The sequence below is a fragment of the Coffea eugenioides genome, chromosome 2, assembly GCF_003713205.1.
Source record: "Coffea eugenioides isolate CCC68of chromosome 2, Ceug_1.0, whole genome shotgun sequence".
Taxonomy (NCBI): Eukaryota; Viridiplantae; Streptophyta; class Magnoliopsida; order Gentianales; family Rubiaceae; genus Coffea; species Coffea eugenioides.
Genome location: NC_040036.1, coordinates 13,528,044 through 13,660,002, shown reverse-complemented (window position 1 = coordinate 13,660,002; position 131,959 = coordinate 13,528,044). Strand labels below are relative to the sequence as shown.

Here is a 131,959-nt window from a genome sequence, read left to right as displayed (position 1 = left end):
TGGATCCGAACTCGGACCTATACCCGTTTATTCTAACAAAAAAGGGTAGGATACGGAATATAGGATTTCGACCCGTATTCGAACAATATATTAATAATTTTAAAATATAAATATTTCTAAATACATTCCTTTACCAAATTAACAATTTAGTAATGACTTTGTAGATTGATTTGTGGTTAGTTTTAGATTGACTATTGCGAGTTATTTGTGATTTATTAGCTTTGTAATTTGATTTGTTTAAATTTGGAGATTGAATTTGTGATTAATTTTAGAATGTTTAAGTTTGGACATTTTCTTTCCGAATAGACTTGAATCTGACTCGGGACGCGTCGGATCCAATTTCGGAACTCTAAAATCAAGACCCGTAAGTTATACGAGTTGGGTCCGAGTCTACTAAATAAAAAGGGTCTAGGTCCGCAATTTTCAATTCTAATCCGAATCCAACCCGTTGACACCCCTAATTCTGTGGCAGCTGGAATATTTTTCTTTTTCTTCTCCTAGTTCTGTTCGACTAAGTAAATCATTTATTTTTCTTCCTTTCCAAGTCTTGCAGGGAAGAATTGACCTGCTGTTGTTATCGTCATCAGTGAACTTTAATAGGAAAATTTGTCCCTTCTTGTTACCCAAGTAAATTCCTCTCTTTATATATTTTTCTTCGTTTGGTATTATACGTTCAAAACATAAGAACACCCTGTGATTGACGAGTAAAACTGTGACTAACCTTCCATGGCTTCAACTTTGTAACCTGTTACATTTGAAAAGGGCAACATATAAAGACGTGTGAAAATTTTGCTCTTTCTGTTATCGAAAACAATAATGTCTACAGCATCCTCCAATCGCCTCCAGTTTCTTAAGTTCTACTACCATGTTTTGAAGTCCATTTATGGGGAAAATATCCTGGACTCGTTTGCATGATAACTTTGTAAAAATCTACCATTAAAGGGCATAGTTTGTTCCTTTGCCGCTCCGTAAATTTGCCAAAATATGTGATAGAACCAAATTGTTGCAACATGCACTTGTGCTGCAAAATGAACTTCGAAAGTACGTTCAGAACAGAAGCGATAGGCTCCCCCTAATTAGTAGTTACAACCATATATGTTTCTTGTTTTTGCAATGATGTAGGCAATTTGCAATATTTCAGTTGTGCGGCAAAAAGTATCGCTTTTGGGTGTTTGCTTCTCAAGTTCTATAATGGTTATGTCAGCTAAAATGACATGTTCATTAATGAGGTTTTACTTCTTCTGATTCGCTTCAAATTGAGCACCAAGGTGATTGCTATTTTGCATCACCTCCAAAATCCTGTGTATCTCCCTCAATCTCCCAAATTATCCTCAATTTTTTTTTTTCCATTTCAGGTTGTCATGAAAATGAAAATTACAAGTTTGATAATTTCTTGCCCCACCGATGACCATATATTTTGTTAGCACTTATTTGTCCTGGAATTCTGAATTTCCATAAATGTATATACAGTGTATATACATATAAATTTGGATACACCGTGTAATCTTCTATATTCTAACAAAAAGCGATAAATCAGCAATGCAGTATCGCTTGTAGCGTACTCAAGAAACACCTCACTACTTACATTTTTAGACAGAAAAAAACAGCTCACATATGGTCTTTGTGAGAAACGAGATTTGACTAAATTAAGAACATGTAATTCAAAGATTTGTACAACATATAAGGACTCCCAACCAACCATTTAAAACATATATTAATTCTTCCTAAGAACCAAAACTACAAAATTCAAGGATTCTTTACCTATAGTATAAGGCTAATGACATCAAAGAATAACTAGACAACTCTTCGAGAAAAAGATAGAACAACATAACTTTATTTGCCTTCCCTCATTTGTAAAGCTCGATAACTTATGCTTCACAACTATAAAACAAGCAACAACCACCAGCAAAAGTGTCATTGTCGCTGTATTAACTTAGTAGCATGAGAACGTATATTTTCCCTACTTCAACATCCTTATTTGCCTTTGCTTACACTGGAAGGCAGATGGATAAAGGATGAGCCATCACCATGGACGACAAGATTTGGAATTAGCTGAGATGAACTATGACTATCTCCACTTTGGCTTCCCAAGTTATACGAAATATTATTGTAGGGATGTGGATAATAATCAATGAAGTTATTACTCGTGCTCTTGATCAAATGGCTGTGGCTTACAGAAGATGTTGATCTTTTGTCGAGTTCTGAGATGCTTGACGAGCCACCGCATTGTCTTGGCTGTGTTTGGTAGAAAACCTTCGAAACCACCAACTCGCCATCTTTTTCCTCCTCATTAGTGCCTAAATGGTACTGATGCATTACCCAGTTAGTCTTCTCAGGCTTCCTTTGCCTGCCATAATTTGTGTAGAGGACTAGTATTTTCTTGTACCCTTTCAAGGCTCCACTTATGAAAACTGGCCTAGTCTTGCCTGTTTTATGCCATCTTGTTTCACCACCACCATCAGCTTCAGTGTCTGTGTGAACCTTTCTTCTTTTTCTTGTTCCAGTGGTATATGCCTTTGAAGGCCTATGAAAGAAGTGACGGATTTGACCATCCTTGTTTACTCCTGCATGATCACGCAATTAACAAGAATATTAAGTCATTCACTTGACATATTTGTCACTTGTTCACTCATTCCACAGTTGACAAGGCCTGCTTTATCTGAGGATGAAGTAGTGTATGAGTTGAATCAAAGTACAACTATTAGCCACTAAGATAGTCTAACAATTAATAACTATACTGACCAAATAACAGTTAGATTAGAGTTAACTTTTGGGCTCTAGCTATTAAGCTTAAATTACAATGTAATGAGTTTCTTGAGGAAGCCTGCATACCTGTGCAATAAATCAACAGTGTACATGCTAATATAGGACAACATCAATGATCATGGAATCGAAAGTTCCCCTATAAGCAAAACAGTTTGTGATTTACATTTCATTGCAATTATGGTGTGAACATGCTTTCTTGCTTCATTTGAGACCAAAGACCAAAAGACCATTTTGTTTCATGGGGGAATAAATAAATAATTAGGAGATGATTCAAGGATATCGACAAGTCAACTCATTCATCTTAATACTGTTTTACGGTAGGTAAATTAATCCTCTTCAGCAAAATCTCTTATCACCATACCTAGACCTAGACCCCACACACACACACATATATATAATCACATCATTTGTGAGTCAAAAATTTGTGAAGATGATCTAAGGAACGTGAAATGGTTGCATGCTAGCCTACCATCGTATATCAATCTCCTTGTGCAATTACTATGCGATAATGCCAAAAATATGGGGATATCATACCACATTTTCTTAGAAAAACGTTTCAATTCATTCAAGTTTTTGGATGGTCAAGTTTTACAACCATACAACGCGGCATCTTGTTACATAATTCTGCCAAAAACACTTGCTTGACTAACATATAAGGCTACAAAATTTGTTCCAAGTTCAAACACTAAAGCATGAGTAAAACACAATCCAAAATTTATTTAGATTTTAGGAAGTGGTATGTGTTGGAAACATTAAAATTGTAAGAGCTTCTATCACTCTTTTTACTTCGGTTTCATTACAAAAAAAAAAACAAAACAAATTTCATAAGAAAAAAAATCTACTTCCACTGTTCTTTTAGGCAAGAAATAATCAACGTAAGGCAAACTATTGGAGCCGCACTAACGTTGGGTTTCCAATACCAAGAATCTTTTAGTGGAGCAAACAAAAATCACAAACTACCAATATAAAAACTCCATGACATTGTAACTAATTAGGCGCGCTAAAGCAACTGGAAGGAATACTTCCTACTTTCAGAAAACAATTGGCACAGCACAGAAAACCATAGGCACAAGTCGCATCATACGATATTTTAGAAAAACCCCCCAGCAAAATTGCCCCACGAAATCCAAAGGATTCAAGAAACCTCAGAATAGCTTGCAACAATAAATAAAAAAAAAAAAAGGCAATAAAAGTCACTTTACATTTCAGCTTGTGACAATGATCCACGCAATCACCGCCGACTAATTCTAACAAGATTAAGATGACACACGAAAATCTCATGAAATTTTATCAGCTTAAGGAAGCTAAAGCACATATATTCTGGTACGCTGTTTGTCCGAATCTGAGCAAAGACAATTTTTGTAAAATAGGACAAATGAACAATTATTCGCCACTCACCTGGTAGCTTCTCGGGATGCGTGTAGCAAATCCCATTTTCCCCTTCAATTGTGGGAATAAATTCGTCAATTAACGGATGGATTTTCCGGCTGTCCAATAGTACCCTTGCCTCCAAATGTTCAAGAATTTCTTGGTCGGATGGATCAAATTTCACCCCAGCTGGCAATCCTGGCAAATCTTGTAGTAATCCAGTCTAATCCAAATTTTCCCACAAATAAAAACAAAAAGAGAACTTCTATGACTAAATAAAATTTTGGGTAAATGAAGAACTATACAAAGATAAGAACTAAAATGGTACCTGATCTTGAACTTCTAGGGGGTGGCCGCATGAAGGGCAAGCTATAGTCTTAACTTCATTTAGCTTTGAGTTGAGAACAGTAGTGCTTTTTTCATGAGATATCTGAGCTGGGACAATTTGGAGGGGTAGATTTTCTTGATTGGATTCATTACTGCACCATGTCATCTCTTTTCTTTTGCCCTTATGCCCATCCCAAATTGGGTTTCCTTCTCCCGAATCTTCCTCCACCTCTCCAACCTACGCAAAAATTCGAAAACCCATAATCAAGAATCAGAAAAAAGGAAAATAGGGGGGGAAAAAACTCTAATAAAAGAAGAAAGAAAGCAAAGTTGTCACTTTTTTTTTTTAATATCACGTTTTATATAATCTGGAGTTAACCAAATTTTTTCTCTTCTTCTTGAAGTTGGGAAGGAATTGAGAATTCTCCACTTTTTGTCTACTCTTTTCGAGCAGTTACTTGAGTCCCCAGAGTTAGAGCCTAGAGGGAGTTAGGGAGAGAGAAAGAAGAGGGGGTCGGAGTATTGTTGCTTATATTCTGTAAAAGGACAAAGAAACTGATAGAAAATAAAATATGTGATTGCTTGGCGGACAAGTTTGGTTTTGTTAATGTGTATATACACCTGTACCAGAATATATGCAGTTCCGCGTTCCTTTTTACTCTATCACTTATTTGTGTTTTAACTGTGTTCAAGAAAGTTATTTAAAAAAAAAATGACAGAAATTTTTCATTGTTAAAGTGGGGAAAGAAAAGAAAGAAAGAAGGGAAAGGAGTGTTAAGTGGAGTGGATATGGGGCAAGACTGATTCTTTGAGGACAGTTCACCTCTTTATTAATTTCTAGGAATAGATCAAAGCTTGAGGGGGTTTTAGCTGCAGTGTCAAGCTAGAGTGTGCTTAAAGCTATGTGTGTGTATATGTATATATGTCTGGAATGGGTTATTGGTCAGTGTAGTATATATACTCACCAACAAATGTGATGGTAACAAACTCGGGATTACATTCCTCATCTCTATGTATTTTTCTACCATTTCCCATTACTTTGCGTAGACTTCTCATCCCAATTAGGCGAGGACTCCATCCTTTCTTTTGTTTCTTTTTGTTACTATTCTTTAGTATGCTTATGATAAATTTCGGTATCAAGCATTTTTCATACTACTATGTTATAAAGTTTTAACGTTATGTGGTATCACGATGGTGACTTGAATATTTAGGCGGCCACAAGGTCTAAAGAAGAAATGGAACAATTGACCAAGTCCACCCGAGAATGTTTTAAACTTTTTATTTATACATACTGAACTGAACTGCTTGCATCATCAACACATTTTTCAATCTCCTTTTTATCTCACATACATCACATCAAAAAAGTGTTACAGTACATTTTTAAAAAAATTATCTCAAATAATCTCCTATCCAAACACACAATATTAACCACTTTTACAGCTTACTTTAATTAATTTTTAGAGAGCATAGATTAGCTCCTATGGTGCAACAAATTTTGTGTGTTATGTCTCTTACTTATGTGAATCAATATATACCCCTTGACCGCATATTTTGATCTTTGATTAAACTCAATCTTTTCTTACATAGGACAGGAGTGATGATTCTGATAAAACTTGTAGCAATCTGCTGTCCTAGTTGGTCTTCAGTCTTGACTGCACCAAATCAATACGCAGGGACAACTGTATAGGATTCTACGACTAAGGTCTTGTTTGGATTGCATTTTTTTTGGATTTTTTATAGAAAAAATACTGTAACGATTGATATATGTGAGGTAAAAAGGTGATTGAAAAATATGTTCACGGAAAATATAGCAAATTTTTTTTGGAAAAGGTGATTTTTTATGACTTCAAATATTCTGTTCTTTTTTGTCGTCAACATTCCATTTGTGCATATTCATGCAATGTACGTACGATGGCAAATTACTGAGGATGCCTTGTGACAAGAATTTTTTGAATTTTTAGTAAATAAGTCGATGGTGGTCCAAACCCTAAAATCAATTAGATAAATGGCTACTAATATTTTTAAAAAGTGGATGTAATTGGGTTAATAAATAGGACCAGCTTAGCTGAATGAGACATATGAAGTCAAAACACTTTTCAGTTCTTTGACAAACAAAAAATGTAATGTGAATTCCAAAATGCCAAATACCTCAATTTACCATTTTCACCAAGTGTCCTCATTTGAATTGTAGCTATTCATAGAAAAAATTTTAGGTTGTGTTTGGATTGCATTTTCCATGATTTTTCATGGAAAAATTACTGTAGCGATTTGATGTATGTGAGGGAAAAAGGTAATAGGGAAATGTGATCACGGAAAACGACGTAATTTTCCGACGAAAAATCGCAATCCGAACAAGGCCTTACATTTTTCACAAACATATTTCTCAATCATATTTTTATCTCACATACATCAGATCGTTACGGTATATTTTTATAGCAAAACTAAAAAAAAAAAAAGAGCAATTTAAACAGGAACATTGTAAATTGTGTATACTGCCTAGCTCATATACGTAGCTATAGCTCATTTAGCAAAAGTTGCTATACTACATGAGTAAACACTTGGCCAAATAGGTGACGATTGCACAGAAGTCATGCCAATGAATTAATCTTAATGATAGCCGACATATATATGGTGGATATGATTGGGCAGTCAATTCACAAATGTTTGGAGAGCTTCTCATAGAAGCCACGCAACAGAAAGCTTAACGAGGAAGTTTTATTAGGGTTTACTTTAACGTGTGGATGAGGGTTTTATCTAGGGATAATATCGTCTGGTCCATATATAATTTGGAAAAGCAAAGCGTGACGACTTATATATTATTCTTTCCTCTCAGAGCTTTCACATGCATAAAACCGTTTTAGACTTGCCTTCAGGTCTTCCTTATATTAAATGCTTTTCTCTGATTCAAAATAGAAAGCTTGTTGACGTTGTAGACTTGCTAAACCTTCTGGTCTTGCTCTGCCTCTACTTTCTACGGCAGTTTCTTGAGCTTTTCTAGTGCAGGCTTTTCTGAAGTGACCTACTGCTGCTGCATGGCTAGAAGATGGAATTACCAGTTTTTGTTTGACAAATTGACATTTATTGTTTGAAGCCAAAAGAAAAAAAAAAAAGTGTAGCTGTTTGGAATTTGGATTGCATTTCTTGAGAGTTTTCTTTTTTTTTTAATAAAATTTTTGTATGAAAATAAAAACTGGAACACTTTTTTGTCATATGGTGTATGTGAAGCAAAAAATGTGTTAAGAAAACAAACCCTACGAAAAAAGGGCAATCCAAACAAGGAGATTAAAAAAATAATATAATTATTATTATAAGAAGAAAGCGCCCTATGAGTAGTACTTATAGAAGAAAGCGCGTAGTCTGTTTGGATTGTAAGTTATTTGGGATTATTTGGGATATTTTTACTGTAGCACTTTTTGTGATGTGATGTATGTGAGATAAAAAGATATTGGGAAGATAAAAAGGTGTATTGGAAATTGTAAAGATGATGTAAGCAAATAAAATTGGGGAAATATGAAGCAATCCAAACAAACATGCTCAAGTTAACAAAATATTTCAGTGCAACATTCACATAATCGTTTCCTATATAAAGAATATATATCATACCTAGCCTAGTTACTTATCAAATGCATTTGCCGTGTAAATTAGAATTATTTAGCTCAAGTTCAAGTAATTCAATAGTCCCTAGCTTATATATTCAATTAATTGATAACATCACCGGGACAAAAAAACAGTCAAGTATTTACATCAAAAGGAGAGGGAATAAGCTAAAGAAACTGGAACAAAAAGGAGGTGATCAAGGGGAGGAAGTGGTGACATGATAAAATGGAGGAGATAATAACAAAGGGAAGCCCTGCATGAGGGGGTCAATTTTGTCCAAAAAGTATTAATATTTGAAATCTATATGAAGCTCTAGTGCTAATATGAAATAACAAACGAGGTAAAATCAAATCTTTTTTTTTAAGTTTAAGTGAGACAGTAGTGTCTCTTCCTGTACCATCCCATCCATCTCTCTCTCTGAAAAATAAGAAATATATGATACTATTAGGGGATAAGTGTAACTTATCCAGATTGTTATTGATATGAGAGTTTCGTTTTTGATTCTATGATGTGATTAACATATATTAAAATATAGATGGTGGCCTTGTAGACATTCTTCTTGGATCAGATCCTTCCTCCTTGTGATGAACATCAAGGTATAGTCTTTTGTCGATAATCACCTTTATTTTTTGAAGAAGAAGTCAAATCCTTAACTTACGCTATACGATTCCTTATTTGTGCAGGGCTCAAATATGAAGGCCCTTATTTGTGCGGTGCTCAAATATGAAGGTCTGTATCTCAACAAAAACAAAACGACGAAGATCCGGTTTTCTTAATTGACACAAATATATGACTCAAACAATAGATTATTTGACCAAATATATTTGCTGACATCACCATTACAATTTCCAATACAACTTTTTATCTTCCCAATTACTTTTTTATCTCACATACATCACATCACAAAAAGTACTACAGTAATTATTCCAAATAATATTTCAAATAATACCCTATCCAGACTCGTACAAATCTTTGGCATAATTTCTGCACTATACAGTCAACAGGGTTGCTTCAGTGCTCCCTTTTAAGAATAATATTTTCCGTAGTTGTGAACTATGGGTCCATCCGCATACTAAGGCTTTGTTTGGATTGTATTTTTCTGAATTTTTTATAGAAAAATTATTGTAGCGATTTGATATATATGAAGTAAAAAGGTGATTGAAAAATATGTCCAAACAAGGCCTAAATTCCGAGCCTGTTAGACAAATGAGTTTTTGTTCAAATTTGGCTTCTACCAGTTTTTTAACAATTTTTGCTACAGTAATCTCAAAAAAAAATTTAAAATTTTTAATTAACACATTTCAAAATACACAAAAAAATTTCCCTTCCTCCTTTCTTCTCCTACCTTAACCCACCACCACCTACGCTGCTAGCCAAGACCGGCCAGCGCTAGCATTTTTTTTTTTTCTTTCTCTTCTCCTCCTCCCCTCCCTCCTCTCTCCCCCTCTCCCCCACCACCTCTCTCCCCCTTTCCCTCCCCCTCCCTCTCTGCTCGATCTGGTCATGTGACTAGATCGCGAGACTAGATCCTAGCCAGGGGGAGGGGGAGGGTGGCGGGGGAAAGGGAGAAGAGAGGGAGAGAAAAAGCCAAAAAAAAAATTCGAGGTTTGCTGATGGGTTCTTTTGGCATCGAAGGGAGAGGTGGTGAGGGAGGGGAAGGGAGAAGAAGAAGTGAGTAAAGAAAAGAAAGAAAGAAAATGAAGAACAAAGAGAAAGAGAAAAAAGAAAGATAGAAAAAGAAAAAGAGAAAAATTTCCATCTTAAAAATTTTTCCTACAAGTTATAGTAAAATTTTAGACAAATATCCAAAAAACTCATTTACCAAACGGGGCTGTAATGACCCGGTGGAGGGTTGAAGAAAGAGGAAAGAGAAAGAAGAAGAAATTGGGAGAGGAGAGAGAGAATTTTATTGAGAGGGTGAGAATTAGTTACATCAACAATCTTGTAATGGTTTCTAATTGGGATATTACAGGGGCCTCCTGTTTCCCTTAGCAAGATCAGGTTTAGGTTGAGTTGCGAATTGTTTTGTTGGAAACTCCATAGCACATTAGAACTTGTTTGGACTGTAATTTTTTTTAGAGTTTTTGTAGTAAAATACATTCTAGCACTTTATTAAGATGTGATGAGGTAAAAAAAAAATAGTTAGAAAATATGTTAACGAATATTTTCATAGAAATCTAAAAAAGTTATGTGTCAAAATACAATTCAAACAAGGCCAAATAGCACGTTTAAGTTATAATCAACTCAAACTTGAATGCAATTATCAACTTAATAATAAGAAATTATGCCATGACCAACTACATTGGTTTTCGACCTACGAGAAACATTCAAGACTATGATCTAGCGACGAATACGATTGTAATCTGAGTTATATCCAGATAGGCGTAACAATGCACTGCTCTGAAGTAGAGCTGTAGAGGTACGTAGGACTTTAGTTCTCTTTAATCCTTCTTCCACCTTAACTAGTTAGATTTCCTTTAAAAGCAAATCAAGCAAAGGTTAATTCTATTGCCTCTCCAATAAAACTATATATAAATGCTAATCCAAATGTAAGCTGTATGTTGCTAGAATTGTTCGTCAAGATATCGCTCTTTGTCAATAAAAAGAAAGCCACAATTCTAGATAGCAGCTAAAACTCTACAATAGACAACACCCCTAAATAATTTGACCATTGTTTTGGATTGATCATTATTTGCTTGCATGAAAAACATTTTTTTAATTATTTTTTTTATCTTTTTAACTATATTTTTATCTTACATACATCTCATTATAAAAAAAAAACGTACTATAGTAATTATTCTAAAATAATTTCCACATGATCTTCTAACCAAACACACTTGCTAGCAGTGAAAGAGGCTTCAGCAATTTGTTTCCTTCCTGTGTAGTGCATGCCACGCGTAATTTGTACTACAATACAATGTGAGATGTGGGCTTGCAACACGTTCGAGTTTCTAAGTAGGGTTGTTTGGGTTGGATGTGGGACGAAAGCACGATATTTGAGGCTCAAACTCGGGTGATGGATCTATATGTTAGGAAAGATTGACAGATGTATGTAGGAGTGAGGCCCAACCATCTTCTTGAGGCTGTTGAACATTCTCCTTCCTCTCAAGTCTTAAACATCTCCTTGAGTCCATCGGTGCATTTTTCTCCTATTATTTTGTCCAAGTCCTCAAATTGCAAGATGCACCTTCATGTTTTCTCAATGTATATTTGGAAAAAAAAAAAAAATAAGAACTGGAGTACTCTCTTAATTCTCTCTTCCTCTTATTTAGAAAAACTTTCTAACCAAAACTTCCTCCAAGTTTCCCTCTCTCCCATAGGCGAGACATCAGATTTTTCTGATATTTCCTTATGAGAGGAACCATCTGGTTTGTTTTCATTTGTGTTCTTCTAAGATTTCTTATCGAGAATTTCTTCTCTCCTTGAGTTGCCTAGTAATTTCCTAAACTTTTCTACTGAGAGTTTTAGGTCGTTTCTTTTATTTATTTTTTATTAGATTTGAGTTTTCCAGATTTTTTTATTATCAGATTTGGAATTTTTGGAGTCTATTTGGCAAATCTAGATTTTTATTAAAAAAAAATTAAGCAGTAGATCTGACGATTGAAAACAAGTGCCGATGTTCATGAGGCTACAATTATTTTATCTCCATTTTAAAAATATTTTTTTGAAACTTTACGATGTAAATTTTACACTTTTTGATTTTACTCAGTTGAGGGCTACAATTGCCTAATTGGACACGTAGATTACACATAAAATATCAAATCAAAAAAGTTGAGCCCAAAAAAAGAAAAAAATAAACCGTTTCTCACATTGAGAACAACTTAGGGAAGCTTTTGGCCCAGCAAAGTACTTTATGAATCGCAAAGTATATCCAAACATCAAACGACCGTTAATTTGGAATCACGGGCAATGCAGCGGCGTGTTGCCAACTTGGAGACAGATTACTCAACAAAACATTTTTCTATTTCTACAGTAACTCATTGATAATCAAGACAGGGATCTGCCTTAGACCGAATGATCAAAAAGTTTACAAGTACAAGATCAAAAGTATCTGTAGTACGGTATGGAATGTCTTAACACCTATTCTCATATTTAGCTAGCTTCCTTATCATCTTCATCATCATTCTAGGTGCATCCAATTTGATACATAAATTAATTGGTAAAAGCATGAATTTGCGTCCTCACTACAAATTTGTACACAACAAAAGAGCATTCATTCAATGGGAGACGCAAGTGTCCCTCTCGCACCCAAGATATCTTCCGTTGCCTGCGCATAAAAAGGTCAATCCATGTCACCATCCTTTCCTACAAGACAAGACAAACCACCGCCCCAACCTCCTCTTGGAATTCACTCATTCCCGTCCAAGAGGATTCCACCGTTTCACACTAACAAAAGATAGATCAACATCAGAGGCCGCTAGAATTTCCAGTTTCTTGAATTGGCCTCGTAAATTCTAGCTCATCAATTTGTACAGAAGAATTAATATTGCTGCATTGCAATCAGATGCTCATCTCCACTTCTAAGTTGTTCAAAATGGGCACAATCTGACTGAGAGCAGGCCTACTTGGTCTGGAATTCCCAACACAGGCTGAAGCAACTTTTGCCAATCTAATAAGGGGTTTAATATCAGAAGGTATTACAAGTCGAGGGTCTAACAGTTCATCAAACTTCATTTCTTTAATCAGTGGCAAAGCCCACTTAGCAATCAATCCCTCTTCATTTCTCCTACCGCTCAACAACTCTAACAGAACCACCCCGAACCCATACACATCACTTTCCTTGGAAGCACCACCTCCTTTTTCCACCCAATACTCATGATCAACATATCCCTCTAGACCCTGCCGCTCCCTAGGTGCCAAAAATTGCAGCCCATAATCGCATAATCTTGCGCAAAACTTCACATCAATCAGAATATTTGATGGCTTGATACAACCATGAACAATTGGCGGTGCCATGCCTTGATGCAGGTACTCGATCCCTCTAGCCGCCCCGGCTGCTATCCTCAACCTCCTGCTCCAATCCAAAAGTGCAGCCCCGTCAGGATTATGATGCAAATAGAACTCCAAACTAAGCATGCCCTCGAATTCCATGACGATGATTCGTTCACCTGGTGCCTCAGAATATCCTATGATGGGAACAACGTGAGGATGATCAGCTAAGGATAAACACTTGATTGCCGATGAAAATCCAAAGCCTGCATTAGTCAAAACAAGCCGCGGATGGATCCTCTTGACAGCTACTAATTCTCCTCGTGGCATCACGGCTGCATAAACCGTCCCTAATCTGCCTTTTCCGATAATTCTTCTGTTGTTGAAGCCATCAGTGGCAGAATCGATATCCATCAACGAACATGAACATGCACAGAGCTTGCAACTGGCAGCGGGCTGCAGAGTTTCCTCTGCTTTGATTGGCTTCTTCTTGCAAAAGAAGAGGAGAAAAGTAGCAAGAACGCTAATAAAAATGGCAAGAAAAACCAAAACAACATCGTAAACAAGAGTAATCTCATTATGAGTCATGCTGATGCTCTGGTTCTTGATATTATCAGGTGGTTTTAAGGAATTTTCTGCAACTTTTTGGGGCAGTTAACACTGCAGACAAGTTTCGGGAGGCCAGAGGGATGAAGTTCGTTTATATAGGAGATTGAAAGTGAATGAGAGAAAAGTTGTATAAAAAGGACGGAATCTTAGTTGACTAGAAGTGTTGGCTTTGGAAAATCAGTGGCTCAGGGGTGGGGAATTGGTAAGAAAGTAGGAAATCTAGTAGCACTTGTAGCTCTTATGTTGGTTCTGAGGTTGGCTGCTCTGCTCCGCATGATTTTGTAACTTTAATGTTTTGGCGTTGATACCGATATTCATTTGTCATTATATAACACCAAAAATCACTAGAAACAAATGATTGCAGTAGAACGAACCATAAATTGCGCCTAACAGCAATTTGGTTACGTTGAGTGTTAGACACAACTTGGTTATAATATTTCATAAATTTGTTTCAATAATAAATTATCTACGACGAATTTATGGGATATCGGTCGAATTTAGGTATTTAGGCAAATTTAGATCGAGTATAAATTGGATAAAAACAAATAATCTTGTAAACTTTTTCCACTCGGCCTTGTTTGGATTGCATTTTCTTGGATTTTTTTGTAGAAAAATTACTGTAGCGATTTGATGTAGACAAGAAAAAAAGGTAATAGGAAAATGTGATCACGAAAGACGACGCAATTTTTCGGCGGAAAATGGCTGTCCAAACAAAGTCCAGGGCTATCCTTGCATGAAATTGTAAAAAGGAGATCAAGGGCACATGAACATGGTAATAATCCATGTGTTTGGATTGTAAATTATTACACCTTATTTACACACAATAACTTACTTGCATCATTGATACATTTTTCAATCACGTTTTTATCTTACATATTATATCAAAAAAATGCTTCAATATTTTTTTACAGTATTTTTTTTTACAAAATTATCTCAAATAATTTACTATCCAAACAAACTCAGCTCAACTTCAATATATAGACCAAACACACTCACTTGAAAAGCACATTTTTCAGAAGTTGTGTGCTGGAGTCTCCTGATATGTAAAATTGTGAACTGTCCTTTGAAAACTGGTGAATTGTATTTCCAATTTCTGACTCAACGTGCTGGTCAGCCACTCGTCCAAATTTTCTGGATATGTCCAAATTAATTATCTTCTGAACTAACACCATTAACAAAATTGACTGAGCATTATGTCCAAAAAATTTTTTTTTTTTTGTGTGTGTGTGGCTCAATCTGTTATGATTGGAGTTGCTCTTCCCAATATGGTTAGAAAATAATGTAGAAGGGGAAAAAAGTATGGCCCCAAAAAAAAGTTATGTAGAAGGTGAAAAAAAATTAAAAGCCCTTTTAAGTCTTTCCAATGTCTCATCTTCTGCCCTTTTTTGGTTTTGTAAATATCTGAAAAAGTCTTTTTTAAACTTTTTCCTTTTCTGTTTATCATCTTTCCAGACATTGTGGACCATTCGGAAAAAAATTCAACCTGAGAAGTGTTGAGAGAAAATTATGAGCTTTTATATATCATAATTAAAATTTAACGTTCTCAAAATGAATTTATAGGCATAATTTTTCTTTCGAAAAAAAAAAAGGCATGATTTTAGACTTACGTCCGAGCCCAAGATTTAGTCCAACAAACAAATTCAGCAAAAGCATGGTCCAGTCAGTCTGCAGTCCACAAGGAAGTTATATAGCCCGAAATATTAATCACAAGGTTGGAATCCTCGGACCCCATTGGACCTTTACTGCTCCACTGCACAACTGGCTTGCTAATCTAGCATATCAGGCCTTTGGGCTTTAAGTACGACTGAGGTCCGTTTAAAAAAAAAAAAAAAAAAAAAAAAGGTATGAATGAGGTGAACCAAGAAAAACAAATTTAGTAAGTAATTTAATCTCTACCCCTACCGTCTATTGTTATTCATTTATTTAGTTTACGTTCAAATTTAAAGTAGTATTATGATAAATACGCTTCTAAAATTTGAGAGCTAAATCTGCATCCCTCCATCATATTAGAATTATTATATCAAGAATTATATTCAAACAAAAATATTTTGCTCACTAAAATTAAGTCTGTTTATACTAGTGTTATTTTCTGAAATTTTTATTAAAAAAATATACCGTAATAATTCAATGTAGGTAAAGTAAAAAGATGATTGAAAAATGTATTCAAGAAAAACTTAAAAAAAAAAAAATTTGTTTGAAGAAAATTACAATCCAAACAATTAAAACTTAAATGTGCTAGCACAGAGACCCTCTGACTCGAGTAGTAATTAAGTACCAATAATATATTTTCTAGTACGCAGACGGGGTTAGGGCTAGTTATAAATGGGAATTGAAGTAGTGAAACGAGAAGAAAATGAGGAGTCCCTTTCGGAAGTTGGGAATTTGGCCAATCAAGAAGGCCTCAATTGACTTGTATTCAACTAAAGACTTTTAGGGGACTTGGGTGCTAGCTGGAGCTCTGTATTCATTTCTTCCGATGTTGCTGAGTAACCATCATGTAAATGGATACCACCGACATCTGTTTCTTGGATGCCTGAAGAGTCAACTGAAAAAAAAAAAAATTACGCCCAGACATGCATTTATATTGAAGCCTAATGTAGATGACAAAGTAATGAAGTTGCAGAATTCCTATTACTTCAGGGCAACCAACTGAACTGACCCAGTTGGGTGTAATATAAAGCACAATTGAATGTACAATTAAATGTAGGCATTTTGTGGGCTTCTGGTAGTCAGTCCTTGTACAGCCAGTAGTCTTAAGTACTCTTCTTCAGGCTGTGGAGGTGGGACGAGTTTCAGAGATTTTTGGGCCGCCATCAAGAGGCGAGTTTGACCTTTGAATACTGGAGGCGTGTCCCCTATTTGCCAATAACAAGAGGAAGCATGAGATATTTTCCTTTTTCAAAGAAATTGATGAACTTTTGTTACTTCAAAAGAATGCTCCAATGAAAATTTTTCATCAAACCATCGTGTTATGATAAGTTCGTGAAATATTCTCCTTTCATATTTGGATTAATCCGAATATAATATGTGGCAAAATTGCAGGATTAAATGTTCTAGCTTTTAATCCGAATATAAAGTTACAATTGATGAGGCATCTTTTCTCGAGAGAGTGCAGTTTTGGGATATTCTATTCCAAGAGTGCCTGACAATCTTTAATTTTCTCATTTCCGTGACTTTCCCCAAGAAACAAAACATGAGGAGCATAATGAATCCAATTGACATGAGGAGCATACTTTTTCCTAAAAAAGACCATTGAAGAACCATACACCTCTTTGGACATTTTTGTATCATGGATGATGGTTCTTGCTAACAATTCTGTTGTGATTCCAGATTTGCTAGAAACTCAAGACCCTACAATCAAACGCTGCCATCATGGAGCCAACCACGCACGTATGGATTCATTAATTGATTGATAGACCTAAGGTCCAAAATCCTTCCGCAAATTTTAAACGGACCAAAGGGGCCGGCCAGTAAAATGACAATAAATTTGCAGAAGAATCGTTAAGGGCTAAGAGACCACAATTCTTGGTTACTTCTTTTAGATTTTTGTGGCAGAATAGGCGTCTCTAGCAAGTCAGTCACCATTAAAGGCTTCTTTTTAGTAACATTCGGCGACCAACTAAAAATTCTTCATTAATGCAAAGAATTTTCACTATAAGGAAGGGGAAGTCGCTATCAAAAAATCGCAGTGATTTAGGTAAGCAAACTTAAACAAGATAAAATTGAATGTTGATCACTTTTCAAACTTGGAAGCAAAAACTTTGGCGGGGTTTTAATTTACATTGAGCAAAAAACAACAATTCCCATCAGTCCTCCCCGTTTCACCTCCAGCCCTCATCTCCATTCCTTGGGAGTCAGGACCCTCGTCCCTCTTGGAAACAAACACCATGAGCAACCCTGTAAAAACTCGCATCATATATTTAGCTGATGAAGAGGAGGAAGGTTCTTCTTCTGATTTCAGTTTCTGAGTCTCTTGTAACAAATGTATAAACCACCTCAAGCTACACTTCCCTGATCCGAGGCATCTTCATAGTAATAAGGCGTCAATTTGCCATCTTTTGTCCTACCATTTTTGAGTTGGTTTCCACCTCCTACTTCTTGCAACATTTTTACCACTCGTCTCATCGAAGGACGATTTATAGGAAGGGGACTGGTGCAGAGGAGACCTACATTGAGGACTTTACATATCTCTTCCTTGAACCAAGAATCCAGTTTTGTGTCAATTACATGATCAATGCCCTTTTGGTCCAAAGTGGTGCACACCCACTTAACCAAATCCTTCTCACCATACTCGGGATCAACTGGGAGCCTCCCTGTGATCAACTCTAGTATAACCACACCAAAGCTGTATATATCACTCTTCTCATTCACCCTCAGGGTATATGCATATTCTGCAGCGAAAAATGAAATTAACAGCTCATCAGTAATCCAAAGGAAGGAAAGAAGACATTAGTAAACCACTCACAGTTTCTAATATACAACTCCTGAAAATGAGTTAGGGGCCAACAGTCCGCATCCCTTTATTTCTCATTGGTACTACTAACTATCTTACATCAAAGCCCATGGAGTTCTTGAATTTGGAAATCCACTACAGAAATGTCTGATAGAACGTATTCAACAGTTAGACCTGGACAAGAAACCCTTTCACCGGACTCAAGGCATCTTTAAGAAGAGAAAATAATGCAAGCCAAAGATTACGATAAAACAAGCCCAAGTGATTACTAGCATGATTTTCATCTACTAATAATAGACTCTAAATGGTTCATATTGGCATCATGGATAACCAATATTTGACATACTGAATGACAGTCTATTATATGAGTTCCTCATCTAAGCATTTCACTCAGATTCTGAAAACAACAAGGTAGATACAAATGGCTCCATCGTTCTAGTTTTGAGTTCTACATGTCTAGCTATTGAAATTGGACTTCTCTAAAGATCAAGATGAATTTGATACCAAACGTCTAATGAATTTGTGGTTAATGTCCCATGGGGCTTAGCAATCAAAGCTCAACCAGATCAAAATAAGTCAAAAACAGAGAGAGAATGGGAGGACGAACCTGGTGCGATATAGCCGCAAGATCCGGCAATGACAGACATCGACTTGGTGCCCTTCCCATTTGTATCGACAACCTTGGCCACACCAAAATCTGCAACACGAGCTCCGAAGTCTCCATCCAACAATATATTGTTGGACTTCACATCCCTATGGACAATAGGAGGAACACAATCGTGATGCAAATAAGCAAGCCCCTCAGCAGCATCCATGGCAATCTTATACCTAATTGGCCAATCCAACAAGCCACTTTTATTACTGTGAAGCAAATCTCCCAAACTACCATTAGGCATGTACTCATAAACCAAGAGTTTACAGTCCCTCGTAGTACAACAGCACCACAACTTAACAATGTTCTTATGCCTAATCTTTCCTAAAGTCTCCACCTCTGCTGCAAATCCATCATCTTGAACATTACATTTCTCGACATCACTACTCTCATCAGCAATTTTGGTGCTAGCCCAGAGCTTTTTCACAGCAACAGCCTCACCACTGCTGAGCCCAACCTTGTACACTTTACCAGAAGATCCACTTCCAATAACATTATCCTCATCGAGAGCATCCAATATCTCATACTCACTGAACCCAAGTTTGTGAAATGACATCAAGGTCCATTTGGACTTATCAATAGCCAGTTTCACCTTCCTGAAATTCCTGTACTTCCAATAGAACCAAAGCACACCCATAATTAATACCACCCCAGCGAGGACAAAAATGGACTTCAATAACCAAGCATAACCATTATTCCTATCACTTCTTCCATCACATAGACCATCTATGTCTCCACACAAACCAGGATTGCCCAAGAAACTATTTCTATACATGACTTTAGCATAAAGTGGAGGAATATCCCCAGAAAGTCGATTATTCGAGAGATTAAGCTGATTGAGCTTCAAATTCTGCAACTCATTCGGAATCTTTCCTGTTAACCTGTTTCCTGATAAGTCAAGATAGTTCAACACAGACAAGCTCCCAATTGGTGGAGGAATATTCCCAGATAAATCGTTATTAGCTAAATTCAACTCATTCAATTTTTTCCAAGAATGAATCCCTTTTGGCAGCTCACCAGACAGTGCATTATCATGAAGATCAAGCCTTCCTAATTGCCCAAGATTCACTATACTCCCGGGCAAAGACCCCGAGAATACGTTGTCATTGCCAGAAAACTCCAACAAAGTCTCCAGAAATCCAATTTCCTCAGGTATGTCTCCAGAAAATTTGTTACTTGATAAAATTAAGGACGATAAATTGGACGCGCTGGCAATAGTTTTCGCAATCCCGCCTGAAAATGAGTTGCTTTTGAGGTCAAGTAGAGACACATGGGGAAGGCCCCAGAGCCCATCCGGCACGGCACCGGAAAAATTATTGTTAGCCAATCTGACACGGTTCAAGCTCTGGCATTGGCCTAAACTAGCCGGAATTTCACCAGAAAATGAGTTGTCTATCATCAAAAGCTCCAGAAGAACCCCCTTTTCACACAAATTGGCGGGAATTTCACCGGAAAAATTGTTACTTGAAACATCAAGCCATAATAAAGCCGAGTTTTTACCTAAATCTTTAGGCAAAGCTCCACTGAGGTTGTTCTGAAATATCCTCAATTCGTACAAATTTGTCGAATTTGCTATGCTTTCTGGCAATTCACCTTCGAAGGAGTTCTCATACAGATTGAGGGACTCGAGAGGCAACTCACACAACTCTGTTGGAATCATCCCAGTCAACCCGTTCATTGAAGCGTCTACTCGCCTTAAGGCGGTCATCTTTGACCAGCCATTGGGGGGCAACTCTCCCGTTAACGAGTTGTTGTAGAGCTCGATTTGAACCACGCTGGTCAACTCGGTGAGTGAACTCGGAATCGGCCCGTCTAGCGCGTTCAGCGCCAGGTCCAAATCGGTGAGTCGACTCAGTCGACCGAGCGAGTCAGGGATTTCGCCAATCAAGTTACACTGAGTGAGCCAAAGGGTCTCTAGATTCGTCAAGTTGCCGAGCTCCGGCGGGATACGGCCGGGGAAAAATGGATTGTAAGACAAGTTGAGCTGCTTCAGAGTTGAAATGTTCCCCAAGAACGCTGGAACTGCCCCTTCAATCAAGTTCTCAACTAACCCCAGCACCTCCAGCTGCCGGAAAGTTCCGAAGCTCCCCGGAATCTCGCCGGAGAAGTTATTCCCAGTCAAATCAAGGTACTTGAGGTTAGGAAGCTCGGCAACGGAGCTCGGGTTTTCCCAGTTAAAAGATTCTGAGCCAAGTCGAGGTGAACAATTGTTCGGCACAAGGGAAGGTCGGCTTCGGGCAGGGTAGAGTTGACGGAATTATTGTAGAAAGAAATGGAGGTGAGGTTTCGCAATCGACAGAGTAAAGAGGGCCGGGAAAGGGCCAGCAAGATTGGCGTTGGAGAAGTCGAGTGAAGTAACAGAGTGAGTCAGGGAGTCGCAGGTAACACCGCGCCACTTGCATGGAGTGATGTCGCGGTCATTCCAATCAGAGAAGAAATTATCCGGGTCGTCAAAAACGAGCTTGAGTTGTTGGAGGATGAGGCCCTCTTGATTAAGGGAAAAAGTGCAAGGAGCCAAAAGAATCAGGAGCAGAGCTAGGCGGAGAAGCATTTTGCTTCTCTGTACTTTGCACTCTTATAGTTTTGGTAAAGAACAGCGGAAGAAAGAGGGAAGGGGAAGGTGGTGGGCGGCGGCAAATGGTGGTGATTTGACTGCTGCTTTATTCAGTTTATTGGGAGGGAGGGAGGGAGGGAGGGAAGAAAGGAAGAGGAGTGAAGGCAGGAGGAGGAGAAACCAGAAAGTAGATTCAGTTTTGTTGAGTCGAGTGGGAGTGAGTAAAAAGGGGATGATTAAGACATATTTCATGTGGGATGGAGACTGCGAAGTTTGTTTGTTTATATATATAGAGAAAGAAAGAAAGAAACGAAGGAAGAAGAAAGCATAAAGATAACAAAGACGTAGCAGAGGCAGGCAAAGAGAGGGAGGAAAGAGAGAGAGAGAGGGAGAAACTCCCACACATACAATGAGTATGAAGACAGGCCACTGACAGAGTGTGCTCTGTTTGTTAGTATTGCCTATCATTCATTCTTCTGTATTTTCATACTATTTCATTTTCATGCAATAATCATGGGTGTATTTCTTCTCCTAATCTTGAATTACGAATGTCTAAAATATTATTATTTAAAATAATTACTGTAATATTTTTTATTTAGTACAATATATATGAAATAAAAAAGATAATTAAAAATATAAAAAGTGAGTTGAAAATATTTTTATGTTATAAGCAAAATTTTTATATATTATATGATGCAAGCGAAATATTATGTGAAATAATTCAACTAATATTTCTACTAAAAGAAAATGGAAAATTTTTTCAGCAAAAAGCTGCAAATATCTCTCCAAATTACTATTAGGGAGTGGCAAATTTACAAAAAGAAAAAATCAATAGTACATAATTAATATGTTTCTTATCAATTTAATTTCATTTTCTTAAAAAACATATCTTCAGATGGAAGTATTTCCCAATAACATATTTTATGAAAATTCCAAAATCCATTTTTTATCTCGCATGCAACAGGGTTGGAATCCCACTTAACTAGTGCACTATGGATAAGGATAATTGTTAGACAAATTCTAATTCTAATTCCAACCGTAGTCTTAATAATTTAGAAAAGAAAACATTTTGTAGTAGCAAAATTACGAAATGGTTTTGTCATTTTTTTTCCCTTTTTCTTTAAAGGTACGTGTTTCTTTTTTTAGCTTGAGATGTCTGGGCTTACATGGTGGCCATTTGTTGGATTCAATGAACTTTCCCATAGCTAAAAAAAAAAAAAAAAAAAGGATGAACGTGAAAATAACACAACAATTATTTTTTTGGAGTTCCTTCGAGGAGAAAAAGAAAAAAAGAATAATAAAGAAAAACAAGTATATTAGCAGTAATATTTTCTTTTATTTTATGGGTTGTTTACAAGTTTTGCTATTTTCAAAAGCCATACTAACTTCAGTACATAATAAATTTTGAAATGAAGTTTTAAAATCCCAATACATAATAAATTTGGAATGAAAAGTTAAGGTGTCCATATTTTTTGGTTCGTTGGAGACATTAATTTCAATAAATATGAGTCTGATGGAATACTGAATGCAGCACCGCATTGCCTAGTCAACTGGATCAGACAATTTTTATTTAGTCTTAAAATTCTGAAACCCTAAATATCTTTTGAATCCTAAAGTCCGGCAAAATGAAACGAGACAGAATAAAAGTTCTTTTTGAAAATTTTTTAAAAAAAAAATCCATTCGTGTTATATTAATTTGTCTAGGACAGAAGCAGCGTAGTTGTATCATTTTCTCACTTGTCTTCATTCTTTCAACAAAGCATCTTCTCCTTAGCGTTTTGCTGCCATCCCAAGCTCTAACTTATTCACGAATTGACATCTTACACTTGGGCTATAAAATCAATCGTTCGGAGACAAACTGACAAAGACACAGCTCAGTTCCTTCAAACTTTTACACTAAAATCAATCGCTGATCGCTTGAAGACAAGTCGAATTTTTGAATGGGTATTATTTACTGAAAAATTATTTCCTTATATTACAAACACATTTTTCAACGCACTTTTTATTTTTCTATCATATTTTTATGTCATAAGCATCGTATTGCAAAAAAGTGTTAAAATAATTATTTCAAATAATCTTCTGTTTTTTGTTTGGATTTTTTTTTTTTTTTTTTGTGGGATGCGGATGGACCGACCAATTAAGGTCTTGTTTGGAAAGCAATTTTTCAAATTGCTACGTTTCCGTGAACACATTTTTCAATCACTTTTTTATTTCACATATAACAAATCGCTACAGCAACTTTTCCCAAAAAAAATGCAATCCAAACATAGCCTAAGCTTCTTACGAATTGATTTGGGATTATATGCGATGTTAAATTTAAAGGGAGGAAGAATGATTAAGATGTCGGACAAAAGGATGCCGGGAGTCCAACAGTTGCAATTACGAGGTTGAAGATTTCGAGCAAGCCATTCAAGAGAGATCTGTGTCTTCTGCCTGTCATGAAATGGTTTTATTTTTGTGGGAATTTGGTGGGCTGACCGCCTATTGGTCTCGCTAATTAACTAATCATGAGTTAATTGCAGTATAAATTTTAAAATTATCCCCCCTCCTTGGCTTAAATCATGTGTACTTTTACAAAGAAAGCGACGTAAAGCCTATAGGATAAATCATTTATGTATATTAGTCCTTTGTATTGTAGTATACAACTTTCAAAATTTGCTAAGTATAGATATATTTTTCCTTTGCATTGTTACACATATTGCTGTATTGCCCAGTCCTCCCTGGGAGTATACGATTCAAGAACCCTTTTTCTTCCCCCTTCTCTTGTGTAAAGAATGGCCAAGGAGAGCTTAAAAGAGCAAAAGTTCGGAAAACCCCAGTTGTTGCAAAAAGTTTTTTACAATAGTGCTGTATAGTTTGAGCGGGATATAAAAGTAATTGAAAAAATTAAAAAATATGTTTATCAAATAATAAAAAAATTTAAATAACTATCGTATATTGAATTTTAGCTACTATATCACCTATTCTATAAATGTTTGAATCATAATCAATGATATTTTCTTTGGATTGCATTTTTCTGAATTTTTTATAAAAAAAATTATTCTAACGACTTGATATATATGGGGTAAAAAGGTGATTAAAAAATATATTCATGAAAAACGTAATAATTTTTCATTGAAAAATGACAATCCAAATAACCTACTACTCTCTCCCCTTCTTAGATCTTTATCCTTCATTGTTAGAAAAAAGTTTTTTAAAAATTCTAACTGTTAGAACTTAGAAGTAGGAAGAGAATTGGGTGCCGACAATATGGTGGTGGCTTTGGCAGCAGCAACTTCAAGTAGGACAGTGTAGTGAACTAATTTTTTCTCGGAAGAAGAAGAAAGAAGAAAAGAAGGAGCGGATAAAATTTGTTATTTGGTGTTGAAATGAGGATAGCGACCAATGGATGTCATTTTCCGACTTGGCAGGTCACGTGTGCATCACATCTGTTCTTGGAAGTTGGAACTTCAGCAGAATCTAAAATAATTTAGTTCTAGATATTTTTCTATGCATAACTTGCAAATTGAATTTCGGAATTTTTAGCACTCTACAGTTCAACATTTTGGCATTCATTCCTTTGTTCAATTTTCCTGTGGATCTGGAACTTTTGAAATTTTCAGTTTTCCAATCTTTTCAAATCAAGAAAAAGGAAAAAGTAGCTTTTGATGTAATATATGTGGGATAAAAAAAAAGTTGATTAATACATTGAAATAATAAAAATGGAAAGAAGATTTTTCATTAATTGTCTCGACACTTTTTTTTTTTTGGTCAAAAGTACCAAATTACATACAGATTCTCTTAATTTCATTATTTCCAAAATTGTGACTATAAAATTTTAAGAGGATGTGGGACATATTAGCTATTGAAAGTATAGGTACATAATGTTATTGAATAAAAATTACATCATGTTGAGCAAGTGTGTTTGGATAGAAAATTATTTATACAAATTTATCTTTTTATACTATAAACATATTTTTCAATCACATTTTTATTTTATATATATAATATATCAAAAATAATGTTGTAGTAATTTTTTTTAAAAATTATTTCAAATAATCTCCTATCCATAGTGTTAACGAAGAGAGGTAACAAAAGACGTAAGAAAAGTTTAAAAATCAAAATAAGCCTAAGTAAACAGAATATCAGAAAAAATGATCATGGAAAAAGATTAAAAATGCTCTGTCGACAAGGCTGGATCCACAGCGGCGACAAGGATTATGGAAGTGGTGAGCCTTTGACCCCAGCAGGCAACCTCATCCATACACGTGGCAACAAAAAAGTAAAGATTTCTTGGTGACCCTCCTTTTGGCGGTTTGTGTGATAGTACCTTTACGTACAAACACCAGGCTGCCGATTAGCCATCTGATCAAATGATTCAAATCTAGAGACCAAGATTCAAATCCCGCAGCCAGAGGGAGTCTGAGACAGAGGAGGATTAGAGTAAATAAATTTTGTATTATTCTGACTTCTGAGCATTAGAAAGGACAAGAGAGACAGATAACAGTAAAAAGCGTTCTGCAGTTTTACCGAAGAAGTCAAAGTGAGCAGTGAAATTTAAAATGGTTCGCATTATTCCAAAATTTCCCTTTTCTCTACACATCCTCGAAGATTACAATTCCCCGGGATTCTGAATTCCAGGGTAAGTTTTTAACCAAATTTAGGAAATTTATCTATGCAGACATATGCTTAATTTCTACCAAAAAGAAAAGGACATATGCTGAATTTCAGTTTTGTCTGCAATGTTCATACTTTGGGAGCAGTAAAATTGCAGCGTTCAGAATTCCCAAGTCCCCAAATTACATAGTGGTGTTAAACCTTGGTTAAAGCGTGTTGCATAAAATCTTTTCAAAAGGTTCTTTGTGTCTATTGGTCTTCGTGTTCAAATTTTTAACTCTTTCTTTGTTTATGAGGATAAATATAGAATGATAAATATGATTAAAACTCAAAAACTTTCTTTTTAGTCAGCAAATTTTGCATGTTGCTTATAAATGACACGTAAAATGTGGTTACAAATTCTAAAAGAATATCATGACAATGAAGTGCAGTCTAACTGATTATATATGTTTCATCTATAAACAACAGATCATGGATTCAAATCATCAAGAGAGTAAGTGAAAAATTATTATTAATTTTTCTTTTAAAAATTAGTTAAACATAGTTCATTACCAGAAAAATTATATTCGACATTGTGAATATAAATGCTTAATCATATTAATACCTGCAACGCGTTTATTATTCTCTGTGAAAGGCAACGTTGGTATGACTAATATCTTGTAATTTCATGCTTAGAACTAGGACGAATTAAACTTAGTAATTTTAATATCTTAATAATGTGTGGCTAGATAATTATGATATATATTATTGATTAACACAGAGGTAATGAAGTTTCAACCTGTTTTTTTTTTTTATTTCAAGTTAGTAAAGGTCGAAATTATATATAAAAAAAAAAACTTTTAACCCAGCCTCTACTCTACCATTTGTCACCTTATACTATCTTATTAGCCTCTTTTTTAATTATCATGTGCTACATTTACTTGCATAGCATTTCCACATCATGTGGGAACAAGGCAAGATTATTTAACACGAAATGGGATAGGAAATTTGTTGATTAAGACTAGTTAAAATTGTAAAGTACTATTCAAGTACTGCCTTAGATTCTACTGCAAAGCACGCGAGATTTGGTATTGTGATTTTGTCAGTAAATGCATTATTATTATTATTGTCTGGTGAGAATATTGACTCCGGACCTGTCCCCGGTAGATTGGATTCATGAAAAAGGCTTCGATGCGTATTAAATTTGGTACCATACATATATCTGTCTAATTAGTGTTTTGAGTAAAGAAAACATGCATTAATTAATCCACCGCCTTATCATATTGTTGTCGGAATTTTCATGGGATAGACAAAATCATGCAATAATTCTACGGTCAACCTGTTCTTTCTTTTACTAGGACTATCATTTTAGTTGTCTTTAATTAACGATGGTTTCCTGTAGCATTTAGTGCCTGATGGGACAAGCGATATTGGCAGTGGGGTGGCATATTTAGAGCCATGTTTGGTAATTAATTCTTGTCTTCGCTACATAATAGTAATTTCTTACAAACAGAACCGGGACCGAAGGTTTCTCGCTTTCCATAGCCACGTGTATGTGCAAGCAAATTATTCCGTAAAAGCTACACAGAAGACTGAGGAATATGAACAAAATGTTTTACCAAACTGATTTGACTGTCAAATTTTGCAAGTTTGTACTTTAAAATTCATGGATTGCATTACAATAATTTACTTACCCACGACGACTATCAATTGATTTACGCGTTTGAATTGTTATTTTTTGAAATTTTTATAGAAAAATATATAGCAACAATTTGATGTATGTGAGATTAAAAAGATAATTAAAAAATATATTTACGAAAAACGTAAAAAAATTTTGGTGAAAAATGACAATCCAAACAAGGTAGGCCATTGCTGAAGGAAATTCTTGCACTACTCTGAGTACGGAATTTTCTGATATGCTTCTTGAAAATTCAGTTTTTGAGTCATGTCTAACAAAATTTGTAGAGGACCCCTTTTATAAAATATATCTCTTTTTTTTTTTTAATAAATTCCCTTAAAATTTATAGCGTCCCTTGTTGCATGATTGATGATTTTCTTTAATGGAGTTAAGTAGGCAGGAAGAGTCACTGGCCATTTGGTCCAGTGGTCATCGCTCTCTTTGGTGTTCAACCCCTGCCTCCTTCAAATTTGTCATAATATGTAGCTGGTTTTAGTTAACCATCTCCCATTGGCCCTTGGTCCTTTCCCCTAAATTAGATTAATTTAGGTTATAAGACATCTGCCGTTGCAGACCAAAAAAAAAAAAAAAAAGTAGGCAGGAAGACAGCATATCTAGTGAAGCCTGCTACGGACAGGCCATGTACTAAAGATTTCAAACTTGGCGGCTGCACACCATCTCTTTATGGATTTGTTCTTTTGCAGTCGCGTAAAAATTCAATTTCAGTCCACCAATTGTGTGGGCATAGACCTTGGTCTTACAGAAAACCAAAAAAGAAAAAAAAAAATTCTTTAAAAAGAAAGGCATCCATGAGGTTATTTAAATAACTTTTCGTTGTTGAGAACCGGGAACTTTTTTTTTTTTTATTTTTTTTATGAGAACCTGAAACTGGTTTGCGCTATTAAGAAAAGTACAGCAAATTATATCACAACTAGATAATAAAATTGCATTTTTCAGAAATTTAATAAGGAAAAGGCACTTCCCCAATTAAGTGATTAACTGCAAATATTTAATTTAAACTTGCTTATGTCATTATTTTCCTTTTCTATCATAGATGAACGGAACCATAATTAATGAGAATAATTCTTTTTCCTGTTTCAAAAAATAGCCCCAATGGCCTCTTCCTTGCAAGTTCCAATAGCCTTCCTGCAAAAGTGGGTTTGAATTATTTGAAGATATTATTTGCAATAATACCATAGCATTTATGTATGTGAGTGGTCCAGAATCCTTACTCCACTCTACCCAAGTGGTCGATTTCTCTCAAAAATAATCAACCAGTTCGTCCATGTGGGCTGGTCGCTTTACGAAACGAAATAATTGAGATAATTTATTTACATTCTTGCATCACATTTATGATTTATCTTGTAAAATCCCAATATAGCCTGCGCGATGCGTTTGTTTCACGTAGTCCATGATTCCATCTTTGGATTTTTCTGGACTACTTGATTATTTCTAGCATGCCTCCGTCGTAGACAAGCTACGTAAGAGTAACTTTAACTAATTTAATTTAAAGAATTTGTAAAGATTACGATTTCAAAGAATTTCTGGACTACTTGGAATGTATTTTTTTGAAGAAAAATTACCGTGGCACTGTTTAGTATGTGATGTAAAAATGATGGGATAAATTACTTTTGCCTCCTATTATGCTGAAATGAATTGTGTATCAAGAAGAAATCACTCGATCTATTTGGTACCCATGATCGAATATTCGATATTTCATTTTACATCTCATCAAATGAATGTCATCTTCTTCTAAAAAATATTAACTACTCTTAGCATGATACTGAGAAATCTCATTGCTATTACGTGCTCAAACAAGCATGCATGAAGCATATACTTATAAATAAACCAAAACCAGAGGAAAAAAAAACCTCATGTAATTTTTTTTGGTTCTGACTAGTCATGTTTTGGTCACCTGAAATTGGAATTTCGTGAGGGCAAAAGAAAAGGGTTTTTTTTTTTTCATTTAATCAAAAAATAAAATAGAAAAGAAAAATCCTTGGTTGCGCACGCACGTTAGCTTATGATCATGCTCATGCACGCATGCACCTGCATGCCATCCATGGCCTGAAGAACCTTTGAGAGAAAATTGTCGTAATAATATCAAATATTGACTTGCAGTAAAATATGGGCACTCGAGTTTGTCTCTAGCAATTATAAAGATCGAGCATGGTTGTCGATGCCACTTGTCTTGCTTGTGCCGGAGAAAAAATGTACAAAAAAGTCAGTGCGTGAATTAACCCTGTTGCAGAATATAGGGCTAAAGTAAAATGATCGTTATGATTGAGAAAAATATTCATCATTATTGTTACAGTGGTGAATTTAGTTATTGGTAGATTGTTACTTTCTTGATCCGTCATAGATTATTGAAGAAGATTAAAGTGGTGCCATGTTCGTCGTAACTAACAACCTTCAATTTACCACGGCCATAATGGCTTTTACTGCAAGAAATCATGGGCACTAAAATCATAACACTGGGTTAATTAAGTGGGAGGTTGGTGGGGCGAGGGTGCGCTAGCTATACGGAGAGGAGAGGATGGCCGCAGGGGAAAATTCTTGCATGGAGTGGAAGATGGCTCGTGAGTCGTAAGTTAGAGATATTACACTTTTTGTACAACATGGTGCTGTGCCTGTATAAGAGAATTAAGTCTGTATATGTGATAATTGGAAGTGCTAAAGCAACCTCTAGTTATATAGTAGTAAGTTTATATATATATATATAGTAGTAGTAAGTTCAGACCAAGGACAGCGTTTTCTGAGGTCGTCATGGTGTAGGCCGCTAGATTTGTTATCCCTATCCATTCCCATTAGACATGCATGGATTCCCAATAGTGTTAGAAATTGGATTTGATAGTGACAAGTTGACCCACAAAATATGAAGGACAAAATAGATCTATGAGAAGCTAAGCAATTAAGAGGGTTGGGGGCGGGAACCTGTATGCATAGAAGATTTGGGAAGGACAAGTTCAATTCTAGGAAAATATCTTTGTGCATGGCAAAATTCAAATTTTCTTCAAAAATTATGTAAAAGTAAATTTCAAGAATTTGAAGGAGGAGGAGGAGGGGAGGGGAGTGCCTCCGCTCGCTCACTCTAAGGTTAGATTAATGTTTTCAATACTCCTAGCGTAAAATTATTATATACATATACATATATATATATATATATTCGAGTCTAAATTAATGAAAAATGTATTTCAGATGTGAATCAATTTGTCATAAATCTAAAACTACTAGTACAACAATAAAATGTATTTCATTTCATGCACGATACAAGTTTGGAATATGCACTATATATGTCACCTTGTAAGATCTTGAATAATTGAAACTCTAAAATTGTACTAACCCTTTTTGGTAATATAATGTGCAATGTGATTGGTGGTTTCTACTTATGAAAGTAGTGTTAAATTTAATGGTTCAAACTCCGGTCACCCTCGACATGGCATTGGGCGACATAAGGAATAAGGATTTAAGGTTCCAAAATGTCTCCAATAATACGCAAGAGGGATGCTAATTTCTTTTTTTTTTTCCTTTCCTTTTTTGTCCCTTTCAAGAGGGCTATTGATCATGTTATTACCTAAGATGGTGCTGTTAATTTTTTTTTTTTTTTTTTTGTGTATAGGATTAATTCTTTGCTGTTAGAATTGTTTATGTACATTCCAGGATAATCTATGAACGTGACAAGATCTTCTTATTATCTAAAAACTCAAGCCCAAAATGCGATAACATCTTATTCTCCATATGTCTAGGCAATTATGACCTCCATTATTTGGAGACCGCCTATCCCTTTGTGAAGGACACAAAAGTGAAAGTGAAGCTTGGCCACCGTGTATGGCCATATGAAAAGGCAAGTTGGCTTCAAACTAACCTCCTAAAAAAGAAAAGAACAAAAAATTTTTTTTTAAAAAAAAAAAGAAAAAGAAAAAGAAAAAGTTGGCTTGGAACATGTTCGAGGCTGGGCGTCCCTCGGTTCCATCACAGGAGAAATATTCTATATGAAATGGGAATTCTTTAGAACCCAAGGAAGCTGAATATTATTCAGCAATTATGCTCAGTGGATCATATCTTTAAAGGCATTAGCACTAGAATGAGAACCGTTAAACAGCCTCTAACTACCGTTTGTGCTACAGATAAGCATTATTAAAGAATGCAAACCGTGATAGATTATGGGATAGGAATTATGTCCTTGTAGGCTTATGCCTTCATACTCACTCTGGCTATTAGAGGGAAAATTTTGTAAAAATATATATATGATAACAATTTGACATTATTTGTAAGGTAAAAAAGTAATTAAAAAATTTGATAGGAGAATATTACGAAATTTTCTACAAAACTCACAATCCAAACAACAAGTGATCGCTAGATAGGGAGTCCTATCTAGTCGTTTAATGTTCCTGCTCATAACCTTACTAAGTATGCTGTTAATCTTTCATATTCTTATATATGGAGAAACTCTCCTCCATCTTTTATTTGTTCTGCACTTGTTGTTGCAGATTCGATCTCATGATTAATAAAATTATTCTATTTTATTATCAAAAAAAAGATAGGGAGTCCTATTTCTAATCTAAGCCCGATCAATAAATTTGCAATTCTATAATCAATATGAATCAACTTTACTCATCATTTTTTTTATACTATTTCCTTGTGCTATGTAAAATAGCAATAACTTCATATTACAAAAATCTAATCGTTGAAAAAGCAACTAAAAGGTTTGAATGCTATAATATATAGAAAACTATGATAAACTATTATACTATACTAGATTTGCATAAGTTTGTTTTTGAACCAGGTCTAGACTCAACCTAACTAGGGAATAACTTAACTAATTTTTAAAATTTTGTTTCCTTTCAATTGCCAAAGCGAGGTCATTGCTCTGTTGAGGTCAAGAATATACTTCTATTCTCTCTCAAGTAAAACATGGGCGGCATAGGGAAAGAAAAAATGAAGAAGATCAGAAGGACGGGAAAGTAGAACAAGATAAATGGAGGTTTTTATAGTAGCTTTGATGCTAATAGCCTAGTAGTGGCCCAAATAAAAGGACTAAAGCAATCACCATACTAATTCAATGATGATCTACTCTTTTTCACATTTCTTTATACGCCTGAGATACTTTTATATGGCTGCTGTGACCCCTTTTCAATCTTGGAAGATTAGGAGCTACCAGGTGGAACTCACCCATAGAGATCTCTTTGGGACCCCATTATCAAGCCTTTTACAAACTTTGAGGCAAAAGTATACCCTAGTTCATTATAATAGAAGAAAGATGGACACTAAGAAAATATAATAGAAAGCTAATGTGTTCACCAACCAATTGAGTTTGTTCTTCACTATCTCAATTAAAAGGGGTCATCTCTTATGATTTCATTCAACCCCACCTCTCTTGAAAGCCAATTGCCATGCCACCATCTTCTTCTTCTTTTTTTTTTTTTTTTTGAAGGATGCCACCATCTTCTTGATTCAAAATTGAGCCCCTTTTGTGCGGAAAAGCAACGCTGCAAGCTCTTGTGGGAAATGTTCTTTTTTGCATCCTCCGTCAACTTTCTCTTCTTTTGTGGGAAATTCCCTCTTTTCCCTCAACTTTGTTACTTATTAATTAATTGGTGGTGGTCTCGACTTGGAAATAGATTCCCTCATGGCTTCTCTTGTGGTCATTTCATGGATGTACTTAAGCACATGATTAACAGCCTGTTTCGAAAGGAGGAGTTAAAAGAAGCTAGTGAAGGGTACCTTTCAAGTCACTTTTTTCTTTTGGCAAATTTCAAGTGCATGGTTTTACCAAAATTTCGATCAGAAAAAGGATATGAACTTTACCAACGCTTCCGGGAGTAATTGTATTTAATTTGTTATAGTACAATTAGAAAAGGGAAGTTTCAGTTACAGTCGTTGCAATACAGTTGTTCTATCATGTTTAGCAACCAATGATTACAACATAAAGAAAAATTAGCAAATTGATGATCCTTGACGCCAAGACCTTTTTTTTTTTCTTTTTTTTTTTTTATAATGCATACTCTTAAGAATATCTAACGAGCAAACAGAAATATGCATTTGACGCACAAACATTAGGTATTGTGGAATAGATGACCAAGTATGCTATAGGCATTCTTAACTCATTTAATGGATCCTTTTAAACACTTTGCTGACTCGCTAATCTTTTGTTAATTTGGGTAGCTTACCAAATAACCTATTTGTTCAAATGTTGAACGACCATATTTGGTGTTAATCTATAGAAGACCTATATATTCAACTGTCATTCGCATGGAATAAGGGAGAGGGATATGGGAAGATGGATGAGTTTTGGGGCCCTAGCTCACCTAATGGCTATCAACCCACCCCAAGAAAGATAAGTTATTGAAAGTGGAGTACCTAATGGGCTACTTAACAACGAGGAAGGCTACATTAGGTTGGAAAATCAAACTTGGTCGCTCATCACAATAATGGTACGGTGTTAATTATTCTATCATGATAGTGAAATAATTAATCTCTATAAAGCTGAAATTCGTATAGCTAGGATGATGCATTTATCGAGTAACCATGCATTATTCAATTCTTGTTTCTTTCGGCTTGGCTAGACACACATGAATCCAAAGTAATCTTTAAAGTTCACTATTACGGATTTTGTCAACCACCGAGTAATGGGCTTGCAAATGAGAATATATCAATTCATGGTTCTTAATTGGCTTTATCTCAAAGGATTCAAACACTTTAGAAACCACGCAGAATATATATAATGCCTGGAATGAGAGAGAGAGAGTTGAATGCCCTCGAGGCCAAGCGACAAAAGAAAATGAAAGTGCAACAAAAAACCTATATGCGTGGACAGTGATTGATGGCTAGGGCTTGACCTGTATGTGTAGTTTTTGTTGCTTCTGTTTTGGAACCTTATCTCTTCTGGCACATTTTTTTTGCCATTGTGTGTCAAGATCATGGAATCAAGGAAATACTAACTGAGAATATCCAGAAAAAATAAATTAACAAAGAGTTAGAGAATTGATCAAATTGGGAAAAAAAAATGTAAATTGCAATACCTTAGTTTTCGAAACAAGGTAAACAAACAGAGAAGAAGAGGGGAAAACCATCAATTCAACTGGCTAATCTGCATGAAATTTGAGTTATCAATTCTTCTTGTTCAGATGTGCATTGCATTGGCTACTTTCTTGTCAGCGTTAGGTTGCATCTTGCAACAGAAAAATGCACGACGCTCCAGCTTTAAATCTTAGTCTGGGGACTCTAGTCTAGGCCGCTGGGATGGGGGTCGCCGGTATATATTCCCATCCACAGTAACCACAACCAACCAAATAGTTGTAACAAGAGCCAAAAATACTGAGCCCCCCAGTCCAGGTGAACTGCTACCGTACCCCTATATAGAACTGCATTTCTGAAGATTTCAAACAATAATATTTTGGCACGTATTTCCTCAGTCCACTAACTTTAGTCAATTTAAAGATTTATGACTAGTTGATTTTTCAACTGATTGATTTCATGCATTTGATGACCGGCCGGGACCAGAAGGATAGCTTTGATTAATCAGACTCTTAATTTTACCAGATTAACGTTTTTAGACTCTTTCAGCGGCCATTGCAAGAACATGATCATTAGCCTCGTCACCAACCAAACTTTTTGGTTTTTTCACTAGAACTGAAATTAATATGCGAACCAACTTTCATTTTCCAGTGGAAGGAAATGGGGAGCCAACTGGAACCAGGAATCAGACTGCCACTCATTACGAACTCAGGCATGGAGACAACATATACCTGGCCACTGTTTTAGAGTTAGCACCCTTTGCTCATCTTAGCATATTTGTTTGTGCAATTGTGTTAATTTTCAGTGGGAGTGAAGAATAATAGGGGGGCATGTCCATGTTTTTGTCGTAACCATTATTTGCTGGTGGGACAATAAATCATCACATCTCTTCCCTTTTGGTAGGGCAGTTTGAGATAATGGAATCATAGGTCATGAGAGACAATGTGTTACTAAGGATTCACAATTATTGTGGTGGTTCTTAACTGTTTCTGAATGTTCTAAATTTCAGGAAGTAAATGATTCGTTCTTTTGATTTTTCACACTGTTGATCCAACATTTTTCACCTACTAAAGTAGGCATAATGCTGTTTAAAAAGAAAAACTAACAATCCAACATAGGCATAGACTAATCCTTCGCTTAACATGCACGAAAAATGTATTAACAGGGAAATGTTAAGATAAAGCTACAGAAAAAAGAAAGTTAATCCTGATTTAATTAACAAAAAAAAAAGTAAAGAAGAACAGGTTTATGAAATTTATCGGCAACCAAATTGTCTGAGATTGATAAGGAGGCACATTCCAAAAGGCGCGAGTGCAAATAATAAACATGCCCCTAGGTGCTTATTTAAATTTCATTTTCATTGTTATGTGAAATTTATACAAATAAACGAATCATAATAATTCTCCAAATCACCACACCTCTAGTGTCAAATTATACTTGTGTTTCTGTTTTAACTTTTTTTTTCCAAAAAATTATTTTCTTGTATCATAAATACATTCTTCAACACACATTTTTATTTTCTTAATCTTTTTTTATCTCATATACATTACATCACATTACAAAAAAGTGCTACAGCAATTATTCCAACTAATATTTCAAATAATCTCTTGTCCGAACAACAAATGCAAACAATGATAGTATAAGAAGGTTAACTTATATACCCAAATTATAATTTGTCGTTCACTAACCAAAAAACAATTAGAACCAAATTATAACACTGCTTAACAATTTTTTTTCTTGCTGGTTCGCATTTAAATTTTCCTACTGCTTTGTTTGGATATCAAATTTTTTCAAATAATAATTCGCTTACATCATAAACACATTTTTTAACCCCACCTTTTTATATTTCCAATCACCTTTTTATCTCGCATACATCACATCACATCACAAAAAGTGTTACAGCAAATAATACTTTCTATCCAAACAAAACTGCCTACAATAACAAATTGTTAATCATGTATAGATGCCACCATACTCATATCTACATTATCTGTCCTTTTTTTTTCCCAGAATCCAGCCAACGAAAAAAAATAAAAATGGTGGTGGTCCAATAGCAACATTTCTGATCACTAGTCTGAATCAGTTAGCATAACTGGCAACTAAAATAAACGGTGCATATCTTGTTCAGCTCCACCTCCAGCTAACCTGCTCCTGAATGAGCTTGCCAAACTAGTGAACAATCAATCACCTAACCTTGGCCCAGGTACCATTTCTATTTTCTACACTAGGCCGGTGGTTTCTTAGAAGACACCATAAATTTCTTTTTTTTCTACTAAAAAAATTTTGGAAGACAATAATATTCCAATCAAATGGTATCACTTACTCCATCAAAACATCATTAGGTATCAATACAACAATCTTCAATTACTTTTTTTCTTAATAATTGCTTCAAGATGAAAGCGTTACCACGTCTGTTTAAAAATCTATGGGAGAATGGAGTTGTAAATCATCAGAAAGATGCTCAACAACATTTTTACGTCAAATTAACTGCATGAATTTCACTCTTAATTTCTTGCCTTAGAAGGTAAAGAAAATAGAGAGAAGACAAAAAGTGTCAAACATGGACATGCAAATAAATGATCAGTACCAGTCCTAGAGCACACAGAGATAAAAGTTAATAAAGTTCTTGGCAGTTTCTTGGATGATCGAATGGTAATTGTCTCTTAATCCCTGAACAAGGAGGAAACGACAATGTTTTGTACGGCTTTTATTCCCTAAACCAAAGGAAAAACGTACAATATGATAGGACAAACCGAAATATGACTTTCATGGGTGTAAGTTTACACAAAGGATGTACCTGAAATTTCTATATAGGTACTTCGCAAATGAAAAAAAAAAAAAAAAAAAAGAAAAGAATTTTTTTTGTAGAAAAAAAAAAGAAACAGTATATTATTCTTAATATTTTGTCATGGGATGTACTGCTAGAATGAAAACCAGTGTGCTGACAGATTGGCAAAATTGGGTGCTCAACAAGACGTGAATTTTGTATGCTATGAAAGTATTCCTTATGCTTTGAGAAGTCTAGTAGACGCAGATCTTAAGGGAATTTGTTTCCCTCATTTTATACCTATAACTTAAGTTTGTTTTAATATATAGTCCCTTTTATTACCAAAAAAAAAAAAAAGAATGAAATTTCACTTATTACCAACTCAATCTCTAGGATGATGTCCAATCAGAGTCAGCTTCCATTCCAGAGGCCAAAAAGCCTGGTCTGCAAGAAAATCGTTTTAGACATAAGCCCAAAAGAGAACGTCAGCAACAGTTTATTTATGCATAAGAATTACTCTTTCAACTTTGAAATGCATTATATTATGTTCAGAAAAAAAAAAACCAATTGGTTAAACGAAAGGTTTTTAACGAAGAACAAGCAAAACTGGATCATACTACGAATTGCCCTTTACATATTTTTTGGGGTTTCTTTTGCTAAAACCCCAAAAAAAGCTATAAGGTATGCTTGTGGGGGAATATATTAGTTAAATTTGTTGCAACCATTTCTCAACTTTCTGACTTGGCTAAATATAGAACTGCCACCTGCCTCGTTTTTTATTTTCTTCCATAATGCTTTTTATATACGAACAGTTTCAACCAATACTCTACGTCTCTACACCTCATTTGCTGCTAAAAAGAAAAAGCTTTTAATATATCCAGTTGAATTAATTAAAAAAAACTGCAAAGTATAACAATATCAATCAATTTTCTGCTTCCGAATGAAAGAATAAAGAGATCTCTAGGAACACGTATGCTTCTAGATGTGACAATGAGCTATTCTTTTTTTTTTTTTAATAGGGCCAGAAAACACCGATTTAAATGAGTACTCAGATGCTATTTAATTTTATTTTTACTGACTACAATATTTCTATTGCTTTGAGAGCATAAGCAATAATATTTTCTCTCACTATATACTAATTCGTGTCTGTGTCTTCGACTGACCAAATATATATATAGATATATTTTTTGGTAGTGATTCCTGAGAAGCCTATCAATTTTAAGTTTCAATAATATGGGGTCAAATGGTCCTACAATTACACTTTAAAAAATACCTTATCCATTGATGTAACTTACAAGTTTTCTCGATCCATCCTTAGGTTTGTTATCTTTTTGCAAGTAAAAAATGATTCAATCTTTTTCAGTTTTGGTTGATCCGAATTTAAAATAGTGGACATATAAATTGCGTCACCATCAAAATACGACATACGACCATAGGCAATGTATAGTTCCCACCAATCAAACTATGCTGCTCCAACAGAATCTCAAGTCTAAGGAAAAGATTAATGATTGCTTTTTCCAACTTTTTTTTTTTTTTTTTAAAGCTGCTTATTCCAACTTGGCTTGTACTAGACCATCAAACACTAGGTTGAGGTAGTATGCAGTTTTCCTCTTATGCTCAAGTAAATCAAGAGCCAATCTAAGTCTTTTTTTTGTTTTAACCCTTCCCTCCCTGCACCTTTCCCACCTCCAACTGTCAGGATCAAGATTCAAACCTGATGACAGAGAGAACAACTGTCAGGATCAAGATTCAAACCTGATGACAGAGAGAACATTAAGAGCTCTTCCCTAATTACTAAACTAACTTTTTTTTTACTCCCATCCCCTCTTGCAACTTTCTCACCCCTAATTATTAAACTAACATTTTTTTTTCTTCCATCCCCTCCTGCACCTTTCTCACTCCCAATTGTCAGGATCAAAATTCGAACTTGATGGCAGAGAGAATTTTAAGAGCTCTTCCCCAATCACTAGGCTAATCTAGTAGTTGCCAATCTAAGATAAATATAGGGGGTTTAGGGAGAGAGGGCTTGATACAAAACCGCGAGGTTTTAGAAGGTTTGCACTGCATTTTCCAAGTGATGGGCCTTTAGCCCTTATATTTGAAGCCTGCTACTTGAAAGTCTTGAATAAATTAAAAAGGTCCAATTTTTTGTTTTATATTCCAGAATTAAAGTGACTCTGGATCGGGCCTCTTTGTGGGTTTTAAATTAACTTTTCAGCTGGTCTATTTAACGGGCTCACTTTTTGGTGACCAAAATTGGTTCTTAATCTTCTTGTTGATGATCTTTCCTCATCACAACTCTAAAAGTTTTATTCATTTCAATTGCGGTTTGATTACACTTAATTCCTTATCTTGTAAGACTGATTATAAAATGAAATGACAACAAATTTAGAACAACAAGAAACTGAAGATAAGAATATTAAATTAAAATAAGAATTCATTTTATCAAAATTTAGCATGGAAAGAAAAGATGATATAAATGCAATCAAAATAATGTAAATTTAAGCGCGAATGTTGCTAAATGGTTTAAATAAAAGATTGATATTGAAATGGAAATTGGAAAAACATCTCAACTCGTCAATCATCTTCTTGGCCACCCCCAGACACACGACTGTCTTTTGATGTTCCTATTTGATTTTCCTTGAGAAATTTAAGCATCTGATATTTCTATTTATACAAGGCAACTTTCTGATCACATGGTGAAAAAAATACTCGAAAAGATGAACAAGTTTAATAAGGTAACATTATAATTTTTGCACAAAATGCATCGTATGATTGACAACAATTGCAACTTTCTACTAGAGAATGCACATACTATGTTGGAATTAGTTAATTATCAATGAGATACTCAAAAAGCAATAAATGGATTTTTAACTTAATGATCGTTGTGTTCCTTTGTAATTGACAGTGGATTTTTAAAGGCCTCCTCTCTGACATTTTCCTAAAGAAAAAAGGGGAAGACTTTGAGATCTTTCTGTTGCAAAAAAACTGCCTAAGATACCGAAGTTGAGAATTCAAACCAGAAACGCAAAAAAGAAAGAAAGCATGACAAGTTTAAAACTTGAGGTCCGCCACTCTAGTACTTTGCCCTATCTACCCAGTTTTGAGTTCCAAAAGTTAGTGAATAAAGTTGAACTTGCCACGGGCAGTTGTCAGATCAGAAAACCCGTTTCGAGAAAATTGCTATAAATTGGGGTGTTAAGAAGCATAAAAGATCATTAATTTATAATGTGCTGGCTGAGTCGTGAACATGCAAGAGCCAGCCCAACAGAGTAACGTAAAAGGTATTACCATTTCCTTGCACAATTACAGGAAAAAAAGAAGTGTGGATAAAGGCTACATATAAATCACGACAGCATTCCTTTTAACTAAAGAAGGCTTTCAAGTTGGAAGCAAGCAACAAAATCCTCAACCGTACCCGACGCACTTTCTAAACGTTGCTTCTTGTGCAAATAAGAGAAAGTCTAGCATGCCTGATACAATTTATAGAGAGAGAAAGAGAGAGAGGGGGGGGGGGGAGGGCGAAGAAGCTTGCTATTTGTCATATGAATACAGGAACAAAACTTTTACATCACATTCGGACTAATTTCTGAAGACCAGACCAAAATTCTAAAATATCAATTCCTTGGCCGCTATGGAAGCTTATGCTTGTAACTGAAGCCACTTTTATATACCGTATATTCGTTACTCTAATTCCAAACTTGAAAGCAGAACTCTAATTCCAGAATTTTGGTGAAGCTGTTAATGTTACTTGTTCTTGCAAGGCATCTTTCGCTACATTTACTCCCTTTTCTTCCACTCAATTGCATCTTTCTATCACTTATAAATGCATCAACCTAAACCAAAACCTGCTGTGGATGCCAGACTAGCATCAACGGAGGAGTAAGTAAAGATTCTAAATAATGGTTGAGATTAAGGTGGAAAATGAGTCATCTAGGGATCTCGCTGAAGAAAGGGCTCCCCTCCTGGTTCCAGAAGTAGAAAAGACCCTTGTACAGAAAGCTATAAGTCAAACATTTCAAAGTACAGCCCATCTGGCAAATCTTTTACCAACTGGATCCGTTCTTGCTTTTCAGCTCCTATCACCCATCTTCACAAACCAAGGAGAATGTGATGCAGTGAGCCGATCCTTGACTGCTGTCCTCATAGCTCTCTGTGGGCTGTCATGTTTTCTTTTCAGCTTTACAGATAGCTTCAAGGACCAAAAGGGAAACTTATGCTACGGGTTTGCCACGCTTCACAGCTTGTGGGTTATTGATGGTTCAGCAACTATACCACCAGAACTTGCAGCTACCTACAGGCTCAAATTCATAGATTTCATGCATGCCTTTATGTCGATATTGGTTTTTGCAGCTGTTGCATTATTTAATCAAAATGTTGTCAACTGCTTCTATCCAATGCCATCAGATGAAGCCAAAGAACTCCTCACAGCCATGCCAGTTGGAATTGGAGTTATTTGCAGTATGTTATTTGTTGCATTTCCCACCAAGCGCCATGGAATTGGCTTCCCCCTCACTGCAAATTAATAGATAGTTTGTTTCGAGTGGTGGAAATATAAATTATTTGTGTTGAAGGTCTAGAAGTTTGCTTTCTTAATGTATATGTTTCTTCCTTCTGTTTCCCATCGTAAAGCAGAGCAATCCACTTCAAAGATCATCCAAATAGCAAGAAGATGTTAGCTGTACATATCCCTGAAGACTAGATGTGCAAACACAATCTTGTGATTACACTAAAAGAAGCTCGATGTAAATAAAAACGCAATATAGAAGTAACTCAACACCACAGAAGACACAATGCTAAGAAAGAGAAACCAACTCAACTGCTAGGAAGACCATCATTTATTTATTAGACATATACGCCAGGATTACTTATTCCATTCTTTTAACAGTTTTTGAGCCTACAGCAGACAGTATTCCTAGCTGGTGTCCTAAGCATCAATCTTAATTCCATTTTGTCCCGTCATAATAACTAAATTAGTCACAAGAAACTCAGGACTGCTGCAACATATAGACATCTGTAATTCAAATTATAAATTTCCTACGCCCAAGTAAATGTTCATTAAGTAGCTACAATACATGTTTCACTTCTGATACAACTATTATGCAAAAACTTGCTTAACAAAAAGAACACCTTTCTTCCTTAATTATTATACAAAGGGTGCCATGGTTACTTGATCATGATTAAGCATGACCAAAGAAACAGGGCATCTGCCTTGTAGTTAACTTGTAATCAACTGTAGAAAACTAATATTTGCACCTAGCAATATTACCTTGTCTCCCTGAGTAATGCCAGTAAAAAGATGAAGCACATTTGATAATGGGAATGCTATGTCATGGCATTGCAGGGAACCACTCATAGCCCAGTTCGAAGGATGTAGCTTTCTCAAATTCCAAAGTATCAAATTCCAAGCATGCACATTTTCTTCTTCTCACTAATAACAAATGCAAATGAAAAACGTGAGCACATAAAACAGGGAAAGCCACTAAAATGAAGGCGACTTACAACCCAGGGATGCATTCTCTTTTTCTTTCTTCCCCATTTTGCTTGTTATTCTGAGCACCAGAGTCAACTTACAAATGTAAAAGTTTTTGCCAATTGAAAGTCTGTCCTCTTTAAGTTTCACCCAGTTTCATTCATATCCTCAACTCAGCAGATAAGACACATGATTTGTGGTTCAGAATTCCATATTCAAGTTTAATAATGGACACTAGAAGAACAAAAGGAGGAAAAGGCAAATCAATGAGATATTCAGGGCTACCAAGTATGAGTTCAACCATGTTCTACAAGCCTATGAAGCATGGAGGGTTAAGATATAACTGATGTGTGCAATTTCACCAAATATTTGCTTTCAGAGGTAGTGTAGTGCCAAGAACATCATTCCTTTATTTTGAAGCAGATTTAAATGTTGGAAGAAGGACATATATAGTCATTACCTGGCATGAAAAGAACTAGATATCACATGCCTGCCGCTATAAGTTTCCCAGTATCTGTGTCTGTACCAACTTAGCAGCTTCATGAACCTTTTTTTTGTCCCAAAACCCAGTTAATATAGCACTCCAAGTTGCTTCCTCAGGTATGCATCCATCAACCACCATCTCATCAAGAACTCGAGAAGCTTTCTTTAGGTCCTTTTTCGTGCAAAAAGAATCAACAAGAGACCCAAAGGTTTTTGCCTCAACCGAAATTCCTCTAGAGCGCATGCTTAGATACATGTGAAAAGCTCGATTTAAATCAATCTTGCAAAGGCCCAGGACAACTGTGTTATGAATTTTGGTATGAAGGCTCCAAGTTACTCTATTAGGAGAGATTCCACCAAGAACCATTTCATCAAGAAAGTTTGCTGCGTCCAGGAACTTGCTGATATCACAAAAACCATTAATAATTTTCCAATACAAACCCGCATCAGGTTTCAACCCCTGAAGTTTCATCCGATCAAAAATCTCCAAAGCTTCACCAAGTTTACCTTCCTTACAGAGACCATGTATTAAGGTACTGTAAATTACCATGTTAGGTGCCTGGCGTTTGCTAATCATCATCTCAAGGAGCTTCATGGCATCTGAAGACTGTCCAGATTTACAATGACCATCCATGAGAGCACCGTAAGTGAACAAATTAGGCTCAATTCCTTTACTCTTCATCTCCACAAGCAATGACATGGCTTCATCCATCTTCTTTGACTGGCATAGGCCTCGAATTAAACAACTATAAGTGACAACATTCGGTGAACAGCCACTTGCATTCATCTCATCAAAAAGTTCTTTTGCTTCACTGATCTTCCCCAGCTGACAAAACCCATTGATCAGAGTACCATATGTGTATGAATCTGGAGTGAATCCACGCTTGGGCATCTCAAGGAAAATGTTAAGTGCAGAGTCAATTGTTCCAATGTTCTTGCAAAGGGCTTTAATCAGGATATTTAGTGAAGCAACAGTAGGAGGAATACTCATTTTCCTCATATACTTATAAAATCTTAAAGCTGTCTTTAACTGGTTCTCATCAACAAGAATGGAGAACACTGTAAAATAAGAATTTTCAGTTGGCTCACAATCATACTCCTTCATCGTTTCAAAAACCCTGATGACCTCAAGAGGCTTGTGCACCCGACCATAAGCTCGAAATAGGCTGAGGAAGAGATCTTCACTAATCTTGCACTTTTCATTCTTCATTCTACCAAGCATTTCTTCTGCTGACTTGAAGTGGTTAGCAGAGAGTAATCTAGAAATCATGATGCCAAAAGTACTATTGTCATGCTTAAATCCATGACTGTACTCAGCTGTTGCTGCATCAAATATCATTATTGCTTTCTGTAAATCCTTTTCTGCTCGAATCAGCTGCTCAACAAAGGATGCTGTTATTTGCTTCGGCCATTTCATCATTAACTTGGTACCCATAACTGCAATCTATACTTTTGGACACTTGCCTTATTTCTCTAACATATCTCTTTTCTGATAAGCCTGATGTCCGCCATTTTGGCAGAGACTGCCTTGCAATAAGATGATTTTGTCAATAGAAAGAAAATTACGCTCATTCATGACTCAACACCTGATGGTCCTAACAAAAAAATATTATTTGTTAACCAATGTAGTCAATGGACTTGACTAAAGAGCTTCCTATTTCAAATTGACATCATCACCAATGATTCTGTATGAGCTGAATATAATTAAGTTATCGAATTATTTATGTAATGAATGGAATAAATAAAAGGGCTTCTTTAACAATTCCATAAAACGAATACTAACTCAAATATCTTAAACCAGCTCACTCAAAATCTGTACAGCACTTCTCTAATTCCAATTCACTTTCATCGACTTGAAAATTTTATATTCACTTTCATCTAATCACAAGTAATTCGAACATATACTTACTACCGTATTTTTCAAAGGGAAAAGAAGAAGGTGCATCTTTTAGATTTCATCAAGAGAAAGACAAATACTATAAGTTTTTTAGCCTGTATATTCTTCTCCTCAGGTGCATTACTTTATCAGCAATAACTTAGTCACTTACAATCCAATTTTTTAAAAGCCCACATGGAAATTCACCCGTATACAAAACTTGAAAATCCATAGAAGAAGCCATTTGAAAGATACTAGAGGAGATCAAAAGTTAATTGTAGAAATACTACCACTAGTTATAGATTTTCTACGGACAGCTATCTCGGGCATTTTGTCGAACAAATGGAAGGCAGATCATTGTTGTGTAACGCGCGCACAATTATTCCATTGTCAGCTATGTTTATAAAAAAAAAAAAAAAAAAAAAATTGAAAGTTGGAAGCAGACCTGCTTTTAAACGAACGGCTGGCGGTAACGGATTCTTTAGGGGGTAGAAAGCCGACGGTTTTACTATTTCAGAAGAATGTTGGATTTACTATTCAGAGAACAGGGCAAAGGTTGAGGACGGCGTCGTCGAGCCTGTGAACTGAATTTATTTAACCAGGACTTACGGGACTTCGAATGCTGCACGACGGCGTTTCGTCACATCTCTATTTTTTAAAAAAAAAAAACTCAATTTTACCTTAATTATTACAAAAGTTTCTAGTTTTTTTTTTTTATTGTCAAGCGTTTTGGGCTCGACCCTTTTTAAAATTTTTGTAACATTTGAATCCCCAACCTACAATTCAAGAGGTATTTTAAGTCCTTTTTGGTGGTTGATTTGCTTAAGACAAGTTGATTAAGCATTTTTTGCGCTTAATGCCTAAGATATTTTTTAATCCGGGCAATTTTGATGACAATGTTGAATGTTGGGCAATTCTTGGGGCATTTCATTTTCGCTGTTGCACGTAGCAAGAGAATTTTTGTTATGGATCGCGATCCGCCCCCACTAGATCGTCTCTTGCAACAAAAAAAAAAATCGTGGGAGGTTTTCATTTTCGCCCAAAACCTTTCTGTGTATGCTAATTAATGTTTAGTTACACTACTATTTTAACTTTAAAATGGTAATCCTTTTCATATAGTTGCATCCTAATATGAGGCCTTGTTTGGATTGCTGGTTTCCGTCGAAAAATTACGTCGTTTTTCGTGATCACATTTTCCTATTACCTTTTTCCTTCACCTACATCAAATCGCTACAGTAATTTTTTCATGAAAAATCACAGAAAATGCAATCCAAACATAATTCTTCAATTTTTATCTTTTTGGTTTTTTGAAGTAATTTACATGTGAACTCAAAATTTCTGAACAAAGTACTCAGAATTAGACAAGAGGAACAGTAAAATCAATTTGATTTTGCAAATTTTTGGTCAATTCCATAATTTTCTCAAACATCGTTGAAAACAAGAAAAAGTTCATGTGGAAAAGCTATAGGTTTTCTGTTACATTTAAATACAGATATGCATCATTAAACTATAACACTTTTAATTAAGTTTCGACGATTAGTAACCCAAACAACAAAAGCTGAATCTTCTCCAGATTCAATCACTCCAATGGGGAACTTAATAGTCAATTAGCCAAAAATAAGAACAAGCGAGGGTTCTTCTCCTTTCTCTTTCATGCCCTCTCCTTCTTTTTCTCCCGAATTGGCTAATCTTTCTTAAGTTTCTTATTTTGTTCCTCTTCTAAAATACTTTCAGTTAATTTAAATCACTTTTACTCGTAGCCATATGGAAAGATGCGTCTCGCAAATTTTCATGGCTGAACAGGGGCTTGAAATTTTTTTATGACATTGCTTCTGCAGGGGTGCACCATGGGAGAAGGTTCTAAGGTCGTTAGATTCAGTAGCTCCATCCATCATCCAATGGCTGAAGACTCTCCCCTTTTTCCAGCTTAATTGTAATTTATCAATTAACTTTTCCCCATATTTTCAATTTGTATTTACCTTGCGACTAGCCTGAGGAAACAAAAGTTGGCTCGAATACACATATACACACATATATATATATATATGTATATATATATATATACATACATACACACACATATATCTTTGCTGCAGTATGGGAGCATGCTCTTATCTGCAATATTAGCAGATAATAATATGTTACTCTCCCCAGGATGCACTTTATGTGATAACAATTATTAAAACCTTAGTCCACCTCAAAAAAAAAAGAAAAGAAAAGTAAAATGTTTCAGATGCATATGTACTTCATCCTATCTTTATACAGTTCTCTACTTCAACTATAGCTCGATCAGAATATTGACAGGTTAAGACAATAAGCATGTGGTCTATAATATAGGAAATCACGTCAAGAAAAATCTAAGAGAGACTCAGAAAGTCTTATCCAGTAAATGCTGAACGAGAGAAATCTGACAAGATACCAAATTCATGGACCAGATCAATGTAGATGCAAGCCTGTATTCGGAGGAAATACATGACATAAAAAAAAGAAAAGGACTTTTTCCTAACCATTTAGGTCTAAACAAGAAAATAGATATAGTTCTTTGCGCTAAAAAAAAACAGAGACTCTTGTAAAATCAGTCTTGTTGTCCTCACGTATCAAACTCTTGTGAAATAAGTATTTCAAATTTATAATCACTGGAGTTGGACCAACGATCAAATGGGATTTTTAGAGTCCTTCTCACTGTCAGCTTCACATTTCGAATATGTGTCTAACAATTAGATTGAGAATGGCGTGCAGAAATTTTTTTTAAAAAAAAATCAGGTCTGTAGTCCGAATAGTGAATTTTCATGAGCTAGTTCGTGAAGTAGCCATTTCCTTTTGTTAACAAAGTCTAGTCTGAACAATTTCATCATCCCAGCTAATGGTGACTGGTGAGCGTTGTGGGGCATCACAATTCCAATTCCAAGGGGAAAATTTGAGGAGGTGTTGATAAGGGTGCTGAAAATGGGAGCTAAAAAAGGATTGGACAGGACGAGGCCTTCCATACAAACCTCTCGCTCTTGGTTGAGGATAAGATAAGGTCCCTCCACAATCCAAAACCAGCTCCTCAACCCAATCTCCGACTCTTTTTTTTTTTTCGAACATGGTTGAATTTATTTTAGACCCACTCCTACTCTATACTAGGGGAGGAGGAACCTGAAAAAGTTCAAGAAAAATTTAGAAAAAATTAAACCACCACTGATCCAAACAGATGCATCCGAAAAGAACTTGGGAGGGGACTAGACCTGTCAATCAGCCCATATGAGTCGGGCTTTCGTAAGTTCATACTTAACTTATTTAATTTATAACACTTTCGGATTTCAAGCCGTGAGGTTCGGGTTAATAAATGTAATAATTATACTCAACACACAAAATATTCGGATTTTAAACCTTATTCGGGTTTTGCCCAAATTCACTTCTTGCTCCTCAATTTTCTTAATGTAATTACTATAACTATTGAGTTGTAAGACTAATTTAACATTCACAAGACTACAAAACAAAACTAAACATGAACAAGTAATAGATTTTAAAAAGTACGTAAATCAAGTATTTTTCAATAATATTTATATCTAATTCTTTTAAAATACATGAAAAACAGTAATAAAACATGCAATCATAAGTCAATAAATCTTCAAATATTAGAAGTTCTTCGTAACTTTATGACTTGAATCCAAATATGTTTGATAATTTATATTTCTAGACAAAAAAAAAATCAACCAATATTATACCAATACAAAAATTTACTTAACCAATAAAAAAAGTTAAAGTTTTAGTTATGCATTACCAGTATTGACTATTAAGAAAGCTAGTAGAAGAGTTTTCAGATGTATTTGTATTTTATAATTTGTATATATTTAGTATTTAGTAATAATATATTTGGATATATAATTATATATAATATCAAAATATAAACATTATATATATCGTTATATATATAGGTAATTTAAATGTCGAACCTATATCGGGTTTGAACCTAATGCGGTTCAAGTTCGACTCATATTTAATTCAGACCTATTTTTTAGATTCACACTCAAACTAACTCACTAAAAGGTCGAGTTCATCAAGCTTTTTCTCGAGCCGAATTCAGGCTGATTTGACCTTATTAACAATCCTAAAGGGGATTGAACTATCATCGACCCAAATGAGTGCCTATGCACACGCTGACCAAATCTCCAAAAAAATTCAGGTCAAGAGATCAGCCAAGAGATTTGATTATTTGATCTATACTCAAACTCAAGTAGAGTTTTAAAACATTTTCGATGGCCACCAGAGCAGTTGGTTCTTAACCCAATCTCCTACTCGTACATTTCAATTTGCAAATTCTTGAAATGAAAGTCCAAGCTTTTACTCTTCCTATTTCGTCATTTTCTCGTATAAACCAATCATGCACACTTTAGGCCATGCCTTCAATTATTCGTCTGTCTTGTGGACGGCCATTTGATACCCTCGATCTCTTACAGATGGGATAATTTCACAAACCTCCCCTATGGTTTATAATGATTACAGAGAGTACCCTCTAGATATAAAATATTAAATAAACCTCCCTTAAAAAATAGGTTGGGTTAACTTTGCCGATGTAAGCAAAATATCCTCATTGATAATCCTATACAGGCCTTAGGCAATTTTTCCCCTTAGAAATAAAATTCCTGTGTAATTTTGAACTTGATATATTGCTACATACTTTAAGAAAATTATCTATGAAATTCATATCTCTTCCTTTAGATGAAAAAGCATTCACATGGTTGAATCAAAAAATATATTGTGTACCAATTGAGTATGTAACCCCAATTTTGTAGGAATTTACAATTCTTTTCCAATTTAATGCAACATTATGTAATATTGGATTTAGATGATTTGAGTGGTAAGAACAAGAAAGGATCTATTACTCTTGCTTTCCTTTATTTCTCTCTCTCTCTCTCTCTTAATGATTTGTTAACTTTAATTTTAAAATTGCATCACTTCATTTGAGTAATTTGAGTAAGCAATTAAGTTACTTTTGTCATTTTACATCATGAAGGGAGGTAGGTGTAATTTTTTAAATGTGGAGGTACTATCCGCAATTGTCATATATCTCAAGGGAGATTTGTGAAATTATCCCTTTACAGATTTATCGCTCGGTATCTTTTAATTATTTTTTATTTTTAACTTTGTATGAAAGATATATTCCTAAATCATCGACCAAGCCACTTGCATTATGACTAAATTTAGAAAGCTAAATCACCAAATATGTTTCTTGAGTTTTAAGTGGGATTGTTTGAAAAATACAATGATTGTTACCAAATTCTGCATATTTTTTATTGTAACAGGCTCCTTGTTATGGGATTTCATTAATCTTGTATAAGAAAGATACTCAAGGAGCTCTAAGCTACACAAGAGATTGCATAATTATGACAATAAAATCGGTCTAGTTTGAATTGCTATTTTTTGAAAATTTTATAGAAAAATGTACTGTAACAATTTAATACATGTGAGATAAAAAAATAATTGAAAAATGTGATCATAAAAAATAGAACATGTATAAGACAAAGTGTATTTATTTAGCTTGCTAAAGCATCATCAGACTATAATGACATTCACTTTTCACAATCATCTCCTAAATTTGTAGTCTAAAATTGTCCTTCCAATAATTCGTTAAACCAAATACATTTGTCTCTGGAATAGATGGTAATGTGGGAGAAAATAACAACTTTATTTTCAGGTAAAAAAATCAAAATCTTGAAGTAAAGAGTAATAAAAGAAGGGTTTAACTTGTCACTTGTACCAAATAGCTACTCATTTAGAGAAGTCTCAAGCTTTTAGTCTTATGAAATTTTTTTGAATAAATAGGGAAAGTGCTTAAATACTAATCTAGACTAGGGGTGTTTCACGAATCGAGCCGTTCGCGATAGAATCGCGAGTGGCTCGAATACGAGCTCGACTCGAACTCGTCAATATCGAGCTCGAGCTAATTAAGTCGATCTCGAGGTCGAGCTCAAAAACATTAAACTCGTTGGCTCGCGAGCTCAATTATACATATATATATTTTTTATTTTAATAGTAAAATTACATATATATCCATAATATTTTATTATTTGTTAAAAAATTATTATTTTATTCATTTTTAAAAATAAATATTTATTTTTTATTTTTTAAAAATAAAATAATAATAATTATTTTTTTATTTTTTAAGCTCGAGCTCGAGTTTGATATTTTGAGCTCGTCGAGTTCGAGCTTCACAAAATTAACTCGAGCTCGGCTTGATTAGCCAAAAGTCGACTCGAGTTCGGCTCATTTGCACCCCTATTCTAGACAATGAATTTGAATCTATGCATTCATATAATAACTTTTACGCAAATTAAATACAATAACAAGTGTTCAATTGACAGTCATTGAAAAAACTCTAAAGGCATACAAATAGTACTAGTACAGCACAACTCTAAAAATTATAGGGTAATCCTTTAAATAAAGAAAAGTACTCGTCGTAAAGAATCAATTGATTTTAAAAAACAACTGCAGCTGGCTACTTTATTAATTTATAGAAAAAAAAAGTTCTTTAAACAGCAATAAAAATAAGACAGCTGTTATTTGTAGTAAAAAGGCAAATGGATATTCTATTTTAATTTTGAAGCCCAAGAGAAAATCCAAATTATGAGGACCGCTCATTCGTCACCTGACAGCAACCACTTAAATATCGCTCATCTTCCATCTTCTCCCCGCGCGAAATAACACCCCCTCGGCGCATGTTAGACCCCACCCCTCCTTACACACTTCAACTCACAAAAAACTCTCATTAATCATCTTCCATCACTCGACAACAAGGATACATTCTCTTTCTTTCTTTCTCACTGTAAACGTTATGGAGTCTCGCGTACTCTCCGGCTCCACCACAATTCACGGCCTTCCACGGCTGCGGAGGCTCACCACCACCACTACCTCCCCCGTCGCCGCCTGCTTCCCCACTACTCGACCCACCACCGGAGCCGTTGCAGATGGCGGGAACTTAGTTTGGGGAAGACAACTCCGCCCAGGTATTCTGTTCGAAGCTTCGCCGGCGACGGCACTATCTCCGGTGACAAAACGGGAGACTCTCCTCCGTCCTTGTCGCACTGCTGCTTCTTCTCCGGCCGAGGGCAGCGATTCCGGCGGGTGAGGTCCGTTTTCCTAATAATATTTCCCCAAACCCGTTAACCCGACCCGAATTGCATCCAGTTGCTTCTATTCTGACCCGATTTTACCGCCTGCAGGGAAGCTAAGGTGGGATTCTTGCAGAAATACCCGGCTCTTGTCACCGGTTTTTTCTTCTTCATGTGGTACGCTACTCTAACGTGCGCCGGGAGTGCCCGCGCATGTTTAACTAACTGCTCGTGATTTTTTTAACAGTCAACTGCTCCTGGTGAAATGGCTTAATTGTTCTCGACTTTTGTAGGTATCTCCTCAACGTGATATTCAATATTCTCAACAAGAAGATCTACAATTACTTCCCTTATCCTTAGTACGTAGTATTTTGTAGCTTGAATTATTTTAATCTCCATTCTTTAATTATTCTTGTACTTTGTTAGTCAATAGTTACTTTCTGCATAATTTAATTGATCTAGCAGTTCTTTATTTCTTTCTTTTCTTCTTCTTTTTTTAAAAAAAAAAAATTAATTTGGGCATTAACATTTTTTAATTAACCAGTTTCGTCTCGGTTATACATTTGTTTGTTGGGGTGGTGTACTGCTTGGTGAGCTGGGGCGTGGGACTTCCTAAGAGAGCTGTAAGTGATCCACCCGTTTAAAGTTTTTGATTTATGACCAGAAAAAAATTAATTGTTGCTAGTAACTTGATTTAATTTTTTTGATATTGTCGTACTATAAATGGCATTGAAAAATTTAGTCTATCATCTCTTTCTGTTAGTTACTCTTTTTTTTTTTTTAATTTAAATATCCGGGGTCGCTCACAAATTCATACTGGTCCTCATTTTCAAGAAAGTTCTCTCTTTTTTACTTACTTTATGTAAATATTCATAGAAAGAACGTAATATGGTTCGTAATTTTTGTGACAGTAGCAATAATATTTGTATATTTCATTGAATTTGTGATTATAACCTTAATTACTGTGATTTCTTGGTATTTCTAGTTGTTTTCGTATTTTTTTTATGGGAAACAAGTCCTCATTACCCATGTCTTTTGTTTTAAATTTTATCTTTGGGTTTACGTTGATAAGTGTAAACTAAAATAGAGTTTCGTTAATGTATCAAAATTTGTCCTTTAACCAATTAACTCTTATTGGCATAATTCGCTAGACTACGGATTGAATTGATATATTGGTGTCTCTAACTAGTAACTACTTGTTTAAGAACTATGCCACAGAAGATGCTATTTTCTCTTGATAGCCTATCAGGAACAAAAATAATTGAATGCATTCACAATTTGCATTCCATCTTGCACTGTTTGATCATATGTTCATTAATCTGCTTCCATCTTGCACTGTTTGATCATGTTTATGGATGGTTGTATTATCACAATCTGCATTCAAATTTTTTATTATGGAACACTTGCTGCCACTGATTGAAGATAAATTTAATGTAAATTTTGCTTCCAAATTTTCTCATAATTAAGTATTGCACTGTGCTTGCAGCCTATTGACTCGAACCTCCTGAAGCTCCTCATTCCTGTTGCTATTTGTCATGGAATAGGCCACATAATGAGCAATGTTTCATTTGCAGCAGTTGCTGTCTCCTTTACCCATACCATTAAAGGTGATATTTAATATTAAACACATATTATATTACATGGGATTTTCAGTTGTTTCTTGAATGAATTTCTTTGTTTTGATCTCTTTTTGTCGGTTTTGTTTTATTTTGTCTTAGCACTTGAGCCTTTCTTCAATGCTGCTGCTTCTCAGTTTGTACTTGGGCAACAGATACCCTTAACGCTGTGGCTGTCATTGGCTCCAGTTGTCCTTGGTAAGCTCTGCTCTTGACTTGAATGGTCATTCTGTGCTTTGGAAGCCAGATGTTTAGTGTGAGTTGTTCAGGTCATTGAACCTGTTTAATGGTCAACTATCACTTCTTTCCCAACCAAGTCAATGTTACAGATTACACTAAAGCATGTGGATTCAGTAGAGAGTACTAAAGTCTCTGAAATGGGTTAGGAATGGATCATATTGTCCTTAGAATTTTTCATTTGTTCCGTCTCTTGACTTGGAATATTCAAAGATATGAGGTTAGAGCTATGCAACTTTTTCTTATCACTTGAAATCTAAGTTATGGTTTGGCGCAGGTGTGTCAATGGCATCACTGACTGAGCTGTCTTTCAACTGGACTGGGTTCATCAGTGCTATGATTTCTAACATTTCCTTCACCTACAGGAGCATATATTCGAAGAAAGCTATGGTTGTGTTTCTTGATATGCCTCTAATTTAGACGGCAACTTGCTCGTAAAGCAGGAAGCCAATTAGTGTTCTTATCTTGGGGTTGTTTGATAAGAACTGCTTCATTTTTTGCAGACTGATATGGACAGTACTAATTTGTATGCCTACATTTCCATCATTGCGCTTATTTTCTGCATACCACCAGCCATAATCGTGAGTTCATCTATAACTAGAGAACAATGGAAGCATTTGTTTCATCATATATACCCCTTTTCTTGCTCCCTTTAACCCTGTTATATTGTTAACAGCTTGAGGGGCCTACGCTGGTTAAGACTGGGTTTAGTGATGCAATTGCCAAAGTGGGACTGACAAAGTTCATCTCAGATCTCTTTTGGGTGGGAATGTTTTACCACCTATACAATCAGGTATAAATTTTGATTTTGGGCTGTCCAAGCTAGCAAGTAGCAAACCATTGATTTTCTGCTTTGTATTACGATTATCCTTTCTCTGATGAGGAATAACTGTTTGGTTTTCTTTTTCACTTCCAGATAGCAACAAACACCCTTGAGAGAGTGGCACCGCTCACTCATGCAGTTGGAAATGTGTTGAAACGTGTCTTTGTGATTGGTTTCACAATCTTGGTCTTTGGTAATTTATAAGCACAAACTTGGCCTTACTTGATCCTCTTAAGTAAATGTCATGGCCAAAACTTAACTTTGATGGGTAAATGCAGGTAACAAGATTTCCACACAAACTGGTATTGGAACTGTAATTGCAATTGCTGGAGTTGCGATTTACTCCTACATTAAGGCCCAGATGGAAGAAGAGAAACGAGTGAGTCCAACAGTACCATTCAAACATAGGCATCAGTAGGATGAACATACGTGCATACATGCTAGAAAGTGCGGATTGATTTCCTACTGGCACAACTTTTGATATATCTTTTAGTTTCACAACTTTGGTCGTTCATGATTCTAAGGTTAATACGAGAGACAATGATTGAGTCAGAAAATAAATTTTTTTTTGTTGTTACAGAATATGAACAAAATAAGGTTACTGGAAGCACATAATTGTTTATCTATGCTTATTCGTTGTTTTCAATGTTCAGAAAGGAAAAGCAGCTTGAGGGCAGCGGGCATAAAGGGAGTGGCGGAGCAAAGAATGTGGAGATGGGAGAAAAGATGGTGTAGAATAATTTTCTTTCACCTAAACTGCTAAAATTGAAATCATCAATCGTTCGTAGTTAGTTTTCCAATGAATTATCTTTTATCTAGAGTTCAGACAATTGCTGATTTGATATCACCTGGGAATAATGTGTTTTGTCTCTTGTTACCAACTCTATGATGACAAGCTCGGAAAGGAAGCCAGAATTTGTATGTTAATAGAGTTCTATTTTGTACAAGGCCTTCTTTTCTACGAAAGAACTTTGGGCATTTGAAGAGTATTCCTTTCATGCGTATTGTTTTAACTCATAGACTTTGCATCCTAAAAAAAAGTGTTATATTATGTTTTTTCACAAAAATTCCCAGAAAAATGTACGAGCTTTTAATTTGCTCTATGGCGATTGTTTCTATGGACTCAATTGGATGCTTCCGTGAATATGAATCAGAGTACCCATGAGTTCGGACTTAATTGGCCATGTAATTACTACTTACCATTATATAGATATGAATTTGGAAATTGAAATGGGTGGGCCATGATTTTTTGTTAATGGCATTCCATTTTTATTTGTAATAATTCTAACAAATGAATATGAAGCATACCCTAATCATGCAGTACATGAAGAAATAACACATGATACAGTACATGTTCTGGTAAAATGTTTTAGAGAATTGCATAAATTATTTGCTTGAGTAAATTATTATTATAGTTCTTTTCTGCCTCTGAATGAGTGTTGGTCCTAAATCCTAATTGCTTTATTAATAATCTTCCACATCTTCATCCTTCGACTGCCCGTAGAAAAAGGAACTCACCAGGAAATTCAGTATTGAATTTGTTGATGAAAAAGTCACATTGACGTCGATTGACATTTGTTATGCCTATAAAAATAACCTCAATGGTCCCAAAAGTTTATGAATATCACCTCAAATTACTTTTGTATAGACATCTTCTAAAGGTCAGACTCCTCGTAACAGATGAAGAAAATTTTTACAAAGACTTTTGTGGGACAAGCATTTCAAGTACCTGGGAGACATTATAGAGTGTGTTCGGAAAAGAGATTATTTGGGATAATTTTTTGATAGAAAATACTGTATCATTTTTTTTTTGTGAACATATTTTTCAATTACTTTTTATCTCACATATATTAAATCGCTATAGTAATTTTTTACAAAAAAATCAAGAAAATGCACACCAAATAAAGCATTAAACAAGAGGGTCAATTGAAGCCCAATTTCGGGTCAATCGAACCAGCCCGATCAGGACTGAGTCAAGGGCAGCCCAAAAGGGAGTGGAGCCCACTTAAACAAAAACCACACACCCTTCAATCAGATCATCGTTTCCACTAAAAACAGATTCGAAGCCAAGAAACGAAAGATCACGCAAGTCAAAATAAGAAACTCAAAAGTACCAAAAAACCCAGAAAAAAAATAAACATATTTAAAGCTCCTCAACTTTTCCCATTTTCTCATCACACCCAACAAAAATTCCCCAAAAAAAAAAAAAAAACCAAAAATTAACTAAAAGCAAAAAAAATAAAAATAAAAAAATCCAAAACCAAAACACCCGCTCGCAAACCCCCCACATGAATCAAATCAAATCAATCAAAATTGATTTTAAAGCAAAAAAAAGAAAAAAGAAAAAAGAAAAAGGAAAACACCGCAGCGCCCTTCTTATTTGCCGCTTGCATTGTTCGAGACGCAAACTACCAAAAATACTAGTAACAAATTAAGAAAACCCCCCAAACCCCAAAATCAATCCCAAGTTAAAACTTTCCCACGCATCAATAAAAAGAAAAGGGAAAAAAAACACCACCGAGTTGAGTTGGAAATTAAAAACCCCCAAAATAACGCAATGGAATTTGTTCTAGACAAAGTTAGAACCAACAACTATGCCTACAACGTTAACGATACCTTCTTCAACTATTACTATTCCTCTTCTCTTTTTAGTATTGATTGTGATTTTACTTTTTTATTATTAGAAGCAGTAGAAGGAGTAGTAGTAGAAGGAGGAGTAGTAATATTCTTTCTTTCTTCAATCTCATTCTTCGCTCATAATTATCTTCGTTTGTTGTTTCTCTCTCTTTATTCTCCGCAATCCCACCCGTCCCTGTTTCTATCTCTATCCTTATATTATTCCTGCCGTTTTGATTATTTTTCAATTTTGCAATTTTTATTTTTATTCTTGTTGTTGTTATCCTTGTCATATTTATGCATCCCAATCTCATGGGTTCGGTTGATTTCCGCCCTGATTTCTTCTTCCTGCTTCCTTCGCTCTCTTGTTAGATTCAGAGAGCAAGAAAGGTATAGATTTTTGTTTAGAAGGATAAAGAATTGGGATTAGGATTAGCCCTAGTTTTTTTTATTTTTTTGGAGGAGACGGCCGATTGATTTCTAGGGTTTTGTTTCTTTTTGGTTGAGCGGCAATGGATGCGGGTTCCGATGGAGAGGGTAATAGTAATAGGAATTTGAATCAGAGTCCATCCGAGGGGCAGAAGAAGCCTAAACGTCAGATGAAGACCCCTTTTCAATTGGAAGTCCTCGAGAAAACCTATGAAAGTATGTTTCTTTTGTTTGTTTGTTTCCAGAAATTTTGCAATTTTCCTTTTGTTTGAATGTGTTTTTTTCTTTGATTTTGATTCTTCAAATTTTTTTTTTTGATTTGTTGTTAATGTTGTTAAATTTCTTGATATCTATGTAGTAGTAATTATGGTTATACGTAGGAACAGATGCCAGCGTTGGTGTTTATGTGTCTCTAGGTGTATAAAGGTTGCTTTTTCTTCATCGAGTGTCTGTGAATTTGTGGATTTAGTTTTCAGATTTTCTAATTTTTTGTGAAGTGAACGGTAATTCTGGTTTCTAAGCGTGTTACTTGTACTTTGCTCTGAAATTGAGTGTTTAGGTGTGTGAACTTCGGGGTGGATTTTGAAATTGCTTTGCGTTGGGAGGTGTATAATTATGAAGTGTTAGTGGATAGATGCTGTACTCTGTAATTGTGGATTGGTGTGGATTGGTGTTGTTTGCTGCTTATATTTGTTGGCCTCTGCAGATGAGACTTACCCATCAGAGGCGACGAGAGCAGTGCTAATGGAAAAGCTGGGTTTAACAGACAGGCAGTTGCAAATGTGGTTTTGTCACAGGAGATTGAAAGACAAGAAGGAGGCAGCAGGAATGGCAGCAATGAAACCACGATCTGCCACTGGTTCAGTTGGGAAAAGGGGTTTGATGGACTCACCTCGGGATGAAATGATGATGGCTGAGCCCGGTAGTGAGAATTTGTCAAGTTCGGGGTCAGGATCCAGCGAATTTGATAATGGGGATGAAATGCCAATGGTGCCAATAAGATATTTTGAATCACCTAGGACTGTATTGGAGCGCAGGGTAATTGCTTGTGTAGAGGCACAATTGGGAGAACCATTACGGGAAGATGGCCCAATTCTTGGCGTGGAGTTTGATGAATTGCCTCCTGGTGCCTTTGGGGCACCCATTGGTATGAATCTTTATGCATTTTTGGTGTGACTTGCTGATATGTAGTATTTTGCAAGGACACGGAGCCTTATATGCATGTGGTTTCGATTGGAACAATTAGGCCTGACATTTTTCAGTGGGTATGATTATGCTGCAGTTGTCAAGTCTGTCAATACTTTGGGGATTTGTTTCCTGAATTGGCTGGCCTCCATGTTTATTCTGCATTTTTGCATATGTTTATGGTTGGTTATATGTATATGTATATATATATATATCTGAAAATGGGAATAAGATGATGCACACATATCCACAAGGTATTAAAGAAAAGCCAAAAATTTCTCCTTTGAGGTGGCATCCAAGGATCTATTGTTATAAAAGTTATGGATATACTGCTAAATGAAAACAATGTAACACATTGCATTGCAAGATGCTGGCCCATATATTTGTGAGTGTCTCTGTGGCATAAATTTGTGCAAAGCTTCTCTGCATATTTGTCTCCATCTGGCCATTATATGTATGATCTGGGGATAAAAAAGAATATGCTTTATTATTTAAAACTGCTCAGCAAGGGTTGCATAACTTGGAAGATAGGTTCTTTGCTTCTTGAGTTTCAGTTTGTAACATGTTATACTAACTTGTGATGTCACATGTGGATCAGTGACAGCTGAGCATCGGGAGCGGTACAGGCATTCTTATGATAACAAGCCATATGGTTCATATGACACGAAGCAAATCAAAGTTTGTTCTCTCTTTCATTTTATTCGAAACTTTTATTTTGCAAATTCCATATTGCATTTGCAATTAAACCTGAATTTCATGTGGTTCTCCACTCTTCTGCACAAAAATTTCGAACTTGTGGTAGATCTTGATTGACTCAAATGTTTCCTCTTTCGTGATTGCTTCTCAACACATTATTTTCAGAAATTTTCTCTCAGTTTGGTTTGTGTGGCTATTTTTTTTTTACATTGCTAATTCTATTACCAATAACAATGATTTTGCTCTTTATCTATGAGAAAATATGTCAGAATAATTACATACTTGAAAAATCTGGATTTTGTGAGTTATTGACTGAGCAGCGATAATATCTTGCTTAAACAACTCATTGCACATGAAGATCTAGTTTCATACCTCTGTGAGTGTTAGCCACAGATTTGTGGATTTGAGTACATTTAGAAGTTGTAGAATCAACAGCACTCAAGTTTTACATTATCTATAATGACTAACCATTGAGTCATGTTATCTTGAGATGAGCTTTCCAGATGTGTACTTTTGGGGGTTCTAAGAGTTGCAAAATTGGCGTAATAGTTTATGATTTCCAACCTGAAATAGATTTTGATGGGTAGTTTTGTTATCATTATTAGATGCTCTTTTTTTTTGTTGGGATTTTTTTTTGGGGGGGGGGGTGTGTGTTGGGAGGGAAGCACTTCTTTTTTGCAGATTTTATTTCTGTTGAACAAAGCAAATTTACTACTAGTGTCTGGTTAATTTTGGAATTGGCTGTGTTGCAGGCTGTACCCAGTAGTCACCAAGAATCTGCTGAGCCTAAGATTAGATCTGATGCTTATGGACAAGTTGCCCCTCCTTACCTCTATGATTCACCAGTTGCTGGTCCAGCTGGCAAAACCTTGCCATTAATGCAAGGAAATGGACATTTGTCTAGGGATTATGGTCTGGAAGGTCAGGCATCAAGTGCTAGCATATTGTCTCAGCAAGGCAGGCAGGGACATTTGCCTTCGCCTCCGACGCATGATGCCTTCATTTCAAATAATGAAGATGTTATGCAGATGGAGCGGAAGCGCAAGGTACTGTAAAGTTTATGTATTTTATAGTCTTTAGAACTTTTGTTTGACGAAGGCTTTAGACACTTTTAATGCATGATAACCCCTTGCAGAGTGATGAAGCCAGAATTGAACGGGAAGTTCAATCCCAGGAAAAAAGGATTAGGAAAGAGCTAGAGAAGCAAGATCTTTTAAGGAGAAAGGTTTCAAATTTAAATTTTTTTAAATAATATTTTCAACTATTTTCCACTAGAATCCAATGGAAGTTAGGTATAAATAATGGAGTAATTCATTTAAAATTGACTTATTGCTTTCTTCTTAAAGAGAGAGGAACAAATGAAGAAGGAAATGGAAAAACAAGACCGTGAAAGAAAGAAAGAAGAACTGAGGATGATGAGAGAGCAGCAAAGGAAGGAGGAAAGATGTCAGCGTGAAGAGAAACGTGAGATGGAACGAAGAGAGAAGTTTATGCAGAAGGAACTTTTGCGGGTAAGTTTTATTATGCTTTCCAGCTTAGCTTTTTATGACATTAGGCATAGAAAAACCAACATCTGCTCTTTATTATGTTCTTTAGGCTGAGAGGAAGAAGCAGAAAGAAGAGCTTCGGAGAGAGAAGGAAGCAGCAAGACAAAAAGCTGCAATGGAGAGGGCAGCAGCCCGTAGAATTGCTAAAGAGTCTCTGGAGCTAATTGAGGATGAGCGGTTAGAATTAATGGAGTTGGCTGCTAGTAGCAAAGGATTACCCTCGATAGTATCTCTTGATTATGACACGTTGCAAGGCCTTGAGTCATTCCGAGGTGTGCCTCCTAGGAACAAGTCCCATGGGATCTTTGTTTTATCTTGCAGCTCTCTGCTGAATTTTTTAGTAGAAATCTTACAATAGGTCCTTGGCTTAACTGGATGAATGTAGTCATAGTTTTGCTAATTCTATGACTTGTTTCTGTTTCTTTGTTAAAATTTTCTTCACTTATCATTTCTGGGTTGTTAATTTGAAAATTTTACCTGCTGAGATAAATGTTTTTATGTTTCAGAATCTTTATGTAAATTTCCTCCTGAGTCTGTGAAATTGAAGAAGCCTTTTGCTGTTCGACCTTGGATTGATTCAGAGGACAATGTGGGGAAACTACTCATGGTATGTGTTGGTGACTGGTTTTCCTTTACTTTCTATGATGATTGGGATTTTATCCTAAATTCATATTTTTTATATTTTAGCTTGATGTTTTGTTCTTAGACCTTTCAGTAATTATGTACTTTCTGATCCTTATTTGATGTTTTTGCGTGTCTTTTTAGTGTTGGGATTTGTTGGTTTGTTTGTTATTTACTTGATCATTATTTTAGTTAAATATCAAGCATAATTGGATGATGTCACTCTTGTTGCTGCTGCTGCTGAAATTGTATGTCTATTGTTCTTGGATTCTCCTAGTATTACTGCCTATCTGTGTATTTGGCTCAAGCTGGTATTGTATCAATGACATTATGCATGCTGTAGATTTTTGAGCTTTGAAAGCTTTATAGATTAAGTTTGTTAGCTTGGATATTTTATCTGGGTTGTGTGAGACTTTTCTCTAGGCCATTTGTTATTTGCATTTTTTACAATATATTTTGGTTTTTCTTTTTAATGTATTTGGGAAGAATTCAGATATGTAAAGGTTGAACCAGATCTCGTCTTTGGTTCACTGTAGCACACTTTATTTTGAGTTTTAATGTTTTGTTTTCCTTTGCAGGTTTGGAGATTCTGCATTACTTTTGCTGATGTTCTAGGACTTTGGCCCTTTACCCTTGATGAATTTATCCAGGCTTTACATGATTATGTGAGTTTTGAATCCTTTGGTTTTCTGTAGGCAATCCTGGTTAAGCGATAATTTCTTAAATTCTCTCAGGTTTTACTTTTCAAGTGTTTTTTTTTGGGTCATTAACCATCTCACTGGGAGGGAAAGTCTGTTCATAAATTCGTGTTGCTTTTACGCTTCCAGGATTCAAGGCTGCTGGGTGAGATACACATTGCTCTTTTGAGAATGATCATAAAAGATATCGAAGATGTTGTAAGAACACCGTCTGGTGGGCCTGGAACAAATCAGTATAGTGCTGTTAATCCTGAAGGCGGACATCCCCACATAGTTGAAGGGGTAATTACTGCTGCAGAGACTTAAACTTTGCATTTTCTTGAGCTCAATTTTGAATATTTAGTTGTAATGATGAGGCTCATTTTGATTATCTCCACAAAGCAGGCATATGTTTGGGGTTTTGACATACGTACTTGGCAGAAGCACTTGAATCCACTTACGTGGCCTGAAATTTTGCGGCAATTTGCACTTTCAGCTGGATTTGGTCCACAACTCAAGAAAAAGAGTACAGAACGTGGGGGCTTGAATGACAGTGAGGTATGTCTTCACAACTTACCTGTTATCGTTATTATACAGTTTTTGCATGCATGTAAAGATAATGTTCAAGCTCCAAAGATGATTGTTTTGAATCCATTGATCCCTTTTTGGGGATTGGAGTTTTTGTTCAAGACAGTGAATTTGTACAGAGTAAATCCCCATTATTATGTCTGTAACTCATGTAAATTCCGTTCCTTGTGGCTGTAAATCACTGAGAAGGTTTAGTTGACTGTATTATTTGCATATAGGTGTTTGCTTCCTTCCTATCCCCATGTATGACCATCAGAGAGTAGCCATAACTGAAATAACACTAATTTCAGGCTTCCCCTGCCACCCCACCCCAAGGACAAGAGAAGAAAAAGAAGGGTCATATTAAATGCTACAAATAATTTCTTTTTTGGCTTTTTAATGAATTCTGGGATTGTATTATAGATTTTTCTGTGATTCTTTCTCCGAACAGACCAAAGGTTGTGAGGACATAGTTTCTACTCTTCGAAATGGATCAGCAGCTGAAAATGCTGTTGCAATTATGCAAGAAAAAGGGTTTTCCCTTCAGCGCAAATCTAGGCATCGGTTAACTCCTGGAACGGTGAAATTTGCTGCTTACCATGTGCTTGCCCTTGAGGGAAGCAAGGGATTGAATGTTTTAGAGCTTGCAGACAAGATTCAGGTAAACGTTAGTTAAAGCTGTTAAAGTGTTGCCATGGGGCTATGGAAGTTTTCCGATTCTGTTTGCCCTTGTCTTCTGGTGCTGATTATTATTATTTTTGTTGATGTGTGCGAAGAAATCTGGACTTCGTGATCTAACAACAAGCAAGACACCGGAGGCATCTATTTCCGTTGCCCTGTCAAGGGACCCAATACTTTTTGAAAGAATTGCTCCTTCAACCTATAATGTGCGACCTGCTTATAGGAAGGACCCTGCTGATGCTGAGGCTATAATTTCAGCAGCAAGGGAGAAGATACAGAGATTTGTGAATGGTGTTTTAACAGGGCAAAACGCTGAGGATGAAGAAAGAGATGATGATTCTGATTGTGATGTGGCTGAGGGTCCAGAAGTTGATGATTTGGGTACTCCATCCGAGGCAAACAAAATTGGTGAGGGTTGCAATGAAGCTGGAACTTGCTCTGGGAATGGAAAGGATATCCTTTCGGATGACATCGCTGTAGAAAATGAATTTGGTTCTGATGGTAATAGAGATTTGTTATTTTACTTGTTGATGCTTTGTAATATTCCTGTATTCTCTGTTGGTTAACATGGATTCTCCACTAAGTATATTGATGATCTACTGGTTTTTGATAAAGCTGCAGGAGTAAGTAATTCTGACCAGGCAGCTGAGATTGATGAAAGTAGGTCTGGGGAGCCATGGGTTCAAGGACTTACTGAAGGAGAATACTCTGAATTATCTGTGGAGGAGCGCCTCAATGCTGTTGTTATCTTGGTTGGCATTGCAAACGAAGGGAATTCTATCCGTGTAATCCTTGAGGTCATATATCTGACCATTTTGTAATATCCTTAGCAGCTTCATAGAAAGAAATGAGGTTAATGTTGGCTGATGATAATCTTGCAGGATCGACTGGATGCAGCCAATGCGATCAAGAAGCAGATGTGGACTGAAGCACAGTTGGATAAGAGGCGCATGAAAGAAGAGATTATAACTAAGTTTAGTGAATCTAATTATGGTGCTACTGCCATGGAGGGCAGCCAAAGCCCATTAGGTTTAGTCGATAATAGAAATGGTGAAGCATCACTAGATCTCATGGAGAAGGATGAGCCTGCTGGTGGGGTGGACAATGCTCATAATCACGTTGACACTCTTGCCATAGAAAAGAGTTCTTTCACCAATGACGCTTCTTTTGCCCAGATTAGTAACTCAATCCAGCAAAACAATTTCACAGCAGAGAGGTCACGCATGCAGATGAAAGCTTTTATTGGACATATAGCAGAAGAGATGTATGTTTACAGGTCCCTACCTCTTGGCTCAGATAGAAGGCGTAACCGTTATTGGCTATTTGTTGCGTCTCCTTCAAGCCATGATCCTGGTTCTGGTAGGATTTTTGTGGAATCTCCTGATGGCTTTTGGAGGCTATTGGATTCTGAAGAGGTAGGATTAATGTTATTGTCTTCTTCCCCACCGCTTCTTCTTCCTGAGTGGGGAAATGTGTTTCCAACTTGTTTGTTTATTCAGCATTAGGATTCTTATCTCTTGGTTGTTATGTTGCTTTTGGTCGGGGTGGGTTGCTAATTCTATTTTCTGTCTTTTGCACATACTAGATTGTAAGGGGCTTTTACCTTCTGACTTGAAGTTTCCATTTTCCTGTCTATTGCTTTTCATACTTCTCTCCCACACGTTACTCTTTGTTTCTTTTTCTTTAGATTCTTGGGGGGTGCTGGGTGGGTGGGTTTGCAATGCAATTTAGCATTTGCCAAACAGGGAAATATGATGTATTTTTTTCATGAATTCTGTTATTCTCAATTTTGTGGGATTATCTCTGGTGGTGATAGTAAGTCAAAATATCCGAATGCCTTTCTGTTAATTGTCACAAAGGAGAGTGGCATCTGTTGTGTGTAAAGCAGTATTTGAGATTTTGAGAATGCATTTTGGTACATTACATTGCATGTTCACAGACATAAATGATGACATTTAATTGAATAGGGACAAATTTTAAGGGAAAGATCGTATAAAGAAGAAATGCTTTGTGTCAATTTGTTTGTGTTATACCTACCCAAAAAGGGGAAAAAAATTTGTTTGTGTTATTGTAAGACTGGTTTCTTAGAAGGCAAGAGGTTAATAATATTTTGTTATGTTAATCACGTTTTAAGCACCAATGCAATTGGCCACCTTAGGCAAAGCATTTTCCGTTGATTGACTTTTACATTTGTCTGATATACGCAGGCGTTTGATGCACTATCCACATCGTTGGATATGCGTGGCATTAGGGAATCTCATCTGCATATAATGTTGCAGAAGATTGAGGTTCCTTTCCGTGAACGTGTCCGGAAGAATTTGTCATTTAATTGTATTGAAGGGAAAGAAGGAATGAAAACTGGAGACGAACTTGCTGAAGTAAGTTCTAGTCCAGGTTGTAATTCTGGTCTTGACAGTCCAAGTAGTACAGTGTGTGGTATGAACTCCGATTCATTGGAACCGTCATCCTCATTCAAAATTGAGTTAGGGAGAAATGAAACAGAGAGAGAGAATGCACTGAAAAGGTATGAAGATTTTCAAATTTGGATGTGGAGGGAATGCTTCAATTCCTCTGTTTTGCGTTCCTTGACTTATGGAAAGAATAGGTGCACACCGCTATTAGGAACATGCCACCTCTGTTTTGATTCTTACATGAATGTAGAGTGCCATGGCCATTCCTGCCATACAACCAGTAAGGTTGGTAATAAAGAAGGCTTAGTCGAACAGACAATTCATGAAGAAAAAGTGAAAGTTGAGCCATTGAATTTCGGTGATTCAAATTCTTCTCATCCTCTCAGAATCCGGTTGATCAAGGTGTTGTTAAATTCCCTTGAGGTGAGAATGATTAGTGTGTCTTAACATGTACAAATTTGCTCTTGTTAGTCTCTGCATTGTTGATTGACTCTTTTACAGGTCTTTCTTATTGCATTAAAAATTTGATGTTCTTTATGTTAGGCTTCTGTTCCACACAATGCCCTTCAATCTTCTTGGACAGGAGACTTGAGGAAGATCTGGGCCGCAAAGCTTCTAAATGCATCACGCACTGATGATCTCTTACAGGTTGTTGAAAACTTTCCGCTGAGAACTTCATCTAAACTACTTGAGGACTTAGTCAAACAAGGCTGACTAATTGCTAACTGTTGAATCTGCTTTATTCTTTCTACTAAAATTCCTGGAAGCAAAAGATGAAAGATCAAGTTCAGATTTTTTAACTTTATAGATGGATCCATAAATGTGATACTGGAATTTGTCTGTCCAGAAAAAAGTAGTTATTTTTTGAAAATTGATTTCATCTTTGGTCCTGATATTCTACTGAACCAGGAATCATTCAATGTACAGTTCTGGATGCTATTAATTCGGTGAATGTCTTGTTGCAGTTTCATCGTATAGTACTCTGTTTAACCAATAGCAAGTTGCAGTGCCAGTATGGCATGTAATGTTTAGTTTTGAAGCTTGGTATTTTAAATTCCCTGTGGGATAAAATATGGTTTCTGAAAGGGTACATCTTTTGTGCAGATTCTGACACAATTTGAGGGTGCCATAAAACGTGATTATTTATCATCAAGTTTTGAGACAACAGAGGAGTTGTTGTGTTATTGTGCCTCATCAAAAGTTTCTGGCTATGATTTTGCTCATCGTGGATCAGTTTCTCAACTTCCTTGGATACCGCAAACCACTTCTGCTGTGGCTCTCAGGTTATTGGAGCTTGACACTTCAATTTTACACGGTCAACATGAGAAGCCCAAGCTTCCTGATGAAAAGAAAGTGGAGAATTTGATAGTTGAGTTATCTTCCCTTATCTTTTCTGCGTCCTTCCACATTTTACCTTTTGAGCTTTGGACTACCTCATGTTTTGAACTATTCATGTCAGTATTTTGTCAGAGTTAGTTCTCGGTTTGCTGGAAGTTGTTGTATACTCACTTTTTGTAGTGTTTTGTCGACGCACAGAAGGTTCCCTCAAAATATTCAAATACAGGGGATACTCAAAAAGTTCCAACAACGGATTCGAAGCGGGATAAACAGCAGCTGAAAGAAGAAACTTGGGACTATACAGGCAATGCATCTGGCAGCTCTGATCATAAGCAAGTCATTCGTGGGCGGGGAAGTGGTCGTCCTCGTGGAAGGTGGCCGAAAGGATTTGCTGGATCTGTATCGGAATCCGGAAGACGAAGTTTAAAACATGGTGGGACATTGACCGAGGTTCTAATGCGGCAGGGAGAGAGATCATATGGACACAAACATGGACGAGGTCGCAGAACTGTTAGGAAGAGGAGGACTGAGAAAAAATTCTCTGAGGAGACGTTGCCAGGTCGTTTAGGTGATAGGGGCAGCATTAGAATTGTGTCAGGATTACCAAGACACACAGCTGGTGCAGAGAGAGTTGTAAATAAAAACGTCGGAGAGACGGAAGACAACAGTAACAGCACGGATGACGGTGTTGATTCGGATGACAATGCAGCTGAAACTAGATATGATTTCGGAAAATGGGACGCTGGTTTTACTGTTGCTCCTCACAGAAACAGTGAAGTGATGGAAATGAGTGACGAGGAGGGGGATGATAGTGAGGATGATAATGGCGGTGATGAAGATGGTGAAGGAGATATAGGCATAAATGATTATGATTCTGATAGACAGGGCGACGATAATGTTGATGATGAAGGCTCCGACTCCTTGGTGTCTGGAGATTACAGTGATTGAGGTTAACAAATTTTGGTGACCTAATTAGGGAGGTGGCCAGTCTGACGGACGGTTGTAGATCAGAAAGGTCCTCCTCGGTCACATTCTTTTAAATTCTTTTGTATTCTTTGATGAGGGCAGATTTAGGTTTTTTTTGTTCTTTCTATTGTGTATAACCGTAAAGCAATAGTAAATCTAACCGAGAGTGTCGGTCTGGTTACAAGAACGTACATCAATACTAAAGCTTAATTAGTACCCGAGTGTTTGGCAGCCCATTAGCGTAAAAATTAGGTGATTGGATATCCACTAATTAAATGAGTTTAATTAGATATCCATTTAAAATTCATTTATTAGTGGATGAATTTGAAATCAACATAACTATTAACCATGTTATCGAAGAATGCTGGTTTCTCCTCTCATTGACAATCCTCAAAAGAAATATATGCTACTAAAAATCTGCTACTTCGCAAAGGACGTTTCAAACAAGTCAGAACAATGAAAAAATTTAGTTAGGCGTGCGTGGTTTATCCTGTCAGGATGTGAATAGATTGCTCTCTGTTCAGTTGCATCAGTCTGAGCAAGTTTCGATAATCCTTGCTTTCCTAATTACCATTTTCTTTGTCCAGCTTTGTAGGTGGTAGTACCTAGGAATGCAGAAATGCTGCTGCATTTGATGTCTTTGACGTCCAAATCATCGTCAGATCACCTTTTGCACATCTTTCATCAAATACACAGTTTGGAAGAAAGACACGAGGCGAAACAAATCAACTGAAAGCTAGCAATCAGGTGGCACCATACACGCACATTTAGTAGTTCCCCCTTCCAACCAGCAGAATTTGAAAGCCCCAGAGCAAGAAAACTAGCCAATGATTGACTCTCATTTTACACTTTTAACCTGTCGACTGTCATCACCTCATGTACACATTCTTTGTGCATAACATCAAGGCATCATCTATGACCCTAAAATTGTCTTCCCCTTTCAATACAAGGTTTGTTGCAGTACTAGGTAGCTCGCGACCCTTTCAAACTACCGCTAAGAAAGATACCAAAAACCCGATAGATATATTACACTATCTTCTGCCTCATACATTGCATTTTGCTTTTTAACTCGAGTGGAGCGTGCAAGCAATGCAATCATACAAAGGTACAAAGAGAGAAGGGCAGGGGTAGGAAGAATGGACAAAAGGAAGATGTGGAGCGCAATCTCAAGGAGAAAGCAACTTCTTGATTCCCGACTTTTGCTCAGCCGTCAACCCGGTTGGGAACTTGATGTTGAACTTGATCCTGAGATTACCCCTCTTTGAGGGCTCTTGGCGAATAGGCATCCCTTCTCTTGGGACGACTTCTTCATAATCAGGATGAATGGGAGCGTTGATAGGTACAGTTAATTTCCTCCCATCCAACGTCGTAAGATGGACTGTGTACCCCGTCAATGCTTCAGCAAGTGATATCTTCTGTGTGACAACAAGATCATTGCCATCTCTTTTGAACACACTGTGTGGTTTTTCATCAATTATGAATACCAGATCTGAAGGAATAACATTTGGTTGTTCATTCCCCTTCTCTGGAAATGTAATCTTAGTTCCTTTCTTCCATCCAGGCCTGATGTCAATGGTCAGAATCTCCTGTACTGGTAACGTCTTCCTGCAGAAGAATAACATCAGCTGTTAAGACGCACAATAGCACCAACCAGAGAGGAATCACAATTATAAACTACGAAAACATCAATTCTAGCTGAACATCTGTAGCATAGGTATTCAAGATAGAGAGTTTTTTCCATGCAATGCTCTTTTAGGGATGCACAACTTCAGGCATAAGCCATAGGATAAGCCTAAGTTACTATGACATAAACCCCGACCATCAACAGAAGCAACTGAGTTGTTGATCACGAAAGATATGCTGGCAACATAAAATATGACTTTTAGCAACATTATGATGAATGCCTAGATTAACACTTACCCACTTGCATCAGCTATTTCTCTTGAAATCTTCATCTTCTTGGTAGTTCCCTTGTAAAGCTCTTCGAGACTGCAAGGCAAATTTTGCTCGATTGGCGGTGCTTTCCTAGGAACCGAATTCATGGTTCTACCCTCTCCAAATGAACTAAATATATCATCTCCAAACATTGAACTAGGAAACCTTGTACCACCACCATTCATGCCAACAGCACCTCCCATCCCACCAAATGGAGTCGAAAAACCGAAAAATTCATCAAAAATATCATTTGTATTTCTGGGATTGAATCTGAACACATTTGGTCCATCTCCAGTCTGGAAGGACGTCGGACCGAAAGCTTCATCAAAAATATCATTTGCATTTCTGGGATTGAATCTGAACACATTTGGTCCATCTCCAGTCTGGAAGAACGTCGCCCCGCCAGGCCCACCAGCACCAGGTGGCGGCACTTGCCCTTTTAGGCCTTCTTCCCCATACTGATCATAGATGGCCCTCTTTTCAGGATCGCTTAATACCTAAACCCAAAGAATCAACTAGATCAATATCTTATTCAATCACACAGAATCACAGATGGATCCTTGTCTTTGAAATGAAAAGCAGACATATCGACGTCAGCCAAGAGTAGATTTTTATGTGGTCTAGAATCATTGTTGTGAATGATTTTCAACAAACAGAGAGCCAAATCCTGAACCTATGGTACATGATCAAATTTCAATGCCATGAGCACTCTGAAGGAGGTGGCATTATTAATTAGTCAACAAAAGCAATCCTGAAGACAGAAATGTTGGCACTTTTCTCCGAAATGAGAACATTCATATCAAGAAACATTCAAACCCAAATGAAATAGACAGAATTCAGTAACAAAAGTATAGCTAAGAGAATGAAATTATTAGACAATTCAAAGACACCACCAATGTCGTGCGGATGCCCTTTAGTAAGCTAAAGAAAGAAATTAAATTTGAAGAGGAATTAAACAGAGGAGTGTGTTGCATGTTGTCGGTAAACTACCTCATAGGCTTCTGAAATCTGTTTGAATTTGGCCTCAGCTTCCTTCTTGTTGTTGGGGTTCTTGTCAGGATGCCATTTCATCGCCAGCTTTCTATAAGCTTTCTTTAAATCTTCATCCTTCGCACTTTTATCCACCTGCAAGATTTTGTAATAGTCCACACCCATTTCACTTCCCTTGTTCTGTGTACAAGTGTTTGTGAAGAATGAGAAGAAAAGGTTGGCGTATGAATAATTAACTTTTGCTTTCAGACAGTAGGTGTATTTTGCATTGCAAGTATATCAGTAGGAGTTGACGGGGGAATTAAAAGGTAAGGAGGAGGGTAGAAGAAAGAGAGAGACGAGTCTGGAAATACACGTAAGAAAGCCCAGAATGTTATCGAAGTTTCCAGACGTGGAGTCTCTCTTTTCAGCCGGAGTAGTGCGGCTCTGACAATTAGAAAACTTTACGTCAGTCGGAGCAACTGCAGAAAAGGTTACTTTCCAACCAATGGGGAGATATAACGTACTTCCCTCCGTCCCATTTTGATAATCTTGATTCTTTTTTCACATAATTTAAGAAAAAGTAGTTAATTTTATTGGAACAATTAATTTAGGTAGCTATTTTTCTAAAATACCCTCACATTAATTAGAGTATAACTTTATGGGAACTTGAATTGATGGTAAAAAAAGAATAAACTCTCATTAAATGGGGTAGGTTTATAGTAATAATAACTTACATTGAATAAGGGTATTTTAGAAAAATTAAAATACAACTACATTCTTTAATTGGAAAGTGGACTACAATTTGAGACAGAGAAAAAGGAAAACAAGACTATTAAAGTGGAACGGAAGAAAATATCAGGTGGATTCCATTTAAATGTGACTCACAAACGTATTTATATTTTCACATGAAACTTTTCTATTGATCTTTAATTAACTATTGAACATGTCTAATAATTGATCCAAACCAACATAAAACTTTTCAATGCATAGTAATTGCTTTGAATCGACGTAAAACTTCTCGATGCAATGGGATAGTTGAGGACTAGTACTAGAAGGGTGGGAATCAGCCATCAGGGGACTTGAAGACCAATAGTATAGGAGGGCGGGGATTTGGGATCTATAAGCAATTCTTTTCTAGTATAACTAAGAGTATAAACAATTTGGGAGGGCGACGGAGCAGAGTATAACTAAGAGGTTTTCAAGACCTCTCACCTACATTTAAAAAAAATCATTTCTAAAACTTCACTTACTAAATATAGCTTAAAAAATTCATTTCTAGAACTCACTTGCTAAATATAGCACATACTCATTCAAAATATGCAATTATAGAATATATACACATATATATGTCTGGTTCTTTATATATTCCCTCCGTCCCACTTTGATAGTCCTGTTTCTTTTTTCACACAGTTTAAGAAAAAATAGTTAACTATGTTGGAAAAGTAAATTTAGATTGCTATTTTCCTAAAATACCCTCACATTAAATATGGTACAACTTTATGGAAACTTGAATTAATGGTAAAAAAAGAATCAACTATCATTAAATGGGGTAGGTTTATAGTAACAACTACTTACATTGAATAAGGGTATTTTAGAAAAATTAAAATACAACTACATTCTTCAATTGGAAAGTGTACTACAATTTGGGACAGATGAAAAAGGAATACAGGACTATCAAAGTGGGACGGAGGAAGTATATAATAGATAATAGATATAAAATGCTTAAAATAAAGGGATATACATTAATTTTTTTTTTTTGAGGAAACACATTAAATTCAAGTTGAGCATGATTTTAAAAGACAAATAAGAGGTCAAAGTATTTGCCCTCTCATTCATAATTCATTAACTCCCTTCTTTATTTAGTTTAGAATAATTTACACATTTACCCATGTACCATGATATCAATTTTTTGAGATCACACATTTAATCATGAAACAATGAAGATATTTTTTGGATTAATATTGTGGAACTTTGACTCAAACTAAGAATAAAAGGTCGTGTGATTATCATCTAATTTAGAAAATGAGCTGATTCAGGAATCATCATTTTATCCGTAATGTGCATAGTTTTTCTTACTCATCACTTAGGCTCCATCTTGTGTGTTTTGATAGTAAATTATTTGAGATAATTTTGTGAAAACTACTGTAGCACTATTTTGATATGATATATGTGAGATAAAAAAGTGATTGAAAAATGTGTTGATGATGCAACAAGTCAGTGTGTGTAAATAAGGTAGAAATAATGTGTAATGCAAACACAATATTACGCTATTTTATTCCTTTTTGGTCAATATTTTTAGATGCTAAAATTAGACTCCACATTGTATTTCTATAACTGAGAAATTGGAATATGAAGTAACTACCATAGAAGACTTGTCATGGCATAAAATTATAAGAATAAGAATTTTTCCTTGTCGATAAAGAAACAAGATTAAAAAATTTAAGATCTTGGAAGTTGCTAATACACCGTATTTTGAAGGATAAATTTTGTCTTTAAACTTTTAACATTCAAACAGAGGGCAGCTTGGAGTGAAATCACGGTGTATTTTGATGGAAATCACTTGAAAAAAAATATGAAAATCACTTACTATAGGACCTAAAGTGCCAAAGTTTTTCTTGAGTGGGGCAAAGTCCAACTGCGGGTCATGTTCAGGGAGCTTAGAGTAATTAATCTTTTCCTTTCTAGCGATAGTCAAAACTCAAAAGCCTTTTCGGTGAGTAGTTACGCTTGCTCCACGTGAGATGAGATTTGTAGTTTCTCGTGAAACCTCTTGCTTTTTCATGATTTTTTAACTAAAAGAAGTTTCTTCGTGGGAAAACCAAAAAGATCAACCTCACTTCCACTCCTTCCTCCCTTCCTTCCTTCCTCCTTGCCAGTTCCCAAAACAGTCTCACAAAAGAAAACGGAAGAAGCGGAGGATGCAGCTTCTACTAGCTCCTCAGTCCTATTCTCTACTCAACCGTAGACCAAATGTAGGCTTTATTTAGACAATTTGTCAATCACAAATTGAACAAATCCTCCATTTTCATTAAAACCTCAACAACGGTAATGTCAGCAGCAATTTCAGTCTCTTTTCTCACCACGCCATCACTCCAGCAAAGACCCTTTTCCCTTCTTCCACCCTGCAATCTAAGCAGCCCATTTTCAGTTCGGTTCCGCACCTCCAATGGTCGCCACTTGATCCCACCTCGAGCCTCCAATGACAATAATGAACCCCAGCAGCTCACTGAGACCACGGTTTCAGCTGTACCCTCAAACTCGTCGACCATGATCACTGTGCAAAACGAGGATAGTTTGGATTCAACCCTTTTCTTGATCAGAGCCCGGAACAGGATTGGACTTCTCCAGGTCATTACTCGGGCCTTCAAAATCCTTGGCCTCACAATTGAAAGAGCCACTGTTGAATTGGAAGGAGAGTACTTTGTTAAGAGTTTTTTTGTGACTGATTCTGATGGGAAGAAGGTTGAAGATACTGAGAGCTTGGAGAGGATTAAGGAGGCATTAGTGGACGCTATTGACGGTGATGGCAGCGTGAGTGGGAGTGGTGGAGTGGGGTTGGTGAGTGGAAGAGGGGTGGTGGTGAGGAAAGCTGGGCTGGGGATGGAATCTGGGGAGAGGAAAGCCAAGGTGGAGAAAATGTTTGGGTTCATGGATGCGTTTCTAAAGAATGATTCATTTAGTTTACAGAAAGATATTCTTGATCATGTTGAGTATACTGTGGCCAGGTCAAGGTTTATTTTTGATGATTTTGAGGCTTATCAGGTAGCGCTCCTCCCTCCCCTTCCTGTGGTTCTATTAGAGTTTTCATTGGTTGGTGGTCGATGCCACAAATATAATGCACAGTGCCCTGATAGATGGAGAATTGGGATGCACAATGAAGGCGTCTTAAGTGTCTTCTTTCCGTAATATATGAATTTGTTGCAAGTCTAGTAGAAGTTCATGCTCAAATGAATGATCTTTGTGTAATTTCACAAATTTTTGAATCCTAAAAGTTTGAAGCATAACCTGTTGGTGATGGAAAGATTGTTTATCATTATGAACGCTAATACTCTTAGGTACTGGTTGGAATGTTGGATTCTATTCTTTGGCCTTACTGGTGGTCCTGTGCATTGAAGTTCAGATCCTTGTTGAATTACCATCTCATAAAATCAGTTAAATGGTTGGAAAGGAGATGATTTACCTATCTAAGCACACAACTCTACAGTTAGTAGCGACATGAATTCTATTTTTTCATTAACATATGCCATGCGAGTCTACTGAACAAAAAAAAAAAAAAATTCCAGGTTCTGCATATAAATTTTTATATTTGCTTAGGGTTATATGCAGCCTTCTTGTCAGGAGCGGAGTTTAGACTCAATACTCCTCTTATATCAACGAAGAAGACCAAGAAAATATCATTCTAGTTTGACTTGATGTAATGCACCATCACCAAGTTTGCACATTTAAAGAGCAATTAAAGCTGTTTGATTCTTGAGTTCTCATATTACATTTCATGACCATTCATTTTGTACTGGTATCCGCAGGGATTGTCTTACAGTGTAAGAGATCGACTAATTGAACGGTGGCATGACACTCACCGATATTTTAAGAAAAAGGATCCCAAGCGCCTTTACTTTCTTTCACTTGAGTTTCTTATGGGTACATTCTGTTTTTAAGTTGTGCCCTGCGATGGTTGATTTCTTCATGTGCTTTAGTAATTAGCTAGTGCTACATGTGCCACATCTTCTCTTGAGCCTATCATACATGCCACAAGTTTCGTGCTTTTTTAAAACTGGGAGATGGAATAACAGACTTTTCTTCACTAGTTGCTGCAATGATTGTAGAATGTATCTTTCAGTAAAAGTATTAGTAAAGCCTAAAGGCCATGCAATAGGAAAGCAAATGACACACACAAACACACTCTCTCTCTCTCACACACACACATGCAGGCACACACACATACACCTACACCGACACCCGCATGCTCACAAGCACACCCACACCCACACCCACACCCACATACCCACTCACCTTGACACTGGCATGCTTACGTAGCTGTAAGATTTTTGTTCTTTTGACTGACAATTGCTTCTTTGATTATCAGGCCGATCATTATCAAATAGTGTCATAAACCTCGGTATCCGTGACCAATATGCTGATGCTTTGAACCAGCTTGGTTTTGAGTTTGAAGTTGTGGCAGAGCAGGTTTGCTTGTTTCATTGTCTGTTCATCATTTTAGTCCATTATCTAAGTACAAAATGTACTAGATGTCTTACTTTGTAAAAATGAAAAGAAGATAAAGATGGTTGCTCAAAAAATTTTAGGCATTTTTGGTTGGGAAGATTGTTTTGGCAATTGTTTATGATGAAAAGAATGTACTCAAATTGCATTTTAACCCTTGATTCCTGCATTTGGAGTAAATTGTTTCTATGTGGTCCTTGTCTCTACTTTCTCTTGTGCTTATTCTTAACTTTCATTTGAGGCTTTTCTTGTTTCCTTCTCCCCAAAGGAAGCAGATGCAGCTCTTGGCAACGGTGGCCTAGCTCGCCTTTGTGCTTGCCAAATGGATTCTTTAGCAACTCTAGATTATCCAGCATGGGGGTATGATTTTCATGATTATGTCATCTTTAAAATTAATTATCATTTTTTTCAATGTCAACCTCCAAATCCCTTTCGAGTACCTTTAATTTTAGAACTGCTTTTTAACTCAAGGCAAATTGGTTAGCTTCTTGATGGAAATCATAACCTTAGAAACAGCCTCTCTGCTTGTTAGGGAAAAGCTGGAGATACCCTAATCCATTCCAGATCTCTAGGTGATCAGGACCTTGTTCAGGATTTGCCTTTTGAGAGGCACTGTGAGACTGTCAAACAGAGCAGAGCCTTCATGGCAGCCTGTTTTCTGGTTAGGAGGTTGTCAGAGCCCACAATCTATTTTTATATCTTCTAATTTCTCTTGAGAAGTAAAACTATATATGCGGGAACATCCAGTATAGTAATAAAGCTCATGATATAGCAGAAACGGTTTTAGTAGTGATTAAATTGATCTGGAACTATCTCCACTAGTTGTTGGAGGGGTAATGTGGATTGCAATGAGGAAGGATAAAAAATGTTCAAGATAATTTAATAGACAATGATGCAAATATATATAATATATATATTTTTGTTAAGCAAAAGATAAGCCTGCAGTGGCACCCTTCTTCCAGAATTTTTCATTGATATCCTTTTTTCTGACTAGGTACATAACCACATATTTGCATACATGAAACTTAACAAATTTTATATATTTCTTTTCGTTGTAATCTCCAGTTATGGGCTACGCTATCAGTATGGTTTGTTTCGACAGATCATATTGGATGGGTTCCAGCTTGAAGAACCTGATTATTGGTTGAACTTTGGGAACCCCTGGGAAATAGAGAGGGTTCATGTATCATATCCTGTGAAGGTTTGAAATTACTAACATTGCCAGATCTTTTAAGTTGGTTTCTTGGTTGCTGGTCATATTATCTATCCTTGTCTAAAATGTCTGCGTCTGTTCTTTTGCTGGCGATACTCTTCAATAACAAGTTCTATGGAACAGTTGAAGAGGAAGGTATTCAGGGACAGACAATTAAAGTTTGGATACCTGGAGAAACAGTAAGCTGATGATTCCATTATTACATTCAAGATTACAGTACGTCTTTGATGTACATATTAGTTTTGGTTGGGTCTTTTCTCATTAGAAAGCTCTAGTGTTGCATAATGCTGAATAGAAGTAACTTTTTCAAGTTGTTTTTTTTGTGTCGCTTAATTTTTACTATCTCACTAGGTTGAGGCTGTTGCTTATGACAATCCCATACCTGGTTATGGAACGCGGAATGCTATAAACCTCCGATTATGGGCTGCTAAACCAAGTGATCAATATGACATGGTAGTGTATTTTGTTCCCTTGTAAGATGTTACAACTATGTAACCTTTTACATCTCAGGATCCCTGAAAACAGATTTTTATGTTTGAACACTATCAGAATTTTAGATTCTCATAATTCAATGGGTTAGTGTGTTTCCTAACCTTCACCTTGTTTTCTGCTCTGAACTTAGTATTTTCAGGAGTCTTATAACACTGGTGACTATATTAATGCAATTATGGACAGACAAAAGGCTGAAACAATAAGCAATGTACTCTATCCAGATGACCGTTCCTATCAGGTACATCCTATGTTTTACTGTATTTGGGAATCAATTCATTGTATTGGTGCTAAAAATTATTGTGACTATCATTCAACGTAAATCTAAACTGCTTTTAAGGACAGGATAGATTGAATGACTGCTTTGCTTTGTTAGTGTGATGACTTGTACTTATGATACCTTACTACTAATTTCCTGATAGTCATCGTTACCTGATCTATGAGAACATAATTTTAGCTGGCAACCCACATTGTCCTCAAAAGCATATACATGGCTATTAGCTGCGAACAAACTTTGATTTGGGTTGGAGCTTCTATCATGGGTTGACATTATGCAATTGAAATTTTAAATGCTTTATATTAATTGTTGCTTATCTATTGATAGGTGGGACCTTGGATGAAGTCATCATTTCTCGTGTGCAAGTTTGTGTAGATGCCTCTTTTAATGCATGAAAGGTTCTCACTACTTGTTTGCTTGGCTTGGCTTATACCTTCACTTGTAATCATGCTACTGTGCAGTCGCATATTTTTGGTGGTGCACCTGCTTATCTTATGCCATCACCTAGCTTTTTCTCTTTTTCTTGTATGTGGCTGGTATCTTTTATCATCATCAGGGTCTTTGAAACTATATTTGGTTATCATCTACAAATTGTTGGAAACATAATCCTATGTGTCTTTAAGCTCAAATATAATCTCTCTCTCTCTCTCTCTCTCTCTCTCTCTTTTAAGCTCAAACATAATCCTCTTTATCATAATTGTCATACTTCAGGGGAAGGAACTACGATTGAAGCAACATTATTTCTTTGTCTCAGCATCACTACAAGATATCATTCGGAGGTTTAGAGATGATCACAATAACTTTGATGAGTTTCCTGAAAAGGTTGTACTTACCTGGTGGTGTTTAAATAAAAAACATAAATAAATGAACAGTTTTCCCCAACACCATGCTCCCTCACCACCCTCCCTCCCCCCCCCCCCCCCCAAAAAAAAAGAAAAAGAAAATAACGTAAGTGCTTATAAGATAGGCTCTGGATCATCAATTAAACTGCCAAAGGCTGATCACATTTAGCACTTTCAGCCAATGATATATACACACAAAACATACTCGTGAACATGCTCATAGACTAGAAGGGAAAAAAGAAAAGGCTTTGATAAAATGTAGTATCTGTAATCTCTTCTGTGATTAGGATCTTTTCTTTTCTCTAATATACTTAGCCTATTCTCTGGAATTTTCGCTCAGGTTGCTCTTCAGATAAATGATACCCATCCATCGCTTGCAATAGCTGAGGTCATGAGAGTGCTTGTAGATGAAGAGCACTTGGATTGGAGTAGAGCATGGGATATCACAAGTAGAGTTTTCTCCTTTACTACCCATACCGTACATGCTGAAGCACTAGAGAAAATTCCTGTTGATCTTCTAGGAAATCTTCTTCCAAGGCATTTACAAGTAAGTTGTCTTTCACAGAACTCACATACTATGCACCTTCAGCTACTTGTGCTCTGGGCATAATTAAATTTTAACGTTACATGCAAAGGTGAAACCTTTAAATTGCATCAATGACTTTATTTTATTGTGTTTTTTCCCTTCCAAATTCTTGAATCATGTCCTTGATGACAAGATTTGTTGATCAACCATAAGCTTGTTTTCTTTTGTTCTTTTGGGAAATTTTCAACAGTGGGGTGAAAGTGTGAAAGGAGCAATAAGGATAATATGTCAAATGTCATTCAAACTCAAGCACATTATACTTTGTGACTTATTGACTCCAAATTTCACCAGATATTATTTATCTTTTTGGTGCAGATCATATATGAAATAAACTACAAGTTCATGGAAGAGTTGAAAAGTATGATTGGCCAAGATTATGATCGCCTTTCTCGGATGTCTATCGTTGAAGAAGGTGCAGTGAAGGTACTAAAGAAAATCTCCAATTCTATTGGATGTTTGCAATAATTGCCTGTTGCTTTCTTGGTTCCAAATTGAAATTCCTCTTTGTTTTTCCTTTTCTTTTGGTTAAGCTATTATCAAAAAAGTTCCGTATACTAATCTGTCTGGTTATTTAAAGTTTCTACATGACCATCTAGCTTCCCGTTTCTTCTTGTGGACTTCCGAAACACTTAAAAGACTTAAAGTTGGATTGCTTCAAATAAAGTTCAATTGACTGAGTAAATCAAACGTGCAAACTGAGGTGGAGGAAATTATACGTTATAAACACAAAAATGAAATACCCCTTGTGCAAGTTGCTTGATAATTGCTGATTTTATGAATTTTTAGCCTAGTTATACAGAATCCTTTTACTAGGACCTTGCATTCACTGCATCCAGCAGATTGTTTGCTCATCTTTTGCGAAGCACTTCTTGTAGGCTTGTTATTGATGTTTATCTACACTTCCCTTTTGACTCCCTCCACTCTTTGTGTTTTCTCTTCTACATTTGGTCTGATGCTTGTTTTCAGGTTATGTATTTTGGACCATATGTGGATTAGTCTTTAGCCGAATAATTTGGAGAAGAGAAAAGCATGAATTTTTAGTCTTTATCTTGAAGGCTTTCTCTTTGGTTTGCCAGTATTTGCTTGATTTTACCTGACAAATTATGGTGCAGGAACTTATTCATGATAATCTTCTTTGAGTTGACAGAGCATTCGAATGGCAAACTTATCAATTGTTTGTTGTCAAATTGTGAATGGCGTCTCCAAAGTACATCTTGATTTACTTAAAGAGAGGGTATTCAAGGTAATTTTGAACAAATTAATTTGTCAAGTAGCATATCTTTCATTTTGTACCTCCTCAGATGCATAGGAGTTAGTGCTTGATGAGATTCTCAAGTTCTCTTAAGACAGCTGCTGCTTCAGCAGTATTTAAATTACCAGATGTTGTTAAGCTGAAATTTGAGTTAGGCCTCTTTTTGCCCATATTTTATCCACCATCCTCATTATATTGGCGAAACAAAGCTTTTAGAATGAAGTGCTTGGTGGACAAGAACACACTAGCAGTAAGATTTTTATGATCACACAAAGTATATCTTTTTTCCATACAAAATAAATCATAAGAAGTTGAAATATTATCAGTCAACCTAAAGCTCATGACTGGAAAACAAATTCAATCCACCTTAATAGGCATAATGAAATTACAGGACAGAAGATTGAAGTGTGATTGATTTCATGATTCTGTTTCCCATCTTTCTGGAGAAATGGAAAGGATTGACAATGAATGATTGCCAGAATGGAAATTGGATATTCCCCATGGGAGCATTCAGTAAAATGATGAGGGTCCTGTAGAAGAAACTTGCATATACTGTTTCTGTGCTCCTCAAATTTATCAAAAAAATCGTCCAACGCAGAGAGTACACTGTCATATTTAACTTCCACAGTTTTCTATTTTACCTTTGTACATTTCGTAGAACGATGTGCAAGCCATTTTATCTTGATCTTTAGTTTGGTATTTATTTTTACAAGCTGAGTGATAGGCTTAATAAGTAGTAGTCAGTCTCTCTCTTTATAGTTAAATAGTTTGCAAATTGGCCAAAACCACCGAGCACATTTGAGCCACATGGCAAGTCTACGAAATATTGTTCTGTCTCAAAATCCTGGTCGCATTCACTAAAAAATTTTACTGGTAGACATGTCTTAGTGCTTCAATCCAGTACATTTTCATCATTAATCCTGATTGTCTAAGACTTTGGTCTTAATTATTGGAGCAAGATTTGTATCAATTTGATTTGCACGACAAGATAGAAGTTTCTTTTTTGTTTGTTATACACCTACTGTTCTGTTTCTTTTAATGTCAAGGATTGCTTTAGAAGCCATATGTAGGAAACAGAAAACTAATATATGTTATAACATCTTGCAGGATTTTTACGAGTTATGGCCTCAGAAGTTCCAGTACAAGACAAATGGAGTTACCCAGGTAAACAAAATAAAATTGTTTTCCCCTAATGTATACCTCTCTTGAAGTTGTGGTTTCTCACCAAGAACTCAGACAAGATGATTTGTATTACTTTCTCAATCTGTGATTTCTTAGTCATTTTGGAAAGGAATTTGTTGTGTAGTATTGTCAAAACACATTGATATTTGCATTGTTTTAAAACTTCTAATATGTGATTATACAAGGCATAGTAGTTTGTCCTCGTAGTAAATGTTCTAACTTCTGTACATTGTTTATCAGCGCCGATGGGTAGTGGTGAGCAATCCAAATTTGTCTTCACTTATCTCAAAATGGCTTGGAACAGAATCCTGGATACGCAATGTTGATCTCTTAGCTGGCTTGCGACAACATGTTTCAGATCCTGATCTACAGCGTGAATGGAAGATGGTAAAACATTGAACTTATTTGCATTTTGTAGTGATCTAGAAAGAACTATTTATGGTGCTGCTATTGCATTTTGAGTATAATGCTGGAAATAATTTTAGTTCATTGACTTGCATAGGTGAAGAAGGTTAATAAAGCGAGGCTCGCAGAATATATTGAAACACTTAGTGGAATAAAGGTTTACTGATATCTACATTTGTTCGAAGTGTTAAGTCTCTTTGTTTTCTGACTGCCAACTTTACGCTCTTGCATTTTTCGAAAGCTTGTATTTCATGCAAAGGTTTTTTGCTGTTTTACTTTGCAGGTCAGTTTAGATGCAATGTTTGATGTTCAGATAAAACGAATTCATGAGTACAAAAGGCAACTGTTAAATATATTGGGGATCATCCATCGATACGACTGCATAAAGGTATCTAAAGCTTTTAACCATATATAGATACATTGGGCACCATGTCTTGATATGACTGCTGTTAGTTGAAAATCTTGTAGCCAATGAGCCATTTGAATCAAATGGCTCGAGAGAAGGTTATAACCATAAATAGCAGTGGTTTTAACTCTGTTCTACTTGTTAGGATATTTTGCGTTAATTATGTTATGTGAAGCAACAGAACTAGATAGTTTACTTCAGGGGTAAGCAGACTTCAGTCCTGACTATTAAACAGTTATTTTGTCCTAATTAGTTCTAGAGTTCTCTGATGTTTAAGATCATGGAAAGGATTCTGCTCCTCTTGCACAAAGTGCCTTATGTCCTTTTGAGTAGCGGAACCTGATTAGACTTGGATGTGTCATAGATGGATTGTATTAATCTTATACTACAAAATGCGACTACTAGTTATTTCTGTATTTCATGTTCAACCAGCAGAAAGATGCCCATAAGATTTTATGCAGCTCTTTGTCATCTTGAAACTGGTTTTTACTTTACCTTTAATCTAATGTATTCGGCTTCTTTCCCCAAAAGTTCTTTTATTAGAAGGGAGTTGAAAGCTCCTAAGTTTGAACATGGTTTAGGTGATGGTTCCCCTGTGTCCCTTTCTTGTAGGTGTAGTATAGGTGATTAACATCATTACTTTGTCGATGTTTTACATCATTACGAAGGTTAATCTTTATCTTCAAAGAATAATAAAGGATGACTAGAGATGTTTCAGTTTTGAAAGTAGATGCATAGTTTTATTCCTTAGTCTAATGAACTTCTAGATCCTGAGGGATGATATACTAGTCTGGGTAATATTTTCTTTTTCTTTTTTCTTTCTCCCAATTTCTGATAGAATATGGAGACAAGTGACAGAAGGAAGGTTGTACCTCGTGTCTGCATAATAGGAGGGAAAGCTGCTCCTGGCTACGATATTGCAAAGAAGATTATCAAACTTTGTCATGTGGTAGCAGAGAAAATTAACAATGATGCTGACATTGGGGATCTCCTGAAATTGGTAGAGCAAAAAACTCATTTCTTTGCCCGTGCTCTTATTCTTAGTCTGTCAGATAAAAACTATTAAGAATGAGTGAAAATGATGCATAAAAACCTACTATAGTTTTTACTGGGTTGGTAGTGGGAGGGCTGGGACCATGTAACTAGCCTACTGTGATTTCTTTTCACTAATTGCGGAACATATAAAGACATTATTCTTTATTATTATTTTTTTAAAATTCTCTTCAGTCTACATGAACTAGCTAGAGTTATTGGCTCATTCATTAGTACAACAGGTTTTTATACCCGATTATAATGTCTCTGTGGCTGAACTGGTTATTCCAGGAAGTGACCTCTCGCAGCACTTAAGGTATGTCTTTTCTCCTGTCTATGTTGATCATTCGTTGCCTTTAATCTTTTTCGTTAATTTATTGTGGTTGACTGCTATTGATATATCATGTTTTCTATTCAAATCAAACTTTTGCATGGGAAGCTGCATACCTAAATTGATCCTTTTCTGGCCATTATATTCAGTTTCTTCTTGTTACAAGCATTCAAGGTATGTAAATGACTTAGAAAAAGTGTGATCTATCCTTTCTATGACTGTGGATAAGGGCTTTGAGCAACTAGTAGTATATCCAATTCCTTTAGGATTATCATGGCATCAAAGCATTAATTGCCCATAAGGTCATTCAGAACAATGTAAAACCCAAGAAATTTAACCAGAGCCATAAAGTTTCAAACCTAAACCGTCATACTAGTTCTTGACAAATTTTTAGAGCTTGTTGATGTCAACTGATGATCAAGACCCCGGGATGACTTTATGTGGCTGTCCATACTGGGAATTTAGGTGTGCTTGGATAAAGATTATATGTAATGTTTGTACTTTTAGCTTGATGAACAAAGTCCTGAACTGCAGCTTGCCAACTAAATGCGGTGTATTTAGGATGATTCACTATGGTTTTTTGGATGTTATGCTACTTTCTGTGTCTATAATTTGTTCTATATTTTTGAAGTACGGCTGGACATGAGGCATCTGGAACTGGGAGCATGAAATTTTTGATGAATGGTTGTTTGCTGCTAGCTACTGCTGATGGGGCAATAGTTGAAATAATGGAGGAAGTAGGAGCAGATAACATGGTAATTACCATTAAAATGATTGATCTGCTTTAAAAAGATTTTCTTTTGATAGTTTTGCATGGTGAAAGGCAATTTTCATTTGAAGTTTGCTCAAGAGTGAATGCCTTAGCAAAAATGCATGCATACTGAAGATTCTGACAGCTTTTGACATGTGGTGAAAACTCCATAAAGAAAATGCTAGGATGGAAAGCAGTTGTTTTTGATGTGCTAGTGAAAAGTTATAAAATGAGAAAAGAAAATTCCATGTGAATTGAGTTACTTTTTTTGCTCATTTTATGCTTAGGTTTTATGAAGGTTTAAAACCTTGTCCAACTGTAGCATCCAAAAGCTTCTTAATGCATTCAGAATGATTTCTTCCATTAGGATGTAAGTTATGATGCTCTGAAGAGCAGGCTTTATAAAAGAACAAAGGTCTAGATACCTTCGTTTTTTTCCTTTGTTTTGCAATTTGTTGTTCTTTTAGAAGTGCAAGAAAATGGTAATTTGTTTGTCCTTGGATTGTTTGTGTTTGTATGTGCGCATGTGTGTATGCCTTTTCTTTTAATTTGATATGACGCGTATACATTGTTGCAATGCACTTGCATGGTGGTTTGTCAACTGAATTTAGTCAACATGTTGAGCATTTAAACCAGTATTTTGTGACATGGCACCTATTTATATCGATTGTAACAATAGTAACAGTTCTGTTGCCACTGTATGGCCATAGCAAGTAATGGATCTCTATTAAGCTGATGAGCTGTTATGCTGAAAGCTACTAAAATACAATCTGAGAATGTGCTAGCAGGAAGAATGCAACTTTGACTTGATATCCAAAGATGTGTTGTTAATGCATAAGCATATGGAGTTTGACCTTATTGGGTTTGCAGTTCTTTGGATATGTGTTTATGCAAATTTACTTTGACTGGTGTGCTCTAGCTTTAAGGCATCCTCACCATTGAATTATTGGTTGTCTTGCCATTTACTCTTGCTTATATGATGAATTCACTCCTCAAAATTTGGCAGTTCTTATTTGGTGCAAAAGTGAATGAAGTTCCAGCATTGCGTGAGAAGGGAGCTTCACTCAAAGCACCCCTTCAGTTTTTGAGAGTTGTAAGGTAAAGAGTCATTAAGCAATCTCACTGTTCTCATCAATGATTGCTCTGTTGTTGTAGTTCTGTGTTTTGCTTTCCTTCCTGCTGAGTTCTGACATATGTATGGTTAGAACCTTTGGCTCCAACTAGAGGGGAAAACCATAAATTCCTATAGCGCATCTGAAAAATTATGCATATTTGTAAACTTCCATGTAAGAGGTTGGCTGCAAATCCTAATATTCACCCTCTTTGTGAATTATATCTTCTGTGCCTTGCCGTCCCAATATGTGCTTGTGCAATGACTATTCAAACTCATCATTAAACTTCTTTTTACTGAATCAGTGTGTCCATGATTTGCAGAATGGTCCGAGATGGTTATTTTGGCTTCAAAGACTATTTCAAGTCATTATGCGACACTTTGGAGGATGGGAAAGATTTTTATCTCCTGGGATATGATTTTGCTAGTTATTTAGAGGCTCAGGTAGTGTTCTGGCCCTGGGCAATTGTTTTGCTTCCTTAAAATTGTGGTAGGACTAAATCAACATGATATTGTTGCAGGCTGCTGCTGATAGAACATTTGTTGATCCAGAGAAGTGGATTCATATGAGCATCCTGAGTACGGCTGGCTCTGGAAAGTTCAGCAGTGACAAAACAATAGAAGAATACGCAAAGCATACCTGGGGAATTGAACCTTGTAAATGCCCTTTTTGATGCAAAACATTGAGAGTTCCAATAGCAGCAATAATGTATCTAGAGAGCCGTCCTGAATTGATAGGCAGAAGCAGCCTGTTTGCATGGGCAAAGTACTACCTTGTCTTTCCTGTCATGATCTATGCTCTCTAAAGTACAATCAGTGGCAAGGGTGTGTGATCACATCACCACAATGCTTCTTCTCAGTTGCTTTAGACACTGGAAATTTATTCATTCCCTGGTAGAAGCTGCAGAAATGGTTGCATCAGCATCAGAAAGGCAATAAAGTGCGTCCTCTCTTACATCAAGATAAATTCATCGCTGAAGTTAGAAGCTGCAATAAATGGTTTCGTCCATGATGTGGAATGCAACTTGTATCTCTCATTCTGTCTCAATAGATTTTATGATACTATACATGGAACCCCAATAGATGATAATGTCAAAAGACGTCCCCCTGATTGAGCAAGGTCTCGGTTAGCTTGGGTAACAGATGGGGGTAAGGCCTGCAGCTCCTTAACTTTGGCAGGTACTCCCTCCGTCCCATTGAAAGTGTCATACTTTCTATTTTAAGATATCCCAAAATATTTGTCACTTGTTAAAAATAGTAAAGACTTTTCATTCAATTTCACTCTTTTACCCTTTTGGTCCCCACAATAATCAAGTTAAGTGTGCCCTTTGAGCCCACTTGTTCAGTATTCATGTGTTTGAAAAGTTCATATGAATACGTGCGTGGAGTGAAAAATCATAAGGAACTTGGTTGAGACCTCAGCGTGCAAAGCACGCACAAGATATATGCAAACAAAACAAAAGTTGTGGTTCTACCCTCCAGTAGTTGTTTAGGCTTTTAATTTGAATTGGGATCAATACCTGAACCTATTGCATTTACACGAAGAGCTTTGGCGAGGGACAAAACGGTAAGCAACTCACTTATGCAGGAACTATTCATAAAAAGCACAGTTTTCAAAAGCACATGAAGAGCTTTGGCGAGGGACAAAACGGTAAGCAACTCACCTATGCAGGAACTATTCATAAAAAGCACAGTTTTCTAAGGGGGACGAAATTTTTGGGACGGAGGGAGTACTAGATATTTTTGGGACGGAGGGAGTACTAGATAGTAGCAAACACCAACTCAATGCAGTTTCGCAATAGCCTTGTCAAGGACCTCCAGGTTACTAATAGGCAGATAGATATCTATAGATTTGAGTGGGTTTGCTACTTTATTGTTTCTGCAGAATTTGTTGTTTCTACTTTATAGCTACTAATTTTCTTCCCATTCTTATTGACCTTGGACCTGAAAATGTACAATTTCGATGGGGAAAGGAAGTTTATAAATTTCTAACAACGTTCTAACTCTGCCAGGGTTTCAAATGAAAAAGAAAGGGGGAATAAAAGCAGATATAAATGAAGAAATGAATTTTCCTCTAAAACTGTTAAAGAAAAGAAACAGTAGCTTTCAGATTTACCAAAACAAGGGGCCCAAAAAAAAAAAATGAAGAAGAAGGAGAAGGGGGAATTAGCGTGCATTTTGGGCATTTGAAGATCAACAAGATGTCCAATATTTAGAGAGAAATGCCAAAAATGGAATTATGCTCCCAGATATATTTTAATACGCTTCGGCTTAGCTTCATAAATTTTGTTCTTTTCTTTCATATTTTATCTCTAAATAACCCGACTCGTTGTAATGTAACGGTTGAAAGTAGTAGTTAGTTTAGTTAGGGAGGGGTCATCTGACAAGTGACGATCAAATCTTTCCTCGTACGACTCAAACTTCTAAAGAGCAAAAGCTGAAAGCGGTAGTAGGATTGGAATGTCGATTCTCTTAGCTTTGTTTGTGGCTACGTTCACGCCTCTTGTCTCATTCCTCGAATCAACGACGGCTTTGACTTCTCAAGTCAGCACTCGGACTGCTTTGTCCGGAGACTCGCCGACGACATGCGACTCTCTATTACGCGAAGTCAAGGAAGCCCAGTTTAAGCTCGCTCAATTAGGTCACTTCTTTAAACTCTATTCATCACCAGACGGTATTCCGAAGAATTTGAATTTAGTCATTTTAGATTTTATGTATTTGCTAAATGAACCAATCTTAGGATGTGTTAATAAGATTTTAATCCTGTGAATTTCTCTCCTTTCTTCTGAAATATGTGGCTCGAACAATTTTAACCATTGTTTCTGTCAGGAGGAACATGATAAATAAGATTATTATGTGGGTGGGATAGATTTTTGCATTTTGTCTCTAGTACTAGTACTCTTATTGACTGACAGCGACGCAGTCATTGGACAGAGAATCTTGACAATGTGGTAGTATCAATGCAGAGTCTGCACTTGTGAAAAGCTCCCAGGATTTGAATGCTAAAGGTCTACATGCCAGAGAATGTGAGAAGAAAATTGAGGACTTGAACCTTGAGATAGATCTTCTAAAGACTGCTTTAAAAAGCTTTGAGGTTGGTCCTCTATTACAAGCTTGACAAGTTGCTGCACTCGGTGTTTTTTGAACGGACAAGTGTGCTTTTGCTAGTAATCAACAAATTAGTTGGTCTCAGACAAAAATCATTTAGTTCTTTATATGGAACAACACTTCCCCCCCCCCCCCAACCAATGTATTAGCAGAAATTTGTGTTTGAGGGAGAGACCTGTCATAGGGAATGATGAGGTAGTTGACAGCAACTATGGTCTTTTTTTTCTGCCTGCGCATTTTCCGTTGTTTTTTACAGGTTAATTTTCTTGTTCTGAGCACAGTTCTTGTTAGCTGTTCATCCATTTGGTAGTACGATGTTGATATGGTTAATATGCATCTAGTCATTGTACGTTGTTAAACTGCACATGATTGTCAAGACTGAGATAATGATTTGTGGCAGAAGAAAATAGAAACTGTTCTTAGCCTTTTAAATGAAACGTTGAATAAAATGGGAAAAGTACTTGCTGAAAGATGATGATAAATACATGATTAGATATCTGATTTGATTGCAGGATGTTTCCTCACATGCAAAGGAAAAGCTTTCTGCTCTTGAAGGAGAGGTATGGAATTTTAAATCCACTTATGTTTTCCAAATAAGTAATTTGTTCAATTGTTGAACATATATAAAGAGTAGAATTGGTGATTTTGCAGCTTCAACTTCTTTGGTCTGTCTCAAGGAGAAACAATTTTGAGATCCACACGCTTGAGCATAGAGTACATGATGCTGAAAAGAGATTAAATGCAGTTACATCAAAAGCGGAAAAGGTCAGTGGTATGTAATGTCATTGATGATCTAGTTACTTACTGAAGATTTACTGTGGGAACTACTCTAGGAATTACCTAAATAATGCCTATTTTCTTCGAAACTTGTGAGTTTGTTATGTTTATTGTCTAGAAGACAGAAAACATCTGGCGTCAAAAATATTACTTCGAGTTCCATCTGAAAATAATGTATTTATAGTCTGCATACATACTCTGTATCTTTCCTTCTCAAACTGTTCTTTTTTGGCACCATAAAATTCATTTTGTTGTAAGTTTGTAATAACACGAAGGGCCTCCTCTCTAGTTGTGGTGGCTCGTTATTAGGTGTAGAAGTTTAGGATCTATAAGGTAAGAGAAAGAAAGTAGTAGTAGAGAAGTTGCTCGATATGAATATCAAGTAAAGCCTGATTGTGGCAGAGAACTTTTATTCATAGATCTGATGCTCATTACTGATAGCTATCTCTCTGGTCTGTTAGGGGAAAAAGATATGTCTTATTAACTAAATTAAACTTTAAAACTTTTGTCTTTAATTTTCCCTGTGGAAATGTAACAACATCCTTCAAAGAGATAAGATGGGACTACAGCAGTAAAATGAAAAAGTTGTGCATGGTTTGTCTTTGGTTGCTGGTATTTTCATGTCTTTCTTGAGAGGAAGAATGATGAGTAATCTTTTGTTTTGGTTGTATTCATACTGGAAAAAAATTTCGTCTTCTTATTGAGATATCTGTGGAGTATGCAGCTGGTCCTTTTCTGTTTGGTAAAGTTTTGTTTCTTGCATGTTTTAGTGGAGTGTGGCATTATCAGCTATGACTTATATGGTGGTATCATCTAAAGGATATGCCAGTTCTTAGAGGATTGTTTGTTGAAATATTAGAGTGAAAAGGGAACAACATCTAACTATGAGAAAAATGTAGTTCCGAACTTGGATTATCCCATGTTTTGTATTTGATGATAATGTTTATGTTGCTCAGCATCAGTTTCATTTAATCAGAAGTGTAAATAACTAACTCTCAACTTTTTTTTTGTGCGTACAGATGGCTGATATTGTATCTGAACAGTGGATTCAAATTCAGCAACTTGAACAAGCTGTTCAAATGATACAGGTGTCTCTCACTGCAGTTCAAGTTTTGTACCCATGTTGACAAATTACTCAACTCATATTTGACTTGTTTCAAACTTTTATATTCAGGTGAGGGCATTGAAGGTTAGAAGGCAGCTGAGGACCGCAAGATGTCCATTTGTGAAGGTTGCGATTCTATATTTTACACCTTGCTCTGATTTATTACTAGTGAATAATGTACTATCAAACCAGCGAATGTTGGCAAGATCTCTTATTCATGATTTTCTTGCATACTTTGAACAATACAAGAACCTAATGACCTTTACTGTTGTAGTTTGTGAGAAGTTTATTCTTGCATACTTTGAACAATACAAGAACCTAATGACCTTTACTGTTGTAGTTTGTGAGAAGTTTATTTGCTGAACGCCTTGAAATGCTAAAGGGGATTCTAGACCCATATATAGCCACAGGAAGGTCCGTTTTGGAGAGGTCTCCACATCATCTGCAGAGAACCTTTTCAACAGTAGAATATTGCCATCACTGGGTATGCTCTGCCTCCTTCTTCCCTCTAGATTTTTTGAGGTAAAACTTTAAGTAATTTTCAAATTAATGAAGAATTATAATTTTTATGAGATAATTTGTCACTTTGCATTTTCTAAGAAACTAGTTCTTCCTCTATTTTTCCGTCTCCTGTTTCATATACTGATTGCTGATCCCCCCCCCCCCTCCTATCTGGTTCTTTTGTTTTCTTTTCCCTTTCTTTTTAGATCTGATTTTGGATGGTGGTTACCAATGAAGTATCAATCAACCATAAAGAAAATTCTTTTCCTGCGAACTTGCAAGTCAGGCCAATAATGTTGGATCTTTGCTTTTGTTTTGCCTCTTAGTATTGGGGTACTGATAGTAATGGATGGTTTGGCACCTTGAGACACAGTTTTTGCTCTCTTGATATCACTCATCGTAAATTATTTTTCTTTTGATCCTGTTTTGGACAAAGCCTGCTTTCTTGCTCAAGTATACATGGTGAACTTGCTGTGACTTGGACTTGGAGTACTATCAAAATGAATTGTGTTAAAAACCATTACAATCGACATTTCCTCACAAGATTTCGTTTGTTCTCTTTGATTGATCTAAGTGGCTTGAAATCAACTGAATTGGCTGGTTCTCAAGCTGATTTTCTGCTTGTACTCTTTTCACGTCCACTTCCTATACACGAACAGTGGCATATTTTGGACAGACTAATGGCTTAATTTCTTGCAGTAGACTGACTGGGAGGGATTTTTGGATGATCTTAACACGTGTATTATTTAGTTACAAGGTTGTATCAAGCAGTCAATGTTGAGGAATGAGTTTACTGCAGTTCTTGCTAACGACGAAGTGGTGTTTTTTCTGGTAGTTCATTTTACTTCTATGTTTTCAAGCTTGATGATGCGTTGTAGACATGTAATTTGTTAATCTACTCATCTGAAACAATGCAGGCTTCAGCATTGGTCACCTTTCCAATATTAAGCACTGCATGTTATTTTCATCACGTTTTATATAAGTTGGGATGAATCTCTTCTATTGAACAAGTTGGCATGCTCTTCAGTCTTGAAGGGAGCTGGCACGCTCTTCATCAAAATCTCTACTCAAGAAAGTTTAATACTCCTGATACAGTTGCAGACAGAAAGGGTTGTGATAGCTACTGCATCAACACAAGAGTTGGAACGATTATAACTTCCCTTTCTATGCTTCAGCTAAATGGTTGGAACAATCATATGTTTCCTCACTGTAATGCCACCCTCTTTTCAGGGGTGCATCAAGTCAATTCCACTAATGTTTAACAAAGTGACTTCTTAGATTTGGTATGTCTGCGAAGTTTTTCATTCGTTAGGCATCAGAGTCAAAGATCCACTTGGAAGAAATGTGGAAGTGTCAAATGTTATTCTGGTTTTTGTGGCCATTGTCTTGTTTCTGCTAGCATTTACTTTAATGTCGCGTGGAGATTAAAGATTGTTGCTTTTGTAAAATCAAGGAACGAGGAAATGTGGGCATGAATAGGGATTTTTGGGGCCAAGGATTGGGGATATGACGAGAACATACACATATAACTGAAGGTAAGAGCTGACAAAAAGCCACCGTGCCTATTTTGTTTTTAATTATTATCATTTTTGGCTGTGAGATTCAGAATTTAAATTCTGTCACAATTAAAAATGGGAACGACGTAAAAAAGGGTGAGAGGATAAAAAAAATTTTATAAAAAAAAATAGAAAATATGTTTGGTCTAATCCTAGTTATCAATCATATCAAGTAACATCTCTTCTGTTCGCCTTTTTATCCTTCGGACAAATGGATTCGCACGATTAACTCTATCCTTGTGACGTTTTGCACTTGAACCAGAAAGGAAGATCCAAAAAATTGGGGGAGGAAATTATGGATACTCTGATTTTCCAGACCCTTGTATGTAATTTCACTGAATCCATCTCGCTCAATCTTTCTTATTTTTCTTTTTTCTGTTTTTCCCCTCCTTTCAATCCTTTAATTTGCTGTCTTCTTCGTATAGGCCTATCAGTAACAGATGATAGAAACGATCCAGCAAACAAACGCAGAGGGGAAAATGGCGAGAGGACCCCAATGATGCCAAGAAAATGGAAGACACGACATGGGAACAAAGAATCCATGCTTTGACCCATATCATAACCAACCCTACAACCACACCACCCCTCCATTCTCAATTCTTCATAGCCACCCAAGTTCCCTGCTACATCCACTGGGACTACCCGCCAATTCTCTGCACCAAACCCTCCTCCACTTTCCCATCTCTGCATCTCAAATGGGCTATCTCTCTTTTCCTCAACAAGGTCTCCAGATTGGGTCTTCCCAGGACTTCTTGGAGGTCCAAATGCCCGTTTCAATTGCCCCCACCAATCATCCGTACTAAAGGAGTGGAGGAAGCTCAGTGGGGTGATGCTGAGAAGAGAGAATATGTGAGGAAAAGATTGAGAAGGAAACGACTTGGGAGCAATGTTCATCCCTTGATTCCAATTCTTGTACCAAATCTATTGTTGTTTGCCCTTCTGTTCTGGGATCCTGTACCAGAGTACACTTTGTAGGTAAATTTCTGTTTTATCATCATCATCATTTGTGGATATTGTGAGAGCACTAACGTACCTTTGGGTGTAATTGTGTATTTTGACTTTTATTGTCGCTAATCTATATTGAGCAGGACTTGAAATTGGGAATTGTTATTAAGCAGTAATATCTAGCTTTGCTTGTGCTGTCACTTGCAGTTGTTAGATTAATCCCTAGATAGTATTATGGAACGAAGAAATTGCAATTGCTTGATCAATTTTTTGCCAATCATCTACTTTAGTTGAATGGAAGTATTTCCTTTGGAAAATTCAGCAGGAAAATTTGTTAAACTCTGTTGAGCGTCTGCCGTTCTTCATTTTCCTTTGAAAGCTGTTTGGATATGTGCTTAGTTTCCAGAAGCTTGGGAAAGTGGGAGGAAGAGATAACTTGGGCATCCAACTCATTTAGGTATCAGTTTAAAAGAGTAACCTTTGCAATTACAGTCTATAAACTGTGGAGTGCTAGGAATGCTGTGGGGTTTTTCAAGCTAAATATATAACTGCTACTGGGATTATGAATTCCATCATTGATATGGTGTAGAATGTGGTCAGAACTTGGGACAAAATTCCAGGATGCAAGGAGAATTGTGGATTGGCACTAGGATGGGGACTCTCTCTAGATCAGTTCTGCTAGATTTTTGCATAGGCTGTGCACAGTTAGTTGTTCCCTTACGTGTAATTGTCGTTGCTTATCATCAATAAAAATCATTTTTTTGCTTGTAAAAAACGCAGTACAAGATCATAGAAAGAAATTCTCTCTATTTTTTTACTCGAACAGCGGAAGAATCAAGAAATTCTCTTGTGATTTCTCCTTCACATTCTTTGGGTTACTTCGGAATCCTATTATCTAAATAAGCGGAACTAGTCATGGTTGTGGCCAAAAGAAGGGTAAGTCGTACTTACTTAGTTTTTTTTTTTTTTTTTTTTTTTTGGACAATGAACATTTCTATAACTTAATTTATAATGGGCTAGCAGGTATAAGAAATATTCTAACACTTCTTTTAAATTTTTATTATTGCAATTTTAGTACAAAGGGAAGTTCGAACTTCCGACCTACCTCTTTAAGAGGGATTTAGTCCTTTTTTACGGTGGCTCAGTGGTTTCGTACTTAGTTTGATGGGAAAGTGTGATCTTCTTCCAGTGCGCTTGGAAAGCGAGAAACGGTCAGAAAAGAAAGGTTTTGGACCGATACTTTTTAATTTCTGTGGTTTGGGAGAAACCGTGAAAACAAAAGGGTTGGACAGATTTCGGCCATGCTTGGATTGCTTGTTTCCGTCGGAAAATATTGTTGTTTTCCGTGATCACATTTCCCTACCATCTTTTTCCCTCACATATATCAATTCACTACAGTAATTTTCCCATGAAAAATGACGAAAAATGCAATCCAAACACAACCTTCGTTTTCCTTCTAAAGCCAAAAGTGTTTTCCGCCCATTTTTGGCCGAATTTGGGTGGAAAGTTGAGAGAAAATTTTGTATAATTTTTTGAAAATACCAACTTTATCCTTGAATGACTTATGAACTAAAATTTTAATAACATCTATATCCAAAATCATCTCATTTCTTTCATAAACTCCCAAATAATATTAAAGTACCTTCACTTTTTTTTCTCATCTTTTATTTTATCTGGTAACTTAAGATTTCTCTTCTTTTCTTTTCTGTCCTCAACTCCCAAAAGACCCATTCAAGTTTCACAAACTTGTTATATAACTAAACTACTATTAGATTTTGAAATCGACAAAAAGCAAGTTTAATTTCCAAATAACCTTAATAAATACTACTATGATTAAAGTATATAGACACAATTAGTTGGATGAATTTTCTAAAGTAACTTGAACATAAGTGTAAAGTGAAACACGAGAATTGGTTCCTTGATGATATCAGACCTTTTTTGTTTTTTGGTGAAACACAAGTTTAATTTTGAATTCATAATCTCCTACTCATAATTTTTCTTTCTTTACCATCCAACCCAACCCTTCCCCTCTATCTTGCTGGTTACAAAGTCTAAAAGAAAGAAGTTTAACCTTTAAATATATGGTGGTTGAAGTGAGTCTAAAAGAAGGAATTTAACCTTTAAATATTTGGTGGTTGAAGTGAATTTTCTGTTTCCTCAAGAAAGTGCAAAAGAAAACGTGGCCAAACCAGTAATAGTGCTTAATTTTCTTTTCTTCCACTGAAAGATTTCTGGTACTGAAAACTACTCATTGACAGAGTCAAACGTCGTCTGACTCGTGGCCTTCCAGCATCTTGAGCCTTCTACTTGACGCGCCCCAAAAGTTTCTCCGTCTTTGGAACAAGGCCCCAAAAGTTTCTCAACTTGGTTAAACCGTTCCAACCAACCCTTCGTTTCTCACCACAACACATCTTGAGGAAATTGCCACATCTTTACCTATCAAGACAAGATAGTCCGGCTGTAGCGTAGGTATCAGCTGTATTCGTATTCTTGCAGAATTTGATGAACCCATTGCTCAAGCAACTATAATCTTCTTGGTTGCAGGTGCGAAAATATAAAGAAAATCCCATGATTTAGAACGATGAGAGCCAATGAGAAAACAGAAACCACCTATACCATTTTTGAGGCTACATGTTAATTTAGCCCCTCGAACAACATCTATTGTCCCCCTTAATCAATTATAAATGTCTGTGAACTAGTTGATTGAAGCGATTAACTACAAAACATACTCAAAACATACGCCTAACACCCAAAAAAATATGTAGTAGACTGTAGTATAAACATGATTCAAACACGTTTTGCCTAATTTGTATATATAGTAGTAGTCTAGACTGAAAGCTTATTGACCGAAAGTATGCAATTCTAATTACTAGTTCGTGGAAATTAAACTATGATAAGTAAATGAGACAAATGCACAATTTGAGAGGTAAAAAGCACGTCTTACATTAAAACTCTCTTGATTTGCAGTACATGCTAGATATATGATAATGACAAGTTGCCCAAGAGTTAAGAACTAAAAATGACGAGATGCATATGAAAAAATGTTGAGATTGCCTTCATGTGAGTTCTGTAATGGAAATCAAGATGCCATTGTCATGTAGGTTAAGAACACACAATTGGTCTAGGATCAAATCAACAATAGAATAAGTTTTTTTCTTAAAATTCGCAATGATAATGAGTACTTCTACTTTGGAGCGTTAGAATTTAGAGAACTACACTTAAAAATTTCTAGAATGCTGTTATACGTGTCAATAGAGACATTGCCAGATCTTTAGTAATTTTTATACAGTTAGTAGCTCATTCAGTCATAAGTATTCTACAATCTACATCCTTAAAAAAATCTGCTTCCGCGGTTTCCTTCTACAAATCGGCTCATTGTATTGCACTGCCACTATCACCTAAACGGTGACCCTCTTTGTCCATTACCTTGATTTTCCTAACAACTCGCTCCTAATCTTTCTCTTAATATCACTCTCTATATATAACACTAGTCTCCATCTCACTACTCATTCACTACCAATTCTTCATTGTTAAAAAAAGGGAGACCAACTCAATCTTTTTCCTTCTACTTCCCTCAAGTCCTATCCTTCACTGATCATCATCAACAATATACTTAGATCACGGTTCATAATATGGAAACCGTGTTGCTTTTTACCATAGCCATTGGTACTTCAACTTATCTCCTATGGTTCTATCTTCTAGCTCGAAAGCTTACCGGTCCAAAAGTTTGGCCATTTTTTGGCAGCCTTCCATTTTTATTCTTGAACCGAAGACGATTTCACGACTGGATAGCTGGAAACCTCCGGTCCACCGGCGCAGCTGCCACGTACCAAACAAGCACCATTTGTATACCATATCTGGCACGTAGACAAGGGTTCTATACGGTCACATGCCACCCTAAAAACATCGAACACATTCTCCGAACCCGGTTCGATAACTATCCCAAAGGCCCCACATGGCAAACCGCCTTCCATGATCTTCTCGGGCAAGGTATATTCAACAGCGATGGTGAAACATGGCTTATACAGAGAAAAACTGCTGCCCTCGAGTTTACAACCAGGACTCTTCGTCAAGCCATGAATAGGTGGGTGAACCGGACCATCAGAACCCGGTTGTGGGTTATTCTGGAGAAGGCTTCCAAAGAACACATTGCAGTGGACTTGCAGGACTTGCTACTACGCTTGACATTCGATAACATTTGTGGCCTTACCTTCGGTAAAGATCCCGAAACCCTCTCCCCTGAATTACCCGAAAATCCTTTCGCCATAGCCTTCGATTCAGCGACTGAAGCAACACTGCAAAGATTGCTCTACCCCGGTTTTTTATGGAGGTTGAAGAAAATCTTCGGTTTTGGAGCTGAAATGAGACTAAAGAAAAGCCTTGAGGTCGTGGAAACCTACATGACTGATGCTTTAGACGCACGTAAAGAAACTCCGTCCGATGATCTCTTATCCCGCTTCATGAAAAAGAGGGATGTCGACGGAAATCTCTTCCCAAGCTCAGTCCTCAAACGCATTGCGCTCAACTTTGTTCTTGCAGGCCGCGACACTTCCTCTGTAGCTCTCAGCTGGTTCTTCTGGCTTGTCATGAACAACCCTCGAGTTGAGCAAAAGATCGTCAACGAATTATCCACCGTTTTACAAGATTCTCGAGGCGATGACATAGAAAAGTGGATTGAAGAGCCATTGGTGTTTGATGAAGCCGACAGGTTAGTCTATCTTAAAGCTGCATTAGCTGAAACCCTCCGTTTATACCCCTCAGTGCCTGAAGACTTCAAATATGTAGTCTCCGACGATGTCTTGCCGGACGGGACGCATGTTCCGGCTGGTTCAACGGTGACTTATTCGATATACTCGATGGGAAGGATGAAGACTGTGTGGGGAGAGGACTGCATGGAGTTTAAACCGGAGAGGTGGCTCTCCACCGCTGGAGACCGGTTCGAGCAGCCTAAGGATGTTTACAAATTTGTCGCGTTCAATGGTGGACCGAGAACTTGTTTAGGCAAGGACTTGGCTTACCTCCAAATGAAGTCTGTGGCTTCAGCAGTGCTTCTTCGTTACCGGCTATCACTGGTCCCCGGTCACCGGGTTGAACAAAAGATGTCTTTGACCTTGTTCATGAAGCATGGTCTGAAAGTGTATTTGAGTCCACGTCTGCTTGCAGCTCCAGCTCCAGCATCAATGGTTGCCATGTCAGCATAAAAGGTGACAAAGTAAAATTGGGAGTTTTGAATGAGGGCAGAACTGGAATTTCACAGTAAGGGTTGGATTGGGTCTGGGTTCCACAGGTTCAAAATGAATATTGGTGATTTAATTTGCATTTACATTTTGTTATAAATATTCTGGAAAAGTTTGTTTGATGTTTATATACATATTTGAGAGTGGTTACTCAAATATAGTGAAAGCAAAGGATGTTTTCGTCAGTTAAGAGCTGGTTCTTGTCCAGGGAGAAAAATTTGTAATTTCCATGTCCATAGATATGAATTTTCATCTGCTACTCCATTAAATTAATAAAAGGGAAAGTTTTATTTATGGTGCTGATTGATTTATCTCTCACAACACATGACAATGAAATTCTTCAAGTCTTTACATCTCTAATCTGGAAGTGGCCTCTTGGTCACTTTACTATAGACTCGTAGCAAACAACCCATTAAACTAGTACTTAATTTCAAGTCAACAATAGGTAAACAAACGAAAAACTGATATCTTTTTCATTGCATTTTTTTTGGGTTCTGTACTAGCACGAAATCCCGGGATTGAGGTTCCCAAGGAGGGAAAAAAAGTTCCCGAGACAGAGGTTCTTATGAAACAACGAAGCAGAGCTGGGGTTGGTCCCCGGTTCAACTCCGATACCTAAAGTTAGCAAATGTAGGAGTTAGGTTTTGTGATCAGCTACCTTGAGGGAGGTGTTTATAGTATGATGATTGGTAGGTTACTAGATTTCTGACCGCTTTAATGAGGTAGGGTGCGACTACAGGTCGACTATAGGTTTGAGTATCTAGCTAGTTAGAGGGTGATGTCAATTACTTCATATCAACCACGTGCTGCGCTCATGAGGCCATTCGAACTGTAAGGATGCGATCTTGCTTGAGTAGTAGTCCTCGGAAGGGGTCTCGGGCGCCTCAAGTTCCAAATGGACGCCATAGGAATGTCTCTAAACTGTGCATGCAAATAAATATAATTATTCATGGATGACTAATATAACAAAAAAGATTGTATTTGGATATTTGCAGCAGTTATACTCATGTATACTCAAGAGGTAGTTTTTGGACAGCCGAGCCGCGCTCACCTGTTACGTCCTCTCTCGGAACGGGGTGACTTTATAATGTACTTTTCCTACACTAGACGGGGCTTTTTTTCCCGGGTCCCTCCTGAAGAGGTGATTTTTTTGGTAACTAGACCGACCGACTGAGATGAAGTGAGGGCCCCGAAGTGAACCTCGTGTCCGAAGTGAGTGGCGGGGCTTCTCCACTGGGATCACTCCGACGATTTAGTATGAGAACGAGAAAGATAATAGTATATGAGAATGAACAGTGTGCTTACTTGTTGGGAGTGTGTCTGGGGTATTTATAGAGGGAGAGTAGAGGACAGAGCGGAGGGCTTATGCTGGTGGGACCCACCCTCTGGTCATTACGGCTCTGTCCCGTGTCAGGAGGTCTGACTCTGACACTGTAGCTGCCTGAGCATGATGACGGGGAGTATTGTGCAGGTGCCATTAAGTGCCTCCAGTGCTTTTCAGATAAAGCACTGGTCCTGGGTGATGTCAGGTGGTTTGACATCATCAGCGTGCAGCTGAGGTGGGGGTGCCGAGGTCGGCTACACAGTAGGCTAGGGAAACGGCCGAGGCCGAGCTCAGGGGTGATGCCCGGGACACGGATGAGCTCTGATGAGGGACGAGGTGAGTTCACCTCGGCCACTCGGGATGGCCGAGGTGAGCATCCTCAATAAGCCCCCCAAGCCTCGGATGCTCCGAGCAAGGGAGGTGCCGAGGCTTCCTGGTGCTGAAGTCATGAAGAGTCGAGGTCCAGCTGCCTCTCTTCATCGTTCACCTCGGCGGCATAGGCTGCCAGCCGAGGACTGGGGGTAAGGATCTCAGCCGGGATGACAGCTTCGGCGCCGTAGGTCAGTGAGAATGGGGTCTCTTGTGTTGCTGACCTCGGCGTCGTCCTATACGACCACAGGACACTGGGGAGTTCCTCCACCCAAGATGACCCAACTCGGTGTAGTCGGGTCTTGAGACCATGCAGGAGAGTTCGGTTGAAGTTTTCTGCTTGACCATTGGCCTAAGGGTGGCCTACCGAAGTGAAGTGTTGTTTGATGCCGAGGTTCTCGCACCAAGTCTTGAACGGGTTCTCGGCAAATTGTCTCCCATTGTCCGAGATGATGATCTGAGGTATGCCGAAGCGGCAGACAATGCATTTCCAAAAGAATTTTTGAATGGCCAGCCCCGAGATGGTCCGAAGTGGCTCGGCCTCGACCCACTTAGTGAAGTAGTCCACAGCAGTCACCAGGAAGGTATAGCCCCCGACCGCTTTAGGGAAAGGACCTATGATATCTGTCCCCCCACTGCTCGAATGGCCAGGGTGAAGTGATGGGGACCATGAAATTTGAGGGCTGGTGATGCTCGGGTGCGTGGACTTGGCAGGAAGGACAGCCGAGAACGAGGTCCTGGGAGTCTTGCCGGAGTGACGGCCAGAAGTATCCAAGGAGCATAGTCTTCTTGGCTAACATCCTGTGGCCGACGTGAGCTCCACACAGACCTTCGTGGATCTCGCGGAGGACGTGACGTCCGGCCTCGGGAGTGACACACCTCAGCCATGGGCCGAGGTAAGAGCGTTTGTATAGTTCTCCATCGCGGAGAGCGTACCGAGCCGCCTTGCGTTGTATTCTTCTCGCCTCGGCTCGGTCTTCAGGGAGTGTTCGCTGACTCAAGAAGAGGATGAACGGGGTCATCCAGGTATCTCCGGAGTGCACGGGGCAGACCACCTCTTCCACGTATCCTGGTTCACTCAGGACCTCCACCAAGACGATTTTGTTGAGGTCAGAGAATGAAGTGGAAGCCAGCCGGGATAAGGCGTCGGCTCGCTTATTCTGGGATCGGGGTATTTTTTGGATTTCAAAAGACTCGAAGTACGCGGTGAGCTGGTGAACCTTGGAGAGGTACCGTTGCATGGTCTCATCCTTGGCCTCGTACTCACCAAGAACCTGGCGTACTACTAGTTGGGAGTCACTGCGGACATGGATTTGTTGGGCGCCGAGTCTTCGGGCTAGCTGGAGTCCAGCAATTAAAGCCTCGTATTCGGCTTCATTATTGGTGGCCGGGAAGCCAAAGTGGAGGGCGTAGGAGCACACCTCTCCCTGAGGTCCTTCCAGAAGAAGTCCGGCACCGCTGCCATCTCCATTAGAAGACCCATCGACATACAGTGTCCACGTGGATGGGGTGGACACCTCGGCTTTGGCGGAGGTGGACTCCGGACCCTCCGTGAAGGTCAGCTCGGCCAGGAAATCGGCTAGGTCTTGCGCTTTTATGGCGGTGCGGGGCTCATAGGACAAGTCATATTCTCCCAATTCCACAGCCCACTTGGTGAGGCGACCAGAGGCTTCGGGCCGCACCAATATTTGCCGAATGGGTTGGTCGGTCCTGACGGAGATGGGATGAGCTAGAAAGTAGGGCTTCAACCGCCGAGCTGCGTGGACTAGCCCCAGCACCAGTTTTTCCACTTGAGTGTATCGAGTCTCCGGCCCGCGAAGAGCTCGGCTGACGTAATAGACTGGCACTTGGGTGCCCTCATCCCGAATGAGCACAGCGCTGACAGCCTCGTCGGCTGCAGAGAGGTAGAGGTAGAGCTTCTCCTCGGGCCGAGGTGAAGCAAGGGTAGGTAGATGGTGTAAATACTGCTTCAGCTGGTCGAAAGCAGCTTGACACTCCTCAGTCCAGGCGAATTGGTCAGCCTTTTTCAGCACCTTAAAGAAGGGCAGAGCTTTCTCGGCGGATTGGGACAGGAATCGATTCAGAGCGGCCAGGCGTCCATTCAATCTTTGGACTTCTCGGACGTTCCGAGGTGGGGACATGTCCTGAATGGCCCTGACCTTGTCGGGGTTGGCCTCGATTCCCTGGTGGGAAACCAGATATCCCAGGAATTTTCCCGAAGTGACGCCGAAGACGCACTTCTTGGGATTCAGCTTCATCCTCGAGTTTCGCAGGACACCAAAGACTTCTCTCAAGTCTGACAGGAAGGATGAAGTGGCGAGACTTTTGACGAGGATGTCATCCACATAGGCCTCCACATTGCGGCCGATCTGATTCTTGAAGAGGCGGTTGATCAACCTCTGGTAGGTTGCCCCGGCGTTCTTTAGCCCAAATGGCATGGTAGTGTAGCAATAAACACTTTGGTCGGTGTAGAACGCCGTTTTCTCTTGGTCTTCTTCACTCATTCCTATTTGATGATACCCTTTGAAGGCATCTAGGAAGCAGAGGACTTCATACCCATCGCCGAGTCGACGAGGGCGTCTATCCTCGGCAGGGGATAGCAATCTTTGGGGCAGGCCTTGTTGAGGTCGGTGAAATCTACACACATCCTCCATCCACCGGTGTCATTTTTGACCATAACTGGGTTGGACAGCCAGGTGGGATATTGGACCTCGTGGATCATCTTGGCCGGCAAGAGCTTGTCGACCTCGTCCGATATGGCCTTGCTGCGCTCGGGACCGAAGTGCCGTCTCTTCTGCCGCACAGGTCGGGCCTGTGGGTTAACGTTAAGTTGGTGAGTCATAAGCTCGGGTGGCACTCCGACCACTTCATCTGCGGACCACGCGAAGATGTCTCGGTGGTCCTTGATCAGGGAGATCATTTCCTCTTTCAGGGGTGAGGGGAGTCCGGCCCCTACTTGGACCAGTTGGTCAGGTTTGGCTTCATCCAAGACCACTTGTTCCACCTCATCCCCGGGCTCAAGCCTGCTCGGCTCTCCTGCCTTCTGAGGGTCGATGCAATCTACGGAGAGGACAGTCGGCCTCTTTTCTTCTGACCTCGGCGGGGGTTGAGGTCCGACTGCCGCTTGGATGGTGGCGAGGTAGCATTCTCGGGCGGCGCCCACGTCGCTGCTCACCTCGGCCACCCCCGCAGGTGTTGGAAACTTAAAGCTCAGGTGTAGTGGAATAACGGCTCTCAAGGCATTGAGCGTGGGCCGGCCTATCAGCATGTTGTAAGGAGAGTCCGCTTTGACCACCGCAAAGCTGACAGGCACAGTTCGGCAACGGGGATGACGCCCGATAGTCACCATTAAATTCACCATGCCCTCCGGGTGGACGACGTGTCCCCCGAAGCCGACAAGGGGAGTTCTGACCGGAGTGAGTTGCTCCCGGGTCAACTTCAAACTCTCGAAAGTTCGGTAGTACATGACGTCTACCGAGCTTCCGGGGTCAACGTAGACCTTTTTGACTATGTAGTTATTTGTGAGGACCTCAATCACGAGGGCCTCGTGATTGCTGGAGGCGGCGGGGACAGGGTCACGGGGACCATAGGTTATCACCTCGGACAGCCTCGAGCTCGGCTCGGCCACATCCATGCCGGCTTGGCGGTAGGTCCGCTTTCGGGAGTTCTGGCTGTCTCCTCCCGTTGGGCCACCTGAGATGGTGTTGATCACCCCGGCAATGTTTGGGCCGTAGCCCGGCGATCCGTCGCGTGGAGGCCTCTGATTCCCCTTATGGTCCTCGGGACCTCGGCAATTAAGCTTGGTGTCCCGCCGGTCCTCTCGGCGAGGACCTCGGCTCTCCCGGTGGGAGGCACTTCGGTTGAAGCTTCCATCTTTGCGGATGAACTGCTTCAAGTATCCTTGTCGGATCAGGTTTTCGATCTCTCGCTTCAGATCGTTGCAATCTTCAGTCTCGTGCCCAACGTCTTGGTGGTAGGCACAGTAGAGATTGGAGTTCCTCCGATCCCTCCTCCCCGGGATCTCAGGAGGTGTTCGGCCGAGGTGGTTTTGCCTCATCACTGCCAAAACATGAGACCGGCTAGAATTGAGAGGGGTCAGTTCGGCGTCCGAGGTGGACGACCGCCCCTTCACGATCCGGTCGAAAACACTCCGGCGGTCTTGGGGTTGGGTTGAAGTGCCACTGGGGCCGGGTTCACTTCGGCCTGTGTCTTTCCTCCTCCGGGGATCTTGTCCCGTACGAGATGCTTGGGCTTCTCGCTTCATGCGGTTTACATCCTCACTTCGGATTCCCTGGTCTACTCTTTCCCAGAGCTCCCGAAGTGTACGGGGGTATTCCCGATGGATCTCGGTGTTGGAGACCCCAGCTACTAATCCGTTGGTGAAGGCGGCAATAGTTACCTGCTCATTCTGATCAGGTATCTGCACATTCTCCTCGTTGAACCTCTGGGCATACGAGCGAAGTGACCGCCCTGACCCTGTTGCAGGTTCAAGAGGTATGCTGAAGTCTTGGTTATCGGTCGGGACGACACGAAGCGGTGGATGAACCGGTCTATCAGTTCATCCAGGGAGGAAATGCTCCCCGGCTCTAAACTCCAGAACCACTTGCGGGCAGTCCCATGTAGGAAGATGGGGAAAGCCCGGCATATCACGGCGTCGGGGACGCAGTAGAGTCGGAAGGCGGAGATGAAGGCGCGGAGGTGATCCTCGGGGTCACCTCGGCCGTCATAAGTGTGCAAGTTTGGAAGTTTGAAGTTCGGGGGCACCATCTCCCCATTGATGTCATCAGTGAAGGGCGGAGCCCTCATGTAGTCAGAAGCTAGGCCCCCGGGGCGCCGAGGTGGGTCCTCGGCACGTTTTCCTGGCAGTCCTCGGGAAAACGCCCGGGAGATGGAGGCAATTTTGGAGGTTGCCTTGGATGAGGCTCGCCTGGAGGTGTTCCGAGATAGACGCCCATCTTCGGAGTCCTCACCTAAGGGCACTTCAGGGGACTTCGTCGGTCTCCTCTTGGAAGACTCGGCTTTTTCTTTTCCCTGCCTCTTGAGGTACCTTCCTAGTTCCTTAAAGATGTTGGGGTTGTCCGTGACAAACTCGGCCATCTTGGCGATGGCCTCTTCATTGTTGGGCTGGGTCCTTTGGGACCCTGGTTCTTCAGAAATGCGGTCTTGCTGGGCTCCCGAGGTCTGCCCAACCCCTGTTGAGGGAACTCTTCCGCTTCTGGAGCGCGTGGATCTCATCTTAATAGTAATCTCGTTCCCACAGACGGCGCCAATTGAAGAGGTGATTTTTGGTTGGTAACTAGACCGACCTGGATCAGTCCTCTCTGAGATGAAGTGAGGGGTATCCTCGTGTCCGAAGTGGATGGCGGGGCTTCTCCCCTGGTATCACTCCGACGATTAAGTTAGTATGAGAACGAGAAAGATAATAGTATATGAGAATGAACAGTGTGCTTACTTGTTGGGAGTGTGTCTGGGGTATTTATAGAGGGAGAGTAGAGGACAGAGCGGAGGGCTTATGCTGGTGGGACCCACCCTCTGGTCATTACGGCTCTGTCCCGTGTCAGGAGGTCTGACTCTGACACTGTAGCTGCCTGAGCATGATGACGGGGAGTATTGTGCAGGTGCCATTAAGTGCCTCCAGTGCTTTTCAGATAAAGCACTGGTCCTGGGTGATGTCAGGTGGTTTGACATCATCAGCGTGCAGCTGAGGTGGGGGTGCCGAGGTCGGCTACACAGTAGGCTAGGGAAACGGCCGAGGCCGAGCTCAGGGGTGATGCCCGGGACACGGATGAGCTCTGATGAGGGACGAGGTGAGTTCACCTCGGCCACTCGGGATGGCCGAGGTGAGCATCCTCACCTCCCATGACTAAATTAGTCTATTGAAAAGGAGTAATGGAAAATAGAAACAGTAGAATTCTTACTATCTTTTTTTCTCCCCCCTTTTCGAATGAGGGGGAGTAGTATTTATAGGAGACAAATTGGAGGAAGGAATAGTGGGTTTCAACTTCCTAAGACCTGACAGGGATTGAGCGTGTCTAGTCTGATTTGACAGGACGGAGCAGTAGACAGGTCCCGTCAGATGTCTTGTCCGTCATGCAGGTGTCAGGTTCTCTGATAATACCTCAGATGTCGTGTCAAGCATAGCACCAATCCGAGGTACTAGTGGATGTGGGGGTCACCTCGGTTATCCGCACGCGAGGTGACCGAAACTGGTAGTGACTCGTCCCGAATAATAAAGGATTGGCTTGGTATGACCGAGCGGGGATGGTCATCCTCATGTACAAAATTCAGAGGAGCTTATTAGACACAAGATTATGGTTTGCCTAAACCGGGGGTCCAACAAATCGCGGGGACTTCATTCAGACTATAAGTAAGGCCAAAGACTACATAATTATCACTGAAAGCCAATTGGTTCTAATTAGTATGTTTGTAAGACAATTTTTTACTTGTATATGGAGTTGAGTTTTTAGTAGGTGAGTGTCAAGTATCAACAGGTACATCTCTGTGTCTTGCAAGTTGTCCCAACATTTCAGAAGTCATACCAGGTGTATCTGTGTATCAAGATTCAATATAATACGGTCTATCTAAAGTCATTACTTACTCGGGACAACAAGGACATTCAATCTTTTGTTACATAATTACGTGTTACACTCTTGTTACATTGTAAATCTTGCAACATTTGATGTATCAATTCATTAACTTACATTATTGACAAAAAAATTCATTAATTTACATCAAATATTAGTTTAAACCAATCCAATACACTGATGTAACAAGTAGTGTAAGATTTACATCAATTTAAGGAGTGTAATACTCACTTGCGTAACAGAGGATTTGCTGTTGACAAGAAAGCAGCTTATAAATGTAAGCATCAGCTTAAAAGAATTTGTAGAATTTGCTTGAAATTGTTCCTAATTACACTGTAGCACACTGTGGAGCCAAATTGTGGATTTGTCCACCTCGGCAACCCCGCACCTACTAGCCTAATAGGTACCAGGACTTCAATCCTAACATCCTTAAGGTGCGGGGTTCGAATCCTTGGGAGGCCCCTCCCGGTACCATCCTAACATCCTCAAGGTGCGGGGTTGCCGAGGTGGACAAATCCACAATTGGCCTCCACAAAAAGGCCGATGCGGGGTTCGAATCTTGGGGAGGCCCCTCCCGGTACCATCCTAACATCCTCAAGGTGCGGGGTTGCCGAGGTGGATAAATCCACAATTGGCCTCCACACACACCTTAGATTTGCCGTGAGTAGATTGTTTGTGCAATAAGAACTGCCAGGCCCGGTGGCATCTGAGCCATGCGTGTGGTTCGTTAGTACTAGATGTTTTTGGACCTTTAAGTGTGGCTTCAAAAATTATTTTGTGTGCAAATCAGGCTCTATAGTTGCAACATTAGTCAGGTGACTTTGGACGCTCACCTCGGTCCTCCTCGGCTCTTCAGTGCTGAGGTGGTTCACTTCTTCATGATGCTCAAGGCCGAGGTGATTACCTCGGCTCCTTATCTTTACTTCGGCTCCTTATCTTTACTTCGTAACTCATCTCCACCTTTCCGAGGTGATCCTTCCTCGGCTATACCTCCAAGTCTGATCACTCAACGTTTAACACCTACAGGCATAATTGGTTAATGCCAGGCAGGTTGACATGATCGCCACCGTCGTCTTGCCTAAACTTACTTCTGACACTGCCGCCCTAGGCTAACGCCCTATAGGTGACAGGAAGTAGGTTTCATCATTCCTCCTGTAAGTCTCTCTATTATAAGTACGCTCCTCCCTTTTTGTGAAAAAAGGGGGGAGATAGACTCCTTTAGTTTGGTTCTTGTTCATAACTCCAGTCCAATTAGTCTTGCTTTTACTTGTAATTTCTTACACAACTGACTTTAGTATCGAAACTAGATCGGAGGACAAGACCTCGGCTGTGTCTCTATTTTGATAGGTGTACTTGTGCTGTCGACTTGATTCGTCTGTCAAAAAATCACCTCGTCAGTGACCAAGAAGATTTTAATGAATTTTTAAATCCTTTAATTCCTCCTTTTCCTGCAATATAATGCCCCTTAAACTAATATTAAAAAATATACATATACTATGGCCCAAAATGGCAAAACATAAAGAACTGGTAAAAAAAAATCTCTTTATGAGAAGCCATTGTGTGATCAGGATTGTGCCCAGTAACAACTTAGAAGATAAGTTATAGATGTAACGGAATGTCTTTCTTCTTGTGAATTTCTTTTACTCTTGAATTGTACTCTTTCTCATGAAATACAGTTTCTATTTTTTATGTTATGTTGAGACCAACTCGTAAATGATGAAATTGTTCATAGGATAAATGCAAAGAACTTATGATTAGGAGGGCCAAAGTCGTACTACAATTGTTTCCATTGGGTTGGGGTTCTGCTATACTTGTAGCAGAAATTCTGATGCATTCTCTCTTGGTAAACCAGGCCCGCACAGGACAGGGGATTGGAATTCTCGAGCATGTGGGCTGGGCCAGTAATCTAGTTGCAGAACTTAGGGCTCCGCGAGATGGGTTATTCCTTGCAAAATTTAGAAGTTGAACTTAATGGCTTAATGCCGAAGTTTTACAAGAGAATGATTGCAGGATCTTGATAAATAATTTCAAGAGGTTAATGTCAAGCATATTTATAGACAAGACAACCATTTTGCTGATTCTTCTGCAAAGATGGGCGGCGAAACAAATGGATTCTTCTGTTTTTGGGATTTTTTTTTGTTTGAATCTTTTGTTTTTGTTAACTTGTAAACCTTATGAAGTGGCTAGACTTTGAATATTATTGTAGGTGACTAGAATTACAAACGAATCAACCCGCTCGAGAATGCTCGTGAGTTGATTTGATCAAAACTCGACTTGAACTCGATTAACATTGAGTTTGAGTTGACCATGTCGAGTTCGAACGTAAAGAAACTTAACTCGTTAATTTGCAAGTCAACTTGATTATATATATGTATATATATGTAAAATTACATATATATATATATATATATCTATTCATAATATTTTATTATTTATTGATGAAAAATTACTATTTTATTCATTTTTTTAAAATAAAAATAATTATTTTTTGGTTTTTAAGTTCGAGTAGACTCGAACTTGATTAGACTCAAATTTGAGGTCAGACTTGAATTCAAGTTTTACATTGAAAGTTCAACTGAAGCTCAAATTTGGTAAATTTGAGTTTATACTTAAATTAAACTAAAATTCGATTCGATTCAACTCGTTTGTAGCCCTAGAGGACTATGGCATTAGTAAACTTATTTTAGTTAGGTTTAGTAACATTTTGCCCCACTAAAAATAGGGGGTAATAACACTTTGCCCCCTTAATAAAAACAATAGGCACTTTATTCACTTGAAAAAGATCATGTATGGTATTTGTGTCAAGTATTATATTTCAAAAAAATAGAAAAACAGACTACTTAAATGTATTAATAATTCTACTCTTATCTTGTAATTTTATCTTTAGTCAAATTGATCCTACAGAAGCATAAGTTAGGGCACCATTGTGTAATAGATTAGTCCATGTTATATATAATTCAAAAATTTGGTCGATGATCGAGAATCCAGTAATCAAATTTTAATATCCGATATTTGTTATCCGAATTTTAATATCTGATATCTAGACTGGATAGACCAGTTTCTCAAGTTTTTTTGGAAGTATGAACACCCCAAAATGTGTGTTGTTTCTGAAAAAAAACTTTTGGTGATACATATGACTTGGATTCCTCAATAAATATCCTTTATAAATTACACTTATTTATCAATAGTATAACGGTATATAATTAATCAACAGTATTAGGATAGAATTATTAAAATATTTAAGCAGTCCATTTTTCTACATCTTTAAACAAAATACTTGCCATAAATAGCAAATAAAATATTATCAAGTGGGTAAAACGCCTATTGTTTTCATTAAGGGGGACAAAGTTTTAATAGCTCCCAATTTGAAGGGGGCAAAATGTTATTAACCCTTGTTAGGAAGAATGAATTCTGTCTTTAGCACCAAAAAAGGTAGGAGAACGTCTCTATGAAGCTTATGAAACTTGAATGGCCATTGTACAGAACCTTTGTAAGTGATTTATAGTTAATCTTTGTAAGAAATGCGGACTTCCATCAAGTAGTGTTGTTTCTCAATTAGATACAAGTAGAGGTGGCAAGATGGGTGATTTGGGCGGGTTTGGGTTGGGTAAAATGGGTAATGGGTATAAGTGAGTCAACCCATTTATATCCATTTAATTAGATGGGTATAAATGGGTAAGTCAAAAAATGAGTTGGGTAACCCAATTATCCATTTATAACCCATTTATTCTAATTTTTTACAAGCTCATATAAATTCATTTTGTAAACTAAATTATCAATTTATACCATTTTACACCCATCATTAATTTTAAATATTTACTTATTATGCCAAATAAGTCTAATTATCATTTTTTTTCCATCCGCATGCCATGTCGCAAAATTACATATTATTTAATAATTGAACAATAAGAATCTAAAAATTTGGACTAAATAATATGAAAGTTAACAAAAAAATTTAATCCAAAACTTTGAACCCCTAGTATTTTTTCGTTTATAAATTTAAAATTTCATTTGAAAAGGTAAGAAAGGAAGCTAAAATTTGTCATAAATTGATGATGCTAAAAAATGATCAAATTAATAAATTACAAGGAAATAAAGCGATAAGATAAAACCAACAAATAAATATAATAAATAAAACAAAAATACTTAACATAAAAAATAGTTTGGGAAATACAAAAGGTTAGCCATTATCAAATATTTCAAAACTTGCACCATTTTATAGAAAGTAAATCGCGTAAATAATTGCTAAATTTTTTATAATTTCTTGTTATAGTCAATAAACTTTTTCTTAAGCAAATTGGTCACTCAACTAATCAAAATTAAAAAATGTGCCGCATTAGTCGAGTGACTATTTTAACTAAATAAAAAATTTATTGACCAAAACAGCGTATTTTAAATAATTTGGTTACAATTTATGCCATTTTGTACTTATATTAACCATTTTTTATATTGAATCTTTTTATTATTGCTTTAAATAATAATCTTCTTCTTATTATTCCCAGTTTCAAAATTTCCCTTTTCACTTCTTCACTCCCAGCGAACGCCCAGACTCACCGTGCCCACACAATAATTCAAATCCTTCCGGCCGCCGCCCCCGAAGCCACCACCACCGCCGGCTCCATTTCTTCCTAATTACCTATAATCTCGCCCAATCTTTAGTTTCTCGTGGGACAATGAGCAAAGGGTTCCTCAGAAATGCTATATCCATTCCAGTTCTCTGCTCATCCTCCAGAGACCCCCTCTTTTTCTCCCTGAAATTCTTCACCAGACCCATCACTACTCAAGAAAATAATTGGGATACTTTTACAGATGTAGATTGCAATTTTCAAGAATTTGAGTCTTTTCCACCTGAAAAAACTCTAGGCAGCTCTTTTTCACCCCGGGAAATACAAAAGGTTTGGGAATGTAAGTTAAATGGGTTAAATGGGTTAGATGGGTTACCCAATTATACCCATTTAATAAATGGGTATAATTGGGTAACTCATTTATACCCATATATAAAAATTTAATGTACCCATATTCAATTATTAATGGGCGGGTATGGGTAAAATTAGTTAAATGGTTTTATTTGACACCTCTAGATACAAGTGTGCTTTACCATTTAAAATTATTTTTCTGCTTTTTAAAGATAGTTTTACTGCTAATATGCCGTATGAGTTTTTCTATTCTTTCAATGAGTTATAATAAAAGATAAGCACATGCACACTTGATTACAAACAGAAGTTGGTGTTTTTATAATAGCCTTGAAGTTATTACAAATTGTCCACTAATAATCGAGGAAGTTTTGGTCCAGTATATGAGTTGAGATTTTAAAAATTAGAAGTTTTAGATTCATATCTCCCCTTCCCTTTTGATTTCTTAAATTTCACTCTTTCCCTACTTAAAAAAAAAAAAGTTAAAAGTACCCACTAATATTGCAAGTAATTTTGAAGATCGGTAAAAATAGCAAATGAAGGATGGATTGCCGCCCATTCCCATATTCCCAATTTCCCATTCTACACATAGTCAAAAAGGACAAAAGAGATTGGAGCCTTTGGTCTTTTTCTTTTGTTTCTTTGCCCATCATTTCTACTTTTGTTTGATGACTTAGTTTAAGCCCATCCTTTTCCATTTTTAACCTCATAAATCTCTGGGATTAGCATTTTTTGAAAGGCTCGGAAACTTCCCTTCCGCTAATCGCGCAGCAAATTGAACTCAATCCAAGGAACCAAAGAAGGACAAAACAAAAGGCAATTGATTGGTCAAACACCATGGTTGACGGTATTCTTCCCTGATGAGTCATATGTTTTGGGCAAATCAACGCCGCTGATGAGCCATTTTGATTTCAGTAGATTCATTTGTATTGTCAACGTTGTCAGATGGTGCCAACTCCAGTTAATTTGTCTGTAAACGTATGTATAATTTCCTCTCCAACCGGGTCTATGCCCATTGCCCGGTTAAAAACCGCTAGTAAATCACCAATCTGATTTTATCATATGGTATTGAAGTAGAAAAATCGTCTTGGTTTAAGATTACTTTAATTTCTCCCTTTCATCTTAGTCTATTGTCTAATAACTAGTTAATACACTACCTAGACTTTTGCGAGCTTGTTCTCGATGTTCTCGTTTTTACTTTTGTATTCTGATTATAAATTTTTTTAATGATTAAAAATTAAACCTATAATCACCTAAAGAGTAGTTTTTGTTGATTTTCATGATTCTCTATAATCAAATTTTATAAAATCTAGACCGAATGAAAACAAGGCCTATGTATGTTGCTTTATTTTAGGTATTTATGTACAAGAAAAGAAAGTGCAAATAAATGATTTCAACATATCCCAATTCAAAAGTTCGTTGTTTGAGTAAATTTTTTATACACTGTCAGTGTATATATATATATATATTTTACATTAGTGAATTTAGATTATTCCACCTAATATAAATTTAAATTTGAAATTTATGACATACAATCATAGTTGCTAGCGCAGAAATATCACCACACTGTCAGTCAGTGCATAAAAAGTTGATCCTTTTATCTTTAAGGGCTTAAAATAAATAAATAAATGCTGTCTTTCAATTAAATTGGCAAAGGCCAAAGCTAAAACTGGACAAATTTGAAAAGTTAGGCATGGCCAATACGGGGGACGGTGCAGGTCCCTCCAACTAACAAAACGGTGAGTAGAGATCGATGCTTTCTGCCTACACAGTAAGGTTATTTTGTTGAAATTTCTTTCCAAGAGACAATAATGAATGCATTGCTTTATCTTTTGGACACCCTGTGCGATTGAGAAGAAAGAGAAAGATAGAAACACAAAAGCGAGAAAGAGCGGTGGAATTGGAAATTGCCATATTACAATTGAAGGACTGAAAGATTAGCTGTGGGTTGTGGGACACAGCTGAAAAAGATAGGCATGGAAGAAAGAAAAAGAGCGAGAATATATGATGGTCCAGCAATACATGTATGAATTATGAAGTGAGCAAGAACTAGAAAAAGGAAACGAAAAGGAACGTGTGTCCATTACTACGTTAGACAAAATTAGAGGCACATGCCACAACTAGTGCCGAATGCCATTATATACGATGCCCCACTCGCTGCACAATCCCCGCATAATTACCCGTTTGGTATGCCCTTATCAAATCTCTGTTCTCATTCCCTTTTTCTTTAATTCTTTGATTTTGTCCTCCTTTTATTTTTATGCCAAAATTTGGTTTTCCGGTCATTGAGGAGTTTCCTTTAGTATTTTCCTTTAGTATTTTCCTTTAGTCTCCCTAGAGCCTAGGTTCGAATAAAAAGGGATGGAATATATATATATGCCGAATTGGGAAAAGGGTAGCAATAAATAGGGTTAATTCCACTTTGTCCCCCCAAACTTTGGCTGATAACCCACTTCAGTCCCTCAACTTCAAAATGGGACATTTAAGTTCCTAAACTTGTAAATACCTCTCAATTAAGGAAAATTGTTGACAGAATCCTGAATGCCGTTGGTGGTCGAAATGTCTCATTTTATAAGTTTAGAGATTTAAGTGTCCCATTTTATAAGTTTAGGGATTTAAGTGTCCCAATATATAAGTTTAGGGACTTAAGTGTCCAATTTTGAAGTTTAGGGACTAAAGTGGGTTATTGTCCAAAGTTTGGGGGGACAAAGTAGAATTAACCCCAATAAATAAGATTTATGAGTTTCACCTTTCAACCTACCACAGTACTCATGGTGATGAACTGATGATTCAATCACAATCCTAAGCTAATCCACTCCGTTAGGAAAACTAGCATTTAATCACGGGTTTGCCAAAATATATTGAGCAAAAAAAAAATTAAAGTAGCAAATTGGAGTATCATATATTCATTCTACTTTGGATACAAATTTTGGAGGTGGATAAATTGCCTTCACATAGATCAATGGGGTTTGGATTTTGGCCACAATATTTTCTTTCTTTCTTTCTTTCTTTTAGCAATGTATATATATATATATATATATATATATCTTTTATAGTAGCTAGCACCAATTTCATTAACAATAAAAATATCAAGAGACAGAAAACAGTGGAAAATTAGTAAACAAGAGTAGTTGAAAGCATCCCTATAGAAAGAGAAAGCACTCTTTAGCAGAAGTGACATAGTATATATAATGAAAAGGACCACAATCTTGTAATCACCTGTTCTGCTGTCCCAATTTCACCTAATGTCTAGAAAAAAAATTAGCGAATCAAAGTAAACATAGTTAATCTCGATTCCATCTCTCACACTCTCTTTCACACACTAGGTTTAGCCTCTAGCAGAAACCCTCCCTATATAAGAAGTGAACCATTACGAAGTTACACAAGACTAACTCACTACACAGCACCTTCTCTTCCTCCATCTCTCCATCCCTAGCTCCCCATCATGGCCAAAAATCTTTTCATCCTCTTCCTCCTCACCCTCTTATCCTCTTTGCAGATTCACGCCAGAGATCCACAACTTTTCAACAAAATCCCCAGCAACAATGGTGCAAAAGAGACCCAAGTGGCAGTACCAACAAGTGAGGAGACATTGAACAACAAACAAGAACAAGAGCCAAACTTCATCCCTGAAAACGAAAATGGTGGCTATGGTCTTTATGGCCACGAGTCAGGCCAACTCCCTCCGTCCACCACCACAACCACCAACCCCAGTGGTGAACCCTACAAAGCCACCACTAACCTTCCATACAACAATGAACCAAGAGATTCCTACCCCAAGTACTTGCCCAAGAACTACAACACCGAGTCCAATGTGACTGAACCGGAAGGTTACAGACCACAAAACAACCAACCAAGAGAATCCTACCCCAAGTACTTGCCCAAGAACTACAACGCCGAGTCCTATGTGACTGAACCGGAAGGTTACAGACCACAAAACAAAGAACCAAGAGAATCCTACCCCAAGAACTACAACACCGAGTCCTATGTGACTGAACCGGAAGGTTACAGACCACAAAACAACAACTACAACAGCAACAACTTCTACAATGGTGAAAATACCTACTACAACAACGAGAAACAAGGTTTGGGTGAAAGCACTTACTACAACAATGAGCAACAAGGTTTGGGTGAGACTAAATTGTTGGGCAATAGCTACACCAATCCAAGCAACAACAGAAACAACTACTACAACAACCAAAACAACAAGAACAACTATGGTGCTAGCAACAGTTACTACAATGGAGAGCAACAAGGTTTGAGTGATACAAGATCCAACAGCAACAACTACTACAGTTACAATGGCGGAAATGCTAACGGTGGAGCGCAGAAGAAAGGGATGAGTGATACGAGGTTTTTGGAAAATGGCAAGTACTTTTATGATATTAGCATGGAACAGATTTTGAACCGTGGCCTATATGGAGCAAACAACAGAGGATACTATTGGAATGATAATCAGAATTCTTATAACAATTATCAGGACCAGGAGCAGTTCCAGAACTTCCAGGACGAGGATGACATGCCTTGAGATATCCCAGCCTTGTGTCAGCAAAGATGAGAATGATTTTGATTACATTACATGTGGTGTTTTGAGAGTTAAATTATGCCTAATTAGCATAAAAATGTTTAAATTGTTATAGATTTATTTATGGGGTTTTCGTTTGTTTTTTTTTTTTTTTACTATAGTTAATTTCATGCTTTGAAAAAACTACAGTGTGGGAGTATGATTCTGTAACTGGCCATGATATTGGGCAATTCAATAAATTGTACATTAATTACCTTGAAGTGAACCTTGGATCAAAGAAATTCCGTTGGCTTTGGCAAACTTAGATACCAAACTAATTGGAATATTCAGATCGCAAGTTTAAGGCTTTATATATAGTCCACATTTATTCGAATGTCAGACACACAACTCTTTTGAACTATATATATGAAAAAAAAAGTGAAAAGAAACAAGAATATAATAGTGGGCATCATGTACAAGTGTAGTTAATGATGATCCACAATGCTTTATCTAAAGGCAGTCTAACTTCACCAACCAAAAAGTGAAGAAATTTATTGTATGGCAAAGCGCGCCATTTTGCTTCTGTGGTAGCATTGCATTTAAGAATTCATCTTATGATGAAAGGAATAGATGGTACTGTTCACGTCCTTTTGCGGTTGAGTACTGCTAAAATTCTCTTCTCAATGGGGCCTAATATCCAACTATCATCACACTGTATTGAGAGAGACAATTATCGAATATATATATATATATATACACGTATATATGCGGTGTCAAAATTGTACGAATTTAAATTCAATTTTACCTATTCAAGCTTTTACCCTAAAAAAACAAAAGTTGAAATAGTGGTAATAATCATATTTTTTCCAATTCAAATCTCTGTATTTCACCATCACTCACAGAAGCATATGGTAAGATTTTGCTTCCACATGCATGGCGGCCTGTTTGGTTGGGATTACAAAACCTATTGGCTATTTCCTTTAACCGATAGTATCAATTATGGAACAAATTAATGCTAAATTATGGCCTATAGAGCTTTAGCAACGCTTATCATCGATAATTTGAGTTAAATCAAGCCGCAAAGGTCTTTTAGGACTGCAATATATCCAATAGCCTTGTGTTAATTAATGCGTGTGTAACTTCAATTATGGAATGGATTGATGAAGAATAATGGCCGCTCCCACTAGTTTACGTGGGTTATAAGCATCTCAATTCCCAATTTTCCGGCAATAAAGTGATTTGTGAGGCATGATAATCCATACCACGCAACCCGCAATTGGGAGGCCTCAAGGTCCGGGCTCTAAATTGAAGTTTGTCCCAACTTTGTCAATGTAGTTCAATAAAAGAAACACTTGTCGCTTTCCTTCGAATTCAAAATCATGAAACTCATTAGGATATTAAATAAAAGAATTAACTATTTATGCACTGAAAATATAATAAATTTTTTATACTAATAGTTATAGATGTTTTATATCACATGCGCATTATTTAAATTATAAATTTATATTTATATTATATGGCAATGATTAAAACCTGCAAGTGTAACAAAATTATACACAGACAGTATGTAAAAAACTTACTCTAAATAAAATACGTGTACTATTTCAAGAATCTAGTTTGTGCTTAAAAAGCAAGTGCTCAAATCCAAACTACAACAATTTGAAATATAACTTACAATCTCGATATAACTCAATTTTAGCTCGTTTATTATCTTGCTTCATCTCTCTCTCTCTATCTGTCACTACAAATATATATATATATATATATATTGTGGAAGTTAAACTCGATTTTGGCTCAATTTACGTTCAAATGCACGCTCAAATTGAGCAACACATATTTAGCAAGTCAAGCATTCTATTCAGACCAAATGAAGAACCTAGCATCCCTCGTCGACTTGTTTGTGCTTCTAGAATTGTTCTAAATTTCAAACAGGAGGGCACTAGAATTGTTTTTGGGAACTAAGAGACTATCAATTCGTTAGTGTCAATGTCAAATGTAGCATAAGATTTGGGCAAATATTTATCATGGAGGACCCATGCATTGAAATGTCGACAGAAATTAGTTGGTGAACCACTGGGAATGGACTTGTGGACTAGCTCTGGTATGTTCAAACTGAATCGCAAAATTAGTATACAATACAGAATCCAGAAGATTGGAAAGCCGAAAATCAACCAACATCCCATATGAAATTTTTTTCATTTTCTTCCGTGAATGACGGCACTCAACAAAATGGTATTTTGCTTATTCACCCCGGAGCACTGAATGTGGGATGTGCTCAAGAAAGACTTGGGGGCTCACTACGGAGTCTCCTGTCCCTAAAGCTCGCTCGTCACGGCTGTCTCATCTGCCATCGTACCATTGTTTAATAATGTGGGGTTCAGTTGTATATGTGGATCCTGCAGCTCTTACACTTTTAGTGCAAGCTAAGTTGAAAATCATACAAATTTAGGAAGGGCCTGCAGACCCTTTTAAGTATTATGCATTTAAGTTTAATCCCCATTCAAAACTTTCGACAAAAAATAAGTTTCTCAAATAATCAGTTCATCACGTGGCGTGTTGAATTGATTATTTGAGAAACACTATTCTTTAACTTTATTTTTTGTCGAAAGTTTTGAATGGGGATTAATGTTGAATTGATTAAAGAAACGCTTTTCTTGAGAAGGTTAAATGAACGAGCTTGTTAACAATTTGTTTTGTGTTATAATATATCCAATTACTTTCTTGATCCTACGGATTTGCTCAACTACAAAGGAATTGGATCATTGTTGCTATAAGGCAATGCCTTTGGAACGGTGTCCGGCCGACAAGAGGGTACATTTGTTAAAAGGCAAATACAAAAACACCTCGATAGATAGCAGTTGACCAAAAAGACAAAAACAATAGTAACATTTGTCATGTTCTATAACAAAAGGATAGGACTTACACCAATTCACAACATCTTGGCCTTTTTCGAATTAATCATGAATGCGAAGGAACCATGTGATCTCATGGATTAGATAGGCTGTTATAGACAATCTTTTCAAGTCTCAACCGATACAGCTACCCCTTGGACTAAAAACTGTCGCATGTTTTAATGTTTGATCATTGATGATGATAAGTGAAGAGAAACGGCAGGCAATCTAACTCTCTTAAAATCTTTAACCACCATCTTGGAAATCTAACAAAACTGTGGGACATCTCACAAGAAATATGACCCAAAAGTAAATACTCCCTTGGAACAACTCAATTAATATGTGCACGTACGGAATTTAATATACTCCTATAAGAGACAGAGACGTCATGGGATCTGAAAGAGCTTATATACAATTAGTTAGCTGCATGGTGTTAGCACAAGAAGATGGATGCCACAAGTTTGACTTCTAATCAATCAACAAGAAGTAGCAGTAGAACCCTGCAATTGCACGGCAGCAGGCAGGGGTACTGATGATGTTGGGGATGCATTGGTGAAACTTTTATAATCGTGTTAAAAGTGGCATGTGGTGTGGGTGGCATGTACAATAGTTCCCATAATGATCGCTACCATCATCTTAGTTGTACCACACAAACAAAAGACTGCAATTTAGTTCATGCGCAGGGTTTATTCTCTCACCGTGACAACTTGACAATTTGGCTTAGAAATCTTGTGTCCTTCCTGACAAGTTCACTGAAATTGTAGTGAAAGCACATGAGGGAAATTGCATATATAAGCCTCCTAGGTCTGTAATGAGAGTTACGTTTGACGTTACTTAGTCTTGATCATCTGCTTCACTTGCCCTGACCTCTAGGTTATGTTGGAAATAAGCATCAAGTAATTTCACTTCTGTCCTTGTCCTCAATTTGTCTTTGCCTATGCTCATGTGCTTTTTATGTGTAGGACAACTAATTAAGTTACGGTGTAGAGGAATGGATTATGCTTTGTGTAACCTAAAGTCCTTTGTCTTAGCAATTGTAACAAATCTTCAGGCACGCTGGGAGTATGGTTGAAAAAGTTTCAAATCTTTTGTCAATCAAATTGATTTAATTGATAAGGACGGACATATGCCTAAATCATATGTTCAAATTTTGTTGCCGATGTTATGATTGTATTGATAAACGATTTATAATAATCCCTGCAAACGATTTATATAATTTCGGAGCACGCCCTACTCTGTAATGATAATTGAAACCTAACCTCCCAAACTTTTAATTACCAAAAAGAAAAAATTGCTTACACGCAAAGTGAATAAGAAGAGGCTTTCCTGCCATGCCAGTGATGCCACTGCCAAGAAATCATGCATGGTTACTGAAAATCTAAATCCAACTTTTTGGACAATTTTGGCAAAAAACTAAGGAAGACTACTTAACTAGCTAGAATTCCAAAGTTTTATCTTCTTTTTCGTTCGTGTTTAATAATGGGATCATAACATTTAGGTTGAGATCGCAGTCCGAGTGTCCTACCACAATAAACTTGGTGGGAATTAAAGACTATCAGAGACTTGTTATCGAACAACACAGGACCTACCCGTAGGGACTAGGGATTGTAGATTACACAAACCTACCCTTCCACTCATCTCCACTGCTTATATCAGCGTATGAATGCAACATGCCATCCACTACGGGCTACAATTCAATGTTGGGTGATCAAATAGGGTCCTCCTGAACTTCCACCTCTGCTAACAATAATGTAAGCACTTACTGTTGAGCTACTATGTTAATGTTCTCAAAGCAAAAATTCTCCCGAGTCCTACTAGAAAGTAGAGTTACGGTTTCTCCAATTTGCCACGATTATATCCAATATTAAATTGTATAGTTACTAGTAAAAAATAGTAAGTTTAACTTAAAGAGATATCCCTCAGTGACAATGATGTTTTTTTTGGTAAGCAGGCGACAATGAAGCTATTAGTTCCGCTCTCAAGTTTTTTTTTTTTTTTTCACTTCCTTTTTGCATAAGAGTTGGAGTCTCCCTTTGAACCTAAAAATGGATTAATTCCTTGACGACGACCGGGAGAGAGAGAGAGAGAAGAAATATGGCACTTGAATGTGCAGGTAACATTGGGCCATTGTTAACTGAGATAGATATTTTAGCCCAAAGGCTTAGGCATTGCAGTTCCATTGTGTGAAGTCAACAGATTAGATCAGTCTGGCGTTATGGCCCAAAAGCCTCAAATACATAGACCCAAGTAGAAATGCACTTCTTAGGGGGCAAAATGGAATTGCGCAAGATTAATACTTCAGCCCAAATTAAATGGTAATGAAGTAGTAATACGAAATTAAATTTCGAATTCACTCCTCTTTTTTTTTTTGGTCTAACTATAGAAAGTTATTTGGATCTTGCCTAGGTAAGACAAAATTTATCTACCAAAAGGGAGTGGTCCTAATCCAACGGGAGCTTGATCACAATTAATGAAGTGATAGATGGATTTCACTCCTAAATTTTGCCAAAAAAAAAATTAGCACATTTGTTTCCCTCTCTATAGGTGTGCTAGAATAGTGCCTGCATATTTTGGGATAATGACCCACAATCTTCCACCAAGGCATTAGTTTATGGTGGAGTCTCATATTTCCAATCCATGAAGTCTATTGCAATCTTTGAGTCCGATTCAACAATGCCTTATCTTTCGCGACTTGAAGTCCTGCCCTCAATAGTCCAAAGCTCAGCAACAAGACTTGTTGTGGTGCCAATTCTCCCATATTACCCACTAATCCATGATCCTTGCTCGTCTTTAAGTGCGTTTCCAAAGCCTGCATCCCTTGGGTCTCCTTTAGCAGCTCCATCTATGTTGAGTTTAAGATAACCTGACGAAGGAAAGGTCCAATGTATTAGTCTTGTTGTTTTAGTAATAGACTAAGTCGTCCTTAGTAAATTGTGGGTAACAATACTTGATTTAGTTTGATCTTGACCGACACTATTAGATGATTGAATAAGAACACTTCGATCAAGACCACTTCGATCACAATCAAATGAATGAATTCGGTTGCGTATCCACGATGCTTTTCCGGTAGGTGAAAGTTCCCTTTCTTGAAACTAGACTCAGTCTATTATTAAAACAACAAAGGTTGAACCCCAAGAGTCAAAGGTCCTCACTTCATAACTGTGATTTGTGATCTTGTATGATACTAATGTTTGTCATGCTAGTTGTAATATATATTGTTAGCGACTTTGTAATAGTAGAAATGAAAAAGAGTTCACTTGATGTAGCTCCATAAAGCTTCCTTTCCTTTGCTAACTTTTTTCATTTCTATGAGATACCGAGTGATATTATAAGCTCAAGAAAGGATAGGTTGAATAGTATGTGCGCGTGCGAGCGCGGGGGAGGAGGAGGAGAATTTAAATGAAATGTCTCGAGTTGGAAACCTCCTGCTTACATTTAAAAAAAAAAAAGTGATACAATAAGTCCTGCAATCTTTTTTTCTTTACTAAGCAGTCTAAGCATTGTTTTTTGATTATCAGATTTGCAATTGTTGTTGGCAAAAGAACCTCAGAGATGTAGTAGTGTTGCTGCACTTGTTCTTAGAGTCATCCATGCATATATTGTTTATTCTGTAGACCGCTTCCAGCTTATGCAATGTTTAAACACTGTTTGGATTGCTATTTTTGACAGAAAACTTTTTTTTTTTTTTGTAAATATTCCTTTTTATACATTTTCCAATCATTTTTTACTCAAATATGTCGCATCCTAAAAAAACCACTATAGTAATTTTTTCCTAAAAGTTCTTAAAAAATTGAAATCCAAACACCTCTTAGAGTTCATGAGTTTCGGTTTAACCCCTTCCTCTAGATTATTAAAACGTGATGTATTAATTAGTAATTTATGTTAACATTTCCGTTTGAAGTTGATTTTCAAGCGTACTAAGCCACTTACAAATATGAGTTGCATTTTACAATAGTTATCTGGTTTAGCTACAGAGCAAATGAACAGAAATGAAGCTTAATGACAAATTTCGTGACAATCCAAATTGGTGGTTAGGCTTGAATCAGTATCAAGCAACATAATTCCTTTATCAATTCACCTGATCCTGTATGGAAGAGGAAACAAATTTTTAATCCTATTCGAGTTGGGTCGGATTCTTTATGGAGAGAAACTTTATCACCGTTATTCTTTCCATTTCCATGGATTTCGAATTCGAAACCTCATGAATAAGAGATATAAGCCCTTTCCACTTGCATCAACATCAATTCAGCATGACCATTTTCTTTCCTTAGCCGAAATCAGCTTCGTGGAGGCCACCGTTACACATAGGGATGGCAACGAAGATAGGTGCCTACGGCGCCCGTCTCGCTGGTGGAGTAATGGGGCGGGGATGGGAGGAATTTTTCTCCCCCAGTTTTAAATGAGGCGGGAGGCGGGGGGCGATACTCCCGCCTCGTCCCCCGCTTCAATGTATTAATATAAATAAATGTAATATATTATGAGTAAATTTTATATACACTGATAATATATACACTGTCATGATTGGATACACGACACATATGCAAAATTTGGATTTCAAATTCAAATTCGGATTATATGTCGTGCATCCAATGGTGAAAGTATATACACTGTCAGTGTATAGAAAATTAATCCATATACTATATAATCTAATAATAATAAATTTAGAATATTTGGCAACTAAACATAACCTTTATCCCATTTCTATCCAAATTTCTAGTTGATATTTGGCACAAACATGTTACGCGTTCTATGAGTATTCCCAGATATTATCTACAAAATTCAATTGAGTTTTTTTAATTTTTTTGGTGTTTTATTTCAACAATTTTCTTGTTTCATTTTTCTTTTATCACTGTTTTTAGCTCCATAATTTATTTTATTTTTGAGTTTAGTTTTGATCTATTGAATAAAGGTTTTTAGAAAAAAAAATTAATTTATCACCCGCAGACACTCGCAAGGGAAGCAAAGCAGGGCGAGGCAAGGTGGGCGTGGGGGGAACGAAGGCAGGGGACGGGACAAGGCCCGGGGGGAGTTTTTTGGCAACGCAAGGGAGGGTGGGGTGGGGGAGGGAATCCCCCGCCTCATACCTGGCCATTGCCATCCCTAATCATACAAGCTAGTAATGGCAGGATAGGCCAAGCATGAACCCTGCACACTTGATTTGGAGTCGATTGAATTTCCGCTAGCCGCAGCTTGAAATTGATGCTACCACTTAATGCATAAGTCTAGGAACTTTCGGACCAATGGTCCAAAGCCAAAATGTGTGTTTGGATTGAAATGTTTTGAAATAAAATAATTTGTTTCACAAATTTCAATCACATTTTTATCTCATGTACATCACATCATAAAAAATGCTACAGTAATTATTTCAAATAAATCATCCAAATAAACTCCTATCCAAACAAACACAGAAAGCAAAGAAGGAAAGAGTATCAGGTGGGCTTTACATTAATGAGGAGCCAATTGCAAATTGGCATGTTTGTAGAAGGTTGCACAAACTTGCCTTCATGTATTTATTGTCTTGTTTTTAAGCTTGAAATATCAAATTAGTTATTTAGAATGCTTTCAAACCTTGCGAAGTGTACTTGGATTGATAATTCTCAAAGACGCAATCGGTCTCCATGTGATAACAATTTAGGAGATTGTTGTTAGATTTTTATTTCCTATCTTAAAAAAAAAGGGTTAGCGTGCTCATTCAAATCGAGACATTGCACCACTTAATCACCATCACAAATTATACAATATATTGAGGAATGAGGAGGCCATTGTCACAAATAGCAAATTGGCACCTTTGTTGGAGCTTAAATGGATTTGCCTTCATTATCTGTTGTCTTGTTTTTACGTTCTGAAACATGACGAATACATTCAAGTAATTGGACTGATAATTCTCAAAGACGCAGCGATCTCCATATGATATCAGTTGGATTAATTTCTTTTACCATCTGTTCTTCTTTCTGGGAAAGCCAATCTAAGGTAACTCTAAAATTATCTAACCAAGAAATCACTTGCAAACATTTTCTTTTTCTGATAATGCTACGACAAACCCTAAATGGTTGGACCAATATTATGGTATTACAACACGTAAGAGTATATCAAGCCCACAAATAATAAGATAAACACTAACATGTATAGTAGACAAAACTCCATTTCCAGGATCTCTCTAACTGCTATTGTTTCAAGTTTAATTGTATTATTATTATATTATTAAACCAAAGCCTTATAATCTCATCGACTACAAACTAATTCTTTGAGGACATAAAGTTTGATGAACATGCAAGGAAGACAAGTATTTGATTGCTGCACTTTAACTCACAAGTACATGTTTGTGTTTATATTTGTGATAATACTAGCCTTAGAATGAACTCAATGAAACGTGTTCTGAGAAAATAAGTAAACAGATATGCTGAAAATTATAGGCCTCTAAAGTAATCTTTCAAAACAAATTTTGAAAAGATGAAATTTAAGAAGTAGGAGGAGACATGGGGATTAAAATCCAGGACTCTAAAAGTATATATGATTTCCTTGTGGTGCAAAAGTCATACTTTTTCAAACTAGAGATACTGCACCAGTTATTTTTTTTCTTTTTCTTTTTTTTGAGAATTGGCAAGCTTTAATAACAAAATAAGAATTTACACTCTCATCGTCAACTTTCCTCTCTTATTTTCCTCTACAATTCTAAGAAGATGAGGGGAAAAATTTGACTCAAAAATAATTTTATCCATCCTATTGAGATAACTGGACATAAAGTCAGCAGTTTGATTACATTGATGATATACAAAATATATAATTAGCTCCTTGAAGCATGAGATTAAATCTTTTACGTCAGAATATGCAACTAGAGCCCTCCAAAAAGGGTCAATTTTGCTGTTTAAGATATCTGCAGCAAATTTTGAATCAATGCGGACCTCAATCAGTGCACCAGTTAATTTCCGTCACAAGTTGAGTAAGAGTGCCGTTTCAGTTGGGTTTGTCGAATTGGCAATAAATATATGGGGTGTGTTTGTGTGTGTGTGTGTGTGTGTGTGTGTTTTTCTTGGTGAAAAAGAAACTAGGGAGTTGATTTTAGAAAAACGTTGTGGGTGGGAGTCCGCCAACACCCAGAACAAGAGTCCAACGCGTGGTTGTGCCATTTCCGCTGCTGCAACTGTCAAATGATCGTATTTATTGCTTGTGCGTGGGGAAGGAGGTGAAAAGTGCAACTCATAAATGCGTCACACTTCAAAGTTTTTATATTAGATTTTTTTAATTATTTCACTTTATTTTAGATTTTGATTTTAAAAATTGTTTTACCTTTTTCCCTTAAATCATATTTTTCGAATAAGTATAGTTTATTTTACCAAGAGTAAACTTTTTGTTGATTCTTTTTAATTAGCTTTTTTACGAAATCCACAGAGAATTGCCCCCGTACTTGCTATGTGCGCGTCGACAATATCCTCGACGAACTCTTTATTAATGATGACCAACAATGTATGAATTGAATGTCCGCATCTGCATAAATTTGCACTGAGAAAATTTTGAACTTGAAAACGTATTGATAATGGCGATGACTTTGAAAGACTTTATGAACAGGAGAGGAGAGAAGGGGAGCAAAGGAGAATAAACAACTTATAAATCGTACTTTTTTTTTTTTTTGTCGACGGAGTGGGGTGTCCGGGTCAAGTCCGTAAAGGCGGCCCGACTAATCCCCACTTCGGCCCGGCCCAGCGCCCCAATCGGACCTAGCACGTGAAATGCACGGCGAACTGATGTTGCTGCGGAGGTTCGACCCCAGGACCTAACGGTCCCGAGGAAGAGGCGCCAACCATCAGCCCATTCACATGGGGGCTTATAAATCGTACTTGATTATACTTTTTTTTAATATCAATTCAGAGTTCAAAATGTGATCTAATTCTATCATGAATAGAGTTTTATTATTATTTCTTCTTGTAAATTATTATGCACACATTGGCAAAGTAGAATGTATGCACTTGCTCATAAATCAACATTATTTTTTTTCCATAGAGGGAGAGAAGAGGTGGGGTGAGGAATAAGACCTGTTTGGGGTTATGGTATGTTTAGAAAAAAAAAAAAAAAAGCGCTTATAGGCACTAAAAGTACTTGTAAAGTGTTTGATAAGTAATTTTTCATAATTTAAGGAGCCCAATTTTTAATAATTTAAAAACATTTTTGTTAGAAACAGTTGTGTTAAAAGTGTTTCTTTATAAATGACCGCAGCTCAAAATGGACTCTAAATAGAGTCTCAAGAGGTTGCAAAATGCTACCGTTTATTTGAAGTCATTCACCCCAAGACTCCCACCAAAATCATGTTCTTCATGCTAAGTTCTCCATTGGGCCATCTTTTTTCCTTTTTCTTTTTGGTGTGGGAAGTATGTATGGTGGTTAGATCATAGATTAATTGGATGCATCATTGATGTACTCCAAATCGCCGTCACTTTTTTTTTTTTTTTTTTTGGATAAGAAAAAGAAAAAAAAAATTTATAAATGAACTTGCTGAATAGCATCCAACAGCAATTGTCGGATACGGTCCGTCACTAATCAAGTGCATGACAAACGGTATCAAATAGAAGCACTGATTATCATTATCTTTTCTTATTGCTATCCTAATCAAAGGAAGGAGATTAGAAAGCTAGTACAATGGTGGAAGGAAGCTCTTCCCCGAAATCCGAACCTCCGTTGCTTTGGTGCGCTACGGAGCAGGCAAGCTATTCAACTGCAATACTGCAATTACGCAGTCGCTCTCCCAATTTTGGACAGAATGTTATCTGGCAGTTGTCCTCCAATTCTGCATGGATTGTAGCTGGACAGTTGTCCAGAAGAGTTAACTGTCGGTGTACTTTTTTGGATATTAATATGATTGCCATAGTTTTGTTGTGCATACAAAAAATAATCAAATCCGAGACCTTTAATCACTAAGGATGTGTTTGACAAAATCGAAATTTGAAAACTAAAGTTTGAAATTTGAATCCATTAAATAATTAAATTGTTAAGTATTAAATCTAATACATTTGAGTGCATATCACATTTAGTGATAAGTGAATAGTTTATCACTTAATTTTGGAAGCAAGTTTAGCTTAGGAAATTCAGTACCACTTAATTAATTCAGGTATTCAATTTTTTGTTATCAAACGGTTTGAATATGTTAAGATCTGAATCCATTAAATTTAAGTATTGAATTGGGTTATCAAACAAGACTTAAGTTTGCTTTGACAACAGCATAAAGAGTTTAGTGCAAGTTAGGCGTCCGAAAAATAAGATTATCCGACATGTCTTGCCCCTTAATAAATCCAATTTATTTTGGCAATGGACCCAGTAAATTTGTAGCACCTATCTCTTCAGTGACCTTAGTACTACTTAGTATTACCCATGCCTTAGTTGAATTGGTACCAACGAACAATTTTCTCATTAAAGGTTGTGTCTAGAATTCAGCTGCTAATGTAAAGATTATGTTTGTATTCAGTTACAAATGTGAGGATTATATTAATGGATATTATGAAAGTACCCTGTAAGTAATTTAGGAAAATGCTACAATTCTTTTTGGTAGGAATGACAATGTGAATGCCTTGGGGTGGAGTGGGGTGGGGCAGGGGAATTTTTCCCCTTGTTAAAAAATGGGATAGGGGACGGGGGAGTATACCCCTGTCCCATCCTTCGCCCTGCTACCCATTAAAAAAAATTAAATATATATAAAAAATTATATATAATATATTAAATTTAATTAGTTACAAACTTATAATAATATTATTATTAATTATAAGTATTATATAATGTATATTAGTATAGATAATATAATTAATATTATCAATTATATTAATAATTGTACATGTCTACTAATAGAAATTATTAATTAGTTATGCTAAATTTACTAATATATTTATACTAAATTCCTAATTATACCTAACACATTAACACTTTTTTTCTTAAAAAAACACACAATAATGATTTGATGATTGTATTTGTCTCAAAAGTGAAAACTTTACTACTTTAGTTGTATTTGTTTCATCATGTTGGATTGTATTCAAATAACTTTTATTTGATTGTTTTTATGGATTTCAATTATAAAATTATAGTGGATAATGATTTGGTGATATATTAATATTCAAGTTCTTAATTTTTGGCTAAAATTTAACTACAATGCAATTATAAAAAAAAAAAAATTTTTTTGCTTCTTCCTCGTAGGTGCCCCGCGAGAGAAGCATGACGAGGTGGGGACGAAAGGGGGGAGGGGGAACTAGTGGACAGCAAGATAGGGTAGGAGCCGGGGGAAATAGTAGGCTGCGTGGCGGGAGGTGGGGAAAGGATCCCCATCCCACAAGGGCAAATTTAAAGTGGGGCACTGGGGGCACGGGCCCCCACTGCCCCCCTTAAATTCCTATAATACATCTACAATTTTGACATAATTTTAAAGGTGCTTCCAGAATTCTTTTTAGAAAAAATGTGAAAGAATGGGTCATAAAATTTATATCATTCACTTTCCTACTCTAGTTCCCATTTTCCCACCAATAGGGCCAAAGTACCAATTATATCAGTTATTCCTTTTGATCCCCACTCCCCAAGTTCCCTTTACTCCTGTGGTCCTCCATTTCCCTTCACAATCGGCTCCTCTTCTTCCACACCCAACCCAACTACTTTTTCTTTTTATCACTTCATCCAATTATCATTTACTTCCTTTGTCCCCACTCCCCAATTTCCCTTTTCTCATCTGGCTCTCGATTGTCCCCACTCCCCAACATACATACGAGAGCCATTTTTTTTTTCCACAACCAAAGCTTGTTACTCTTTCTTTTGATCACTTCATCCTATTTAGAGATTGCACCAGAATCAATTGATCTTCTAGGACTTGGATCCGCCACATTTTGCAGCTCTTTTCACCAACTTTAGGAGACCATCAAAATCAGATTCTAAACAATTACTTCTTATTATTATTATTTTAAATTTGTTTGCAAATATATTTCTAGAGCATGAGACTATTACTATTTTAAAGAAATTTGAAAATTGATTAGTTAATGTAATAACTAATAAATGGGTTATTTGATAAATATTTTAACTTGTGAAATGGTGATTTTATGCATGAGACTTTTTTTTTTTGCTTAAAAAATTAGAAAAAGAGTAGATAAAAAATTTTAGTGTTATTTTTGCCTCCACTAAGATTTTTTTCTGGCTCCGCCCCTGCCATCCCACCCTCACCCCGTTGACATTTCTATTTTTTTGGATATGATACCCATGATTCTAATCCATTTATATTTTACTATATCATTTCGTGATTTTAACTCTTGAAATAATCCAAGGGTTTATAACGATGATTTCATATCAAATTGTGAATTTTGCTCCAAAGGGGCTGTAGAATTCCTTAGTGACTTATAGTTCATACATGCCTTGACTTTGATGGTGGCCGAAGTCGAATCACCCAAATTCTTTCTTACCCGAGAAAAAAAAAAGTACTACTGTCTTATATACCCCAAAAAGAAAAAAACCGTATACCGAAAAGATACAAAGAGGTGACCGACCATGCATGGTGT

General features: G+C 37.2%; 14 protein-coding genes across 28 annotated transcripts; 8 read left to right on the top strand and 6 right to left on the bottom strand.

Moving 5' to 3' along the window:
- Positions 1-1,764: 1,764 nt before the first annotated feature.
- Positions 1,765-4,960, bottom strand: LOC113762760 (NAC domain-containing protein 73). Of its 4 annotated transcripts, none has more exons than XM_027306342.1 (4): positions 4,799-4,960; positions 4,463-4,699; positions 4,165-4,357; positions 1,765-2,564 (listed from the first exon to the last, which is right to left on the bottom strand). In XM_027306342.1, the coding sequence occupies exons 2-4, from the start codon at positions 4,625-4,627 to the stop codon at positions 1,975-1,977; spliced, it is 948 nt and encodes a 315-aa protein (XP_027162143.1). In that variant the 5' UTR covers positions 4,628-4,699; positions 4,799-4,960; the 3' UTR covers positions 1,765-1,974. The 4 variants fall into 4 exon arrangements, with proteins under 4 accessions (XP_027162143.1, XP_027162144.1, XP_027162145.1 ...); XM_027306343.1 differs by having other exon boundaries at positions 4,818-4,960; XM_027306344.1 differs by having other exon boundaries at positions 4,841-4,960.
- A 7,079-nt stretch (positions 4,961-12,039) lies between these two features.
- LOC113763016 (serine/threonine-protein kinase-like protein ACR4) lies at positions 12,040-13,771 on the bottom strand. Its single transcript, XM_027306694.1, has one exon. It carries the CDS (start codon positions 13,573-13,575, stop codon positions 12,559-12,561), a length of 1,017 nt encoding a protein of 338 aa, XP_027162495.1. The 5' UTR covers positions 13,576-13,771; the 3' UTR covers positions 12,040-12,558.
- A 3,498-nt stretch (positions 13,772-17,269) lies between these two features.
- On the bottom strand, positions 17,270-21,351 carry LOC113759646 (receptor-like protein kinase HSL1). Its single transcript, XM_027302223.1, is given in 4 exon segments — positions 17,270-17,987; positions 18,657-20,867; positions 20,870-21,014; positions 21,016-21,351. Coding segments are annotated over 4 exon segments (2,988 nt in total). The 5' UTR covers positions 21,253-21,351; the 3' UTR covers positions 17,270-17,592.
- A 19,459-nt stretch (positions 21,352-40,810) lies between these two features.
- LOC113763771 (protein DMP6) lies at positions 40,811-42,564 on the top strand. Its single transcript, XM_027307690.1, has one exon. It carries the CDS (start codon positions 41,195-41,197, stop codon positions 41,816-41,818), a length of 624 nt encoding a protein of 207 aa, XP_027163491.1. The 5' UTR covers positions 40,811-41,194; the 3' UTR covers positions 41,819-42,564.
- A 76-nt stretch (positions 42,565-42,640) lies between these two features.
- LOC113763770 (pentatricopeptide repeat-containing protein At5g46100) lies at positions 42,641-45,652 on the bottom strand. 3 transcript variants are annotated; one of them, XM_027307689.1, is made up of 3 exons: positions 45,570-45,652; positions 43,226-44,771; positions 42,641-42,723 (listed from the first exon to the last, which is right to left on the bottom strand). In XM_027307689.1, exon 2 carries the CDS (start codon positions 44,681-44,683, stop codon positions 43,262-43,264), a length of 1,422 nt encoding a protein of 473 aa, XP_027163490.1. In that variant the 5' UTR covers positions 44,684-44,771; positions 45,570-45,652; the 3' UTR covers positions 42,641-42,723; positions 43,226-43,261. The 3 variants fall into 3 exon arrangements, with proteins under 3 accessions (XP_027163490.1, XP_027163489.1, XP_027163488.1); XM_027307688.1 differs by having other exon boundaries at positions 43,226-44,843; positions 45,570-45,620; XM_027307687.1 differs by lacking the exon at positions 45,570-45,652 and adding an exon at positions 45,415-45,477 and having other exon boundaries at positions 43,226-44,843.
- Positions 45,653-51,802: 6,150 nt separating this feature from the next.
- Positions 51,803-55,907, top strand: LOC113760431 (triose phosphate/phosphate translocator, chloroplastic). Its single transcript, XM_027303000.1, has 12 exons — positions 51,803-52,231; positions 52,330-52,395; positions 52,512-52,577; positions 52,763-52,841; positions 53,705-53,825; positions 53,937-54,032; positions 54,349-54,461; positions 54,575-54,652; positions 54,748-54,864; positions 54,988-55,087; positions 55,173-55,273; positions 55,548-55,907. Exons 1-12 carry the CDS (start codon positions 51,942-51,944, stop codon positions 55,563-55,565), a joined length of 1,245 nt encoding a protein of 414 aa, XP_027158801.1. The 5' UTR covers positions 51,803-51,941; the 3' UTR covers positions 55,566-55,907.
- A 1,527-nt stretch (positions 55,908-57,434) lies between these two features.
- Positions 57,435-68,859, top strand: LOC113760861 (homeobox-DDT domain protein RLT1). 2 transcript variants are annotated; one of them, XM_027303598.1, is made up of 19 exons: positions 57,435-58,155; positions 58,646-59,086; positions 59,723-59,802; positions 60,573-60,866; positions 60,956-61,045; positions 61,167-61,331; positions 61,417-61,639; positions 61,874-61,974; positions 62,567-62,653; positions 62,816-62,968; positions 63,071-63,223; positions 63,684-63,893; positions 64,009-64,414; positions 64,535-64,710; positions 64,795-65,328; positions 66,121-66,747; positions 66,868-66,972; positions 67,429-67,692; positions 67,861-68,859. In XM_027303598.1, exons 1-19 carry the CDS (start codon positions 58,023-58,025, stop codon positions 68,608-68,610), a joined length of 4,992 nt encoding a protein of 1,663 aa, XP_027159399.1. In that variant the 5' UTR covers positions 57,435-58,022; the 3' UTR covers positions 68,611-68,859. The 2 variants fall into 2 exon arrangements, with proteins under 2 accessions (XP_027159399.1, XP_027159398.1); XM_027303597.1 differs by having other exon boundaries at positions 64,529-64,710.
- Positions 68,860-69,358: 499 nt separating this feature from the next.
- Positions 69,359-71,920, bottom strand: LOC113761833 (dnaJ homolog subfamily B member 13-like). Its single transcript, XM_027304983.1, has 3 exons — positions 71,554-71,920; positions 70,549-71,060; positions 69,359-70,233 (listed from the first exon to the last, which is right to left on the bottom strand). Exons 1-3 carry the CDS (start codon positions 71,716-71,718, stop codon positions 69,795-69,797), a joined length of 1,116 nt encoding a protein of 371 aa, XP_027160784.1. The 5' UTR covers positions 71,719-71,920; the 3' UTR covers positions 69,359-69,794.
- A 2,453-nt stretch (positions 71,921-74,373) lies between these two features.
- On the top strand, positions 74,374-87,519 carry LOC113761155 (glycogen phosphorylase 1-like). 4 transcript variants are annotated; one of them, XM_027304014.1, is made up of 22 exons: positions 74,374-75,297; positions 76,059-76,173; positions 76,619-76,719; positions 77,024-77,115; positions 77,821-77,956; positions 78,079-78,147; positions 78,320-78,421; positions 78,600-78,698; positions 79,446-79,556; positions 79,917-80,123; positions 80,478-80,585; positions 81,310-81,405; positions 82,522-82,578; positions 82,837-82,983; positions 83,099-83,158; positions 83,285-83,389; positions 84,246-84,407; positions 84,682-84,755; positions 85,402-85,525; positions 86,528-86,619; positions 86,956-87,076; positions 87,154-87,519. In XM_027304014.1, exons 1-22 carry the CDS (start codon positions 74,584-74,586, stop codon positions 87,304-87,306), a joined length of 3,045 nt encoding a protein of 1,014 aa, XP_027159815.1. In that variant the 5' UTR covers positions 74,374-74,583; the 3' UTR covers positions 87,307-87,519. The 4 variants fall into 4 exon arrangements, 3 of the variants coding, with proteins under 3 accessions (XP_027159815.1, XP_027159814.1, XP_027159817.1); XM_027304013.1 differs by having other exon boundaries at positions 78,591-78,698; XM_027304016.1 differs by lacking the exon at positions 79,446-79,556 and having other exon boundaries at positions 78,591-78,698.
- A 1,263-nt stretch (positions 87,520-88,782) lies between these two features.
- On the top strand, positions 88,783-93,534 carry LOC113761521. Of its 4 annotated transcripts, none has more exons than XR_003467144.1 (9): positions 88,783-89,273; positions 89,599-89,726; positions 90,253-90,300; positions 90,392-90,505; positions 91,537-91,605; positions 91,692-91,748; positions 91,963-92,106; positions 92,823-92,954; positions 93,041-93,055. XR_003467144.1 is itself a non-coding variant. In XM_027304541.1 (9 exons), exons 1-9 carry the CDS (start codon positions 89,093-89,095, stop codon positions 93,113-93,115), a joined length of 897 nt encoding a protein of 298 aa, XP_027160342.1. In that variant the 5' UTR covers positions 88,785-89,092; the 3' UTR covers positions 93,116-93,534. The 4 variants fall into 4 exon arrangements, 2 of the variants coding, with proteins under 2 accessions (XP_027160343.1, XP_027160342.1); XR_003467143.1 differs by having other exon boundaries at positions 92,330-92,954; XM_027304541.1 differs by having other exon boundaries at positions 88,785-89,273; positions 92,874-92,954; positions 93,041-93,534.
- Positions 93,535-94,104: 570 nt separating this feature from the next.
- LOC113761522 lies at positions 94,105-95,406 on the top strand. 3 transcript variants are annotated; one of them, XM_027304544.1, is made up of 2 exons: positions 94,105-94,654; positions 94,950-95,406. In XM_027304544.1, exon 1 carries the CDS (start codon positions 94,190-94,192, stop codon positions 94,652-94,654), a length of 465 nt encoding a protein of 154 aa, XP_027160345.1. In that variant the 5' UTR covers positions 94,105-94,189; the 3' UTR covers positions 94,950-95,406. The 3 variants fall into 3 exon arrangements, with proteins under 3 accessions (XP_027160345.1, XP_027160344.1, XP_027160346.1); XM_027304543.1 differs by having other exon boundaries at positions 94,947-95,406; XM_027304545.1 differs by lacking the exon at positions 94,950-95,406 and adding an exon at positions 94,768-94,945.
- Positions 95,407-98,256: 2,850 nt separating this feature from the next.
- LOC113764109 (cytochrome P450 86A1) lies at positions 98,257-99,881 on the top strand. The gene has a single exon (XM_027308171.1). The coding sequence runs from the start codon at positions 98,257-98,259 to the stop codon at positions 99,823-99,825; it is 1,569 nt and encodes a 522-aa protein (XP_027163972.1). The 3' UTR covers positions 99,826-99,881.
- A 1,749-nt stretch (positions 99,882-101,630) lies between these two features.
- On the bottom strand, positions 101,631-104,058 carry LOC113756920. The gene is made up of 2 exons (XM_027300395.1): positions 102,170-104,058; positions 101,631-101,790 (listed from the first exon to the last, which is right to left on the bottom strand). The coding sequence occupies exons 1-2, from the start codon at positions 104,056-104,058 to the stop codon at positions 101,631-101,633; spliced, it is 2,049 nt and encodes a 682-aa protein (XP_027156196.1).
- A 12,369-nt stretch (positions 104,059-116,427) lies between these two features.
- On the top strand, positions 116,428-117,867 carry LOC113760718 (protein E6-like). The gene has a single exon (XM_027303400.1). The coding sequence runs from the start codon at positions 116,497-116,499 to the stop codon at positions 117,577-117,579; it is 1,083 nt and encodes a 360-aa protein (XP_027159201.1). The 5' UTR covers positions 116,428-116,496; the 3' UTR covers positions 117,580-117,867.
- Positions 117,868-131,959: the final 14,092 nt, after the last annotated feature.

Excerpts from the sequence above, each read along its gene's own strand:
- LOC113762760 (XM_027306342.1), bottom strand. The coding sequence starts at position 4,627 with ATGACATGGTGCAGTAATGAATCCAATCAAGAAAATCTACCCCTCCAA. Across the intron at positions 4,358-4,462 it reads CCCTAGAAGTTCAAGATCAG|ACTGGATTACTACAAGATTT; the intron begins GTACCATTTTAG and ends AATTTGGATTAG. Across the intron at positions 2,565-4,164 it reads GCATCCCGAGAAGCTACCAG|GAGTAAACAAGGATGGTCAA; the intron begins GTGAGTGGCGAA and ends GTGATCATGCAG.
- LOC113763016 (XM_027306694.1), bottom strand. The coding sequence starts at position 13,575 with ATGACTCATAATGAGATTACTCTTGTTTACGATGTTGTTTTGGTTTTT.
- LOC113763771 (XM_027307690.1), top strand. The coding sequence starts at position 41,195 with ATGGTTGAGATTAAGGTGGAAAATGAGTCATCTAGGGATCTCGCTGAA.
- LOC113763770 (XM_027307689.1), bottom strand. The coding sequence starts at position 44,683 with ATGGGTACCAAGTTAATGATGAAATGGCCGAAGCAAATAACAGCATCC.
- LOC113760431 (XM_027303000.1), top strand. The coding sequence starts at position 51,942 with ATGGAGTCTCGCGTACTCTCCGGCTCCACCACAATTCACGGCCTTCCA. Across the intron at positions 52,578-52,762 it reads AATTACTTCCCTTATCCTTA|TTTCGTCTCGGTTATACATT; the intron begins GTACGTAGTATT and ends TTAATTAACCAG. Across the intron at positions 54,462-54,574 it reads TATATTCGAAGAAAGCTATG|ACTGATATGGACAGTACTAA; the intron begins GTTGTGTTTCTT and ends CATTTTTTGCAG.
- LOC113760861 (XM_027303597.1), top strand. The coding sequence starts at position 58,023 with ATGGATGCGGGTTCCGATGGAGAGGGTAATAGTAATAGGAATTTGAAT. Across the intron at positions 58,156-58,645 it reads CCTCGAGAAAACCTATGAAA|ATGAGACTTACCCATCAGAG; the intron begins GTATGTTTCTTT and ends TGGCCTCTGCAG. Across the intron at positions 62,654-62,815 it reads TCCAGGCTTTACATGATTAT|GATTCAAGGCTGCTGGGTGA; the intron begins GTGAGTTTTGAA and ends TTACGCTTCCAG.
- LOC113761833 (XM_027304983.1), bottom strand. The coding sequence starts at position 71,718 with ATGGGTGTGGACTATTACAAAATCTTGCAGGTGGATAAAAGTGCGAAG. Across the intron at positions 71,061-71,553 it reads AGATTTCAGAAGCCTATGAG|GTATTAAGCGATCCTGAAAA; the intron begins GTAGTTTACCGA and ends CTTTGGGTTTAG. Across the intron at positions 70,234-70,548 it reads GAAATAGCTGATGCAAGTGG|GAAGACGTTACCAGTACAGG; the intron begins GTAAGTGTTAAT and ends ATTCTTCTGCAG.
- LOC113761155 (XM_027304013.1), top strand. The coding sequence starts at position 74,584 with ATGTCAGCAGCAATTTCAGTCTCTTTTCTCACCACGCCATCACTCCAG. Across the intron at positions 75,298-76,058 it reads ATGATTTTGAGGCTTATCAG|GGATTGTCTTACAGTGTAAG; the intron begins GTAGCGCTCCTC and ends TGGTATCCGCAG. Across the intron at positions 82,984-83,098 it reads TACAGCGTGAATGGAAGATG|GTGAAGAAGGTTAATAAAGC; the intron begins GTAAAACATTGA and ends TGACTTGCATAG.
- LOC113761521 (XM_027304541.1), top strand. The coding sequence starts at position 89,093 with ATGTCGATTCTCTTAGCTTTGTTTGTGGCTACGTTCACGCCTCTTGTC. Across the intron at positions 89,727-90,252 it reads CTGCTTTAAAAAGCTTTGAG|GATGTTTCCTCACATGCAAA; the intron begins GTTGGTCCTCTA and ends ATTTGATTGCAG. Across the intron at positions 92,107-92,873 it reads TAGAATATTGCCATCACTGG|TTACAAGGTTGTATCAAGCA; the intron begins GTATGCTCTGCC and ends TGTATTATTTAG.
- LOC113761522 (XM_027304544.1), top strand. The coding sequence starts at position 94,190 with ATGGAAGACACGACATGGGAACAAAGAATCCATGCTTTGACCCATATC.
- LOC113764109 (XM_027308171.1), top strand. The coding sequence starts at position 98,257 with ATGGAAACCGTGTTGCTTTTTACCATAGCCATTGGTACTTCAACTTAT.
- LOC113756920 (XM_027300395.1), bottom strand. The coding sequence starts at position 104,058 with ATGAGTGAAGAAGACCAAGAGAAAACGGCGTTCTACACCGACCAAAGT. Across the intron at positions 101,791-102,169 it reads TGGGGGGACAGATATCATAG|GACGACGCCGAGGTCAGCAA; the intron begins GTCCTTTCCCTA and ends GTGGTCGTATAG.
- LOC113760718 (XM_027303400.1), top strand. The coding sequence starts at position 116,497 with ATGGCCAAAAATCTTTTCATCCTCTTCCTCCTCACCCTCTTATCCTCT.